Source organism: Podarcis erhardii (assembly GCF_964252035.2).
Source record: "Podarcis erhardii genome assembly, chromosome: 1".
Lineage (NCBI taxonomy): Eukaryota > Metazoa > Chordata > Lepidosauria > Squamata > Lacertidae > Podarcis > Podarcis erhardii.
In genome coordinates this window covers 72,214,481-72,358,659 of record NC_138497.1, presented here as the reverse complement: position 1 = coordinate 72,358,659, position 144,179 = coordinate 72,214,481, and the positions used below count along the sequence as shown (strand labels likewise).

At 41.8% G+C, this 144,179-nt stretch overlaps 3 long non-coding RNA genes across 13 annotated transcripts in view; 1 reads left to right on the top strand and 2 right to left on the bottom strand.

Moving 5' to 3' along the window:
* LOC309330847 overlaps positions 1 to 1,085 on the bottom strand; it is a 134,468-nt gene extending 133,383 nt beyond the window's left edge. For 3 of the 11 annotated variants that reach the window (XR_014151623.1, XR_014151624.1, XR_014151625.1), the window contains exon 1: positions 727 to 1,005. This is a non-coding gene — a long non-coding RNA (uncharacterized lncRNA). Of the gene's footprint in view, positions 1 to 726 lie in introns of all 11 variants that reach the window. The other 8 variants (XR_014151620.1, XR_014151621.1, XR_014151616.1 and 5 more) reach the window with 7 other exon arrangements.
* A 41,796-nt stretch (positions 1,086 to 42,881) lies between these two features.
* Positions 42,882 to 65,478, bottom strand: LOC309330995. Its single transcript, XR_014151680.1, has 3 exons — positions 65,365 to 65,478; positions 55,714 to 55,827; positions 42,882 to 43,149 (listed from the first exon to the last, which is right to left on the bottom strand). It is a non-coding gene; the product is annotated as an uncharacterized lncRNA (long non-coding RNA).
* A 579-nt stretch (positions 65,479 to 66,057) lies between these two features.
* LOC309330991 lies at positions 66,058 to 137,729 on the top strand. The gene is made up of 3 exons (XR_014151678.1): positions 66,058 to 66,176; positions 82,488 to 82,579; positions 136,911 to 137,729. It is a non-coding gene; the product is annotated as an uncharacterized lncRNA (long non-coding RNA).
* The last annotated feature ends 6,450 nt before the right edge of the window (positions 137,730 to 144,179 follow it).

The following is a 144,179-nucleotide window of genomic DNA, read 5'->3' as shown; positions in this document are numbered from 1 at the left end:
TGTTCTAATTTCCTTCAGTGCATCCTCTGGTTCTTTCTCTTCAGAGGAAGGAGACATTCTCTTCCCCCGCCCCTTTTACTCAGCTCACAAACCGTTGCAGGTGCTGATGTTGATCCAGCCAAAAGCCTATGTCATAGCTAGGAGGTGGGGCACTGAGGAGGCAATGGTCAGGGTATGGCCCTCAGATCCCCCTAAAAGTGCCCATGATCCAAGGGCCACCGATTGAGAAGCACTGCACGCAGTGCCGGATTTACGTATAAGCTAAACAAGCTATAGTTTAGGGCCCCACTATCTTGCCCCCCCCCCAATAAAGAAAAAACCCCTGGATGTACATTTCCAAAATATAAGATAAAAAAAACCACCTACATACAGCAACCGTGTTTTGTGTAGTGTAGGCTCCTATGGTGTAAGTAATGGGCCCCGCCTGCTAGCCTGCTCCCTAAAATATCACTGGTTAGATACCTATTAGGTCCATAACTTACCATATAGCATATATTCAACACAAAAAACAGCAACAATTTGTTGCTGGCAAAGGACAGCTGGACATATAAAGGGCCCCATTACCTTCAGTAGCTTAGGGCCTCATCAAACCTAAATCCGGCCCTGACTGCTCTGTTGCATACACAAATCCTTGCTAGAAATACTGAACACCCTCCTGTTAACACACACTCTTTCTGCACAATAAACTCTGCAGATTCAATTCCCAACCCCTTTGTAAAATCATACCTCAACAGGATAGCACCGTTGTTCCCTTGGGGGGCTCCAAAAGACTGCTTGCTCAAAAAAGTGGGGAAGGATCAGTGCAGAACAGGCCTTCCAGTAACAGGCATCTGATTGGCTCAGATGAAAATGCATGCACCTGATGGTCAGACAGGCAGATAATTCAGAAGGGCAGCCAAAATCCTAAATTACTTAATTGGCTCATAAGGAGGACTCCTATTGGCTAGTGGTACTGATCAGAGTCAGATAACCGAAGGACAAAAGAATCCCCCAGCCTTGCTTAACCCTTTCCTATCAATATGTGAGAGTTGTTACTTTCACCTAGGTGAGAGGGAAGGGAACAGCTATCTGTAGTGAGATTTTGTGATTAGCTGTGATGTGAAGACAGCAGAGTGGCCACCACAGGAGACGGGCAGAAACAACTCCAGGAAGTTAGACATCTTAGTAAGTGGAAATTTAAGGATATGAGTTTAGGGTGACAGGATAGAGGCTGAGCTATGGTTTGGGATGCTGGTTTTTATTGGGGTGGGGGCAGATTACGAATCTGCTGATCAGACAAAGTATCTGCATGAAGTCTGAGCTCAAAGGGCTGGAGCAGGCAAGCAAATTTGTAAGTAGTGCATGAGTGTTACTATATCTGAAAAAACTGCTAGTGAGAAAAATACGGTAAAATGATAAAGGCGAGAGCCATTGTTTGTAACCACCTGGTTCAGACCCCAAATTTGTTTAGATTGTAACGCCCTTCTGTTCTGTGTTATGAATAGAGTGCTTGGAAAATAATATGAACTGCACATGCAGGTGTAGGTGTTATTCAGCAGACGAGACTGCCATAGCCAGTTGCTACTTACTTGCATATGGGATTAAGTAAGAGGGTTAGGACAGCAGTCAGGAAGAGAAACTTAACGACACAGAGGGAAGTCACACGTTAAGGGAACAGCTACCAGGAAGTGATTCCATACAGAAAGTACAGAGGAAGAGTACGAGGGAGTTAGAAGTTATAGAAAGCTTGTTTAAATAAAGTATTTTGTTTTATAGTACTCCTACCTGATCCTTAGTGATAATTAACACCACTTGAAACATGCACAGGGTTATTTAATATGAACTCCAAGCTGTTGTGAACTACAAGACCAAAACATGTAACCTTCTCGATTTGGTAAATTTTCTCTCTTGTTTCTTGCAAATGTTTAATGTAGTTATCTCCTTTCCAGATCTAATATACTTTGTTACTGGGTGTGCATGCTTTGGCCTGAGTACACACATTTTATTTTAGCACCAACAGTCTGAGTATTTCTATTTTCTATGTAGTCCAGATGCACTCCAAATCTGCACCTAGTAAGAACTGGTTTCATTCTGCAGAATTTGTTTTAGTGCAAGCTAGAATCTCTTCTTCAGCAAGTCCATATATGTCCTAGATCAGGCATGGCCAAAGTTCATTTTGGGGGCCTAATCAGGCCCGCCGGTCGTTTTAATCCGGCCCCTGTGGCAGTTTATTACCTAGGGTAAAATCCTAAAGAAACCTCAACAATTCCAACCCTTAAAAAAGCTCATTAACTTCAATCCTTAAAAAAAGCTGGCCCTCTTTGAAAAAAATTTGGACACCACTGTCCTAGATGAATGTTTTGGACATATAGGAAATAGTTGATTTCTTTTCTATACTATTTCAGCCAGTCGAGGATATGCAGCTGTCCATTCCTGAACAAGGAGGGGGGCATTATTCCCAGCTGCTGTACTTAAGACAGTTGAGTTACCAAGGCCACCAAGTTAGGTTTCAGTTTGCCTTTTTATTTAGAGTGATTTTAATTCTATTCTGGGGTTGCTGTGGGTTTTGTATGTCTTGGCACTGCAATATGTTCTAGGGGAAATCCTACAAGCCTCGTTAAGAAGCCTAACCACATCATACCCTCTCTTTGGCACAATGTACACTACTAGTTTTCTTGGCTCTAGTATGTAAATCTCTTTTGATAGAAGGATTTCCATTTCCACATGTCAGCGAAATGAGCCCATGGACACCCAGATCTTTCGGTATGTTTCTTGTAGCTTATTCAGAACTTGAATGCTGGAAGCTAAACTTATCAGTTGTGCTCTCTCAATACAAATGGAATGACACTCAAAATAAATGTTAAGAAGTTCTCAGCACTGATGGGCTGATGTTTCCTCATAGTTCCTCATAGTATACTGCTCCTGATAATATCTCTACCTTTCTTCCAGGTACCATCAGCCACAGCCAGCTTGGCCAGTGGTCAGGGATGATGACAGCCTAACAACATCTAGAAGACAGCATGTTGGTTACCTCATTTCTATGACTTAGAAATATGGTGGGCACAATCTAGAAAACAGTTAGTAGGGAGTAAGTCCCTTTAAAAAAAAAGGTATTGACTATTCTCGATTAATGTTGCTGGGTTGTGCCCAGTGCCTCTGATATCCTAGAACTAAGTTGAACTGAAGGGTCTGAGTGTCACAAACATCTTCCCCCACCTTCTTTTGGGTGGTTGAAAAGAGGGGTCACTTTTTTAGAAAAAGGTTTACAGCTGAGGTATCTTGAATGTTTTAAAAAACTCGAGACAGTTATGTGCATCAGTGCACAGCAACAGATCTTTAAGTATTCTAATATGAACTAGCATACACATTAGTGTACAGCAGCAGGCTTAAAGAAAAGAGGCCATTAATGAGCATTAGCGCACAGGGCAGGATTTTAAAAGAGCCTTTTACGTTCTGCAATTGTTTTTAAAGCCAGGCATTAATCAGTACATCAGTGCACATCAAGGGTGTTTAAAAATTTTCTGCTAATGTGCAGCAGCATGTGCAACAGCACACAACAACAAGGCTGCAATAAAAATGTGGGCCATGTTCTCTTATAGATACTGCTACTACCAAACATAGACAACAGGACAACAACAAATGCAGTGGCTACAAACAGGAACAAGTTATGAAAAACCAGAGGATTTTCACAAACCTTTTCAAGTCCTGGAAATGACTGTTTTCACACTAAGCCATTGTCAAATCTGCCCCCTGTTAATTGACCCATCCACAGTTCTCACAACCTCAGCCTCTGGTTCAATTTTTATTTTTACTAACTTATGATGGGTACATAACAATGTTAATTGTGGGAAAACATTATTTTTGTTACCCTTTGAACTCAGTGCTTCTTTTTAACCTATTCTCAATTAATACATTTTCTCTCTCCTTGCAACCCATAGCACACACTCAATTCAATCTCCACTCTACCACACACCTGTCTGTTACGCTTCTCTCTGCTCCCTATTTGTTTTGTCTTCTGCCAAAAAGCAGATTATAGACTGCTTTTCTGTTTTAATTACGGCGCACTCTAAAACAGTTTGTACTGGATTGGAGCTAAAATTTCTCAGAAGACATTACTCTAAGAAATGTCCATAGGAAAAGAAAGGTTATGTTGCAGCATTTTCTCTTAATAGTCTATCCCCGCCCCCCAGTTATGGCTGCAATTCCCGCCCCCTGAAATGATGCTGAGTTGAGGGCATTGTGAAGGCTGTAAATTGGCAGCCAGTTGCTGTTCTTGCCATTTTCGGATACAGCAGCTAAGAGGGAATAAGAAAGATGCTTCGCTCCTGCAAATGGTGGTGGTTACTCCCCTCCCCTCTTGAGAAACTGGAGAAATTCTCCTCCCCAGGCTAGGAAAATTAGGTGAAATTCTCTCTTCCCTTCCACTATCCCCAATATCTCTTCCTACAAATAAGGTATAGGATTTTGAGCAGCCATTTGTGCACAGCTCCAGCATGTGTTCCAGGTGGTGTTAAGAACCAATCGGGAGCAATATAAAACAAATAACTTTATTCAACTCCAAACTCGCTCTGTCTCTCATGCACTCTCTCTCTGTACTCTCACTTCCTGGTAGATGTATGCTTAATCTGTGCCTTTCCCCCCTTTGGGTCACTAGCTTTCTCTCCTAGGAGGAGGAGGAACCAGCAACTGGAGCTGCACCGGCCCCAACCATGAGGATGTCTCATTTGTAGGTAGGTCTCAGGGTGCCCCCTCAGCTCAGCACCCTGTGCAGGGAAACCACCTGTAACTGCCCTAAATCTGGTGCTGAATTAGTTCCACATACATTGGTGCAATATATTCAGGAATGGTTCCATATCAATAAATAATAATGATAACTTACTGCACTTTGTGTTATCTTTGACATATAATGTAAGACCTCTCAGAATATAACTTATTCAATCCTTTCTATATATTTTATAGACAACAACAGTATTCCATTCATCATTTTGTCACTAACTTTCAGATATGCGTGTTGTCCATATTTTACAATTGGGTGTTTGAACCCCTGTAGATATAAAAAGAGGAGGGCCGGGGATGTCACATTCTGCCATCCTCTTTCTGCATACGCTTATTATTATTACAGCAGATAGTACAGAGCAGGCACCCCCAAATTCGACCCTCCATATGTTTTGGGACTACAACTCCCATCATCCTTAGCTAACAGGACTAGTGGTCAGGGATGATGGGCGTTCTAGTCCCAAAACATCTGGAGTTTGGGGATGCCTGGTATAGAGCTATTTAAATTAAGCTATTTTGGATGGAACCAACCATAGAACCCTGATAATTCCCCTCCTTTTCAGAATCTGAAACCATTTTAAGGGTTGTAGTCATAAAACTTCCTGGCGTACAGATCCTGCTGCTCATGAACGTATGGAAAAGATACTGAAAAAACAAGACATCTCTATTCTCTAGTGTTGTGAAGACTTACATGAATACGCAAAGACTTACATGAATACCAGAACAGGTTCAACTGCCAAGATAAAAATTCATTATTAAAAGACCCTGCATCCTTTTCACTAGGAACGCAGGTGCATAGGCGCCGACTCCATGGGGCCTGAGGGGGCCCGAGCCCCCTCAAAAATTCGTTTGGGGGGGCTCTGCCCCCCAATAATTTAAGAAAATTATATTACTGCTGCGAAGAGGTGGGAGGGAGAGGAGGCCCCTTGGGAGGAGCGGGCAGGTGCTGGGGCGGCAGCGCCGGGCGGGGGCCGAGGGGTGGGCGCCCCCCTGCGCGGGCATCGCCTCGCCGCCGCCGCGGGCTTGGCTGGGCCGCCGGCCGAGGGGAAGCGCCAAACAAGGCCAGGATCCAGGCCCGCCCCGCTCTCCTTATTTGGCGCCCGGTTCCGGCTCCCGGGTGGCCTCCTCCCACCCGCTCTCGCTACCAGTGGAAAGAGAGACGGAGGTGCAGCGGAACCCACAGCCTTTGCAGGCGCCGCCCGGCCACGGGAGGGGAGTGCGGAGGAGCCCCGCGGGCCTGGGCCCGGCCAGCCGAGCCCTCCCGAATTGCGCCCCGCAGCCAGGATCTTGTGGCGAGGACCCCGGTATGGGCCCCCCCAATATTTTTTATAAGTCGGCGCCCCTGCGCAGGTGGCACTGTGGTCTAAACCACAGAGCCTAGGGCTTGCCGATCAGAAGGTCGGTGGTTCGAATCCCTGTGATGGGGTGAGCTCCTGTTGCTCGGTCCCTGCTCCTGCCAACCTAGCAGTTCAAAAGCACGTCAAAGTGCAAGTAGATAAATAGGTACCACTCCGGCGGGAAGGTAAACGGCGTTTCCATGCGTTGCTCTGATTCACCAGAAGCTGCATAGTCATGCTGGCCACATGACCCGGAAGCTGTACACTGGCTCCCTCAGCCAGTAAAGCGAGATGAGCGCCACAACCCCAGAGTCATTCACGAATGGTCCTAATGGTCAGGGGTCCCTTTACCTTTTTATCCTTTTCACTATAACAGAATCATTTCGTGGAACTATTTGTGATCGACCTGTAAGACTCATTGCAGAATTACTGCCTTGCCTTTTGAAGTTAAATTGCTGTTCGTAGTTAAGGGCAGCTCTACTTGTAAAAATCCATGCTTCCTGGTCTAGACCCAGTAAGTTACTTAGTGCTATCAATTATTATCACATCCTATATGTATAATTTCTGTGTCTATCAGAATTAATCTCACTTTTCCTCTTAATAGGGAGAGATTTTTTTTCTTTTCCAAATCTCTCTGCGTGTTTTGAATTGTAGGATAAGCGAAGCACTGTGATATAGAAAATAAGTCACCTAACTTGAGACAGCATAGGTTAAAAATTAATACAGCAAACACTCAGCATTACAAGCACCAGATTGCCATAACATATCTCATTTGTGTAGTTCTGGTCTTGGTTCCAGTTATTTTTCAGAATTTTGCAAAATTAATATATAATTCACACCACCATTGATTCCGCAGTCCTAGGCGCATTTAACATAGGGGTAAGTTACCTCAAAATCGGAGGGATTTACTCTTGAGTAAACATGCACAGGGCTCAGCTATGTTTGACTGTCTTTTGGTTTCAAGCAGTTAAAGAAAAAGAAAAAAGAAACTTACTGCTTCAGGTAAAATATTACTTCCTAAATCAAAGCATAGCCAAGTGCACTGTTAAGACATTTAGAAAGTTCCTAAATGATTTCCATGTTCAGAAATATTTTATATAGTCTATTCAGTTACATTCTTGGAATAGTACATAATTGCTTTCCTGGGCTGATGTTGATGCAAATACTCCACCCCACACAACCCGCTTTTCTACCGGCGAGGTAATTCTGATATTAAGAACAGATACTGCTTTTGAATAGGACATTGTTTTGTGGCCAGATCAGTAGCAGCTACCTCCTGTTTCCTCCTTGCAGTTTCCATTCAAGATTTGAACAACATAACAGGACAAAAGGGAGACAGAATTTTGAGTGCTAGCAGACCTGTGTGGATTGTGTTTTGCTTTACTCTCAGCAATGTTCATTAATTCTTCTACTACCATCAGATGTGTGTGTGTATTTCACAGTAACTAGCAAAGAATTACCATTTGTTGATGTCAGCCTCTGTCCTTTATTTTAATGAGAATGCCAGCTCTAAATCCCCTCTGATCACTTTTATTTCTTACTGGGACTAAATAAGGATATTCCCAGTGGTGTATTAATCTCGGTTGGCACGGTTTTAATCAACTGATCTCAAAGAGGCTATGGACTCACAAGCAGCTTGCCACCCACTTGGGCTCTTTCTACACTAATGGGGTTGACTATGTTACATAGAATGTCTGCTGCTCACACTGTAATTTAAGCCAAGCTGTGTTTTAAAAAAACAAAAATCACGCTCTCTCTGCAGGCACAGAGAAAGTTGTCTTTTTGTTTTGTTTCATAGCATCGAGGCTGAAGAACAGAACCAGCAGTAGCACACCAAGGGCTTTAAAAACACATTTCGTACCAGTTGAAAAATTGCATAGCAATTAAGTCTATCCCCCCACCCCACTTCAATCCTTTCGGAGAGAAAGTCTTTATGTTTTGCCATAGGTTTTCAAATCTTCGTTGAAATTGCCAGGGTGAAGGAGGAAACAATTACAGGATGCTGGCTTTCAAAGTGTCTGGGATTGCCAAATAAGTTTATCTTTTTTTTCTCTCATCGTGGATAAAAACATGCTAAACCTTAAACCAAATTGTTAAACTGAAACGCATGGGAGTTGCCAACCTCTCCCTCTGCTTTTTTGTTTTACGCTGGGTTTGTTTGGATGGGTTTTCCATAGCCCTCTTTTTGCCAGTGACGACTTTTTGAAGATAGTATGTTTTGAATTTGCTGAAAGATCTACTGCTCTGTGCTCAGTTTTCGGGGCTTTTCGAAAGCATTCAGTAATGCCCATTTGGTTATAAGAAAAAATTATGAGCTGACAGGTTAAATATAATTATAGTGGGTATTCCGTACAAGAAGAAAGAGGTGCCTTTTAAAGCCATCTCGGCAATCTGTTCGCACTCGTTTCATTCATAGAAATAGGTTTTCTGAGGGGGTGGGTAGTGGTAGCAAGGGGGCATGTGTTCTAAAAAAAAAAAAAGTTTCTTAAGGCTTAGTGCAAATTTGAAAAAGTTGCAGAGATTTTATACGATGAAGGCAATGGCATTTGCATTAGGATTTGGTTGTTACAACTTTCACGGTGTATGTGTAACAGCCGGAAATCCAGAAAAGCTGGAAATCCGGAAAAGCCGGATTTTGAGAAGGGATCAAAGGAAGTCATACATAGCCATAGTGGCCTCTGTTCAAACTCTTCCAAGCCCAGATCTGGTTAAATTTACTTGTGGCTAGATCCCAGTGAAAGGAATGGAGCAAGTTAGCCATGACTGGCTTAGGTGACATTGCTTTCAATGGGACTCACTGCACTATCTTATAATGTGTTTACTTGGGGCTTCCTTGCAGGTAATGTACAGACAAATTTCTCATGTTGCAATGATATTGAGTAAAATGCAGTCCAATTCTATGAATGTTTACTCAGAAGTATGTCCCACGTTGCTCAATGGGATAAATGTGCATATAATTTCCACCAAGAGTCATAGGCTTGTAACAAGTGATGGTTTTGCACAATTTGTGGAAGGCATTTAAGATTTCTGAGGTGGTGGTTTAGAACTTTGGTTCAGATGCACATTAAGTGGTATAAGGGAGGGAATATGAATCTCTTCTGATTATTTTTAACTGTTCATAGTAATAAAGGAACCCCAGACCATTAAGTCCAATCGTGACCGACTCTGGGGCTGCGGTGCTCATCTCGCTTTATTGGCCGAGGGAGCTGGTGTACAGCTTCTGGGTCATGTGGTCAGCATGACTAAGCCGCTTCTGGCGAACCAGAGCAGTGCACGGAAACACTGTTTACCTTCCCGCCGGAGCGGTACCTATTTATCTACTTGCACTTTGGCATGCTTTCGAACTGCTAGGTGGGCAGGAGCAGGGACCAAGCAACGGGAGCTCACCCCGTCGCAGGGATTTGAACCGCCGACCTTCTGATTCGCAAGCCCTAGGCTCTGTGGTTTAACCCACAGCGCCACCCGCATCCCTTGTTCATAGTAATATGTACACACAAAACATATGGAATAGACAGTAATTGTTTTTTTTGGGGGGGGGGGGGGATCCAGTACTTCTGGCATTCCAGAAATGAAATGGAAGGGTTCCACAAGGAAGGCTTACTTTGGCACTGGCCACAGCACCAACCTCACCAGCCACTTACAAGGGGTTGAACTAGTTGACCCTTAGGAATCCCTTCCAATTTTTCGATTTCTCAAAGCCAGGTGGCCTCCCTCTCCCTGTCCTTGTATTACCTGGGGCACTTGCCGCACTGGCTCCATGAATGCCACAAGTGAGGTGACCAGGGCACACATAGCCAGCAGCAGAGCGCAGTGCTTGGCAGGGAAAGCATGTCACATGCTGTGGCAGCCAGGCTCTGGTGGGGCTTTGCTCATGTCATGGCTCCCCATGAGGTTGAGTGTCTCCGGGGGGGGGTGTGGAGGTGCTGGTACTGCGTATTGCTGAATACCACCAGAAAAAAAGCACTGGGGATAACCATTGTTGCACACATCAAGGGAATTCCCTTTTTCTTTTAAAATGCTATTTCACGCTTCTTGCCATTGATGAAAATAACTACTACACACAGTCCATTTGTAGGGAACAGACTAATGACCTTATTAATTCCTGGGTGGTAGATAATTTATATATTATGTGTGAAATATATTTTTCATTAAATTGGGCCTAAAGATGCTTATATGGATTTGACTGGAGATTAGTAAGCAGCACATGTTTGGAATGATATAAATGTTTTAACTATTGCTTTAAAAAAACCAACAAAAAAACCAATGAAGCAATGTGGAAGACTCTGAAAGTTATACCAGACATCTGATTTTGTGTTTAATTTTTCTTTTAAAAACAGCTGGAAAAAAATCAAAATGTCTCCTGACTTGTACCCCAGGCATATGCCATTATCAAAATTGATATCAGTTCTGCATATGAAAGCTATATGTTAGAGACTACATGAAAACTTTCAGATATCTCTTTTGCCATATGTTGAAGTAGTGCATACAAACTTGGAGCTTAACCAGTCATTACTCATGGGTATACAGTACCTATGTGATCTGCAAGTGGAATATCTGCACGCTGTGTCTTTTTAAAAAATGACTTCCTAGTCAATGGGTCTCGTGAATGGTTGACAAAGAGTTGCTATTTTAATGAAGTCATTAGTCTCTTAAGTAATAGAATTGCATGGAACAGTTCTGGTCTGTTTGCCAAGGTGACAGCTTTCAACCATATATATAGTTGCAAACTACAAAGCTCATCTTGCAGTACAACATGGAATGAAACTTGTATGCAAAAACATCCATTGCCTCGCTGATAATTTCATTTCCAAGAAGGTGGAAGAAGCAAAAGGGGATCATCGATCTTGGACCTGGTCCTCACCAATAGGGAGGAACTGATCGACTAAGTGGAAGTACTTGGAAACTTGGGAGAAAGTGATCATGTTCTCCTGGGTTTCAGGATAACAGAGGCAAGGAAAAACTGAGTGTAGTTGGACACACACTCTGAACTTTTAAGAAGGCCAATTTCAAAAAGCTGAAGTAGCTACTGGGTGTCATCCCATGGTCAGAAATACTCAAAAAAGATGGGAGTCCCAGAAGGATGGGAGTTTCTAAAAGGAGAAATATTGAAGGCCCAAATGCAGGCAATTCCAACAAGAAAGAAAAGTGGGAGGCATATAAGGAAACCGGTATGGCTGCATAAGGAGCTTACAGATGAGCTGAGAGTTAAGAAGGGCATGTATTAGAAATGGAAGAAAGGGGAAATCGCAAAGGAGGAGTATACACGAGTAGCCAACAGTTGCAGGGGGAAAGTCAGGCTGGCTAAAGCTCAGAATGAGCTCGGGCTTGCAAGAGAGGTGAGAAATAATAGAAAAGGCTTCTTTGGCTATGTCTGAAGTAAGAGGAAGAACAAGGAAGTGGTGGGTCCTCTGTGTGGAGAAGGCGGGGAAATACTATTGGGTGACAGAGAGAAGGCAGAACTACTCAACACCTACTTTGCCTCTGTCTTCACCCAAAAGGAAAGTGATGCCCAACCTGGTGATAACAGAATAATGGATGTAAGGAGGGAGCTGCAGCCCAAGATAGGAAAAGTGGTAGTAAGAGAACACCTAGCTACTTTAAATGAATTCAAATCTCCAGGACCTGATGAGCTGCAGCCAAGGGTATTAAAGGAGCTTCCTGGTGTAATTTGAGAAATCTTGGAGAACAGGTGAGGTCTCTACAGAATGGAGGCAGGCAAATGTCCCCATCTTCAAAAAGGGGACAATGGAAGACCCAAGTTATTATTGACTGGTGAGCTTGACATTGATACCAGGGAAGGTCCTAGAATAGATAATTCAACAGGCTGTCTGTGAGTATTTAGAAAAGGATGCTGTGATTACCTAAGACCCAGCATGGGTCTCAAAAAGAAGTCATGTCAGACTGATCTGATTTTTTTTTAATGGATTTACAAACTTGGTGGGTCAGGGAAATTCTGTGTCCTGGGCCTGTTGTTTGTTCAACATCTTTATAAATGACTTGGATGAAGGAATTAAGGGGATGCTCATCAAATTTGCAGATGACACATCAAACTGGGAGGGGTAGCTGAGGCTGCAGAAGACAGAATCAAAATTCAAAATTACCTTAATAGATTGGAGAAATAGGCGCAAGCTAACAAAATGAATTTCAATAGGGACACACGTAAGGTTCTGCACTTAGGTAGGAAGAACCAGATCCACAAATATAGGATGGAGGACACCTGACTTACTAGCAGTACATGTGAAAAGGATCTAGGGGTCTTGGTGGAACGCAAGCTTAACATGAGTCAACAGTGTGATGCAGCAGCATAAAAGGCGAATGCCATTCTAGGCTGCATCAGGAGAAGTATAGTGTTCAGATCAATTGGAGTAATAGTTCCACTCTATTCTGCCTTGGTCAGACCACACCTGGAATACCGTGTCCAGTTTTGGGTGCCACAATTTAAGAAGGATGTTGACAAGCTGGAACGTGTGCAGAGGAGGGCAACCAAGATGATCAAGGATCTTGAAACCAATCCTTATGAGGAACAGTTGAAGGCGCTGGGTATGTTTAGCCTGAAAAAGAGGAGACTGAGAGGAGATATGTTGGCCATCTTCAAATATCAAAAGGGCTGTCGCATGGAAGATAGAGCAAGCTTGGTTTCTCTTGCTCTGGAGGGTAGAACTTGAACCAATGGCTTCAAATTACAAGAAAATAGATTCTGACTGAACATACAGAAAAACTTTCTGTCAGTAAGAGCTGTTCAGCAGTGGAACAGACTCCCCCTAGAAGTAGTGGACTCTCCTTCCTTGGAGGTTTTTAAGCAGAGGTTGGATGGCCAGCTGTCATGGATGATTTATCTGAGATTCCTGCATTGCAGGGGGTTGGACTAGATGGCCTTTGGGTACCTTCCAATTCTGTGATTCTAAGTAAAGTGCAATATTAGATACAGGATGTATGGCAGCACAAATGCAACCCACCAGAATCCAGGAGGGGTTTAACCTGGAAATTAACAGACTGATACAATGCTAAGTTGATTTACACAGCTGCAAACCTCTTTAGGGTTTTGCACCCCTTAAAATGCTATGCAACTAGGTTGTTGTTTACAGAGATCCAGTTTTGGCTATTCAGACCATTGAAATCAATGGGTCATTAGTTAATAATGATGACTAATTTCCATTGATTTACGTATACACAGTGATGTGTTCATTCTTGTTTCAAGACCCATATTTGTACCCCTTTTAAGAAAAATTAATAATAATAGCTTCATTAGAAATACTGGCATGCAAAATTCTTTCAAAGAGAGAGAGATTCTCACTGTGTGTGTCTGTCAGTTACACATACACACCCCTTCCCATGTTTTCTCTGGTCCTGAAAAGTGTTCTGGGACTACATTTAAAACATACCTCTTTCCTTAGGTAGTGCCTGCCTACATGAATGCTTAACTATGACTCCCCCACCCCCACCCCACAACTTTAAACAATTTCTGAATAATGTTTCTATGCTAATCCTAATGATAAGACAAAGAAGCATACATTGAATTTAAATGAAAATTGAAAACAGATGTCAGGAAGTATTTTTTCATCTTGAATGTGCAGAATGATCGGCCAGGTACGGCAAGTGCTTTTTCTCATTTAGGAAATAATTAGATGGCCCATCATAGACAAAAATGACTTTCCCAATTTCCCTTTTCTCTAATTTTGGTACATTTTTCTTACATCTCAGTAGCAACTCACTTTTTCCCAACTGGAAGGTTCATCATCTGCACGTGGACTTAAAAGAACAAATGAACTACTAACTGCTAAGTGAATTTCTAGCTTTAGCATGTATTATGTGTCACATCAGCAGCCATTATTTTTAAAGGAGAGAATAAGGTTCCCATTGTTACCTTGATATCCTAGGCTGTGTAACCAAAATCAGACTAAGAAAATGTACACTGGCTAATTTTACTTTGCATTTTGAAAAAGAAACATAACCACTTTTTACTTTCTAAATATATATATTTAAAATCCAGATATGGTTACGTCAAGAAACGAGTTGACAACTGAAAAGTGATTAGAACTTACTCGTGCAGTCTAATCTACAAGTTTGGTAAACCGGTTACTCAGAATTAAGTGGAATAGTGCCCCATTTCTGAACATTACCCTATTGAGATGCCAGTTTATGTCAGCATAAGGCTCATAAGCAGTTGTGCAAGGAAAAGAGTTAATATACTTACATTGAAATGTGGATCTAGCCTCCATCTAATGACTGGATGTAATTTCTGTACAGATACCTGTCTCCTCCCCCCTCTAGTTTCAGAGTTATATTCAGAGTCCATATTCAGAGGCCATACTGTATAGTATTACCCTGAATACTAGGTAATGAGGGGCAAAGTCAGAATTCCATGGGCGGTCAGTTGTGGAGGCTGCAATGTTATACTGAACAACTACAGGGGTGGGGAGGGTTTTCTGCTCTGACAGTTTGCTTAAAACTACCCCTCAGGTGTTTGTTGTCTCACTTACCACTGCTGGGAAAAGCTCTGGGCAAAACTGAATGTGACTTAGTATTGCATGTCACTTGGCCCCTTCACCCAGAGAAGCTGATAACCATCAATTAGGCAGGAATTCTAATTTGGCCTATATGACCAATTTCCCCAAGCCATGCCCACCTGCCCCTTTTCTGATATCACATATGGCAGCTGATCCCTGCTTAAGGAGACATTTGCCGTCACCACTTATCAGCTGACAGGCAGTGACTTCAAACCTCCAAGTACAGTGGTACCTCAGGTTACATATGCTTCAGGTTACATACGCTTCAGGTTACAGACTGCGCTGACCCAGAAATACTACCTTGGGTTAAGAACTTTGCTTCAGGATGAGAACAGAAATCATGCTCCGGCGGCATGGCAGCAGCGGGAGGCCCCATTAGCTAAAGTGGTGCTTCAGGTTAAGAACAGTTTTAGGTTAAGAACGGACCTCCGGAATGAATTAAGTACTTAACCCAAGGTACCACTGTACCTTTGCAGATGCAGTTTAAATTTGGCCCATGCCTGCAAAGGAACAATTTTCTTTTTCAGTTCAGCTTGGGTTCAAGCTGGACTGGAAATGAAAATTAGGTCACTTAATGTTGAAATGGCTTGCGGAGGATGGGGAAGCTCAGGATTTGACTTGCTGTCTGGATCCTGTTCCCTACATGTGCATTTTGTGTTTTTTGCTTTAAAAAAAAAAACCCCAAAACAGTTTCCTGGAGTCATTATTCCCTTCCAAGCATATTGTTATCAACAGACAGTAATGCAACTAAGTGCAGCTGGTGAAAAAAGAAAGCATAGTGATTATTGTTTTCTTCCACTATGTAAAGGAAAATTTCAGGTTCACTTATGGAGGTGAAGGAGAAACACAGCCCAGCACTACAAAACTTAGGTAGCCATAAGCATATTCTGTTATACGTATATAGTGAAACCTGAAATATTTTGATTTTAAGGTTTGGGCTTTTTATTTACTCATTCTTAATTGCAAGGAGCCCTAATTAAGTAGTGACCTTGGCATGCATGTTTCTCAAATCCCTAGGCTGCTAGAGGCTGCAAGTGTAATGGAATAATAACTATACAATTAAGCCCTATTAGTACTGTAATTAATGCAATATCCTACATTAGGAGCACTACCAAAATCAAGAGCCTGTGAAATCAAGCACCATCAAACCCAAAGATGCCAAATGCATTGCCTTTATTTTTGATGAATCTAGTAAAATCTGTAAAGATTTAACAAAGTGCTTGGTACTATCAATACGCAGGCTAGTGTGGCTAAAATATGCATCTTTTAAAGGGACACATTGAATTTGGGTTGGGATGGGATGGAATGACAGTCCCTGGTAACTGCCTGCAACCCTATGCATACTTCTCTGGGAGTAAGTTATTGCATTTGATTCTCTCTCTCCCTCCCTCCCTCCCTCCCTCTCTCCCTCCCTCCCTCCCTCTCTCCATATAAGACAACTTCCCAATGCCCCCCATGTCTTTACCCCAAACATGAGGATGATTTGCATGCTGAGCACTAAGTGGTTGGCTAAATTGATATTTGGTGTAGACTGCAGTTACCTTGCGGCATGCTGGGAACGTGGGTGCTTTGCTGTAGGTATCCATGCACAATTCACATTTGGTTGGGGTGGTAAACTCAGCTGTGACTAGCACCTAAAATGGAGCCTTCTTTCATCCTGCTTATCAGTAGTAAACTGCAAAAAGAGGGAAAGTTAAGGGGAAAAATACCAACTGAGATGAACAAGACCTCCCACTTTCCCAGTCACCACCTACTTTAGAGCAGCCTTTGCCAACCTGGAGCTCTCCAGATGTTTTGGACTCCCACCAGCCCTGGTCATTATTACTCATCACATAAACGAATAATTTCCATCTGTTTATTTTTGCAACAATAACCCTGTGGATTCCAGTATCTGGTATTCAGAAGCATTGCTGCCTCCAATTGTGGAGGGAGAGGACTCTCCTCCATGAAGTTGTCTAACTTTCTTTTACAGAAAGTTATCTAGCATCTTGCATCTAGCCATCACTGCTACCTGTAGGAGCAAGTTCCATAGTTTAACTATGCACTGTGTGCAGAAGTAATTTCTTTTATCTGCTCTGAATCTTCCAACATTCAGCTTCATTCAAGGTCTACGAATTCTAGCATTATGAGAGGGAAAATAGCTTTTTGCTAGCCACTTTCTTCATGCCATGCATAATTTTACACACTTCTCTCATGTCACTCCTTATTTGCCTTTTCTCTAAACTAAGATGTCCCAAGCACTGCAACCTTATTCATAGGAGAGTTGCTCATTTTGTTTGCCCTTTTCTGAACCTCTTCCAACTCAACATTACTCTTTATGAGGTGAGGTTTGGTGAGCAGTTCAGAATATTCCAAATGTGGTCACACTGCAGTACAATGGCATTAAGCTATTGCCACTTTTATTTTCAATTCCTTTCCTAATGATCCTTAGCAATGAATTTGCTTTTTCCCACAACCACTGCACACTGGATTGACATCTTCATCGAGCTAGCCATAGGACCCCAAGATACCGTTCCTGGCCTGTCACCACCAGTTCAGACCCCATGAGAGTATACATGAATTAAGATTTTTAATCTCTAGGGTTTCTTTGAAGTTAGCCTTGTGATGAAGGAACAGCTAGGAAATCAGGAAGAGAAATTGGGTTAGAATAATCATGTCCCTTCAGCAAATGTTTGCATAGCAGTTGGACAGGAATTTACAATGTGATCAAAATAGAAGCTTTCACATCTGGGATTAATCCAGGTGGGGTTTGAAATACCTGGTGATTAATTCTAATTCAAAGGTGGGTCAGATTTGGAGATGTAGCCTGTTAATGTGGCCATACTACTGCTATCACCTGAAGCAGGTTTTCTCTATAAATTTCATGTTCTCTCTATAAACAAACAGCACAATGTGCTGTTCTTACATATTGTATTTGCCTGTGATCAACAGGTCTGGGAGCACTGCTTAGAGAGAGATGGTAAATATGATAAACTGCTTAGCACGTGCTAGCATTTTCTATCACATGGTTACATGAGCACTGGTATTACTACGCATGGGGAGTTTTGTTTCCTTTCTGCCATAAGAGTCCAAGCATAATGGCTCATTGCCATGTGAAGGATTTCCCCATTTATTTCCATTTGATTGGATGGCTATATTTATTAGCAAGCCAGAGCTGGGGACACTGAGAAAATATCATCCCAAACCTCAGAGTAGGCTTTTCAGAAATGGCTGCATTTATGGCATGGCAACAACAGCAACAATAGTGGGATTTGTGTGACTAAGGGGACTTATCAATATATTTGTCCTCCCATGAAAGTAATCCTCAAAGTATATTCACTACTTGACCTTTCCCAAGACAAAATGTTCAAGTACGTTATTGCAGATGGATTTCTCATTAGCACATTTTCTCCTTATCCACACACCAGAATGTTCAGTGGAAATGGCTGACCCACTTGAATCATAAAACATGATCTCTACTTCTGTTTTATGATATTTCCAGCAAATACATATTCACTGGATGCAGGTCCATGGTGGTGAAAAATTATTCTATGTGGATCAGTCTTGCTTTCATTTTTGCAGCTTATGGGTATAGCAATAAAGGCTTTCGGAAACATTCTCCGATGTTGTGAAGTGGGGTAGGGAGAGTGGTGAGGAAAAGCTTCATTCAGTTTGAGATGGCTGAAGAATAACAGACTGAAAATGCTCTTGTTTAATCAATGGCCATATAAAGATTTTAAACATTCTGGCTAAATATGTCTGCGTGAAATGGACTTAAATGGTTAATTGTTACAAGAGAGCCTTTTGCATTAATGCAAACAGGTCAACTTTTAAAAATGACACTGTCATTTAAATGCAGTGTGAAGGTTTCTGCGCAAATCACTTGAAGGTACATTTCTCTTTCTTTTTTTCTTTTTTTAAAAGCAGGCTAATGCAGTATTATGTTTTATGGTGCAATAAAATTATGTGCTAAAATTATGCTCATAAATGTAGGCAAATGTAAACCAAGCTATTAGTTATGTTTTCTCAGATAAAAGTGATTAGCATAGCTATCAAACTCTTCTCCCATTTGAATAACAGAATTATGTCTGAAATCTAACGCTTGTTTGCCAAGGCTAATTCTTTAAAAGAACAAATGTAAATCGGGCCATCAATTCTGAATTTGAAAAAATAAATGCAATGGCCTATCCCCCTTTCTGATAGTATTCCGGTTATTGCTGCTGAAGGAGAAGGGGGATGTGACCAAAATAGTGTCAATAAGAAACATACGTTGAACAATATTTCAGGCATTATTCCTTACACAGCTCATCGCATAAAATCCTTCCTTATCAGACACTTTCTAAAGCGCCTGGAGACGAAAGGTGTGATATGGCACCTTTTGCGAGGAAGAGCTTTTCATGTAACTCCCATTCATTTGGGTGGGGCCTAGGGTGGGAGGCTGCCCTGGTGGATTGGGCCCACGCTGGCTTACTGTGGCATGAGCTTCCATGGGCAGCAGGCTGTCTTGTCAGATCCCTCAATGCTTTTTTTTAAACATAGGGATCGTTGAGCTGCGGTCACATGCAAGGACACCCTATGAATAATTTATGAAGGAGACGGTCATCCTGCTGGCAAATTAATTTGCATTTGACAGCAATTGCTATGGCGGTGTCCTGTCAGGAAGGCCCAAGGTATATAATTTAAACCTGAACAGAACAAATTAATGCTGATTACTTTATAAACAATTCCAAAGCTGGACTCGTGTTGCCTGTCTTAGAAGATCAAAACAGATATTTCTGGGATATATATATCTCTTTCCCCCATCCAGTCTAATAGCAATCATAATAAGCAGAGTTCATAGTTACAGCTTCTTCTTTACTGACGTGATACGGTGAAGCACAATAACATCTGTAGGTAGCGTAAGCCCCACTCTCCCTGTTTACGTGTGGTTTTCTTAATTTAATAAGTTTTTCTCAAGAAATTTGCCAGACAGGACATAATTACAATCAGAGAGACAAACCACACCTGAACATGAACCCAGCAACTTGTTCAGAGGGTGGTAAATTCACACACACACCCCAACACACAAGTGAACTGGAACAGAACCTGAAGCTAAAATCTCTCAGGTACATTAAATCCAAACCAGAATTGGACAAGTAAATTGGTAACTAGTAATGTACAGGGTTTTTCTCTTAAAAGCAAACAAATGCTGCAAACAAATTCTCCAAATTCCCTCTGTTTTTGTGAGTGCTCCTCTCCTGGTCCCCAAGCCCCACGTAATGCTTTCTTCCTTCCTACTTCAGTGTGAACTGCAGAAATTCTTGGAGGAAAATGATGTAAAGACGGAAGAGAGTATGCCCTTCCTGGAAAACTCAAGATCTACCCACACTGGAAGAGTGGCAGATGCAACTGATGGACTATATGCAACTGGCCGAGATGACCGGCAGAATCCGTGACCTGGGAGAAGAGAAGATGGAGGAAGACTGGGAGAAATTCAAGAAGTATCTACAAAAACATTGTAATTTGGTTGAATGTTAAGAAGGATGCTAGATTATAAAAAATTGGCCACCACTAAATTAGATTTGAAATTTGATGATAAGTGAGACTAAAGAAAATATAAAATTTTCTGGAAGAAGTGCTAGATTATATTTGAATGTGTGGACATGAGATTGTAAACAAGTTGATAATTTGTTTGGAAAAAACTTTTAACGATGTAAATGGGAGCGGGAGACGCGAGGGAGTCCAAAGAAGTCATGAAATTATGTCTGTGATAGAAGTAAGATTGTTTATTATTTGTGCATTTATATTTAAAAACTTTAATAAATATTTATATATAAAAAAAAGAGAGTATGCCCTTCCTTTTCCTCACATTACCTATCACACTTCCTGGAAACTGAAGGAGAAGGAAGGTTGACTTCCTTCACTTCCTGTTGTGCTTTTGCAAAAGTTGGTGGCAGCAGTGAGATGCTGAGGGTATTTTCTGCAAAAAGCCTAGGGTACATAGTTAAGAAAACACACTTCATGTGGAGAACTTGGGGGAGAAAGGAAGGGCAGTCTATCTCACACTGCAGGACTTCTCCAGGAACAGCAACAATGAAGCCCAGCTTGTCCCTTCTGCATAACCCCTGCAGAAGGGCAGTACAGTGGTACCTCAGGTTAAGTACTTAATTCGTTCTGGCAGTCCGTACTTAACCTGAAACTGTTCTTAACCTGAAGCACCACTTTAGCTAATGGGGCCTCCTGCTGCTGCCACGCCGTCGGAGCACGATTTCTGTTCTCACCCTGAAGCAAAGTTCTTAAGGTGAAGCACTATTTCTGGGTTAGCGGAGTCTGTAACCTGAAGCGTATGTAACCTGAGGTACCACTGTAGAAACAGTGGAGGCTGGTACATTAGGGTGAAAGAGCTCCGCTCCATCAACCTCAGTCTGCCTGCCCTTCTTACCAGATTTCTCCTCATTCTTGGTCTTCTTTTTGTACAACTCCTCAGGGTGGAGGGTGGAGATAAAACTAGAATCAGTTGGCTTTGCATGTTATTTGCTCTGGCTCCACCTACAGTTGGTCTTCCTGCCTTCTGTCCTACCAGTCTCAATGGGCACCAATCACTACTAGGAAACATCACACTTTCCCATCAAGTTCTCTCTATTATCAAAGTCAATATAAAGTCTGTAAATTCCCATAGAGTCCAGCACAGTCACCTCTGACTTTTTAAAAATGCAATTTTAAAAAATGAATGAGGTAAGTTTTTTTTAATAAAAGAATTTTAAAGAGACAGAGCATTGCCACCATAACTGCACTAGGGCCCCCTGACAGAAGACAGCACCCCCCAGATGACACTTTGCTCAGGACCCTGCTCAGGACCCCCTCAAACTTGCAGCCAGTGTGTTGTTTTTTGTTTTATGGAACTTAAGAAGAGCCTGCTGGACCAGGCCAATGGACAGCATCCTGTTCTCACAGTGGCCAACTGGGTGCCTGTGGGAAACCTGTAAGCAGGATCTGACCACCAGAATGCTTTCCCATCTTGAGGTCTCCAATCACTGGTATTCAGAAGCATACTTCCTCAACCCTCAAGGCAGATGGTCAAGAGCATGGTAGCCATGGCTAGCAGCCATTGATAGACTTTTCGCCATGAATTTTTCATGGCCATTCAGGTTGGTGGGAGTGAGCTCTGTGTGAGAAGCTAAAAAATGTTGTGAACAAAAAGTGTATTATTGAGTTTTCATACGACAGGCCTCCGTCATGATTAACCTTCTAGCTCAAGCTGTACCACTTTCTCCCTCTGCTTCTGGCCCACACCCCTTGTTCCTTCCAGCTCAGCTCTTAAAGGAGCTTGGCTGTCACAGTTGGCTTTGCTGACCAGAACACAAGCAAAGTCAGGAGATGAGATTACAGTGTGTGAGGGAAGTTGGGCACCTTCCATTTAATTGATGGAGATTTGGAAGACCCAATTAGTATACAATTGCAAATAATGGCATAGCGGGATGAACGTTTCCCAATTCTCTGGCAATAATGTTGGTGGAAGTTCTTTCGTTTCTTCCTTTCCCCCCACCAATGACCCTAAGGTCTAATCCAGGGTGCTTGTCTTTTTGTATGCACAAGACCCTGGCATTTGTGTTTTCGATAGCAAGCTAATGAATGGCATGAGTAATGGTGTTTGCTTTTCCAACTATATACAGTACTTAGATGTGAAATGTCTCTTCTAAACTGCACTCTGCTGTCAGAGACATCTGAAAAACTTCTGAAGCCCTGAATTCCTCTGATGATTAACAATCATACAACAGTCTAAATGTCTGGAAAGAGAACCGACAGTGCTCTCCCCGCACTTTTCTCTCCCCGCACTTTTCTCTCTAATAAAATGGCAGCTAATAGATGGAAAGTCTGAGAACATGCGACTCTTGCCAATATGAGGTTGGGCTCCTGCTGATGGTTAACTTGCTAAACACCATCACAGCAAGTGCTAGGACTATTTCCTCCCTTTTACTACATAATAAAACAGCATCAATTTTTTCTTCCACGAAACACCTTTAAAATACTTAGAATGTTTGTGATCAGTAGGTTGCTTTAGAAGCACATGAGGGCTTTTCAAGCTTGGAGACCATACTGCCAAAACCTGGTTAAAAATAGATCTCTATGGTAATACTACCCTCCATATATGATTTTTAAGTACTTTGGAGAAAACTATACTAAGTGTAGGGTCAATACTTTTGGCACTTGCTAAACTAGACTGGTAATTGATTGACTCAACTTCAGCATGTTACCGTACTTTTGAGTAGCCTCACTTGCAGTTCAAAATGGATTCCACACGATGCCCTCCCTTGCAAAAGGCAGGCTGCTGTCCTAACATCTCTCTTTTTCTAAAAAAGTAAAAATCAGTTGGATTCCAACTGATTCCAAAAATCAGTTGGCCTAGTGTGGGGCTCCGAGGTGAGCTTGGCTGTCTGGCTGGTGTACCGGCCACCCAGCGCACCAGCAGCCACCCTGTCAGGCCTGCTGGAGGCGGTGGCCGGCTGGGCCTTGGAGTTCCCTAACCTATTGGTATTGGGGGACTTCAACATCCATGCTGATGCCACTCCCTCCTCGCAGGCTCTGGACCTGGTGTCTTCCATGGCGACACTAGGGCTCTCCCAGTTTGTTTCGGGCCCCACACATCAAGCAGGCCACACGCTGGATCTGATCTTTGGCATCGGTATAGATGTGATCATGTTTCCTTCGATGAAGGTGCCATGGTCTGATCACTATGCCCTGAAAGCCAGGATTGACGTTCCACCCCCACCCTGCTTGGGTGGCGAGCCAATTTGGGCTCGCCCGCAAAGGCTGATGGACCCTGATAGATTCCGTCAAGCCTTGCGGGACCTTTCTCCCCTGGCGACTCATTGACTGAGCTTGTTGAGGCCTGGAATACCCAGCTCCTGGCAGCCATCAATGAGATCGCACCTAAGCGCCCTCTGCGACCCCGCAGAAACCGGGCTCCCTGGTTTACCGAGGAGCTCCGGAAAATGAAGCGGGACCTCAGACGGCTAGAGCGAGTATGGCGGGGTGCCCGTGACGGAGCCTCAAGAACATCTTATAGGGTTTTTATGAAAACCTATGAGATGGCAGTGAAGGCCGCTAAGAAGTCTTACTTCTCGGCCTCCATTGCATCCGCTAGCTCTCGCCCGGCGCAATTATTTAGTATAATTCGGTCTTTAACGTCCCTCGAAGGACAGCCAAATTTAAATAACAATTTGACACACAGCTGTGAGGCATTTGCGAGCTTTTTTGCGGAGAAGGTCTTGTTGCTCCGCCATGACCTCCCTGCCAATTTGGATACAATAAAGGAACTGGAGGCCCCTCGACTGCCCTCGGGTTCAGTATTGGACCACTTTGACCGGATATCCCCAGCCGATGTGGACAGACTCCTCCGAGCTGGAAAGCCCACCACATGTCCTCTCGACCCGTGCCCGTCCTGGCTGATTAGAGCGTGTCCAGACGAGGTGCGGGCCCCCCTGGGGGATATCATCAATCTGTCCCTTGGCACCGGGACATTCCCAGGGGAACTGAAGGAGGCAGTGGTGCGCCCGCTCTTAAAGAAAACATCATTAGATCCCTTAGATCTATCCAATTACCGCCCGGTTTCGAATCTTCCTGGGTAAGGTGATTGAGAGAGCGGTTGCTGAACAGCTTGGTAGGTTTCTGGATGAAACATCGGCTCTGGATCCATTCCAGTCCGGCTTCCGCGCTGGTCATGGGACTGAGACGGCTCTGGTCGCCCTAACAGATGATCTCCGCAGGCAGCTGGATCGAGGCGGGTCGGGGCTGCTGATTCTTCTAGACCTGTCAGCAGCCTTCGACATGGTCGATCACGAACTCCTGGACCACCGCCTTGCCGACGTGGGGATCCAGGGCACAGTCCTTCAATGGCTGCGCTCGTTTCTCTCCGGTCGGGGACAGAGGGTGACGCTTGGGGGGGAATTGTCATCCCGCCACTCCTTGGTGTGCGGTGTGCCCCAGGGTGCAATACTCTCCCCAATGCTTTTTAACATCTTTATGCGCCCCCTCGCCCAGCTTGTCCGGAGTTTTGGGCTGGGCTGCCATCAGTATGCTGATGACACCCAACTCTATCTGTTGATGGACGGCCACCCGGACTCTGCCCCAGACACACTGATCAGATGCTTGGAGGCTGTGGCTGGATGGTTACGTGGGAGCCGGCTGATGTTAAATCCTTCGAAGACAGAGGTCCTCTGGCTGGGACGGGACGACAGGGGGCTGAGGGGGCAACTCCCATCTCTTGCGGGGGTGCAATTAGTGCCAGCACCGTCCGTTAAGAGTTTGGGTGTAATCTTTGATACCTCCCTCTCCATGGAGGCGCAGATTGCAGCTATAACAAAGGCGGCATTCTTTCATCTCCGCCAAGCTAAGCAGTTGGCTCCTTACCTCTCACGCCCTGACCTAGCCACTGTGATCCACGCGACGGTCACCTCCAGACTGGATTATTGTAACTCGCTCTACGTGGGGCTGCCCTTGAGACTGACCCAGAAACTCCAGCGGGTGCAAAATGCTGCAGCGAGACTCCTTACGGGGTCTTCGCTTAGAGATCACATTCATCCGGTGCTATACCAGCTGCACTGGCTCCCGGTGGAGTACAGGATCAGGTTTAAGGTGCTGGTTTTAACCTTCAAAGCCCTATACGGCCTAGGGCCCTCGTACCTACGGGACCGCCTCTCCTGGTATGCCCCACAGAGGAACTTACGATCTTCAAATAAAAACATCTTGAAGGTCCCAAGCCACAGAGAGGTTAGGCTGGCCTCAACTAGAGCCAGGGCTTTTTCGGCTGCGGCTCCAACCTGGTGGAACGCTCTCTCACAAGAGACAAGGGCCCTGCAGGACTTGACATCTTTCCGCAGGGCCTGCAAGACAGAGCTGTTCCACCTGGCCTTTGGTCAGGGCGCAGCCTGACTCCCTCCTCTGGCAATCTTTACAAAACTTTAGTTTATGGTTGCCATCAATTTTGATTTTAATTCATTTTAATCCATTTTTATAATGTTTTATAATGTTGTACTGTTTTAGTGTTGTTAGCCGCCCTGAGCCCGGCTTCGGCTGGGGAGGGCGGGATATAAATAAAATTTATTATTATTATTATTATTATTATTCCCAGTTAAAGGATTCTGAGCAACGAAGCCCCACAATAAACACTTGCATATATGGGAGTTACTTAATGGACTTGCCAGTTAAGGAGCCAGCTCAGTAATGGATTGTTGTAAAGATAACTGTTCCCTTGCCCAGTCCCAAATGAAGCCCTTGAGTTCTAAAATTGCTGCAGAAGAAACGCAGTTGCCTACTGGCACAGGTTTGTCAGACTAATGCTACAGTTAGATCCTTAGCAAATTGAAATCATCTGGATGCATTGGCAGAAGTAAAAAAGCTGACTTTATAACTTTTTTTCAACAGAGCAACCAGGCCACAACAGTGGGCTATGTGGGTGGCCTCGCCCAGCACCACATATGACACTGCTGGAAATGGAGGGCTCATGAAATCACCTAATGATGATCTTGACTGTGCTCATTCCAACTATGGCTTCATTGTGAAAAAAAGACAGGCAGCGGCCTGTAAGAGATGTGGGTGGAGAGACGACTGACAGACTGGTTTCTTCTTCTTCTTCTTCTTCTTCTTCTTCTTCTTCTTCTTCTTCTTCTTCTTCAACCATCTTTGCAAGCAGAGTTGACAATCCAGTGAGATCATTTTTATTTTTAAATGGGATGGCCAGTTCTGGCCATGAACTTGCATGCATTTCGAAACCTGTCCTTCAAGCAACCATATCAAAAGAAGGAAGGCTGCACCCCACATATCTGGGAGTAAGCCCCAGTGAATTCAGTAGGTCTTCATTCTGAGTAAGCATAGTTAGCATTGTGCTGCAAATGCTTAAGCTATATTTAGAAATATCTATTTCTACAATGAGTAAAAGCCTATCTTGACCAGGCACACCATTTTTTTACATTTTGTAAAAAAGCCTTTCACCTGAAATAAGGAACTGGAAAGAAGAAGATGCCAAGCTATGACCTTCTGAAATACTTAACCTAATAAATCCACTGCTACCCTTCAGTTCTAGCCACAGCACCATGTGCCAAGGATGCTACACAAAAAAGGCAATTTGCTCCTTTGCATGTTAGACCACAAGTCCCCCACAAAGAGCACTTGTATCTTTGAAGGTTATAAGAAAAGAGTTTTAAAAAAACCAATAAACAAAAAACACAGCCATTGCTTTTTAAAAATACAGGGATTTTAATTTAATTTAATTTTAAATTGATCCAAGAGCAAGCTTTTGAACAATGCTGTGAATTTTGCCACTACTCACAATCTGAAATGATGCCATCAATAGAAATATTTTGTGGGGAGCCATTGCACACAATTATGTGCTTCAGCTACATGGCAAACTTGCGTTGCAATGTAGTATATGCCATTTATTAGACATTAAAGCAAAGTCATGAGATGAGAGGTACTAGCTGGGCAAAGTCTTGATGACTCATCATGCATTCAGTGCCACAGATTGCTGTGCATGGGTGTTACACCACATAAAACATGAGGGCTGTACTGTGAAGTTCTGTACCCAGTTTCATAACCCTGATAGACATAAAAATCATGAAGGGATTAGAAAAGAAAAGGAAAGAAATTGCACTTCTCTTTAAATTTTGTGCACCTCCACAGGGAGGCCACATTGAGACTCCTGGATATAAGTGAAAAATATGTGTTGCATTTACACTGTATTGTCTGCTGTATTAAGAACAGCGGCAAAAAGGAAATCAATCCTAAATCAGTCATAATGGCTTCTTATAGCTATTAGCATTCATGCAGTTTGGAGCCAGCTTTTTCAATCAGCTGCATTGTTTTACCTTGGCTAACCGCAATCTTGCCATTTGCCTGCCCTGTATCTCATGGCAATATAGCGACACTCATCTCACACATTTTTTTTATTTGTACTGCCGCTAGCAACATGAAATCATGAAAAAAAGAAAAAGAAAAGAACACTGAGTGCCAGCAAAAAACACAGCAGTTTACACATGGCCCCAAGTGTACATTGGCTGAGAGGGAAAGCTGGCTAAAAATGAAGTTGTCAGCCCTAGTAGGAGAACAAAATCTAATTTGCCTCGGGAGAGGAATGATTCCTCCTTCTTCAGTAGCAGCCTAAATTCCTGATCAGAGTGCAGCCAAGAAATACCCCCAGAAATCTAAAGCGTTTGAGCCTTCCTAATTTTATTTTGATGTTTCAACGGGACTTCATTTCTTTTCTCTGAAAATAGCTTACACAAACAAGAAGTGCATATGTTCAGCTGAACAATGTTCCTTGGCTCCCTTGCCATATTTGTTTACCCTTTTTAGGCCTTTCTGTGATGCTTTAACTCTCACAAGGCCCACAAAAATGAAACTTCCCTCAAGGTTTCCTGCCATATTTTAGCGTGTTTTTAGTTTTAGGTACTGTCCTCCTTCCAGTGTTTTTACAGAGCCATTATTTCTAGCAAGTCAGCTGCAACACACAGTGGGGTCTACAACATCTTCCCTTGTAGGACATAACCTATAATACCTTCCATCAGCTGGGAATTTAGCAATAATTCCATACAGTCTGTCTACAAATTGCTCTTGTGGCTGTAGCAGGGAACCTGGCTACCTATGGCTGATCTGAGCACAAGCACACATGGGTAGACCCGAATTAATACAACCTGGCCTTTCTGAAGGCCCCTTAAGCAAGGAAATCTGTATTTCTCAGTTCCCCATATATCAAAGAATGCAAACATGCCCAGGAAGCTGATGACTCCCGTGGACTCTTTGAGGAAAGTGAAATCCCCCCATCCCCCCGCTTGACCCACACCTTGAATTCTTTAATCAGCAATAGCAAGTGCTTAATTTCTCAAATGAAAGGTGACAGGGCTCAGATTTGCCTGGCAGCCATGGATTTTGACCCGGAAGACATTTTGCCTCATACCAGATGTGGGGCGACTAAGTGGTTATCCAGTGAGGGAAAGCTCTATGCCATTTTGCGTCTACAAATAAGTTCCAAGGCTTTACTTTTTTGATCCCTGGCCAAAGCACTTCAGAGTCTGCCCATCTTGGCTCAAGGTCTGAAGCTGAATCTAGAGCTAAGTCCTTTCAAAATGATAGCACACAACAGGCCAAGGAGACCTTGAGAGAAATACCTCTATACAGTGAATAATCAACACCTGGGCAAAGCTTCCAGAGACAGCAAAAGAGGCATAACCATTGGCACTTTAACAAACATTACATAAGTTTGTGAAGGAAAAGGCTTTAGGCAATGCAACTGCAAGAAGTATTCATGTCTAGAACACAATATACATTTGAATGTGACTACGGCTGTGTTACTATATTAAGGAACCTGTGTGTGTGTGTGTGTGTGTGAGAGAGAGAGAGAGAGAGAGAGAGAGAGAGAGAGAATGTATGCAATTTGTTGATGGCAGACTGAGATATACATTTATTTGTAGGTAGTTTTTTTATAAAAAAAACCCCACACACTCTTAAAGACCAGAGTAGTTATTTTTGTCCTCTTTGTAAATGCATATTTTGGCATCTATACTATACTCTTTATAAAACGAAATACTTGACAATATGTACATTAATATATTCCTTGCTGGATGTTTTCCCTACTAAAGGCATTGCTGAATTTAAAGGAGGTTTTGCGTAATTCAGCACAATTTTCTCTTCTGAGTATGTGTGCATTCAGCACCCTGACCACAATAATTTCTTCATGTCCACATTTCTTTGCACTGATTGCTTCACTTTGTAAAAATATATTGTGTGCATTTTTTCAGCATATACATATTTGTGATGGTGCCCAAACTCTTCTGGTGTTGTATCCTTATGTGGGCAAGTAGGGCACTTGTTTAGTAATGGCATTCGGAACTTGCTTCAGGCAGCATGTAGATGTTGGAAGTCTCTATTGCAATCAAAATACCTATAGAAAAACATGCACAAAACCAAATACATTTTCCTCTGTCCTACTTGGAGTGGGAAAAGGCTTACCTTGGAGAATAGGAGAACCAAAACCAAGGATATCTGGATTTTGCTGATTCTAGTTAATTCCATCAGCTACACAAATGTGCCAGTAAGGAGGACATTTAGGCTATTCATATACTGTAAAACTAATTAGCAGAATGATGATCATTCAGAAACCTCACTATTCAGCCTATGAAACTGCCTCTTAGTATTATTTGGGACCACTGTACATCTTTATCCATATGTATTCAATAATCCAAAATCTTTATTCCCCTTCCTCCTACCTCCTACATCTTTATCCATATATATTCAATAATCCAAAATCTTTATTCCCCTTCCTCCTACCTCACATTTAGGAAAACATAGATTGTATTAAAGTAGTTGTCTTTTCATTATCCTCTTATGATAAAATCAATAGCACCCCTCATTCAACATGCGAAGGCACTGATCCCACAAAGTTGGGCCTGCCAGTCTCCTCAGTGCAATGCCACTTTCTGGCTCAGTTCTCCAGAAGCATCAATATGGTGGAAGGAGTGGTGGACCACAAACATACTGACACAATCACCTACTTTGGACTTGAGTTTTGGCACAGGGGAGTGCCTTGCTGGTTCAGCTGTATCAACTGGTTTCTGCTGCACTGGGGTTTATGTCGTTTGCTCCCCTGCAATAGCAGGGTACAGCACCAACATACTCTGATTTCTATATGTAACTGCAGTGGCCCAGTAGCTCATAGTACCTGCTTAAGGATTTAGATGAAAATATAATAGAAGGCACTCCTGCTGTTTTCACGTGTTGCTTTAAGCTTCAGTGTGGAATAAAAACCTGTCTGCTGAATTGCATGACCTCATGGGCTATATTTCATGGTTCTAATTGAAATGTGGTTAAAATAATTTTGTATTTAAGCAATCCCAAACCTTCAAAAAAAAGGGCAAAAATTAACATCGGCTTGAAATAGGGCTTATGTGTATATATATATATATATGTTTTTCTTTGGCTGTTTTCCTCAAATACATACACAAAACATTCATCATTAATTAATACTAACACTGTAACTTATATAAAACAATTAGAGCATTTAGAATTCTTAAAGGAGCTATTATTGCTGCCTTGGCCCTTTTAAAAAATATACTCCCCAAAGGACAAAAAGTGATCCATTAATATGTATGTATTATTTCTTTTCTTTTTTTTGTAAGTGTAAGAGTGCTGATGCCTGTGAATATGGAAGCATTTATGGGTTATAGACGATCTGTTAGTTGACTTGCAGTTCTAAGTGCAGTATTTTCTAAAGCCTAAGAAGCAATATTAATTGCCTCTCTGTATACAGTATGGCGAGTGCAATATATATATGTATGTACATTTTCCTTGTCTGGAGATTTCACATTTCTTGCAATCCTTCACCGGTAACATTTTCAGTTGTTAGGGAATTTAATATAATTGGCAAACTTGGGGCGGGGGAGGGACACCCTGCTTGGCTGTTTATTGCACAAATTAATAAAACAAGTTGCTTCCCATCCATTGAGCCTTTAAGGAGATTTCCCAACCCCCTACCCTTGCTTAAACAACAACACAGCAATTCTGGATGGGGTGATAAATTCCACGCAAAGCAGTAGAGCTCTTGGTTGCATTAAGTAAATGGAACAAAGGGTATAAACTACCCAGCACTGCTGTTTCCATACTGTCTATTCATTGCAATGGATCTTGTGAAGGTCTAAATCATACTCAGAGTAGACTCCCTGAAACCATTGGACACTATTAATTGGAAGTCCGTCCGTTTTAATAAGTCTACTCCCTGAGTATGACGGAATCGGATACAATCTGTCGCTTATGGAACATTGCTCGTAGGAACAACTGAGCTCACTCCACAATGCGTCTAAAGGAAATGTCTTGCTTTTTGTGTGTGTTTCAGCTTATACTGCTTATTCCAAAAGATCTTCCATCCATCCTTCTGATTTAATGAGGCTGATATAAAAAGACTTGGTGCGCAGGTCTGGAACCACAAGGAAATGACTGGCTCCTTTAGAAATGTATTAAGTGTAGTCAGTTTGCTTTCTATAAATGAAATAAAAGAAGTACTTAAAAAATTTCCATTCTTCTCCATGATCAGTCTATTGTCACATGCATTTGGCATTCATTATATGTTAGCCCCAGGCGCCTCGAGTCTTGTACTCAGGCCAGCAGTAATTTGGTTTATAGAGATCATATGGCAAGGAAACAGACCTTGAAAGACAGAACTCTAAGAAGCATATTTGATGAATTTCCTATGATTTGAGCCTGAGTTTATTCTTTCCTGTTGTGGAGCAGACACTCCGCAGCACACGCGCTGAGGCCCGATGCGCCTGAGTGAGGGCCAATTAAATGACAATGTGTGCACTGTTTTTTCGCACATCTCGGGTTGCATATCCTATCAGGGAAAAGCAGGACGGTGGGGTTGGGGAGAAAAGAAGCCTTGTAAAGGATCCAAATACAGGCAGGAAACCACACAGAGTGAAGGTTGCCTTTGTCATTAACAATTAATGTAACCACGAAAGCTGGAAAAATACACTGCTTGTATGAATGGCAAGCAGTACAGCTGCAGCAGTTTGTCTCCTCTCTTCCTTTGCCTGTGCAGCACTACAGCTCTGGCAGAGGTGGTTCTCTGGCCCCTGCTAATAAGTATTCCAGAACCCCTGATCATTTTAACACAGATTTAAGAGTGATGAGTCAAAGCCCAGTCCTGTTATAAACTTTGTTTCTAGTTTTCGGAAAACATAAAGCCTTTTATTACATGTGGCGTTTTGTGAGTCACTTGTAAGTTTCTAGCTCTCATGAGCCACAATCCAAAGAATTGTAGAAGTAATAATACTGCATGCCCTGTGAGGCTTTTGACTTCTGAAAATGCTAGTTTTCCTCCCACACTTCCTGGCGAATCCTTTCTGAAACATGCGGCATTTGAATCTAGCTAAGTTCTCCTCAGAGAAACCTGCTTAAATCAGTAAGCTCAAGTTGTTGTTGCTGCTGTTATTATTCAAGTATGACTAAACTGCACTTTCATAATGAATAAAACAAGGCAATGTACAACATAAAAGTTAATAATTTTCATTAATTTCCGTGTGCCTACTCAGAGTATGACTCAACACCCAATATGGCCTGTTGGTGTTTTGTAAGCATTTTGAGTCAGATACAGAATATGGAAGGCTGGCAGCGGGAGGCTGCCATTCAGAGGAAAATTTGGATGTTCTCCTAGGTATGGACAATCCCTTAAGAATCTCTAGGCCAAAGACATAGTAAAGCAGACAAAATTAAACCCTGCAACTCAGCTAACCCATAAATTTATAAAAAACAACCTAGCAATAGATAATTCCAGCCCTAAAATCCAACATAGACAGACACAATAGAAAACCTCAGCAAACAATTCAACCAAAATCAATCTGGCCACAGAAGCTAAAACCTGGCCAAATTGCCAGCGTTCAGCACAGATTAGAATTAAGTAATACCAATAATATTAAAGGATATTTAAAAATGCTAAATGACCTGGGAGAACAAAAAATATTTGCTGCAGCTGAGAATACATTAAAGGAGGTGCTAGGCAAGCCTGTCTAGGGAGAGCATTTTACAGACAAGGAGGGCACATGTTTCAAATAAATACCTGGACAATAAAAGGTAAAGGTAAAGGGACCCCTGACCATTAGGTCCAGTCGTGACCGATTCTGGGGTTGCAGCGCTCATCTCGCTTTATTGGCCAAGGGAGCCGGCGTACAGCTTCCGGGTCATGTGGCCAGCATGACTAAGCCGCTTCTGGCGAACCAGAGCAGCGCATGGAAACGCTGTTTACCTTCCCACCGGAGTGGTACCTATTTATCTACTTGCACTTTTGACGTGCTTTCGAACTGCTAAGTTGGCAGGAGCTGGGACTGAGCAAAGGGAGCTCTCCCCGCCGTGGGGATTCAAACCACCGGCCTTCTGATCGGCAAGTCCTAGGCTCTGTGGTTTAACCCACAGCGCCACCCGCGTCCCACCTGGACAATAAATCCCTCTATAAAAAGCAGGATGCCAACACTCAGATCTGTCTGTAAAACACCCTCATTACCAGGTGTGTGGCAGCAGGTTGTGTCTACTCAGAGGTGACGAGAGCACTCTGTGCATGATCAGAAGCACTCACCATTATTCTTTCTTCAAATATTTCAATGTCTTGGCATAAAAAAGTTCCATAATTAAACCTTGGCTCAAATCCAATCTTAATGATAACCCAGATTACATCTGTGACATCCTTTGAAAATGTTTTCAAAACAATGTTTACAAGGTATATATCCATCTACAGTGGTACCTCAGGTTACATATGCTTCATGGTTACAGACGCTTCAGGTAACAGACTCCGCTAATCCAGAAATATTACCTCGGGTTAAGAACTTTGCTTCAGGATGGGAACAGAAATTGTGCTCTGGCGGTGCGGCGGCAGCGGGAGGCCCCATTAGCTAAAGTGGTGCTTCAAGTTAAGAACAGTTTCAGGTTAAGAATGGACCTCCAGAAAGAATTAAGTACTTAACCTTGGGTACCACTGTATATGCTCATTGTGCTGTCCCACTCTTGCCTTATTCATTCTTAAAACAAGCCGGTGATGGCTGAGAGATGGTGACTTGCCAAAAGCCCTCCAATGAGTCTTTTAGCTTAGCTGCATTTGAGGTTAGTTTCCCCTATCCGAATCCAATTTTCTATTTGCTGGACCACAGTGGATCTCTTAAACCAACTGAAGAATCAAAGGCATTGTGTGAAATTCTGTATGCTTGGACATCTGAGGGCCGATTGTATTTATACTGGGCTGGCTCCAGAGTTGCCATTCTGCACACCGCAGGTCTTATTCTATTCATAAATGGGACTTGGAGCCAGCAGTGGCATGCTGTTTTTGCCAATTCCACCTTCAGCTGCTAGCATCACCTCCCATGGTATTCCGGACAGACCCCCAACCTTCTGCAGCAGCTTTTTTTGGGATACATTGAGAAGGAAGAATCTGTGAAAATCACCCTTCATTGGTATAGCATGTGGACAGAACTCTGCTGTGTGCAAATTGGGCCAAGTAGTCATTATCTACTGATAATGCCGAGACCATATAACACCAGTCCGTTTCCGAGCACAATTCGAAGTGTTGGTGCTGACCTTTAAAGCCCTAAATAGCCTCGGTCCAGTATACCTGAAGAAACATCTCCATACCCATCATTCAGCCAGGACACTGAGGTCCAACGCTGAGGGCCTTCTGGCGGTTCCCTCCCTGCAAGAAGTGAGGTTACAGGGAACCAGGTAGAGGGCCTTCTTGGCAGTGGCGCCCGCCCCGTGGAACGCCCTCCCATCAGATGTCAAGGAAATAATATGACTTTTAGAAGACATCTTAAGGCAGCCCTGTTTAGGGAAGTTTTTAATGTTTGATGTTTTATCACGTTTTTAATATTCTGTTGGGAGCTGCCCAGAGTGGCTGGGGAAACCCAGCCAGATGGGCGGGGTATAAATATATTATTATTATTATTATTATTATTATTATTATTATTATTATTATTAGTTTCCAAGACTGCTTACACTTTCTTGAACCAGACAGTCATTCTAAATAAACGACATCTTGAAATAGAGATCTGTCCTTTGTAATGTATGGTTATCCAACAGCTTTTTAAAGGGCTGGACCTAAGAGGGGAGGGGGCACCATTTGGGCTCCACTTTCAGCAGCACAATAAGTAGTAGACGACTAAGTTTACTCAGAGTAGACCCATTGAAATTAATGAACCTACATTAAAGGACCTTATTTAATGTGTCAGTTCTGCTTAGGGCTTACACTGGATGCCAGCAGCCATCAGGGTCAGCACTGATTTAACTTTGACAAGACTGTAGCATCCCACCCACTTCTGCATACATCCCAATCACCCAGGGGGGAAAACACACAATTGTAACATTGTTCTCCGCTGCCTGTGTGTGAGAACCAATGACCCCTAGCACCTCTATTTCGGAAACAGAACTCCTGAGCCAGTAATGACTCAGTAAATGCTATCTGATTAATCAGTGTACATTTTACAAGACATCAAAAATGTTGCACGTTATTAAAATGTAAGAAAATGGAGCAAAACTACAGTTTAACTATGTTGACAAAATATAATGCATAATTAAATAGTGATTGACAGTTATCACAGATGGAAGATACTATTATTTACAGACTTTCGATAAATTTGTTAGTCTACAAATTGAAAAAGGTGTCAGGGGTTTTTTTCTGCTGAAGAAAAGCAGATTTCTGCACAGTCAGATACAATATTTCCTCTAAAATGTGTTAGATGTTCCTTGGTTGTTTCATTCAGTTGTTATAAGTGAAGAACATATGTAATACAAATACATACAATTCCAAAAAGAGATTGTTTGGATCTCTGTTAATTTTTGACAGTTGTAGGGCAGATATATGATTAGACTGAAGGCAAAGAAGCCACAAAATTGAGAAAAAGTATTTTAATACAATTCCATGATTCTATAAGTTTCTCACATTATATTTAAATATTGTACAAGGGAAGATAAACATGTATCAGGGGCATCTTCCCAGCGTCAAGTAGGCTTGCTCTAGGTATGTTCCAGATCAAATTGCAAGAAAACTGCAACAGTGTACTTTAAAAACGACGGTATTTACTCTGGTTACTGTTCATGCTTCAAAAAACTAGAGATACAGTTTCGAACTGCAAACTGTTACTCACATAGCTACACCCTTAAGTGCAGCCCCCCCCCAAATAGTTAATGCTCAAACCCATATCTGGATTGGAACTTAAAAATTTTAACTCGTTGCCACCTTCAGCTGCAATTCAACTTGAATTACTTAAAAAGGCAAATGGGATTGTTTAAGAGCATTGCAAAATGCAGACACACTCACCTCTTGCCCCAAGCCAGGCCAACAGCAGGGAGCAAATGACTTAAAAAAAATAAAATCCTCTAGCAGGACACACTCATCAGGGTTCCCATCTGGATTCCCTGGTCCTGCCTCACTGCTGGCAATTTCTATTTATTATTATTATTATTGCTCAAAAAATGCACCCTGCACTTAAGGATACAGCTCTGTGACCAGCATCATAGTCACAGAAGATAAAGGATAACATATTGCATGAAACTACCCTCCCACTCCCTGTTGCCCTTCCTAAAATCTACCATGACCTAACTCTTATCTCAATAATAATAATAATAATAATAATAATAATAATAATAATAATAATATTTTATTTGTACCCCGCCCATCTGGCTGGGTTTCCCCAGCCACTCTGGGCGGCTTCCATAGAAACCAAAAAACACTAAAATATCACACATTAAAAACTTCCCTGAACAGGGCCGCCTTAAGATGTCTTCTGAATGTCAGGTAGTTGTTTATTGCTTTGACATCTGATGGGAGGGCATTCCACAGGGCGGGCGCCACTACCGAAAAGGCCCTCTGCCTGGTTCCCTGTAGCTTTGCTTCTCGCAATGAGGGAACTGCCAGAAGGCCCTCAGTGCTGGACCTCAGCGTCCGGGCAGAACGATGGAGGTGGAGACGCTCCTTCAGGTATACTGGGCCGAGGCCGTTTAGGGCTTTAAAGGTCAACACCAGCACTTTGAATTGTGCTCGGAAACGTACTGGGAGCCAATGTAGGTCTTTCAAGACCGGTGTTATGTGGTCTCGGCGGCCGCCCCCAGTCACCAGTCTAGCTGCCGCATTCTGGATTAGTTGTAGTTTCCGAGTCACCTTCAAAGGTAGCCCCACGTAGAGCGCATTGCAGTAGTCCAAGCAGGAGATAACTAGAGCATGCACTACTCTGGCGAGACAGTCCGTGGGCAGGTAGGGTCTCAGCCTGCGTACCAGATGGAGTTGGTAGACAGCTGCCCTGGATACAGAATTGACCTGTGCCTCCATGGACAACTGTGAGTCCAAAATGACTCCCAGACTGCGCACCTGGTCCTTCAGGGGCACAGTTACCCTATTCAGGACCAGGGAGTCCTCCACACCAGCCCGCTCCCTGTCCCCCCAAAACAGTACTTCTGTTTTGTCAGGATTCAACTTCAATCCATTAGCCACCATCCCCATAATGGGGTATATATCTCGGGAACAAATGGCTAAAGTCTCACAGCTCTTTGAGCCATACTATTGAGAAAGTTGTGTTACTCGACATGGGAGAAGGGGCCTGTGATGGAAAAGTTTATTTTGCTGGACAGGTTGGGTCAACAAGTGTTTTCTTTTTCTTTTTTCCTCCCAGCAAACAGTTAATGAATGGCAGCCTCTGAATAGCCAAGGTTCCAGAAGGGGGAGTTGAAAAGGAGAGGATTTGGAGGGACAGTGGAGGAGTAGGCTGGACTGAGGTTGAGAGAATAGGTTGGGAGATAGGGAATGGGAGGAGAGAGAGTTGGTTCTGGGTAGAAACATCCACTCTGAGGAATATATCACAAGGTAGAGAAAGGAGTGTCTGAGATTAGTGTGAAGGGCAGTGTGTGGTGTCCTGTGAGAGTAATAGGCCAGGAATTAACTGGGAGGCTGAGCCTGAGCCAGGAGAAGTAGAAGCAGTGAGAATACAGTCTACTTAGGACTCATTCCAGTCAGGAGAGGAGATATTCTTCTACAAAACTCACACTGAAACTCACCTACAGGTGGTACCTAACACCAAGGAAACTAGCGCTAATACACCCAGGAACCTCACCAAAATGCTGGAGAGGGTGCACCTCCTCAGGCACATACCTCCACATGTGGTGGGAGTGTCCCAAAATTCAACTATTCTGGACAACAGCCATACAAGAAATATGTAAAATAACTAAGCAAGTAATAGACATCACCCCAGAATTGGCCCTACTAAACATCTTCCAAGACAACAATGCCCATTTACACCACAAAGAACTTATAACCCACCTGCTCTCAGCAACCAGAAACATCATAACCAGACACTGGAGAGACCTGTCAGGAGTAAGCATGGACCAATGGTACCAAATAGTATGGGAAACAGCCCTACTAGAAAAATTAACTAATAAACTGAAACTGACATGGGGCCAAACAGAAGAAGACGCCTTCACCCCGGTATGGCTCCCCTTTATCACATACACAGCCCAACAGGACAACGACAATAATCCACCAACAGCATACAAATCAATATGGCTAACCTGATCCAAAACACCCACCCACCTCACTCACACACGAAAACAAAGATCACCACAGCCAATCACAAGCAAACAATCACACCCTAAGCCAACCCCAACCTCTCTCACCACCAAAGGAACACAAGTGAACAACACAAGCAACGCTGACACCAAACTCTACATACATTAAACATAATAGAAACACCGCCACCCGACCCCACCCCCATCCATCCTCCCTCTCCCCACCCCCCTTTCTTTTTTCTTTCTGTTTTCTTCTCCCCCTAATGCCTCAACAAATGAAACAGATTTGTAAAAACGTTACATGGAAGAAGAAGAAGAAGAAGAAAAAAAAAACCGAGGCACTACACTTCTGTAAAACCAGAAAATCCTTAATAAAAAATATTAAAAAAAAAAAGAAAAAAAAAGAGAAGACTCCCAAACCAGTGATCCCTTGGGACTGTTACTTGGAGTATCTCAGGAGTAGGGTTGTCTAAGGGCTGTGCAACTGACAGGAAGTACCACCTTGTTTAAGAACCAAAATATTAAGCGGCAACAGCTGTGGAACAACTGAGAAAGAACTGAAGTGAAATAACATTATAATCTGAAGTACCCTATGTTTTATCCACTTGTATCATAAACTTCCTTTGTTAAATAAAATCTTTATTGTTTATTTGATCAAATCCTGCCTGAGACTCCAAATTATTAAATTTGCCCCCCCACAAGTCCCCCACAAGATAATCTGGGGTAGTTTGTGGGAATTCATGGAAGTGGTGTTCTGTGAGGTGGGTGCATTATATTTAAGTGAGGGCGGGCCCAAGGGTGCTGGGGGGAAAGTGCCGCCGCGCTGTCACAGGGCCTGCCATGAAGCCTTGTCTCTTAACCTTTGCACAAACAGTGTCTATTTGGAAGTAGCCATGAAGGCTTCCACGTGGCCTGGAGCAAGCCATGATCCACATGTTGGGCCATGTAGAGACCTTCGTGTGTCCAGCTTAACATGTCAAAGTTGCCTCAGTGGAAACAGTTGTGCTCTTTGTGTGAAAGCTAGCAGACAGGGCTGCTCAGCCTGTCCCCATACCCACGCTGCAGTATTAATGCCAGAAGGACATTGGTGTTGACTGAGGGGAGCAAGCTCAGGCAACACAAAGGAAAGCACATTTCCCCTCACTTCTAGTCACCTCAGCAGCAAAAGGGAGCCAAGTCTTCCCTTTCCCTCTAAACAACCACAGGGGTGGGGTATACCCAGTGGCGCCACACTGCAACAATAATGTGTGACTCAGGCTTAGTAGTCATGTGGCGAAAGGAGTTCATTTACAATTGTGGCAAAAGTCTTTCTTTCATACAAAGCTCTTCAAGTCACGTGTGTATGGGTTGGAGACATGCTATGAAGACAATCAGAATTATCCCAATGTTATGCAAAACAGAAAAAAATCAAGTCCTTGGGGTATGGCGTGTCTGCTTGTAGCCTAAATATGCTGCTTAGAATGTCCTTTTCAGTTGGCTTCTATGCTACAAATTAAAAGTGCCTCCTGGAGAGTAAAAAAAAATCAAATCATAAAAATGTGATTACTAATGAATGAGTCAGATGGCCTGGTGGCGAATCTGCATAGCCATGTGATGAAAAAAATGTGATTGTAAAGGTAACTTGGCATCATGCAAGAGAAAGAGCTTGCTTTTTTCCTGTTTCTCCAACTGACTCATTTCTCTTTTTTAAATTTTATTTCTGCTTCACACTTTTCCCGGGGCCTGTGGGCTCCTGTCCAGGCCAAGATATTCTGTGATTGACTTTGATTTTCTAAGGTAAGTGATCTGTCGCTCTTAGACCAGTGAAAGGAGCAAGGAAGGAAGCAGCTCACTGCAGCCCAGCTTTGACTCCTGCTTGCCTGACATTGTACACGCTAATGCAATGTGAAGTAGCACGTCTAAATAGCCTGTCAAACTTTTTTGATGTCAGGGAACCCACAGATGGGATTCATTTCCACACTGTTCAAAAAACGTAAACGATACAAGGACATTAAAGAGCATTAAACTACTTGATGACATTCTGGTCACATTAATGAAAAGTGGCATTTATAAATTACTAGAGAGAGGAACAAAATAAGGAGCGATTAAAGGAGGGAACACAAGTGTGTGATAATATGCATAAGACATACACACACATGCATAAGACATACATACACATACATACACACACAGAGAGAGAGAGAGAGAGAGAGAGAGAGAGAGAGAGAGAGAGAGAATTCAAATCAGTGAAATAATAAAGATGACTCCAGCAGTCCTGGGACATTGTCTGTAGAAATTAATACCTTAGGAATTGCACATTAAAACACACACGGAATAAGAAAATGTGGAAAAGGACGTACTTGGTTTGTTGGTGTCCAACCCCCTGATTTAAGGCCTGATCTGACTCCCAGTGAAGTCAAAGGAGGGGGCTGTAGCTCATGGTAGAATTCATGCTTTGTATGCACAGCATCCCAAGATTCAATCCCCTGCATTGCTAGTTAAAATGATCTCAGGGTAGCAGAACTAGAAGAGATCAAGACCTGACAGGGGTTCCAATCTGAATAAAATATTGGGGAGCCCCAGGTAAGCCCTGCATAATCGATCACAAGACAAGCGCACACACACCATTTGAATGGCAATGCTCATGAAGTGTGTGTGTGGGGGGGAGGGCTCATATATTTTAAGAGTTGATTCCTATGCCTGAGACTATGGAAAACCATTGCCAATCAGAACAGACAGTCCTGGACTACACAAACCAGTGATCAGACCAATGATAACTCAGCATCAGTTGGACAAATCCCCAACTACCAAAAGCAAGAGTTTCCTGACCTGAAGGCAAAGAGCTGCCTTCCCACCCACCCCCTCTCATCCTCTATCCAAAGCATTGCTTTAAAAAAAAAAAAAAGCTATGTATGCCTAGTATAATTGGGTTTACCCATTTAGTGCTGACACATTACTGGATCTTTTCTGTGATGGTTCCGTGGTTATGGAATACTCTTCCATGTGAGGTGCATCAGTCTCCATCGCTATTAACTTTCAGGACAACTTGGAAAGCATTCCTGTTCACCCAGGCGTTTGGTGGTAGAAGAATACTGTTCCTGGCAATCCCATGATCATTAGAGGGAAGTACCGGTATGTTTTTTAATTCTAATTGCTTTTAGAATGTTTTTAATTGTAACTGCTTTTAGATGTTTTTCATTATAATCGTTTTCAGAATGTTTTATCTGTTTCTGCTTTGCTTTTGTTTTTTTAAATTGTGTGTCTGTTTACCTCCTGGGCTCCTAGGGAATAGAAAGAGCAATAAAAATTAGATAAACAATATAAAGCCTTCAGGAGTGTGCAGTGGGTCTTAGGAGGTAGCTACAGAGGCAGCTTCCTATAAATGGGGCATACCTCCCATCCTTTCAGTTCAGAGCAGTGTTATACAGCTAGAAGAAATACAGGGTATCTCTTAGGAAACAGCATGTACCACAGGACAGCAATGTCCCCACTGTTGGAAGCCAGCCATGCAAATTGCATAGCTCACACCAGCCTGTTGTCTACAATGCAGAATGAAGTTAGGTGGTATGCTGGAAACCTGCACATCTGAACTGTAGAGGTTTGAAGTGCTGAATATAGTGCATAGTTAAACTGGATACTTAATGCTTCAAACGAGAGCAGCCAGGACGTGCTGGTATGAAATCAAGTACATGGTTTCACTCCTGTTTTTCAAAACCAGTTGCCCAGGGCAACTCTGTGGTTAGTGGGAAGGTGGACACATAACAAACATAAAGATGGCTGGAGTTAACCCACTCACTGAAAGAGATACTTTGAAAAATCTTGTGTCTGAAGGTGTCTTAAGGGGAATTTATGTTGACATTGAAAGATAGCTTTAAAATCTTTTAAAACATAGGAGCCTTTTTGAATTATATATGCTAATAAAGCTGTCAACATTTTGGCTACTTGGCTCAGCTAGATTTTAAGAATCCCCGGGAACCAATTAGGAGTTAATATTGGGCTGAAACTTCTCTCTTCCAGTTCCTGCAGGGCTGCTACAAAATGAATCACAACAGTGGAATCTCCCATTCCTATTTGGACTTGTCATGGTTTTTTAAATTTTTATTTTTTTTACCTGGATAGGTTATAATCCTTTCCTGTAAAATAGTGCATAAACTGACTTGATTTACTCAGGTTTTTTCACCAAGTTCCATGGTTGGTTTTAAATTTCCTTTCTAAATACTGAGTGCGGTTGTAAAAGCTTCTATCGTATAAATCAATTCCTGTAAACAGAAACATTTGGGACAGTGGAGAAGTGAAAAACATCCAAAAATACATTGTGGAATTAAATTGCATTTATAATTGAAGCTAGGTTGTATAACTGTATCATTATTGTCACTTTCGTGACTAAGAGTGGGGTCCATCTTCTTTTGTTGTCAATGGCAAAGTGTTTCAATATCCATACTGATGACTGGCAAAAATTACCTCTCCTGTGGCATCAGCTGGATCAAAAACACTTCTGTGAGTGCGGGGGCATCAAATGAATTCTCTCCCTTCACCTGCAAAAAATATTCAAGTATCTTAGTAAAATTAATGGCATATTCACCGCTCCTTAGCCACGACAAAACCAGTATCTATTGGAACAAGTCCAATGTAGTCTGATGCCAATGAGAAGTACTGTATTTGCTCAAATCTAATGCTCACATTTTTTGGCCAAATTACATTGTCAAAATTAAGATCCACATTAGATTTTCTGAAACATTAGACTCGAGTAAATATGGTAATTCCAAATAGGTAACTGTATTAGCGTCTTGCAGCAAGTACAGCAATAAATAGTCCTGCGAATATGCCAATTTCGGTTTTGCTCGGTTTTGCATTTTTCCAGTTTTAAGTTCAATTCACATTTCCACATCAGTTTGTGATTATTACTGTTAATTTGAAAAAAGTATCATAAAAACTAATAATAATTTTAGCAGTCATTTCTCTAATTATACACATACAGTGGTACCTCTGGTTAAGAACTTAATTCATTCCGGAGGTCTGTACTTAACCTGAAACTGTTCTTAACCTGAAGCACCACTTTAGCTGATGGGGCCTCCTGCTGCTGCTGCGCCACTGCTGTGCAATTTCTGTTCTCATCCTGAAGCAAAGTTCTTAACCCGAGGTACTATTTCTGGGTTAGCGGAGTCTGTAACCTGAAGCGTCTGTAACTCGAGGTACCACTGTATATGTATGCGATTTTGCCTAATATACATGATTGTAAGGCAATTTTACCTAATGCATTTTGTATGTTATTATGACTGATGCATGCACTTTACCCTAATGTACACATTTTTCTACATATTACTTAGCTGATGAAATGCATTACAAAATTCAGATTTTGAAGGATGGTTGTGTTTCAATTTGCACATTGTTTTGGGAAGTTTGAATTAGGTAGGCTCACCTTTAAATGTGAACTTAATCAAAATGCTACTACATCCCTACTTGTTGCTTCTTAAAATACTTTATTATCATTATCATTATCATTATCATTATCATTATCATTATTTCACCAGATGCACAGGAAAGTAGTGATGACTGGAGAAAGCAAGGGAGGTTACTGGTCAACCAACTCAGTGAAGGAAGAATAGAGCTGCAATGTAGGTAGGAAAATGAAATGACAAATAAGGTCCAGATAGGTCACATGACTTGGCTCTAAGCTATTGCCTTTTTTTCAGATACAGGAGTTGTTACTGCATCTGCCTAGTGCATGAGTTGACAACCTATGGGTAAATTTTACCAATAAATGCATTAATTTCTACACCCACTGGATGAATTTCATGAGAATGAATCAGACAATATGCAGGCAATTCAGCCACTGATTCTTCCTATATGCAGTTAAGCGAACATCAACTGAATAGTTAGGAAGTTATTACCAAGTACTAATATTTGAGGTAGATGACGCTTACAGCCCCTTCCAACACTACAATTCTGTGATGATTATATGATTTTATGATGTTGAGGAAAAATTACTCAATCATCTGATCATTTGTTTTTAGATCCACTCTTGTAGAATGTGATTTGCTTGCAGCAATAGGTTTGGATTAACTTACCTTCAGGAATTCCACTCACAGAAGGTGTCCTGGCCCAATTTTGTGTGATCCCACTTTCCCCTAATTCTCCTAAACCACAGCCCACCCTATTCAGGAGGGTCCTTCATTCCTATGTGTCTCATTTCAGTCTAGTAGGCTCTGTTGTTCCTGAAAAGCTGAAGTTTTCAGCTCTCACAGTCATTTACCAATAATTTTGTTTAAAAATAATGGCAGTTGCCTAATCTATTCCACAAGACACAATTTCTAGCTCACAAAACAGCAGTGTTAATGCCATTTTTTTTAATGTACCCAAACTATGTTTGCATCTCAATTAACTGCTCAGAAAATGTTGGAATACATTTGGCATGGTGTTTTTTCCCCTTAAAAGATCATAATGTGAGCACTATTACAGTACCCGTTTATTTAAAGACAAACCCTGTACTGTAGGCCTTTGGTACTTGAAAGGTAAATTACATTCATGCAAAGCCAAACTGATGAACTACTGAAAGCCATAGCTGCTGAAAGAAATACCTGTGTTCTAAAGTTATAAGAACTATTGCCCATGAACACCACAGTACATTTACTCAAAGATTTAATTTCCAAATAACTTTCCTTCACTCAAGTAATGGCAACATTGGGCAGGTTTTCTATCCGTGATGTGAGGAAAAAAATGCATAATTTTGTTGGTGTTGGAAAATACTGACATTCTGCAAAGCTGCACATTAAGCGTTGTGAAGGAATTAGGCATTCTGACTTTTCTACTTATTTCTCTTACAAATCATTCGAGTGCACTTTTGATTACAGGAACTGTGGAGTGTTTGGGTCACACAACTTAACACTGAGTTTGATGGGACATGCAATGTCTCTTAAAATCAGCTCCTACAGACTCACCTGAAGAAGCATGAATTACAATATTAATGTCATAGGTCCCAATCTAGCAGTTTCTTCGTGTGGAAGGGGCTATGTCATGAGGTTCAGCTCCCTTGCACATCCAAGCTACAAACATGTTCCAGAGACCCACTATCCATGCATATTATAGGCTTGCAACTGTGCCCAGCTGAGCTGACCTGTACATGCAGATGTTGATCAGCTTGTATGGAATGTAAAGTGGCTGATACTTTCTCCAACACCTGGCATACTGCAGATGGAAGGTACACATTCTCATTCAGAAAGATTATCTGTTTTTAATAATGACACATATATAGGCTGGGTTACGATCATAAGGTGACAAGTGAGGACCTGCAACAAAATGTTGCAGTAGGTAGTGCTGTCGTTCAGGATTCCAATCTCTCCTTTCCATTCCCTTCCTTCCTGTTTGCTACTCCTCCCTAGCCAGTCAGCATTCTACATCTGACCTCATTTTTCTTAATATTATTTTGGTTCACCTACAATCTTTGGGGTTTTCTCAAGACTGCTAATACTTTTATGATTAGGGAGGTGTGGGGAATAGTGAAATTTTGTTCCCAAAGTACTCACAATATGATTGACCGCCTGCACAAAGGAATGGAGCACAGGCTTAAGAGTCCTGGGGAAAGGCCTAACCTCTCATCCGTCACTCTTAATCTTCCACTCACATGACCTAATTCCACTCACAGACTAGATTGGCCTTTGGTCTGATCCAGCACAGCAATCCTTATATTTGTATGACTCCATCTATTCTGTATCATCGTAACTCACAATGACAATTCTCAGGGACTTCCGGAGGCGGCGCAAAACGGCAATGGCGGTCCTCTTTACCCTGTGAAGAGGGGCTCCGCGAAAAAGGGTCGTCCGCTGCGGCAAAGCGGAGACCCGTTAAGAAAAACCACAGGCAGAGCGAGCCTGTGACCGTGGGACTCAGCGGGCGCCCAAAGCCCCCCCAGAAACGTAGAAGGAACCCCGTAAGGGGCTCCGGAACGGGAAAGGGGGAGCGGCGCTGTGAGTTCATCGCTCTTTTCGTGGATGCAAAGCCGCGCTGCTGCTGCCGATGAGCGCTGACCTTTCTTCTTGAAAACATCGAATTTGACAGCTACATACCCGTGAGTAAGGGGTACTAAATTTTGGACTAATTTTATAGATTTGGACTGAAAACGGGAGGCGAGTAACAGGAAGTCCGTCTTCCGATCCTGCTAACTAGATCAAAGCAAGGGCTGAAGTGCGCTGTAGCGCCCAAAAAGGATCGTAAAAATAGAACAAAGGTGCATTGACAGACTTTGTTTCTAGAAGTTAAAAGGGAAACTTTTGTGAAGCTTGTGGACTTAATTCTTGGAACTTTCTTCCTATTTCTGAGATATACGGAGTTAAAAGGGATAACCTAGTCGTCGGGCTGCCAGAGTGCAACAGAGAACTGTCAAACTGCTGATACTGTTGCTGAAGTTCAAACTGTTACATAGACTGAGATACTAACGTTTAAACATTGTTTCTGGGACCATTCTTGACACCTTGTGGCTTTTAATCAAGAAATAGAAAGCTTTGGGAACCTTCCTTTTGTATTCAGGAATTACAAAGACTTAATACGGGATTATAGGAACTTCAATGGCGGAAAAGAGTTCTTTCCTTTCTTGAAATTTTGAAATACTCCCCCTAGAGGATTGTGGAGACATAGAGGCCTGGGAACTGTACTTTATTGAGACTTCTTGTGGTTTAATTGTTTATATTTTGAACTTGCCTCTCTCATGGAATAAAAGACAATTTGACCTTGAACTGAGGCAGGTGTGGAATGAGTGGCCCAGGGAAAACAAGAGCAGCCAAAGCTAAAGAAAAAGAAAAAGAAAAGAAGCCTGTGCAACTTGTTCAAACAACTTTAACTCATCAACGCAGATCATCTGTCCCAACTGTGCTAACAGCACAGGAGGTGGAAATTGAGCAGCCTGCTACAGAAGATATGGCAACTGGAGGATCTGAATCAGTCCTGAAACAAATTCTGGAGCAACTGGCAATTTTAAATCAAAAGGTGGACAATCAATCAACAAAAATTGACCAAGCCACATCCTCTATTGGTAAATTAACTGAGCAGGTTTCCCAGCATACTCAGGCAATTGACAATTTGCAAGGAGCTACGGCTGAAAATTATAAATTAGCTGTGGAAGCCAATCAAAAAGCAGAGCAGGCAAACCGAAAAGTTGATGAGATTAAAGGGGAAGTTAGGCCTTTGAAAAGACAAGTAGGGGAACAACAAGCCTACCTGTCACTGGTTGAATTGAAAAGTAAGGAAAATAACCTCAGGTTAAGGGCCATCCCAGAATTGGAGGCAGGCAACTTAGAGGGATTTCTGACACTTCTATTTTCTAAATTCTGGGGAATTGAGGAAGATAAAGACTTTAAAATCGTGACGGCCTTTAGACTGGGAAGATCGGTAAAGAAAGATAAGGCTAGAGACTGTTTGGTTATTTTGAGATCAAGAGAGGAAAGAGATAAGATATTAGGCCTACATTTCAAAAAATCCTTGGAGATAGAAGGTAAAAAGGCTGAAATCTACAGAGATATTCCCAAACATCTATTGGATCTTAGGACCACCTACACAGACCTGACCAAATTGTTAAGACATAACGCAATTCCTTATAGGTGGGAGTTTCCACAAGGACTATCATTTACTTATAAAGAAAGGAAAGTAAGAATTAAATCACCTGAGGATCAGCAGAAGTTCCTACACGACCACGAGGAGGATCTTCAAAAAGGAGCTGTAGCTTCTTGGCCACCACTACCACCGGGACCACCACCAAAACCTACACCGTCTGGATCTGGACCAGCACCACTACCTCCGGGACCGGAGGAAATCCTAGACACCCCATTGTAAGACCCACCAACTAAACCAGGATGTCTCTGCAGCTTCTTAGCTGGAATATAAATGGCGGAAACTCTCCGGAAAAAAGAAGAAAAGTATTTCATATTTTGAAAAAAGAACAATTGGACATTATTTGCCTGCAAGAAACACATGTGACAAGGCTCCATAGAAAAGTGTTAATCAATAAAAGATTAGGCCAAGAATTTATTTCTTCGGATAAAGTTAAGAAAAGAGGAGTGGTGATTTATGCAAAGGAGAGCCTGTCACCGAAATTTCTATTTAAAGATGAACACGGCAGAATTTTGGCGATTGAAATTCAGACGCAAGGAGAAAAATTTTTGATATTAGGAATATATGCTCCAAATGAAGGAAAATCGGAATTCTTCAGGAAGCTGCATGAGATTATGCTGGACTACTTAGACTACAACAACATTATTATGTTGGGCGATATGAATGGGGTCGTATCTGTAAACATGGATAAGTCGCAAAGTGCCAACATAACGAAAGATGGCAGACTACCTAAAACTTTTTTTGAAATGACTGACAATATGGATTTAATTGACATATGGAGGGTTAAGAACCCCTTAGGAAAAGAAGGAACTTTCTTTTCTGAAGCTCATCTGACATGGACACGAATCGACCAAATATGGACAACTAGAGGACTGGTACCTAAGACTAGAAAAGTGGAAATCTGCCCAAAAACTTGCTCCGACCATAATGCTTTGAAAGTGGAATTGAGACTTAACATAACCGGATCCTTTAGATGGAAAATGAATGACACCTTATTAAGGGATCAGGAGATTGTTAAGAAGGCCCAAAAAACTTTAAAGGACTATTTTGAAATAAATCTAAACACCACTGTGGAAAAAAGAACAATCTGGGACGCAAGTAAAGCAGTTATGAGAGGGTTTCTAATACAACAAAATACGATTAAGAAAAAGTTCTGGAATGAAAAGAAGGAGAAGATATTGGAAAAAATAAGAGAAGGAGAGAAAAAATTAAGATCTAGGCCCACGTCGAAGGAAGTGCTGAGAGAGGTGAAATTTTTCCAGGCACAATACTCGAAATTGATAAATCAAGAGGTGGAATGGAAAATTAAACAAATGAAACAAAGATCCTTTGAATCAGCAAACAAGTGTGGGAAACTGCTAGCATGGCAGTTGAAAAAGAGACAAAAACTTAACACAGTTACAAATCTAGAGATTGAAGGGAGAATGGTTCAGAAACCCGAGGAAATTAGAAAGTGTTTCCAGGGATATTTTAAAGAACTTTATTCACAAGGGCCACAGAAAGACTTTGAGATGGATCAATTCCTTAAAACTAATGGATTACAAAAAATAACTCAGGAAATGAGAACTACCCTGAATAGTAATATCACCCAGCAAGAAATTGAAAGTGCCATTCAGAACCTTCAACTAGGCAAATCTCCAGGCCCTGATGGACTTACCTCCAAATATTATAAGGTTTTGAAGGACTATTTGATACAACCTCTGTTGGAGGTCTGCAATCAGATTATGGAGGGGAGGAAGGCACCGGAGACGTGGAAAGAAGCTTTCATCACATTGATACCTAAACAAGAAACTGAAAAGACCCAGCTTAAGAACTACCGCCCTATCTCACTCCTAAACGTGGATTACAAAATTCTTGCGGATATTTTAGCAAGTAGGTTTAAAAAACTACTTAATGAAGTGATCCATAAGGACCAGGCTGGCTTTCTCCCCGGTAGGCATTTGTTTGATAATACAAGAAACATTATTGACATTTTGGAACTTCTACAAACAAATCTTAATACTAGAGTGGTTTTAATCTTTATTGATGCGGAGAAAGCCTTTGACAACATTTCTTGGATGTTTATGAAGAAAAATTTGGAAGGGATGGGAGTCGGGCGGGGGTTTGAAAATGGAATAGAAGCAATTTACTCAGAGCAAAAAGCTAAATTGATTGTTAACAATGTGGTGACAGAGGAGTTCAAAATAGAAAAAGGGACACGACAGGGGTGCCCCCTATCCCCCCTATTGTTTATTTCAGTCCTAGAGGTGCTATTGAACATGATTAGAAAGGACCGGTCTGTACAAGGAATTGAGGTCGGAGTGAAACAATATAAACTGAAAGCTTTTGCAGATGACTTGGTATTAACATTACAGGAGCCAGTCTCTAGCACTAAAAGAGTGTTAGAATTAATTTCTGATTTTGGTCGGGTGGCGGGATTTAAGCTGAACAAGCAAAAAACTAAGGTTCTAGCAAAAAATTTGACAACTACAGAAACAGATGAGTTCCTGAAAGAAACAGAATTAAATGTGGTTAAAAAAGTAAAATATCTAGGGGTGTACTTGACCTCCAAAAATTTGAATTTGTTTAAAGATAATTATGAGAAATGTTGGTCAGAAATCAAAAGAGACTTGGAAATATGGTCAAGATTGAAACTTTCCTTGTTGGGCCGGATAGCAGCTATAAAGATGAATGTATTGCCGAAAATGTTATTTCTGTTTCAGGCCCTACAGATCGTGGACAAAGTGGAATGTTTTGGAAAGTGGCAGAAGGATATTTCCAAGTTTGTTTGGCAGGGCAAAAAGCCCCGAATAAAGTTTAAAATACTAACTGATGCGAAAGAAAGAGGGGGATTTGCCCTGCCAGACTTGAGGTTATATTATGAATCTGCAGCCTTCTGCTGGTTGAAAGATTGGATTTTATTGGAAAACACTGATGTCCTAGATCTGGAAGGGTTTGACAATGCTTTTGGGTGGCATGCATATTTGTGGTATGACAAGGTTAAAGTTCACAAATTGTTTAAAAACCATATTGTCAGAAGAGCAATTTTGATGGTCTGGACAAAATATAAGGACTTATTGGAGAGTAAGACTCCGAGGTGGCTCTCACCGGTGGAGGCCAAGGCACGTAAGAGACTTAACATGGAAGCCTACTGGCCTAAATATTGGGAAATAATTGAAAAAATTGGAGACAATTGGAGGCTGCTGAGCTTGGAAAAATTGAAAAACAAGGTGCGAGATTGGTTGCATTATGCTCAAATCCAGGAGGTTTTTAAAGTGGATAAAAAGGTTGGATTCCAGGTGGAAAAATCGAAACTAGAGACAGAACTGTTAGAGCCAAAAAATAAATTACTTTTGAGAATGTATAATTTGCTGCTTAAATGGAATACACAGGACGAGACAGTCAAATCCGCCATGATAAAATGGGCACAGGACTTGGGGCACAACATTATGTTTGAAGACTGGGAAAGGTTATGGAACACCGGAATGAAATTTACGGCATGCAGTGCCTTGAAGGAAAATATTATGAAAATGATATACCGGTGGTACATGACCCCAGTCAAACTTGCTAAGATATATCACCTGTCTGATAACAAATGTTGGAAATGTAAAGAGGCGGAAGGGACAGTCTTTCACCTCTGGTGGACTTGCCCGAAAGTGAAGGCCTTTTGGGAGATGATTCATAATGAACTAAAAAAGGTACTTAGATATACCTTACCTAAGAAACCGGAGGCCTTTTTCTGGGCATTGTGGACCAGAGAGTACTTAAGAAAGATAGAACTTTTTTTATGTATGCTACCACAGCAGCAAGGATCCTGATTGCTAAGCATTGGAAGACACAAGATTTACCCACGCTGGAGGAATGGCAGACGCAGTTGATGGACTATATGGAACTGGCTGAAATGACTGGCAGAATCCGAGACTTGGGAGAAGAAACAATCGAGGAGGACTGGGAAAAAATTTAAAGACTATTTGAAAAAACATTACAAGTTGTATGAATGTTAAAAAATGCTCTTTTTAGAAATTCTTGCTTCAGCATTGGTAAATTAATGAAATGGAAATTAAGGTACAAGAAGTTAATGGTGGAATAATGAAATAACTTTATTATGTTTAAGTTAAAACATATAAGATTTGGGTTACAATAGTTTTGAAATTAGGCAACATGATAAAATGAAAGATACAATAAGTTTGGAAATAAGTTAACAAATTGCTGATATTTTGTATTACAGAGAATGCAGGGTTTGGAGGATGTGGGGAAGTCCAATAGATGTGTTGGAAAAAAGGATTATGGAAATTTGCAATTTCTCTACTGTATTTTTCTATCTATGTCTTTATTCCTTTTTTCTGTACTTCATAAACTTAATAAAAATATTATTAAAAAAAAAACAAACAATGACAATTCTCAGTGGCCGAGGGATTATTTTCCAGGTAGATTTCACGGTGTAGACAGGAGAGGTTATTTTCCCAACCTAATCTAGAGAATTGATAAGAAATATAGTAAAGGAAAGATCTATTGAAAATTCAGTAGGAAATCCTATTTAAAAGGTACTTGATTCACTTCTCAGATCACGATAGATTGATTCACCCTCATATAATAATACCCAGTGACAAGGATTAGGTGGATATTTGAAGAAGGGGAGACTTTCCAGTCCACTAACTGGTAATGTCTTCAAATATTGTTGTTATCAAAATGTAAGAATGGGAGAGTCCACAACAACCAGGCTGCTCAACATTGCCCCAGACTAAATGCAGCTTATACCGGTAAGTACTGCCAGGACGACAAGTAACACAGATATATTGTTGCTTCTGTTTGTGTTTGGATCCCCATAAACCATAAAATGGTTTTGGAAAGGTTTTGATTTTGACACCCACAAAAACAAATGTCTACTGAGCCCTGAAGGAGCATACACTGTTGGTAAGTGAGCACAGTCATGTGCCAAACCCACAAAAACATGGAGGGTGGGTTGGTTTTTTTTAAAGATTACTTTTAAACTTTAATGGCAAATTGTTGCTTTCTTCACATAAAAAATAAGAGCTGTGCTGAGTCCCATTAGAGAACTGCTTTAGAATTTGATTCTCTGAGCAACTTAAATAGTTTAAATTTTAATTTGTAGTTTCTTTTTAAAAAATCTAAACATATTTCTTCTAAATAATGAAATTCTTTACCTTCTTTAGTTTCTCTGTTTTTGTATTCAATTTTTAAATATTTTTTAACTTTTATCTATTCTTGCTTACTTTTGCCTAATCTCTCTCTAACTGCTTTGCCTTCTTACTGCATGGAACAGGGGAATGGGCCACACAGTTTATAGGACTCTCTCCAACTCTGATTCTATGGTCCCAAGCCATGCCTATTAATATAACTAATCCTCCCTGTAGCAACCCCAGTTTGTTTGTTGCAACCCCATCCTTTCCTCTATGGAGCCCCAGGTAGCAAACATGGATGTATCCCATTTCTCTCTCACAATGACTCTTAGACTGAAATTGATGCAAAGTACCCTGTGATTTTTTTAACCCATTTCCCAGTCCAAGTCTGATATACACTGACTTTTGCTAATGAGCAGGGGTCTCCAATATGGCATCCACATGTTGTTGGACTACAATTCTCATAACCCCCAAACAATAGGCAGTAGCCAGGAACAATGGAAGCTGTAGTCCAGCAACAACTGGAGGGAACCACATTGGCTCAAGTATTACATTTTGGCTGATGAAATATATTAAAAAAATTAAAAATTGCCCAGTATCAGCTTAGAGACCAACTAAGTTTGTTCTTGGTATAAGCTTTCGTGTGCATGCACACTTCTTCAGATACCACTTCTTCAGATACTGCGTCAGACCAACACGACTACCTACCTGAATCTAGACGTTTGGCTGATGTTAGATATATTTGACCACTAAATGCATTATGAACATACTCTGATAGTTATCATGAACACTATGCCACTTTATATTTCTTAAATTGCTATAGCTTGACTAAAGGTAAAGGGACCCTTGACCATTAGGTCCAGTCGTGACCGACTCTGGGGTTGCGGCACTCATCTCACTTTATTGGCCGAGGGAGCCAGTGTACAGCTTCCGGGTCATGTGGCCAGCATGACTAAGCCACTTCTGGTGAACCAGAGCAGCACACGGAAACGACATTTACGTTCCTGCCGGAGCAGTACCTATTTATCTACTTGCACTTTGACGTGCTTTCGAACTGCTAGGTTGGCAGGAGCAGGGACCGAGCAACGGGAGCTCACCCCATTGCGGGGATTCGAACCGCCAACCTCCTAATCAGCAAGTCCTAGGCTCTGTGGTTTAACCCACAGTGCCACCCGCATCCATGATAGCTTGACTATCCTTAGGCAATATATGGGACATGCTTTCCATCTCCTGGTTATGTCAGTTGAAATTTTGCCTGGAAAAGAATGGTAGGATCACTAAAGGAAAACTAGGTCTTATGGTTTTTGAATGTGATTATCACATTGGTGACATGCTGCGATTTTCACATCCATCATCACATTGTGCTACTGAATACAACTCACACTCTGTGACATCTTATCACTTCACATGCATAATGGGGCATAGTGAAATTAACAAAGTGTATTATTTTGAGATTACTTTCTCTAAATCTTCTTGTCTCTGATGTAAAGAAGAAAGCTGCCATTTTAATACTGTACCAGGAAACATGGGACATGTATTTTTAAGGCAAAATTAGCACAGGACTTGTCAACATGCCATTATGTACTAATGCACAGAATACCATCATAGTGAATAACATTAGCCTATGAAGATGGCGGTACTTTAGATACAGATTCTTCCATTAGTTTGGGAGATTTAATCCAGCGTCTGGAAAGCACCACACTGGCTAAATGATATCAATAGATAAAACTCTACCTTATTCTTTCAATACAAGATAAGGTGGTGAACTGTTTCCCCAGAAATCCTATCACAATCACACCCTTATGTGAAAACAGCAAATAGTTTTGTGGCACCTTAAAGACGTTAGTGTCCATTTCATCAGAAAGTCCTTTAGATATTTTCAAAAGGCACGTATGCTTTATGCAGGTAGGAGTGGGTGGGATCCTGCCCACTCTCTACACATCTGACCTGCTTGTGCTGATCCAGAATTAGAACAGAGTCTATGGAATATATCATGTAAATGCTTAGGCTCTCTTCACATGACTGAAGACCCTGCATTTGTCAGGGTGGAGCCCTGCTTTCTAGGAGAGACTCCATCTCCATTTCAAACAATAAGCTGGAAGCCTTCCCACCTGCTGATTTTCTCCAGAAGTGGGCAATCGCCTTTGATACAATTGGATCATCTCAGTTGGTTTAATCGTCAAGTGAAGCACTGCAGAAAAGTTTCCTACAATAACATTTGAACTTGGAGCACCAGCCACCAGGATCTGACATGAACTACACCAGGTATTTCCAAATCTCAGGGAATGTTTTGGCAGCAGTAATAATAATAGCAATAGTAACCACAACAAGAAGCAGTACTTAGGCAATGATTTAGAGTATACAGACTGCTTCACATACTGTCAAGTCCTGGCAAGGATGAGCCCACAGTAGTCTGAATGAAGTGGGCGAGGCAGTAGTCCAGAACAGGAAGTCAGGGCAGGGACTGACAGCCAGGGATAGTTATTGAAAAGTCTGAAAATTAGAAAGCAAGGGTAATCAGAACATTAATCCTTCAGAACCCTGGACAGGTCCCAGGGAAGGAATGACCTTTCCCAACAAGTGCTGGGTGCTAACTAAACCCTAATGTCCCTCAGACTAAGTACCTCTCCTAGGCACTGGCTCCTTGCTAGAGAATGGAATTGTTAAAGAGGCACGCCTTTGCCTGGAACGGGTACTCACTCACCTCTCCAGCATCTCTTCCTAGGCACACTCCTGGCAGCAGTGGCAGTTGGTGACCTTTGGGACTGGTAGGGAGGAAGACAGACATAGGTACTGGTAATTAATTCTAGTTTTGTCTTCCTTCTCTTGCTCATCTCTACAAGGGCAAACCTGAGGTTAAGCACTCATCCACACTGCTGCTTATTCCATGCTTTTTAAGCACAGGTATGAGAGGTTTTTCATTTGCCCCACTGCTTTCCCTGGGAAAACTGCTGAATCGGAGCAAATGTCAATCTGCAGAAAGACTCAACTGTATGGACCAGACTTAAGAAGGAGGAAGCCAACAACATGGGACATCCTCAGAGCTCGTTCTAAGTAAGGAAGCAGAGAGGTGACTGATGACAGACATGAAGTGGGAGGCAGTTTCCCATTCACTCTAATGGTGCAAATGGGAGCATTTTTCTAAGTCAAATTGCCACACCAGTGGATTTTATTTTTCAAGTTCACAGCAGGGGATGGTAGGGTTAAACTCCTGCTCCCCAGGACAGACGTTAAAATATACTCCACACAGAAAGTTACAAGATATAAACCACTCTGGCAAATTAACAGATATGGAACAGTTAAATACGAACGAAAGTCATTACATCAGTGGCTGTTAAGATAAAGGATTAACATCGGAACTGTATTATTTGGATTAAATAAGAATGGAAGCAGGAAAAGGAATAACAACACCACTCCCAAAATTAGAACATGGGAAGTCACCCAAAAATGTTTAATTTGGAATGGAATAATTGGCTTTTTATATTGTATTATGATTTGGTATTGTATCAATGTGGCTCATATTGGTTTATTATTAATGAAAAATTAATAAAAAATATTATTAGAAGAGACCATGGAAAAACAAAACAAAACTCCCACTCCCCATGCATTGTGGTCCTGATGAAAATTGCCCCCATATCTGGAATGAAATTTTAAATCCTCTGGTTGCTAACCATGTGATTAATATCAATGTCTAGGCTAGCTCTAAGGTTGCTTGGTGAGTTTGTGGCTGAGGTGAGATTTGAATGAGAGACTTCCTGATCTGTTGTTCACAAAAAAACCCCCCAGGATGTATTATAGCAATTTCCCCCCCTCAGAAAATGATGGTTCCACAGTTGGAACAGCAGCCCCACCAAAACTTGTAACGAAAGATAAATTCTGATTAAATTATTGTGCCAAGATGCAGTATCCACTTGTATTTTGTGTGACAAATATCTTTAAAGAAGGGACTAGATTCCTGCCTGCTTCTGTCCACCTTATGCACCTTTACACATATTTTTCATGGGGGAGAAGAAACGGAACCAGACCATAGCAGATCCAGCCAACATCCTATGAACCCTTCATCACTATGATCACTGGATTTGCACCAAATGTACATCTGGCCTAAAGTGTGTGGGGGTTTCTTTTTCTTTCTTTCTTTGTTACATTCTAGATGTGCTTTGCATGAAGTGTTTTCAGACTGTCATTAACTTTGCTGCTCATTTCCTAAGTCTAAACCACAGTGCTGAAATAAAGCACAGCAGCTCATGTAAATATGGAGTGTTCGAAGAGGGAGGGGAGATGGGGGGGGCATCAAAATCTGAATAAAGTAAATGCCAGAACAAAGGAAGACAGTAAGGCTGCAGAACTGCTTGGCTCATCCTGTAAGTAGCATGACTTATATGTTGATTCAGAATAATAGCCTCGTGGCTACCTGGAAGTCCAGCAGCCTAAGTAGTAGGTTACTGTTATAAAATAATACAACTGCCAAGAAATTAGATAGCCACATCTCCCTCAGACAAAAAGGTTTGAATAAAAAGGGAAAGGGTATGCTTCATTTTGGTTAACAATTAGCATGGAGTATATTTTTTCAGCCGTGTTCGGTAGACAAAGCCCTGTTGTCATAATATCTTTACTCCATTACACTTAAGAGATTGTCAGGTTTTCCATTATAAACCTCAGTGTTTTGAGCTTAGCAGCTTGGCTGAAAAACCAGACTTCTGCCTTAAACTTGCCAGGAAAAAGTTTGATCTTTGTGCAGACTATGTATATATCTTTATTTTCGACCCAAATTACATTGTTACATGCTCCCCACTTGGGCAAGTGGTGAGGATTTTCTAGGGCAGCGTTGCCAACCACTGGCTTCTTTTGTGAAGGGACTTACAAAACTTAGATATATTTTTTTAAAAAAATCCAATACAAGAATTGTGGTAGGCAGTATGCTTCTCCATACCAGTTTCTGGAAGCCACAGGAGAGCAGAGTGCTCTTGTCTTGCACTCAGGTTCTGCTTGCAGACTTCTCATTGGGATATCTGCTTGGCGACTGTGAGGCAGGGCTCTTCTTATGTTCTTAATAACAGAATATGGCAGCAATCGGTACCCATTTACCAGGGAGTAGGCTTCATGGAGCTATGTGGAGCTGACTTCTGAACAGACATATATAGAGACGCATTAAGTTCAAGACAATTTAATGGCTTCAGCAAGTACCAGAAGGGGGGGGGGAGGGCAGCGGCTTCTAATACTCTCTCTCTCTCTATATATAGTAGATGGTCCAGCATATGTAATGGAAAAAGAAAAGTACAAAGTTGTCCTATGTAGAGAGATTATAAATAAAGTTAAGCCTTGCTTTTTCCCCACTGTGAAATTAACTTCATGAGCAATATTTTTCCTGGTGTTAAACCAATAGTTTCAATTAATGAAGACACCTCCGGGCTTGAGCACATTCTTGAAATCACAGTATAAAAAATTTAATATATGTATATAATATATGCATGATTTTCACAGAAATTTGAAAAATAAACCTATGGAATAGAAGTGAATATATTATATGTGATTATTAAAAAAAAGAAAAATTGTGGCTAGCCAGTTCAAAAAGGCAAGCACGCTTGCACTTGCTTGGAAAAGGGAATTCTTGAAAATTGATTCAAGGCTTTCATTTGTAGCTGCTTCTCTCTTCTGTTCAACTATGACCAGAATCAGACTTGCCAATGAAACATTTGTTTAAAGTTCTTCCCTTCAGTAGCCAATAAAACAGATAAAATAGATACATTCCAAGTTTGCTGTTTGCTAACATCTAACTTTCTGTTGTTTTGTGCTAGGTGCAATTCTATTGCATTTCATCAAGGGCTTTTGTGTCTCCCTAGTCTCAACTGATAACAGTTTATCAGATTCTGGAATCTCTCCTTAGATTTGCATCTAGGATGCATGGTAGATTTCTACTGTGATTTGACAACAGTAATTCCTAAAGATTATATATCCTTGCTATGGATATTCAGAATCAGTTCCAGAACCCCTCTGTATTCTGTTCCAAGTGGACATCTCTAAATAATACTGGAGAAATAGGTATTTGCAACTGGATTTTGCTTTCTTAAGATTCTGTTTGGTGAATGATAAGATAAACTAGGTAACACTTCGGAAGTTCACGCTTGTGCCAAAAATATCTTGGATTTTATTTTCAGATAATGTGACAGGTGTTTTAGGCATAAAGTAGAACTCAATTACATACACCTTCTTCTCTCCTGCCTGTGTGTGCACTCACACAGTTAATGTTTTCTCATGCTGTTGCATATAATTCAGTATTGGTATTTGTAGTCTAAAGATTCTTTAATGGAAATTATTATTTTAAGAGAGATGTCATAACAAGTAACTAGTGCACGTGTTTCAAGACCTGAAGATGTGAGGTTATAATCAACCATATTTCTTTATACAGTGAGTAAAAAAAAGTAATATTTTAGCATATAATATAGTAGATATTAGCTGAACTGTTGCTAGGAAATACTAGACAGATACGCTCAAAAAAACTTGGGCTGAGATTGTTTAATGCCTGGAAACCAGTGAAAGACTTTTCATTTGAATCTGAACCTTAACAATTCTTAGACTACACAACAGGAATATTTTACAGTGGCAAAGGGCATTTCAGCTGGGTTGGCCTTAGCCTTTCACTACTTGAGAAATCATCAAAAATAAGCAAGAAGTTATGGTATGTAGGTCTTCAGTATAGACTTTAAAAGTGTTGGGCACAATGGGTAGAAGTCTGGAAACAGTGGAAACAAAGCAGTACATAAAATAATCAGACCAAGGTAACAGTAGAAAAGGAAAATGGAGCACAATGAGCAAAGATGAATGGGATGTTAACTAAAAAGTAGCATAGGCAAGAAGAAGAATGTATTTCTTTGTACCAAAATCTATGCAAGTTATTTTGAAGCAGCAATGATGAGTATGCATGGCTAAGATCCCATCTGCACCGTGCATTTAAAGCAATAGCATACCATTTTAAACAGTCCTGTCTCCCCCCAAAGAATCTTGGGAACTGTAGTTTGTTAAGGATGTTGAGCATTATTAAGAGACTCCTATTCTCCATATGGGACGCAGGTGGCGATGTGGTCTAAACCACTAAGCCTAGGGCTTGCTGATCAGAAGGTCGGTGGTTCGAATCCCTGCAACGGGGTGAGCTCCCATTGCTCGGTCCCAGCTCCTGCCAACCTAGCAGTTCGAAAGCACTTCAAAGTGCAAGTAGATAAATAGGTACCGCTCCGTCGGGAAGGTAAACGGTGTTTCCGTGCACTGCTCTGGTTCGCCAGAAGTGGCTTAGTCATGCTGGCCACATGACCCGGAAGCTGTATGCCGGCTCCCTTGGCCAGTAAAGCGAGATGAGCACCGCAACCCCAGAATCGGCCACGACTGGAACTAATGGTCAGGGGACCCTTTACCTTTACTTTATTCTCCATACAGAGCTACAGATCCCCAAGGCCTCCTGGAAAGGGGGACTGGTTGTTAAACCGCCCTGGAAATTCCACCTCTCTGAGGCATCTGGCTTGGCCACCATGCTGGAGTAGATGGACCTTGGAATCATAGAATGGTAGAATTGGAAGGGTCATCTAGTCCAACTCCCTGCAATGCAGGAATCTCAACTGAAGCATGCATGACAGATGGTTATCCAACTTCTGCTTAAAAACCTCCAGTGAATGAGAGGGGGACCGTTCCATTGTAAAACAGAACAACTCTTACTGTCAGAAAAGTTTTGCTGATGTTTAGTAGGGATCTCCTTTCTTTGGTTTGATCCCAAGGGTTCTGCTTGTATTCTTATGTGAGTTGGACTCGGGGGGCTACGGATTCCACATCTCTGTTCTACGTGCAGAGAGGTATGCACATTACTGATGTGTGATAGAACTCACATAGCATGAGGGCAGGGCCTGTCAGTTACTTCTTTGTGGGTTTAGAGCTCCTTTAAATGTCTAAAAAAAAGAGGTTTGGGGCACTGTACAGAGCCAAAGAAGGTTTGGAAAGATTTCATAAGTCTGTTACTTGCTGAACATTTTGTGTGCACAGAAACAGAGGATAAATGGAACATTTGTTTTGCTGAGGATCATATATGGTGCTGGTAGCAGACCTGTTTTGTTTGTTTTTGACCCCACAACTTCCAAGTCCCAACTCCATACCTCAGCTTACTAGACTTTCTCCCTGTCATTAAGCAAAGGAATTATGTGGCAGGGCTTCCGGAGCTTCACATGTCTCAAATTAGAATCATTCCAACAGGAAGATGCTTATTAGGTTCATAATGAGATTCTTGCATCACTATTTATGTTTCTCTCAGTACATGTTCTGTACTAATATAGCCTGCATATGTAGCTAACAATGGTGATAGTTGTGGCTGGGACTCAAGGGGGGGGGGCATGGAAATAACGCTGCAGATTCCAGTGGTAGGAATGATATCTATAGCCCTTTAATCTAATTTTTGCCTCACATTTCCAAATCTGTTCATAATTAGAGCCTACAATATGACTCTGATTTATATTCACCACGGTATCTTATGCCTTCATTTGCTCCATAGTTTCATTTTTACTGGTAATAAACAAAAGAGCCTGGTGTTAGATCAGCTAAAGCTTAGCAACTGCTACTATGTATTATAGAAGAAGAAAACTTTCCCCACAGTTTATATTATGTAAAGCTAGATTGTTTGAATAGAGAGTTACATTATAAAGAACGAAACCTGGGGTTGGTAGAGGATCCCCCCCCCCCCCCGTCTGCGGAACACTTTGCAGTAAATTCAGAACATAAGGGCACTTTTCTGGAATAAAAAAAAAATGTACGCTTTGTTGGCTACCAGAGTACATTTGCTGCTTCCCAATTTCAGAATGAGATGATGGATATTTAGTAGATATTGGACAGCCTGAAGTAAAACCTCATAATTTAAAACATTCCACTTTAGTGCATTCCAAGAAAAACATGGAACAGTGAACAAAAGGAGCCGTATTGTAATAAGAAAACAACTAGGTACATTTCCCTAATTTTTTTTTTTAAAAAACTGGGAATCTAAATGTGATCTACTAGCCAAAAATGCCATTGTATGTTTTAGTTTTTTTTTTAAGAACAACCAAACCTAAGTTTGTTTAAATATAAAGTTTCCATTTGCAGACCAGGGCTTAAATGCAATTGTGTATCAATTTTCACTCGTAAGTACATCCTATTGAGCTCAATGGAGCTTACTCCCAGGTAAATGTGGTTATAGGATGGCAGCCTTTATCTCAGCTGCCTGGTGACACCCTGTTCCAGAGGAACTAATATTTATGCATACTTTCCACACATGAATTGATTCTACCTTTCTGCAAATGGTTGTAGTGATGGAAAGAACTCAACCTCAGCATCCTTGACTGTACAAGCAATGCTCTTGTACTATCACATAAATGCCACAGAACATTTCTGATTATCTGTAGGGCAGGAGAAATGTCTCCCAGACTCTGGCTCCTTGCAGCTAAGCTGAACAGATGAAGAACAGTGACAGTTTGGACAGTATTGAACACATATTGGAATGGGGTCTCTAAATGCAGACATAGCAGCAGATTGGAGTGGTTGTGTTTATAAAAATCATGGAGGCTTTCAAAATGACATATAGTTGCCCCATGGTCAATAACAACTGCCTACAACTGCCACATACTGTGTGATGAATCGAATCTCTGTACTTAGTTTTACTTCATTTGTTTTTCATTGTCTTAAGATGTGGTTTACTTTTTGTAGACTGCTTTGGATATTTGGAGCAAATATTTGGAACAAATAAATGAAATAAACAGCAACTTAAAACAGTTAAAATAACGTGTATTTTATTTTTAAGAGCTAATGTTAAAGCTGTTGCCAATTGCTTAGGGAAAAGGGTTACTTTTAAAAACCAACAGCACAAATTTGAAGAATAATACACCAGTCCACAGAGATTTGCACTAAAATTCAAACTTGTGTCAAAATTCCACATGCAGAAAGGGGTTAAGAGCATCTTCCTATGTTTTGGGAGAGGCTCCTAGTGGACTTCAGTTCTCAACTTGCAGGAAACAGAGCAGGATAGAAACTAAATTTCCATTCCTCTTCCCATGTTTTGTGGAGCCATAAAAGAGAGCAGGAGCTTGGATCTGTAGGTCTATGCCACTATTCTCCAATTTTGATGTTTGCCTTGAAGAAAGTAAATTTGATGCAGCCAAGCAATTATGAAGCATAGTTATGTGATCAAATCCTCCTTGCGGGTTTCCTGCAGGCATCTGGTTGGCCACTGTGAGAACAGGATGCTGGACTAGATAGGTCTGATCCAACAGCCTGCTTCTTATGAAAATACACTCTTATTCTGAAAATACACTCACTGAATCAGTTTAGTACAGTCTGGTGCCCTTTTGCCCCTAATGGCGCTGCTTCTCAGCACTATCCTCCTCCACCTCTTGCTTATCTACACTGCTGTTTAATCCAATTAGCTGTGGTATCCCCACAGGACTTTGCTTATGGTTGTCTGTGACATTATTAACATCAGATTTGGTTTCATTACATTATTTACAAAATCACAGGGACTGCCACAGTCAGTAGGATTAGATGGGTATGAGGCCAAAAAGGCAGGGAAAAATGGCACCACCTAAGCAATATTAAGAGATGTTCACAGAGGCTTTGATGCTGACAGCGGCTTCTTATTGGCCTTCCATTTCTGCATTGGCATTGGGACAAACCACATGATAGTGGGGAGCCACTGCTGTTGGACAAACAGACTGCAGAGGGCATTTGGCAAATAATTTTTAAGTGGCATTTTGTGCTGTGGCACAGTTTGTATTTGCCAAATGGATAGTTTTATTTAATATGTGTACTATTGAAATTTGATCAGAAAGGCACTGTGCAATTCTCTCTCTCTCTCTCTCTCTCTCTCACACACACACACAAACACACACACACGCCAATCTTGGTGGACTTTGGGGGCTAGTTGCAGGGCAGCTTCACATCAGACTAGCAAATAGAACCAAAACATGGTGTGTCAAATGTGTCTCCCTGAGGAAATTCAGTGTGACAACTCCAGTATGTGCCCTGACCTTCATTGCCTGAAGGACATTTGCTTTGTTCCTGTTTTTCAACCTTGGCATTCTGTTTCCAGGCTACTCAGGAGCTAAGTCCTTCCCTTTGTATTTTACTATTCTGAATTATTTGGAGTCATCTGCAGACTTGACCACTATTTACCACAGTATGCAGCACAAAGTTAAGGCTTCCAGGTGGATCACTGAATGTCATTGCTTTGTTTTGTTTCCCCCAGCTCTTGTGTGTTTATGGTCCTAACCTGAACTATGTTTGCTTTAACTGCTTCATTTGTGTTCATAGACACAGTATGTAATTAAAAGCTAAGAAACTCTGTCCCATGTAAGACTGTCCCCTCCTAGTGGCGTTGTGCTGCTTTGCCCTAGCTTTTCTCTTGTTGTGAGACTTTTCTTCTCACAATGCCCTGGTATAGCAGTCCCCCTGTTTTGTATAGGTTTCATTGGTGACACAAGGTGAAACCAAGGTGAAACCAATGACACCAATGTCATTGGTGACATAGGAGAAACCAAGCAATGCTTTTGTATTCCCATTTGATTGCAGGGTGTTTAAGGCAGAATTAAACTCAGCCTCTAGAGTCAATCATCCATTATTTTGAGGTTGGTGGCTCTGCCCAATTTGGGGCATTTTCCTAGCACTTCCCTGTGCCCCCATCCCACACTGTTGCGGATCCCCCTTGCCATTCCAAAAAAATATCTTCAAGGGTTCATGGGGCTGGAGGGGGAGTTGGGGGTGGGAAGGTTGTAAGTTTGTTGTAGCACTGGGGCCTAATTTGAATAGTAGAGTGCTTGGTATCTGGTGGGCAGAGCTTGTGTGCTTTCCTCCCGAATCAGTCTCTCCCTTCAGTATGTTCAGTTAAGAATGTCTGTTAAGAGGGACTGACTTCCTCTTCTTTTTTCTTGCCTCAGACTTGCCTCATGTTGCATTTAGCTTCTCTCATCATGTTATTTTGTTACAATTTTCTTTATTATTAAAGCTTAGTTTACATTTACGTGAGCCACTTACTTTTCTCAAAGAAAAAGAAACTCTGCTGAGGAAAGGTGTGGAATATCCTAAACCTGGGTGAGTTAGGGGATATTCCCAGTTTGCCAGGAGAATTGATTTTGTTAATCGTCCTCCCATCTCCACAACAAAAGGTTCCTTGCATGAGCTTCCTTCTGCTGGCAGTACTTTGGATCTAAGTCATAACCCATTGAAAAATTGCTAGATGTTTTATTCTTTTTCTTTTAAAAAATCCACATTTGACTGCAGCAGGTTGCATGTGTTTAAACACTGCAGAAGCAGGCAGGGATGGTTCAAGATGTTTTGCTGCCTGAGGCAAAAGGCAAGATGGCAGCCCCATTCCACATACAGAAGCCAACAGAAGTGGCAGTTGGTTCTCTTCAACACTGGGGATTGGCAGCAACCATCATCACACCTATGGAAAGTGGGCTACCTTGGGGGCATGGGTACACCACATAGCATACACAGCCACCACTTTCTGCCTAATGTAGGGCCAGCCCAATCTTCCACCTGAGGTGGCCATCTCTATCTAATGGTAGGGCTGGCTCTAGAAGCTCGAGAGATATCTGGTTTTTACAACAAAGAGAGTCATATGGATGAGGCTTGCCTTCATGTATGTAGCCTCTGTTCTTAGCTGAGCTCCAATGAAATACTTTTTCTATTAAAACTGGACCAACTTTATGTGGTTTTGATAGATCCATGTTTAAACACACAACCATTGCTGTCACATCTAGTTTGATGCCAAGCGCTTTAAATAGCTCTTTCCTCCATTTTTTATTTCATATTCATGTTTGATTGGACCTGCTGCAGAGAAAGTGAGTTGCTTATTTAGTTGCACTGAACAGTGTTCTTGTTTTAATTGCTTAGTTCTGCAACAACAGAATTGAAAGAAGCTGAATGAGAACATTGCCTTTATTCTTGAAGTTTATATTTAACTGGTGAATCTGTGGGTTGCATAGATACAAGCACAGACTAATTGTTCTGTACACCAGTCTTTTATCCTCTCTCCCCAGCCCACCCCGTGCCATTTTAAGTGCTTATATTATCATATCTAAAATGACATCTTGGTCCTATTAGGGTGTGAACATCCCAAACTGATTCATCCCAAAATTCAGAACTGATTTATATATAATTATTTTCTACCCTTCATAAAGACTGGGCTCTGTCTCTCTCTCTTTGTGTGTGTGTGTGTGTGTGTGTGTGTGTGTGTGTATCTGTGTATGAGAGAGAGAATATATTTTATGTAAACTGCTTATGGATTTTAGTGTTTAAGCTCCCAGGAAATTTGGGAACAAAGAATAAATGAGCAGAAATAATATGGAGAAGTCACAAGTGTCCCTGTCCCATAATTAAAACTGTTGTTCACATAGGAATTAAAGGTGATCTTGAATGTATAGAGTGGTATTCAGCTAAGTTTTACTCAGAGTAGACTCACTGAAATTAATGGACATAGCTGATCCATGTTGTCAGGGGTTCAGGAGCAGAGACACAGGAGAAGGAGCAAATGGAGAGTGAGGAGGAGGAATACGAGGGGGGTGTAGGCAGTGACAGTGGTCAGAGAGAGTCCACGAGTCTCTCCAGCGAATCGGAAGATTCACAGAGAGGAGCGCCGATGGCCAGGGCAAGGGGGGTGCCAAGGGGGAAACCCCAGAAGGAAGGGGCCAGCGGGGACTCCCTGAGCAGCAGTTGGAAATCAGGACCAGCGTCCCCACCAGAGCGTAGTGGGGGGGAGGAGTCCCAGGCATCAGGACCAGTCTTCCCACCACCAGAGGGAGGAGATGAGTCAGGATTGGCCACGCCTCCATCGGAGAGCGGGGAAACGGTCAAGAGGAAAGTCACCGGCTGGGCGCGCGCGCCAAGTTCAAATGTACAGGCGAGCGGCACAGCAGGTAGCCCGGATAGGGAGCCAGGTCCCAAAGCCCGCCGGAAGGAAGGGCAAGAATCAGGGGGGTCAGCGTCAGAAGAGTCCAGGAGGGAGGAAACCCCAGGGGGCAGAAGGACCCAGAGGAGGAAGGAACAGCGCAGGAGGTGGAGCCGGGCTAGGATCTTAAACTGGTGCGGAAGGGGGAGTGACTCAGAGGGGACTTCGCCTGTCTAGAGTCTAGACGTAGGGTTGCACGCTCTGGCTTTAAAATGGAAATTATACTTCAATAAAGACTTTTGTACATAATATCAGCCTGGCGTTGGTCCTCTGTGAGCTGGGACCTAGAGGGAGCCCTGACACATGTTCATTTATTTCAATGGGTCTGCCCTAAGTAAAACTTGGTTGAATACCACTCATAGATAGTGTCACTGAGGATGAACTACTGAGCATACAAACAAGTAGAATGGAACTTGTTAAACATTATCTTTCAAAACAAGACATTCATAAGATCTTCTTTCAGATGAAGTCATGAAAACCCAAGGAGATGGTCATTGATTCAAGAGACTAGCAAGTCCCCTTACAAAGCATTCAAACCGTTCTGTTGAAATCAGTAGTTTCCAGTTTGAGCACATACTTAAATTTCTAAATAATCACCATTTGAGTTCAGTTTCACTTCATTCCTCTGAAGCTGATGACAGTTTCATATGTTTAAACTGGCAATTAAAGGATTCTGAATTATTAATGAGAGGCTTAACAGTGGGATCTACTTTATATGTGATACCATACATTGGTCACATACAAACAAATTCAAACCCGCACAACTGCATTATCAGATTGTTAAAAAGATTGATGTGTGTGTAACTGACCCAGCTGAAAACCTGACTGAGCCACCTCCTTTTTATACATTGCTGGCTGTACTAATTTCTTTTCCTTAAATCCTAAAACAGGTTAAGGTTGATGGGTCCAAAAAAGGATATTTAAATATATAGCCAGATAATGTTAGAAGTCCCACTGAAATCAGTGGGTCTTAAATGCTTAACTTGTGATTAGGCCCTATTGATTTCAATGAAAACTAAACATGCTGCTTCGCTTCTACTTTATGTATCTGTCAAAATAATAAAGCTGGAGTTTGCATTTTGTAATCTGGGCTCCATGACCAACTTTGAATGCCTATGAAATAGTGCAAATGTTTTCCTCCTAGACATCACTGAAGACAAAACACTGCACTGTCTGCAAGGAATAACTCAAGCAGAGAAAACTGACATCTCTAACTTAGAAAGCACTTTTACAGCATGCCTTACAAAAGGCCCTTGGGCCCTGGTTAAACAACAGCTGCTCAGACCCTATATATTCAGCTCAGCACAACCACAACCCATTTCATTAGCTGACCATTACTCAACCATTAAACCATAACATATAGCTTTCCTCTTAAACTTGAAATGTTTTGTATGTGAGGTGGGCAAGATACTCTCAGGTTAAGATGTAAAGATTTAGGAGAGAAATGAGGTACTGCCTACGCACTCGTGTTCACAAAATGCCATTTCTTTTCATGGCACCACCTCATGGCATACAAGGTCACTGGCAGTCTGGCAATAGCAGCGGTTCTGTTGTTCCTCCTTGCTCTCACCACAATCCCAGGGTGAAAATTGATTCCAAAGGGAGAGCAAAAGGAAGAACAGCACCAGGCACTGCTTGGCCTGTCCACTTGGGTTCAATTCCCACTATGAGAAAAATTTGGACAGGCAAGTATGAAGAGGAAAACACCAGGAGCTCACATTAGCCACTGCATCAGACGCAGAGGAAGAGGGAAGACAGGCCAACTTTCAGGGGTGCTGTTTGTCTTTCATACTAACACTACCCATCCCCAAACCAACAGCTGCAAGCCTGATGTCAGAGGTCAATGGTGTTTCAACTGCTGGTGTGTGAACAATGTCAGATGCCCAGTGACGCCAACTGCTGATGTTGTGTTGCCTGATGTTGCGTTGCTTTGGGTAGCCCAGCGAGTTCATTGTCAGCTTCCTGCTATCACTCTCCATTCAGACAATGCTCAGCTTGGGAAGCAGAAGCAGAAATCTGTCCTGGCCGGGTCATGTTCCACACACTGAAATAGCTCCATGTGTTAAGATCTGAAATGGCACAAATCCCTTTTCTTCAAACAAAAGTACATGTCTGTTCAGTGAGGATGACATTAGTGTTATGAAGTACACAAAACAAACTAAATACAAGTGCTCTTAAGATGTACTTTATTTTTATTTTAAAAAATTAAGCTCAAATATACTCAAGGGTGTGCCTTGCTGAATCTTGGCCCCTTCCCTCTGCTGAAACTGTAGAAACGTACAAAAAATCCCAAGATTGGTATGACCCTTACAGGTCTGTTCAGTTACTGAGCAGAAGAAATGTCATAACATTCTCCAGTTCACAATTAAACAAATTCCTTTATTTCTCATTCCAACACCCCTTGTATTTTGAATTTGCCTCTATGCCTTTGTGGTCCTAATTCTTCTGCTCAGTGTCTTGGTTTAACCAAATCTCTGCCATTCCAAGTCTATCTCACTTTTCCTTCAACACATGTGTTTCTAATTTAACAATCTTGTTATATATTGTCATGAAACAACCCAGCTTCCCCCTCCTGGGTGCTTTGTGGGAATCCTAAGTAGCAGCCGTAGACAGGAACTCTCTTTTCTTTGGGGGGTTTTGTTTTAAAGAACAGTCAAGGCAAACAGATTTAAGTAAACAAATAATCCTAGAGAACCCACAAGAGGTCCCAAGGCCGAGGCTACTGTTTTATGTCTCTCAAGAGAGTTGGGCCTGTTGCCAGCATAAATCTATTCCATATTAAGAAACTTAAACCCCCTCAAATGTATTAGGCATAATACCAATATTCAGCCATTTGGTACTGGAATTTAACTTAATTCTGTTACAGTCGTCCTTATATACTTTCCCAATGAGGAATCAAAATCAAAACCAGAGACTTTTGCTTGACAAACAGTAATGGCTGACTGTTGTTTGCCTGACTACAATATAGTCCTTAATTAAGGCTGACAGAAGAGCAACTCAGAGAATCATTTGGGGTATTCACACATTGCATTCAATGAGCGAACAATCTCTGTACTTGTGTACACAAACAGCTGAACTATATGCTTGTGCAGTTGCTCATGTCTGTGTAACTGTATGCACAATAGTTGAGCTTCACAAATCAACGTGTATAATCATTCACACAACAGCTTGTTCATGGGTAGAAACAGCTTGTACCTGTGTTCAGTGAAACTTCTGAATAAGCCTATAGTGACTTTAATTCAGACACAGTCAAAGTACTGAGTGGGAGCCAGATACTTTTCTGCTACCTGTGATAGTGAAAAAGTCAAACAAGGGGCCCTTTTCTTTTCCAGCACATGTGAAACTTGAGATTTTAAGTCACTTCAGAAAGGCATCCTGGAGACAGGCGAATTTTAGGGAGTTCAACTGATTCAGTCTCTCAAGGCAAATCTAAAACAATGTAGTATAAACACCGACAACTGGGAAACACTGGCCTGTGAGCGCTTCAATTGGAAAATAGCCTTTACCAAAGGTGTCATGGGCTTTGAAGACGCTCAAACTCAGGACAAAAGGGAGAAACATGCTAAGAAGAAGGCATGCTTGGCAAACCCTCACCGTGATCAACTCCCACCTGGAAACCTATGTCCCCACCGTGAAAGGACATGTGGATTCAGAATTGGCCTCTACAGTCACTTACAGACTCACTGCTAAAACCATGGGTATGGAAGACAATGTTACGTATCTGAAGAAGTGTGCATGCACACGAAAGCTCATACCAAGAACTGACTTAGTTGGTCTTTAAGGTGCTACTGGAAGGAATTTGTTTTGTTTTGAATGTTACGAGTGATCACCAAAGAAGAAGACTAGGCATGTAGCCTTGGGTGTGCCACAGGGGGCGCTGCAACAATGGTGCAGGTGAGAATTTTGGCATCATGCAGGGTGCAACTGAAATTTAAGACCCCAAGTTCCACCACTGCTGGAGATATGGAATACCACTAAACAACCAGGGATAAACATCACATTTCCCTCCTCACTTCCTCCACCCAAAACACTGCTTTAAAATAAGCTAAATATTGTTTAATTCCCTAAAAGATCAAGTAAATGCAAAGACAAAGAAGACATTTGAGAGAGGAGGTAAGACAGAAGAAGCAGAGACAAGGATCCTAAAGGATTACATTACTGTAATCTGTCTTTCTATGGTACAATGTATATCTCTTAGAATTACTGGGAAATATTCTTGGAGTAGGAATATTGGAGGGCTTAGTTCTGAAAACACTGAAGAAAACAATAGCCTGTTATGTTGTCAATGCTTTTCAAGAATTTTCAGAAAATTCTCCTTATAATTGTTAAGAAATTGGATAACCTCTCCACACTCTTTATATGCGTGAGAGTACTGTTGTTTTAAGAAAATCCATCTTCAAAGTTGTACAGAACTTTGGTTTTTTGGAATCAAAAGCTGCAATGTTTTTTAGAACATTGGAACTTAAAAGTTGTAATGTCAAGCTGCAATGAAATTTGCATAAAGCATATCTAGAAGTCTAAAATATATTCAGCCAAGGGTCAGATATTTCCCAAAACCCTTGGAGGTCGTTTACTGCCATAGTAATAGAAGTTCAGGTAAAACGTATGCAACAGATCAAGAAAGGTACCAACAAGTCCAACAGATTCTGGTATGGTTAATTAGCACAATCCAAGACCAGAACCTTTCATTTTTAAAAAAGTAAGTTCTGCAGAAATGGAGAACAAAATGGAGCACAAAACCAGATCAAAACAAATATAAGTTGACATGCAAAAGCATAATTTTGGGAACACATTTCTAAAAACATTAAGGTTAATAGCAAGGCTTGTGTAAATACATTAGAAGCAAGAAACCACCAAGGGGGAGATTGGGGCATCAGACGACATAGTGAAAGACGTGCTAAAGGAAGACAGGGAGATTGGCAGAAGCTATGAATATGCTTTCTGCTTATCTTTGCTCTCTCGTTCTAATGCAACATTGTGCAGATCTATCCAGATATATTTAAAGAACGCAGAACAAAGGAGGTAAACATCAGCACAGATATCTTCCCTGCAGCAAAGCTCTGCAATCTGTTGTGTGCAGATGGATTTTTCACTATTGCCACTGATGAGTGACTTGTGGAGATTCCAGAGTAGCATGAAAAAAAACTAGAATATGTTTGGGGCATGCTGTGGTGCAGAAATGTCCAATATATTAGATGTGATAAATTATTATTATTATTATTATTATTATTATTATTATTACTATTATTATTATTTACTACTGCAATTACCACCTAATAATTTGGCTCCTAAGCACCTTGCTTCACTTATATATATATAAATATATTGCTCTCTTTATTCCATTAATTAGTAGCTCTCTTGGCAATTTAATATGGCAGCATTGCTGTTGCCATTTCAGTACACACAGAAATGGAATTACTCTTCTGCTAATGCTAAGCTCATATTTAATATCTTCACTGGGTCAAAATCATGTGTTTAGCACCTTGTCATTTCAGACCCTTGATATGCGTCATTATAGGCAACTGCCAGTCATTTCACCTGCTAATGGTCTGATATAAAAGTAGAGATCAAAATTAATGACAGCATAAGAAAGCTCTAGGTTAATTTCTCTGAGCGACAATACTTGATATTTCCTCACATTCAGTATGCTATTAAAAGTTTATTTTTTTATAGAAATCAATTCAATATAAATGAGAGAAAAGGACATTCAGGTCAATATTATTTAAGAATTCATTGGTATGCATTGATTTTTATGACTGCGACTGCTAATTGAACAGAAAACGCTGAACAAAAAACATATTTTGAAGCCCATAAGGTGTTTGCATGAAAAATGTCATTTCTTGCAATGTCTGAAAGTTTCTTCCAGGCAGAAACTATAGAAGCTCCAGTATAGCTGAACATCTGTCTTGTCATGTAGGCAGATATTAAGATTAAATTAACTAGAAATGAATAGAATGATACATGACAGGGTGCAGATGTCCCAGCCACAGTGTGATAATTTCATTGCAAAACTATGTAATGAATTCCATACATTACAGAAATACAAATGTACCACTTTAGGTAATTGTGATGAAAAGGTATAATATGCAGTGCATAAACAGACTGCAGACCCAAGGGCGTTTCTCCCCCCTGTACACTATTTCTCTTCAGTCATTTCAAAATGATTTTATTTAGTTTAATGTAAGCCTATTATTGAATCCTTTCTGGGTATTTTCTCCCCTTCTTTCAACATTTCAGAATCTGGATTTCATAGTGGCATTAGAAAACTTCTTGCATGCCTGCTTTTTCCAATAGATTGGTTTGCTCCCTTTCCCCTCTGTCTATATTGTACCTTAATGTGGCACAATGAAATTCACCGGGACTGGAAATACTTAAAAAGCTTTTGGGATTTGGGTAGTTTACAAATTGGTGTCTGTTGCCTATGCGCAACTTAGATTAGCAGCAATTGTTCACATACTGTCGCAGATTATTAGCTAATTTTCCTTTATTACTTGCAAATGGACGATTTGTGGACCGTCTAAGTTTAGGCGTGTTTTTTTAAACACAGGTTTGGAAGCATGCAACCGTTTGGTAATCCATAGTGGGCCTCGTTGTGCTTTGGCGTGTGAGAGGAAGTGAGCTAACTGGGCTCCAGGGTTGGCACTGCAGGACCTTGGATTGGTTGCCTGGTGGCAGCCAATCAGGCCTCACACCAGGGAGCGGACCAGAAAAACTCCTCTCCTCTGGTCTGCTCAGTGGGTATAATAACAGATGAACACATCAGGGCTCTCAAAGACTCCCTCCAGTTGGCCGAGAAACCCTCTGCAGTGAGTGTTCCTTCTCAAGTGGTGCTGGGGGAGGTGGTGCCCGGCCTGTAATGCTGCTGAACCATCAAGAGTAAGTGGACATGGCAGGTAGACGCCACAGATGGCAACTAAGCTTGGCTTACATTCAAAAGGTGCACTGCTGCCCACTACTGCTAAAATGGCTACCCAGGGCCCTACTAAGGAGGGCAGTCAGTGGCAACTCAGCTAGGTCATGCTGCTGAGAGGCCCTTTTGCGCCCCTGGGAACCAAACTGCCCAACAGCTGGTGCCATCCAGCATTTGACAGGAGAGAAAAACTCCATGTAGTGCACTGATACTGAACGAGCAAGAACATCACAAAGTCTGGATAGCTCTGCTGCCTCTCGTTTTATGTTGAATAAAATGTTCATTTCAAAAGTTGCATGATCTAATAAACAAGTCTAATAAACAAACAAATCTCACTATTCTGCTATCGGGATCTCATTCTCTAAATGCAATAATTTTGAAAACTGGGCATGCATACTTATTTTGTGATTCATTGGTTCCAAACAACAAGCAGAAGGTGGAAAGCAAACGTCCCAGGCAATGAGCAATAGCAATTTGAGTATGCAAGGAATTCAAAGTCACACTCTGTGTGCCCAGCATTGAAATCAACAGCACCTTGTTAAAGCATCGACCCTACTAAGCTAAGCTGATAGTTGTAGGGAGTAAGCAGAGATAGGTCATTTGTGAGACTAATAATCTGCCCTTATAAAAAGAAAGAAAGAAAGAAAGAAAGAAAGAAAGAAAGAAAGAAAGAAAGAAAGACAGACATAGAGTGGCAATTTCTTCACATGGTGATTTTTATATGACTTATTTTTTAAATGGATACAAATTTAAGATTGTTTCTTATGCCAGCTCCACAAAACTCAGTATGCTAGACAATAACATTATTTATTTTGATCTGGTGTATCTTTTCCAAGGTGTGCAATTATGTCTTCTGTGTTTTGGGCCAGAATGGTTTAACAGTCAGTCCCTCTTTCCATGGAACTCTGGGAATTGTAGTTCTGTGAGGGGAGTAGGGTTCTCCTAACAATTATTAGCACCCATAACAAACTACATTTCCCAGGATTCTTTGGTGGAAGCCATTACTGTTTAAAGGGGTGTGATACTGCTTTAAATGTATAGTGCCGATCAGACCCCAGTGTTGATCCAGGACATTGATAGGGCCTGGGGTTGGAAAGGTTCAGAGATGGTGACCATCACAAAATGGTGGATAATAATGAAGAAACAATTGTGATATAGTCTTCTTTTTCTAGTGGCTAAGAAAAAGAAAGACTTCAGAAATTTTCTCAGAAAAAGATATCTGCTGGGAAATGTTGGCTCATTTAGCACAGCGCTGGGTGCTCAGGGTATTACATCTTTTAAGTCAGTTTTTTTATTGCATACAAACTTCCTTGTTCATAGAGAAACACAAACATGCACTTTAAGTGGCATATGTTTTAAAATGTGGAGAGAGAACATTTCATTTCCTCCTGGTGAAAGGAGACTTTGGGTAATCAGGGTCCCCCCCCCCAACAGATGCCCAGTTTAACTCACTTAAATGAACTTATTTTCTGACTGGATCAGTTCTTGGAAAAGTTAATTGAGCATGGCTAGAATGAAAATGTTATCTTTATGAAGAGGTAAGTAGTATGAAGCTTCTTGGGTTTCAGGGAAGGTGCCTCATTGTTTACTTCTATTCTCCTAACAGAAGGGGTGCACAAATTCAGCCCAGTGGAAATAATTCTAGCTAATCGCACTCCATTACTTTCAGTGAAATTGAGTCTGCTCATTCTACCTAGGTGAGCTGACATAGCACGGAAACAGAAAAATAATCACAGTCATGCTGTCCAAAATAAGCAATTGGCATCAGGCAGGCTGAAAACTGTACATTTTTGTTCCAATTTACACACTGTGCACACCATTACTTTATAAACTCTCAGTGGCTCTGCATCATCCCAGGGAATCAATGCTGTTGGAAACATTGTTCATTAGTACCAGGCAAGTGCTCTGCCATCTTGTGCATATCACAGCTGCTTACTGATGTTCAGTCCTCGGTTTGGGGGTTGTGCTGCTTTCTTTGACTCTCTTTCTGTGGAATTCTTTGGGGGCTTCTGTGTGAATGTGAGCCAGGTACGAAACAGTGGTTCGGTAGGACATATGATGTACCCTACAAATTAAGAAATGGGGCACTTCTAAGAGCTCACTTAGCCCAGGAATTTGTTTTCCAGACCAGAACTATGCTAACTATCCTTTCATACAGAACTTTTCCTAGCTCCCTCCCCCAAGTTTCTTTGTTTCAACAATGTAATTTAAGGGAGGGGGAAGAGTCCATTTTGGTGTTGCTGCTGTTAAACAAGTGGAAGTCAGAATAAGGTCACCAGATTATTTTCAATGAATCCGGGGACAATTATCAACTTCAATGGATTTTGTATGGGGACTGATTTGTAAATCCAGGGACTGTCCCTGGGAAACGGGGATGTCTGGTAACCTTAAGTCATAATCCCTTGACATGAAGGATGTGGGAGGAATTTTCTTTTCTTTTCTTTGCATTTAAAGGGGTACCTCCCTAATTCTCACTTTCTGAAACAATATGCAAGCTGAAGCATACCCCTCCTTTGAAATTCATTATTCCCAGCCAAATAATGACTACAAAAATGCATATGCTGGAGCAGACTGTGGATAAAAATGCATATATTAATGAAAATAAGACACAAAATGCATTGTAGAAGGAAAAATGTATCTATCAGGCAAAATTGCATACAAATGTGCACATTCAGAGAAAAGGGGCATAGTTCAGTTTCAAGGTATCTGTTTGCATTCAGATGGTCCACAATTCAATCCCTGGCACCTCCAGGTAGGGCTGGGGGAAGAAGACCCTGGCCTGAAATGCTGGGGAGCCAATGGATGTAATTCTGAGCTAAATGAACCAATGGGCTGGCTTGGTATAAGGCAGCTGTTTCAGGTGGGCAGAGTATAAATAATAAAATTATTATTATTCAGTTATTTTCAAGAAATGGCCCAAATGACTTGCATATTGTCAATTTCCAATATGTTAGGTTGCATTACCGTGAAATCATTTGCTTCTGAAACTGTTCTATGATTTAATAACTTAGGGCACTTTCGGAGAGGAGCTTAATATCACAAATAGGTCATTCAGATATTGCAAGCAGGTTGTTGACAAGTTTTTTTTTTTTAAAAAAATAATAATTCCACTTTCCATGGAAATGGTAAATCTAGATTGAATAGGGAGAAAATATGGGCTGCCTATAATGATGGGGGGACACTGTGAAAAGTTGCATGCATAACAGCACAAGTCACACAATAATGTCTATTCTTAAGGTGTTTTATTTTTAAAGAAGTTTTAAAAGTTATCCATTGCAGAAGTAGAACAAAGAAAACCCACAAAATCCTGACTATTTGCATGTGGATAAAGACCAGAAAAAGATTCTTAACTTGCATTTTTAAGACTAAAAATTTTACTGAAAGAGCATGAGCTTTCATAGGTGATTATGTAATTCAACAGATACTGCCCTGGAAGTGAAAGCTGAATATTGGGGTGTGGGGTGGGGTCCTTTTCAGTCTTTAAAGGGACAGTTACCCAAGCTGCAAAGTCTACTTTGCAAACATTGAGTTACAATATCAGCAGTGCTCCTTCCAGCTATTATAATGCAAGAGGAAACCATAGTCCCTGGGTTAGGCTTTGATTGACACAGCCAATTTTTAAAATTAATTCCTATTCTGCCATCTCACGCTCCATATATCTACAGGCATTGATTTTCCCGTGGATAGCTACTCTGGGTTTCTGATGGAGTGTCCAGGGAGGTTAAAATGTTTATTCAAAGGATTCTATTTTGTCTTTGTGTTTTTGTTTTTTTTAATGTACGATTTGTATCCATCCATTATTTCTCTCAAACATAGCCCTGTCTGCACAATGCAGATTGCCAATGGCTATTGAAAGGCATGAGTTAATATACACAACATGAGTAGGTTGAAGCTTCAGAGATGTGGGTGGTGTCACCATACCCTCTAACTAAGTTGGTAGTGTTAATTCATGGAGAAAGTTGGCCCTTAGGTTGATCGCATGGTCTTGTGGCACATAAGAAGAGTCCTGGTGGATCGGGATCATCTAGTCCAGCATCCTGTCCATACAGTGGCTAACCTGATGTGTATAAAAAAATTCCTTCCAGTAGCACCTTAGAGACCAACTAAGTTTGTTATTGGTATGAGCTTTTGTGCACATGCACACTTCTTCAGATGTTTCGACTACGGCAGACCAACCAGGCTACCTACCTGCAACTGATGTGTATAGGAAGCTTGCAAGCCACATACTTCCTTCAACATTGAAAGCTGCATGTTCAATGTGATTCTGCTATGGTGTACTTCTTGTGGAAGTGGTCGCACTGAAATTTTCTTTATTTTCCCTCCTATAGGATATGTATTTTGATGGATGTGGGTCATTTCTTGAAAATAACTTATTCTATTCTATTCTATTCTATTCTATTCTATTCTATTCTATTCTATTCTATTCTATTCTATTCTAATTACCCTGCCCATCTGAATCAGTTACCTTATACCAAGCCATTAGTTCATTTAGCTCAGTATTATCTTCAGTGCAAGATTTACGTATAAGCTAAACAAGCTATAGCTTAGGGCCCCACTCTCTTGGGGGCCCCAAAAAATGCAAAGGAAAAAAACCCTGGATGTACATTTCCAAGATATAAGATAAAAAACAAATAAAATAAAACCTACATACAGCAACAGTGTTTTGTGTTCTGTAGGCTTCTATGATGTAAGTAATGGGCCTGGCCTGCTAGCCTGCTCCCTAAAATATCACTGGTTTGCTCATTTCAGTATATAGTGTACCTATATTCTGCATGTGCAAACGGCTTTAGATACCTATTAGGCCCATAAATTACCATATAGCATACATTCAACACAAAAAACAGCGACAATTTGTTGTTGACAAAGGACAGCTGGACATATAAGGGGTCCCATGACCTTCAGTAGCCTAGGGCCTCATCAAATCTAAAATTGGCCCTGATTATCTTCATTGGTTGGCAGTGGCTCCCCAGAATTTTAGGCCAGAGTGTCCCTCCCCCCGCCCTACCAGGAGGTGCCACAATCTCAGGCTGCATCAGAACGCCCCCACCAGTTCTACTCGTTTCATTTCTCTACATGTTCTAGGAGACCAGGGTGGAGGGGAGCTGGCTGCAGCAAGAGGGGGAGGCTCCCTGGTTTCAGCTTCTGCTTCTGCCTCAGAGTCTGAACTGTGCTCTGCCGTAGCCTCTTCCTGTTCACCAAACCCTGTCACCGCTTCTGCTTCTGACACCTCCTCCTCCACCTGGCCTGCTCCTTCTCCCTCTGACCATTTTCCTGGCTCTGAGCCTTCTTCCCCTGGGGGTTCCCTAGGGGGTTCCCCAGCTGGTGCCTCTCACCACTCCTCTGCATCCAGCCAGTCCATAACATCCATTTTATGTGCAGACTGTAACTTCCAAAAGACTTTGCTAATGCTGAAGGTCTGGCAGTTCAACCCACAGGCATGTTTTCCACAAATCAGGTGACTGAGTGTGATTTCCAGTTTCAAAGATTAGATTAAATAGATTTTCCCTGTGACAGGATTGATAACAGGTCAGTTTCAAAACACATGGCCTAGAGTTGCTCATGAGCTGCTACATCTCCAACATTTGTTGTTCTGTAAATTGCCCACATCAAAAGGTTTTTTGGGGAGAGAATTTTATGCTACGTCACCTAGGTGAGCAGATGATGAGTCTTGATTAAGGGCAGTTCTGCAATATTTTGTATAATAGTTTACCCTGAATATAATTAATGCTCAAGGAATGTAAGTCAGGTTTGGGACCATCTGAGACACATTAACATGGCCAAATTTCAGAAATTTAACAAATTATATTGAAAACTGGTCATTTTTTAGTAATGCATGCTCCCTAATACAAATATGCCAAGAAAGAGAATGAAGCTTTTGGCCCACTATTTGAGATAAAGTTAAAATCCCAGACTAAAAAAGAATGTTTGTAATTGGAGAGCTAATACATTATTAACAAGAGCTTGAGCTCTCCAGACTTCAAGTAGCTTGCATCACACAGGAAAGCTGGAGAGGAATTAAGGAAGCACACACAGACCTCCTATATTCTATAATAATGCTTTCACTGGAGGAGAAAGCAGGGCTCTTATGTGATCATTCCATTTGTGGGTACTGCAGCTATGCTTGGAATAGATTGTTCCATGTTCTTAATTAATTTACACAATTTGTTATTGGATCCAGGTGACTGATAATTTCTGTGCCACCATGTAAAATTATGCGGATGTTCATTTATTGTCCCGATCAAACACTGAGTTTTCATAATGTTATTGTTTCTTCATCAAGCCTTTAATAAACAGGGATGAGAAACTTTCTTTCTTTTTTAATGTTGGTAGTATAGAAATATCTGTAAATAAATAAATAGTTTGTATGACCATAGTAATATGAACGCATAGCTGGTGAACATATGCAACAGCAGTTTCTGTATTTTTGGACTGCCAATTTAGAACAAAATTGGGACAACTCTTTAAAAATCTTTAAGATGGCCTAAAAGGACTAATGAAAACATAATTAATATTGTACATTATTGTACTTCTTAATTTACTATTTGATCCAGAAACGTAGCACACACTTTCACCACTCCCCCCCCACCAAGGTATCTCCATATGGGCTAGAAACTTGATTGAACACTAATATTTACATCTGATCTCCATGAAATTGACTTGAATGCTGCTTTATGTATGTGTAGCAAAAATCAGCTACATACATGTTATCAACTGGATTATGTTTTCTAATTATCCATAGTCTGTAGCTCCCAAGTTAAAGTATGCTATGTAATAGAGGTGGGGCGTGAACTAACTTGTATATACACCCTATGCTGTGTGTAATAGTGTTGACTCTCATAATTCATTCAGTATGGCAAATTTTCTTCTCAATTACTGAATTATGTAGCAAATTTGAAATTGTGCTATGCATCTTCTTTGGCATAATGTCAGCTGCTGTGTATGGGTGTTTAAACTTTACTTTTGCCTCTTTGATTTATTTATGCAAGCAAGATTTGTCATGAATTTTAATCCAAGCAAAACGCTGTGACACCCACAATAGCCTGTAAATCTGCTTTGCTGTAGCAGCAGCAGCCCTATGAAAAGAAGTAATGTGGAATAGTTGTAAGCTCTGCCAAGCCAGTTTCTCATCTCAGGCATTGTTGCATAAAATGCATTTTATGTATTGGAAGGAAACATACATCTGGAGTCTTTAGTTATTTTTTAATACAGAACAGTAGGACCTTTGGGAATATTGTGATTTCTAAGTTTTCTGATAGGCATGCTCCCACAGCAGAAGTGCTTTCTTCACAGAGATATACACTGCTACAAGTCTTTATTCATTTATTTATCATGCTGCAATTCCCTAAAAAGAAAAGACTTATTCTATGCAAAAAATAAAAAAACAACCCCTCACATTGCTCCAATGGATAATCACAGATTCTGTTTAAATAATTGATACATAAAATTACTTTTGCCGACTAGCTCAGTTATAGTCATGTGACAGGGTATATCGTGTTTTAACCAGAGCAATTATTATTCCACAAAAAAAAAAAAGTACAGAAAGGAGCAGTGAAAGGAGTTGAGTTCAGTGTGTAGGTTTGCGGAAGGAAGCCAACACATTTGTCAAAACAGTTGCACCAACTGAAAACAGCTAAAACAGATTATAGTCACAGGAATAGGATGGGCCCTTAGGTGTCAAAGCCAAGGTAAAGAAATGTGGCTGCAGCATCCACCCAAAACAGTATAGTGAAGGTGCCACACACACTTCTGTGAGGAGGAAATGCCACAATTTAGGCCAGGCTTCCTCAAACTCGGCCCTCCAGATGTTTTGAGACTACAGTTCCCATCATCCCTGACCACTGGTCCTGCTAGCTAGGGATCATGGGAGTTGTAGGCCAGAAACATCTGGAGAGCTGAGGTTGAGGAAGCCTGATTTAGGAATTGCTACATAGTATGCCCTCTCCCAGGCCACCACTACCTGAACTTCTGAGGGGGGTGGAACTACAAAGACTGCTCCCTCCAGTACTCGTAACAGCCCGAAGGGTCTGTACAGAGGGCAATGATCTCTCAGGTGTTTGGAGCATAAGTTGTAATATAAAGGAAAGTAAGGATTTGTCTATTTCTAGTCTTTGTCAGTTTAACATGTGTTCATACCCAAGTCCATCCCATGCCACTTCTGCATTAATCCATCCATTTTTTTTAAATCTACATGGAAGTTCATATCTAAACATTTAAATATGCACCCCCCCACAAATCGCACTTATCTAAATATATTTTATCCTAAAATGTGCATTTCCCCCCTGTGTATATTTACAGCAGAGAACTGCATCACAAAATCTGAAGAAATGCGAAATCTGAAGGGTGACTGTGCTCCAGTTGTCACAAGTCCTCCAGGTGGCGCGGATCAGGTCAGTTCTTATTGGAATTTGCAAGGACAGAATTCCTCAAGCATGCCGGGTAATGTAATTCAGGTTACAAACAGATGGATTAGTTCACCTTTTGATTTCAAATCGTTAAGAGGTCCCTGTAAAGAAACTATTATGGAACTTAATGGAAGAGGCATAACGTAGACCTTAGGGGCATGTGCTTTATGGTACATTTTGATAGGAAACGAAGTGCAGCAAATATAATCCATACTGAATGCCAGAAGATGTAAATTTGATTGTGAAGACTTCTGTAACAGTTTTTAGGACCACAGCTCAATGTTTCAGGATGCGTACGCACATGGTTCAAAGCCCTACCATTGCCAGATCTTTGTTTTTGTTTATATACACAATGGGGTTATCTAGTTATCTTCTAATTGGAAATGCCTCTGTCTGAGATCTTTGAGAGCTGCTGAGTAGGCATAACTGACCTGGATGGAGAAATAGTCCAATGTAGTAAAAGGCAACTACATATGTCCTTTCAGGTTAATAGTCCAGTTTTCTGGGAGATAGGAGTGCCCCCTAGCTTGGGGGCACTAGCTTGTGGGAAAGGCTGCCCTAGGCCATTATAATTGTGAACCCTCTTAGTAAGAAAGCAATGCCCCCACCCTAGGACTGTAACAGGGTAGAAGAAAGAACATGATTATTTATATTATTCACGCTGGCAACAGATTACTATATATTTTTTAAGGGAAGAGGAGAAAGTAGGCTATTTTAATAATAGAGAACACAATATAATATAAACTGATATTTGAACCTATTATTGCACAAGAGAAAGCACCTGCTTAGGTTATAAGTGCTGCAATGTGTGCAGCAGCAGCAGCAGCAGCAGCTTTTGGCCTGCACCATGTCTTCATCTCCTCCTTTCCCCAGTGAGAGTTATGCAAAACCATGTAACTCGCTGGCATGTAAGTCACAGGCTGCCCTCAGGCTAACTTCTGCACTTCGCTTTTTGTACCATGTTCAAGTTTCGTTCTGCGGGATATGCATATCTTGCAAACAAGATCTCTAATGGGGGCTGCTATGCGTTTGGCTGACGGTGCAGTTTTGCTTCTCGAGCACCAAACACACATGGTTCTGCTTTTGGAAAGGCAGAGCAGATGAACTGCTTGGGAGGGAAGTTCCCAATCAACTTCTTGATTCACACAACCATATGTTTAGTGGTGGGTATTACCATGAAAGGACTTCTGTTGTCATATAGCCCCTTTGGGGGGGGGCACGTGAGTCTTGTGTATGCTCAAATACATGTCAAGATCAAAGGCCTCAGCTCCTGACTCAACCATCATTTTGAAAGTTTTCCCATACAGTTATAAATAACATGTTTAAAAATATCTAAGCTGTGATTATATATTACTATATGACTAAATGAACTGTCCACTACCATTGTGTTTTTTCTTTGGCTTGGTTCAGAGCTGCAAGGTTTCACGTGTGAAGGTAATTGTTTTCCTGTCTGCTGTACTCCTGCATTGCAGGGGTTTGGACTCGGTGGCCCTTGGGGTTCCTTCTGACTCTACAGATCTATAATTATATGATTCTTTTGTCAAGAGCTGCTGGAATTTCTGTATGGCTGGTGGAGATGAATCAGCGTACAGTGGGGAGGTTCAAAAAGGTGCCTAGAGAATAACTTGCACCTAAATATTAGCAAGACAAAGGAAATGGTGTTGGACTTTCGGAGGAAGAGAGGGGAACTAGCCCCGTTGCATATCGGGGGGTGGGTTGTGTGGAGAGAGTCTCTTCCTTTAAATTCCTGGGAGTTTACCTTAGTGAACACCTCACATGGAAAAACAATATAATTTAGGTGGTTAGGAAGGCCCAACAGAGACTCCATTTCCTCAGGGTCTTGTGAAAGAACAATGTTAAACAACAACTGATGACCTCCTTCTACCAGTCCACAATAGAAAGTGTCCTCTTGTATTGTATCACAATGTGGTACATTGGCTTGACAGCCACAGACAGAAAGTCTCTACAGAGGGTAGTGAACACAGCACATGATATCACGGGCTGTCCCCTGAGCCCGCTAGATGACATCACAAGGGATCGTTGCCTTAGGAGAGCGAGAAAAATTCTCAGGGACGATTCACACCCCAGCCAGCACCTCTTTAATCTTCTACCCTTGGGCAGGAGATATAGAAGTATAATCAGTCGTACCAACAAGCTAAAAAACAGTTTCTATCCTTAGGCTGTTAGGCTGCTGAACGGAAAATAATATAGTGCAACTGACTTTTGGGGTTGGTGTGTTGTGCGACAAGCACACAGAGTGCAATGAGATTGAGTGTTTGTGGGTGGGGGAGGGAGGCTCAGTTAATTTCATTGTACACAGGTTGTACATTGACAATAAAGGTATAATTATAATTATAATTATAATTATTATGGCTGCCTTTTGTGGTGAACTGCTGAAGGTAGCATTCTCTCAATGAAGATCCTTCTGGATTGACTCCACCTACATGGCTTGCCATCAGATCATCTGGGCAGCAAGGAGTATTCACAGCTTTCTTTTCCTTCTGAACCATTTCCACCAAAAGTCTTCCTGAGTTCTGGTGTGTCGCTGTGTTCTTGGTTGGTCTCTGCTCCTGCCTTGGTCTTTGGTTATGATCACTGACCTGTATCATGTTCCCTGGCTCCTGGCTCATCTCTGATTGCTGCCCAGAACACAAGCCCTGGCAGTTGTTTGGCAATTTGCTGTGCTTTTCTATTCGTTCATCATGGTCTAGTAACTGCAGGAGGAGAGGAAGCAGACTTGTTGGGAACAACACCTGGCACCTCCTCCTAAAAAGCAGCTGTTGCTGCCTGCACTATTTGAGAGAGAGATAGAACTGTGATGAAGGGGTGAACACATGGTCCCAATAATTCTTAGCAAGCTGGATTCAGACAGATGGGGGGGGGGAGCCTATTCAGACGCACCTCCCCAGCAGAGACTTGAGAAGCCATGCTCACCTGTCATAGAATCATAGAATCATAGAGTTGGAAGAGACCACAAGGGCCATCGAGTCCAACCCCCTGCCAAGCAGGAAACACCATCAGAGCACTCCTGACATATGGTTGTCAAGCCTCTGCTTAAAGACCTCCAAAGAAGGAGAGTCCACCACACTCCTTGGCAGCAAATTCCACTGTCGAACAGCTCTTACTGTCAGGAAGTTCTTCCTAATGTTTAGGTGGAATCTTTTTTCTTGTAGTTTGGAACCATTGCTCCGTGTCCGCTTCTCTGGGACAGCAGAAAACAACCTTTCTCCCTCCTCTATGTGACATCCTTTTATATATTTGAACATGGCTATCATATCACCCCTTAACCTCCTCTTCTCCAGGCTAAACATGCCCAGCTCCCTTAGCCGTTCTTCATAAGGCATCGTTTCCAGGCCTTTGACCATTTTGGTTGCCCTCCTCTGGACACGTTCCAGTTTGTCCGTGTCCTTCTTGAACTGTGGTGCCCAGAACTGGACACAGTACTCCAGGTGAGGTCTGACCAGAGCAGAATACAGTGGCACTATTACTTCCCTTGATCTAGATGCAATACTCCTATTGATGCAGCCCAGAATTGCATTGGCTTTTTTAGCTGCCGCGTCACACTGTTGGCTCATGTCAAGTTTGTGGTCAACCAAGACTCCTAGATCCTTTTCACATGTACTGCTCTCAAGCCAGGTGTCACCCATCTTGTATTTGTGCCTCTCATTTTTTTTGCCCAAGTGCAATACTTTACATTTCTCCCTATTAAAATTCATCTTGTTTGTTTTGGCCCAGTTCTCTAATCTGTCAAGGTCGTTTTGAAGTGTGATCCTGTCCTCTGGGGTGTTAGCCACTCCTCCCAGTTTGGTGTCATCTGCAAATTTGATCAGGATGCTCTTGAGTCCATCATCCAAGTCGTTGATAAAGATGTTGAATAAGACCGGGCCCAAGACAGAACCCTGTGGCACCCCACCAGTCACTCTTCTCCAGGATGAAGAGGAACCATTGATGAGCACCCTTTGGGTTCGGTCAGTCAGCCAGTTACAAATCCACTGAGTGGTAGCATAGTCAAGACCGCATTTTTACCAGCTTCTTTACAAGAATATCATGGGGCACCTTGTCAAATGCCTTGCTGAAATCAAGGTAGGCTACATCCACTGCGTTCCCTTCATCTACCAGGCTTGTAATTCTGTCAAAAAACGAGATCAGGTTAGTCTGACATGACTTATTTTTCAGAAATCCATGCTGACTATTGGTGATCACAGCATTCCTTTCTAGGTGCTCACAGACTGTTTGCTTAATGATCTGCTCCAGAATCTTCCCTGGTATTGATGTCAGACTGACTGGGCGGTAATTATTTGGGTCCTCTCTTTTCCCCTTTTTGAAAATAGGGACAACATTTGCCCTCCTCCAGTCTGCCGGGACTTCGCCTGTTCTCCAGGAATTCTCAAAGATGACTGCCAGTGGTTCTGAGATCACATCTGCCAGTTCTTTTAATACTCTTGGATGCAGTTCATCTGGCCCTGGAGACTTGAATACATCTAAACTAGCCAAGTATTCTTGTACTATCTCCTTAGTTATTCTGGGCTGTGTTTCCTCTGCTGAATCATTTGCTCCAAATTCTTCAGGTCGGGCATTGTTTTCTTTATTGGAGAAGACTGAGGCAAAGAAGGCATTGAGGAGTTCAGCCCTTTCTGTGTCCCCTGTTTGCATTACACCATCTTCTCCTCTGAGTGACCCCACTGTTTCTTTGTTCTTCCTTTTGCTACGAACATACCCATAAAAGCCTTTTTTGTTGCTTTTAACCTCTTTAGCAAGCCTGAGTTCATTCTGTGCTTTAGCTTTTCTGACTTTGTGTCTACACGTGCTGGCTATTCACATCCTTTTTTAATCTTAACTCAGTTAAAAGTTCTTTAGATAGCCACCCTGGCTTCTTTAGGCACCTTCCATGTTTCCGTCTCATTGGTATTGCCGGAAGTTGTGCTTTTACTATCTCCCTCTTAACAAACTCCCAGCCATCATGAACTCCCTTTCCTTTTAATATTACTGTCCATGTGATCTCACCCAGCACTTCCCTAAGTTTTATAAAGTCGGCTTTCCTAAAGTCAAGAAATTGAGTCCTAGTATGCTTGGCTGCTCCTTTCCGCTGTATAGTAAACTTCAGAAGAGCATGATCACTCGCGCCTAATGATCCTTCCACTTCTACCCCACTAACCAGGTCATCAACATTGGTTAGGACCAGATCTAAAATGGCTGTTCCTCTTGTTGCTTCTCCCACTTTCTGGACAATGAAGTTGTCTGCAAGGCCAGTGAGGAATCTGTTTGACCTTATGCTCTTGGCTGAGTTTGACATCCAGCAAATATCCGGGTAATTGAAGTCCCCCATTACTACTATCTCCCTTCCTTTTGCATGCTTGGCCATCTGTTCCAGGAAGGCATCATCTATGTCCTCCGTTTGGCTTGGGGATCTATAGTAAACTCCCACAATGAGGTCCCTGTTATTCTTTTCTCCCTTAATTTTGACCCAAATGCTCTCACTTTGGCTTTGAGGTTCTAAATCTTGGATCTCTTCACAGGTATACACATCCCTGACATATAACGCCACTCCTCCTCCTTTCTTGTCTGGTCTGTTTCTCTGAAATAGATTGTATCCCTCCATTATTACATTCCAGTCATGGGACTTATCCCACCAGGTTTCAGTGATGCCTATTATGTCATATTTAGTTTGCTGTACCAAGAGCTCAAGCTCATCTTGTTTATTACCCATGCTTTGCGCACTAGTGTGCAGACATTGAAGTCCATTAATCATTCCCCCCGTGTCTCTTATTTAAGGATTTTTTCCTCCCACCACTAGGTCTGCGTGCTGTTTGCTCCATTTGGTCTATGACATTTGGATGATCATCTTCATCAATTGATAGACTCCTACCTTCAGGAGCACTGTCTTCCTCCCCCACATTAGTCAGTTTAAAGCCCTCCTGATGAGGTTTCTGAGATTTTTGGCAAAAACATTCCTCCCAAACGTTGTGAGGTGCAGCCCATCTCTTGCCAGAAGTCCATCTTCAAGAAACTGCAGTCCATGGTCTAAGAATCCAAACCGTTCCTGTTTACACCATTTGCGAAGCCAGCTGTTCACTTCCACTATTTTTCTCTCTCTCCCTGGGCCACGTCGTTCAACTGGGAGGACAGATGAGATGACAATTTGTGCATTTAATTGCTTCAATTTCCTGCCCAGAGCCTCATAGTCTCTTTTGATCTTCTGGAGGCTATTGCTTGCAGTGTCATTGGTTCCCACATGAACCAAGAGGAAGGGGTATTTGTCAGTGGGTTTTATGATTCCTTGCAGTCGTTCAGTTACATCTTGGATCTTAGCCCCGGGGAGACAGCACACTTCCCGAGACATCTTGTCAGGCCCACAGATCACTGCTTCTGTTCCCCTCAGTAGGGAATCCCCTATCACCACTACACGCCTCCTCTTAGGTTTGGTCGGGGTTCTTCCGTGATCTGTCCGTTCCAAGGTCGCCTGCACATTCCCTGAGGACTGACTTTGCTGCTCGTCTTCATATACCTGATCGACTGTAACGAGGGAGAGATCCTCAAATGGAGTCTGCTCTTCGTCTTCCATTCTAGGGGAGAGGACCTCAAAGCGATTGTGTATTTCTAAACAATCAGAGCGAACCCTGGGCCTCCTACTTCTTTGAGTCACGTTTCTCCATATATCTGGCTCCTGTGTTGGTGAACTAGCCTCCTTCTCAGGGGAGTCCCCTGTCTCCTCCTTGGTGGAGACGGTGTGCTCTGTTGCTTCCAAGAAGAGCTCCAGCTCTCTAATTCTTTGGAGCGTAGCCACACGTTCCTCCAGTTGCTGGACTTTCATGCCACATGAAGACAGGCTGCAGCTGGTGCAAAATGTGGCTGCTAGATTGGTAAATCAGGTCCTCTCTTAAAGAGTGCACGTATTGCAGTGAGACCTGGACAACTGACACCCTGTGTTGTGGGTGGGTAAAATTGGTCAGCCACAAGACCCGATTGGTAGGCCCCTCGTAGCTGGGTGCAATCTGGCCAATGGGACGCAGTCTAAACAGTTCAAGGGACCTATTTATGCCCATGCACATGACCCAGAGCTTCCTCTTTCAGCGCATGCATTCGGAACACCCGCCCACCTCGCCCTACTTTTAGGGCTTGCGCTTGACCTTGCTATGCCGTCGTGTGTCGTGTGTCGTTGTGACAGGGGCACGCAGAAATTTTCCCCACTTGGCTGATTGGCTGTTGCCATTTGGGTTTTGCCTGCCACGTAGCAAATCGTCACAACTTGTAAGGTTGCGGATAGGCTCTATTTAAGATGATATGTATGGGAGAATGCTCTCTCCATCCCTATGTGAAGGGTATTCCGTTAAAGAATCCAGGGACTCGATGGTTTGGTCAACCCCTGAGACGGGGTTGTGGCCATGCCTGAGTCCAGGGGGACATTTGGATGGCAGAGTTAGGCCATTCCCGGCTTTCCACTTATCCAGGTGTTCACCCTTGGCTGACCTATGCTGGAACCCTGGGTCAGCACTACCTGCATGGCAGGGAGCTTGTCAAACCAGACCCTATGCAACCAGTCACTTTCTGTATACATAAAGCCTAAATTTAACCAAAAACCAAACCAAAATTTGAGTCATGTGTGAATTTATTTAGGGGGGAGATTTCTGGGTCTGAAGAAGCAATGGGGCAGTCTGGTGGGACCCAGTGTCTCCAAAGCCATAATGGCTGCCAGTGAGATACCAGGCGCAGTTCAAGGTGTTAGTATTACCATATGGACTGGGATCCAAGTAGTGAAAGAATATCTTGACCAATAGCAAGCATCTTGGCCCCTACAATTGGCAGGGGAGGCCCTGTAGGTGATGTCGCTGATGAGTTCTGCCCAGTTGCTTTCATTGGGTCACCCTGAGTTCTAGTATTTCTCCATACCATCAGTAATATAATGCAGCTCTATCCTGCCCCTCACCTCTTTACCCTCATTTTTTTCTAAACTAAAAAGCCCCAAATATAACCTTTCCAAATAGGGGAGGTTCTCCACCCCTTTGGTTTTTTGGTTGTTCTTTTCTGATGCTTTTCCAGCTCCTTTTTGGGGACAGACCATTATTGTCACCTGTTGCCCTGTTCCAATTAATTATTTATATTTTCTTCCTGTTGGTGGATCATTTTATTAGCTTTCAGGGGCCTTCATTTTGGTGTTTTAGGGAAATCTGTATTTCTTTCATACTCCTTTTCTTCTTCCCTCTCTCCCCAATGTTGTCTTCATTTTACACTCATTTATGTTTGCTTTCTATACTTGGTATTTGTACAGTACTTACTTTTCATGACCTCTTTGTTTCTGCAGCTGCTGGTGGGTTTATTTTAGGAGGTGAGGGAATGGGCTGTTGGCTTTTACTCTGGCTTATCAACCCAAAAGGCACAAAGGGAGAGTAAAGCAAATCTCTAAAAAGGCAGGAATCCATTCACAGAACCCTGTCCAATTTTTTGCTGTAAATAATTTATTTTTATTATTCTTTAATGAGAGAGAGAGAGAGAGAGCGCCATGCCAGTTTCATTATTCAGAAGTGGTAGTGCCTGAAATGTTAAGGTTGTGTCAGAAATATAATGGAAGATGAAATACATGACCAGTCTTAATAACTTTTTTGTGGGGTACATTTCTGGAGCTTTGCAATGTCCTGAGTGGTTTCAATTTTAAAGTGTATGTAGGGGAGTTTTTGGAAGATAAATAAACAGCAAACAAGAAAGATGTGCTGACATATTTTTTAAATGATTATTTTTAGAATAGTCACAGCTACCCCCAACCAACTTCTGGGATCAATTACAAGTTATATTAGCATTATCTGGGGCTTTTACAGCAGGGAAATGTCTCTGAACATATGCAGAACATATTTCCCACCTTTCTGAGTAACTGAGCAGTCCCCTCTTCAACACATTATAGGGTTCCAGTCTATAAAAGCAAAGGCCAATGTCTAGAGCTGGGCTAAAGTATTCATCCTACACTTTTCCAGCAATTTCATGGACAGAGGGAAAAGGTCAAGTGAAGACTAGGATAGTTTCTGTAGGGGCAGGAGAGGTTACTATTGTAAGATGAGATGACAGAGTTTTGAGCTTATTTCTCTTTCTTTTACTACCTGACAAATTGCTGAAAATACCCCTCTTTAAGGGGGACTAATGGCTCTGTGTAAATTGACAAAGAGAGATTTGAGTTAGAAACATAGAAATGTAGAGTTGGAAGTCGTCACCTTACATCCTTGCATTGCAGCTTTGAGATGAATAATCCAGTTTTTTAAATTTTTAACTAGGACTATTTATTTTTTAACTAAACATCTAAATGGCTGTTTAAGTGGTAAATAATACAGCTTTTTTTTTTTAAAAAAAAGGAACAGATGAGGTCAATAGCATTAGTAGAGTGCCTTTATTTCACTGATGCAGGAATATCAACTGAGCATGCTTAGCCCCCCTCCCCTCTCTTTAGAAGTTAACACAACTTAAGGTACTAGAAAGTAGGAACTTGGGAAGTGTAGGGATGCCAAGAAAGAGGGAACTTAGCTCAGGGGTAAAGTACCTGCTTTGAATGTTGAAGATCCCAACTTCAACCTTCACCATCTCTCCTTCAGAAAGAATCTGGTAGCAAGTGATGGGAAACTTTGCCCGAGACTCTAGAGAGTCTCAGTCAGTCAAAGTAGACAAGACTGGGCTAGACAGATGGAAGATTATGGCCTGGAATAAGGCAGCTTCCCATAGGCTGTCCCAGAGACCTCTGAATCCCCAGGGCAACCTATCATTTCCAACAGAGAGGAGCACCTGCTCTTGCACTGCGTTTAGTCATGTCAACCTTGGAATGCCCAGCTTTCAGTCCAACAGGCGTTGCTCTCTATGTGTAATGAGATGGCACGTAACCCCCAGAGACATACTGTAGAGGCCTCACAGGAAAGATCTCATCTTATCAGTGGACCAGCACCTACAAAAAAATAAAATAAAATAAAATAAAAAAATCTCCTGTAGCCTTTTTGAGCATTGGGTAGGGTGGTTGGGGCTGTGGACTGTCTCCAGCCCAGCTGTGTTGAGAGAATAGCAGCTTAGACAGGGAGAATCTGGGCTCTATAGTTTCAAGAATTTGGCTGCTCTTCTGCTAATTCATAGAATATTATTATTTCTTAAATTTGTGTGCCACGCTTCATCCAAAGATCACGGGGTGGTTCATAGAACAGCTTTTGGGATGGGGCATAAAAAAAATGGAAAATATAAACATAGTTAAGCAGTGAACATCTTGACCAAATTGATCTATACACCTATACACAGCACCAGCACTCCCCATCAACAAAAGAGGATTTGCAGTCATGTGTTTAATCATCATCATCTATGATGCTGCCTTCTACTGAGTCAGGTCCTTGGTTCATCTAGCTCAGCAATGTCAATACTGACTGGTAGTGGCTCTACAGGAGACATTCCCAGGCCTGCCTGGAGATGCCCTGGACTGAAGCTAGGACCTCTTGCATGCAAAGTAGATGCCCTAAGACTGAGCTACAGCTCTTGCCTAAACCAAGCTTGCTTGGGTATTTTTTAAATTTAAAGTCTTTACATCCCACTCTGCAAACTTCCTGGGACAGGGAGCTAATTTCCATAAAGCACCAAGCACAATGACGACAGCAAACAAATGCATATCCTTCTTCCTCTCCCCCCCCCAATTTTTTCAATTGATTTTCCAAAAGAATTTAAGACAAACAAACATACATACATCCTAATTGTAATTAAACCAATCTTAGTAACATTGTTAAGTGACTTCCTCAAATCCTCCTGGTTGAATTTCATTGTATATCATTTTAACAGTTTTCCAAAATCAATTTCTCAAAGAATTAACTTGATCACTTAACATCTTTCATTCTTTCCAATTTAGCTTTAAACATCTTAAATCCTATCCTTACATATTTAAATCCTAAGCCTATCTAATATTTGCTAGCTTTTCCAATTAACTTATCTTAACATATTTAGCTAAGTAGTCTTTAAATTTCATCCATTCTTCCTGGTACTCCTCCTCCTTCTGGTCGTGGACTCTTCCAGTCAGGTTGGAAAAGTCCATCATCTTCATCTGCCAATCTTCCACCGTTGGTACTTCTTGTGTCTTCCAGTTCTTCGCTAACAAAATTCTTGCTGCAGTTGTGGCATACAAAAACAATTTAACATCTTTCTTGGGCAATTCCAAACCTATTATTCTAAGAAGAAAGGCCTCTGGTTTCTTAATAAATGTATATTTCAACATTTTTTTCCAATTCATTGTAAATCTTCTCTCAGAAGTCTTTCACCTTGGGGCAGGTCCACCACATATGATAAAAGGTACCTTCTTTTTCTTTGCATTTCCAACATAAATTATCACTGTTATGATAAATCTTTGCTAACTTTACAGGGGTCAAGTACCATCTATACATCATTTTCATTATATTTTCCTTTAACATTGTACATGCAGTGAACTTAACCCCTTTCCTCCACAACCTTTCCCAATCTTCAAACATTATGTTATGTCCCACATCTTTTGCCCAATCTATCATCACAGATTTAACTTGTTCATCCTTTGTATGCCTCTTCTTAACTGATTGTATGGACATGTATTTTGTATCATTTCCTTGCCACAAAATTTGTTCATTTATGGGATTCCTTACCCGCCCTTCACCAAAAAGTGGGCTATTATAATGCAGGTTACAACAATATAATATTGTAAACAGTTAAGGCAATTTACATCAAAGTATTAAATCAGTTAAGATTTATAATATGTCTTATATAAAGTAATCCTAAGACACAGCATCATTCCTTTCAGTGAATCTGGAGTATTCTGCTATTTAAAGAAGCCAACAAATAGTTTCCAATGAATCATTGTGTATTCATGGCATCTGATGCTTCATTAGCACATCTGAATTGTTCTAACTCTCTCTTGATATCCTGGATATAAATGTTTAGGATTGTGTAGGGACTAGGGGAAATAATTAGCCAAGGCACAAATTACAATTAGGGTACCTTACGACAATTGACATTCAAAGTACTGAGGCAGCTATTTGCCATTTGTGATTTGGGGAATCTCAGCTTTGTGTCCATTATAGTTAAACAAAGCCTAATTTTATAGCTGTGTATCTTATAAAATTGGATCAAAATGGATCTGGGTTAATTCTACTCGGCAGAATTTGGTGTTCTCTCACTTAGGATAAATGGTTAGCATTGGAGATATGGATAGCAATATGCCATAAAATCCAGGTTGTGGATAGCCCAAAAAGTGTTCACAAAAAATAAAACCTGGATGAAAGCTCTCAATGAAATTGTTTATAATTACTTGTCCCATCCATATACACAAATATTGTATAGGCTCACATCCTTCCTTGCACTTACATAAGTTTAGCTCTGTTGGTTTAGCTAATCAGATGCCTCTTGAGAAGCCCACAAGCAGGAGACACCATGACAATATCCTTCTCTCACTATTATTTCCAGCAACTGGCATTCAGATCCATGCTGTGTCTAATTCTGAAGGGAATAGATAGACATAATGGCTAGCAGCCTGCATGAATTTGTCTTTTTGTCCCTTCAAAGCTATTTAAATAAAGTCACTAGTCCTGAAAGTGCTGCATTTTTATTTATTTATTTGAAAGTATTTAAATATTGTCTGATATTTAAAAAAAATCTCTAAGCAGTGTCAGTGAGTTACTGGGTCTAATTCAAGGTGTTAGACTGGAAAGTAGCCAATGTAACACCAATTTTTAAAAAGAGGTCCAGGGGAAATCCTGGAAATCACTGGCTAATTAGCTGAAACTCTGTCCTGGGAAAACTAGTGGAAAGTATTGTTTAAGAGAAAATAACCAAGCATATAGAAGAACAAGTCTTGCTGAAGCAGAGCCAGCATGGCTTCTGGAAGGGCAGGTCCTATCTCACCAACCTAGTAGAGTTCTTTGAGAGTGTGAACAACTATGTAGACAGAAGTGACCTGGTGGACATAGTGTACTTTGACTTTCCAAAAGCTTTTGACTCAAGGCCTTTTTGCACCATTTATAGTTGCATAGTTGCAACTTTTAAAATATGTTTTGGACAGGTTATCACATGACATCATTCAGCTAGTATGATAATGTTCTCAAAAACCTACTTTTCCCTACACCACTTTGAAAAAGACTTTTGGGAAAGATTCCGGCTGGATCCTCAGTAATTTCTATTTTGTGGAATACATACTGGCACCATCCTGCTTTCTGTGTTGGGGTTGTTGGGGGTGGTTTTGGAGACATCTGTTTTGTGCCACTTCCCTCTGACTGGTGCAAACTGTCAATTTGTGAGCTTAGTTCAGAGGACAGGTTGGGCAGATGGAAGTGTCAAAGTACTGCCCATGACAGCAATCATTAGCTGCATATAAAATTTCATGGCAAGAACAAGGTTGCTGATGTTGCCTATTGCTCAGGGAGTCACAAAGTTCCTCGTCTAATCTCCTATACTTCCAACAAGATCAGTATTCTGGAATAAAAAGGTAAAGGTAAAGGTACCCCTGCCCGTACGGGACAGTCGTGTCCGACTCTAGGGTTGTGCGCCCATCTCACTTAAGAGGCCGGGGGCCAGTGCTGTCCGCAGACACTTCCGGCTCACGTGGCCAGCGTGACAAGCTGCATCTGGCGAGCCAGCACAACACACAGAAACGCCGTTTACCTTCCCGCTAGTAAGCGGTCCCTATTTATCTACTTGCACCCGAGGGTGCTTTCGAACTGCTAGGTTGGCAGGCGCTGGGACCGAGGAACGGGAGCGCACCCTGCCGCGGGGATTCGAACCGCCGACCTGACGATCGGCAAGTCCTAGGCGCTGAGGTTTTACCCACAGTGCCACCCGCGTCCCTGATTCTGGAATACTAGGCATTAAAAAGTTTTAAGCCAAAAAGGGGGCATTCCCTTGCACATGTTTATAACTCTGACATTTACTTGCTGGAGAAACATGAAGATACATTAGGAGTGTGACTACAATCGTGGAGCTTTTCCCAGTTCAGGGAAAACCTACCCTCATTCAAAATAGCGACATGTGAGTAAAGAAAATAAAGAAGAGGAAAAGTTGGTGTCCATCACCACATTTCACATGGCAGTGGGTTCCACAGATGGACAATGTACTGTGTAAAGCTCTCACTTTTGACTGTCCTGAATCTCCCACCATTGTCCTGCCCTCCACTGGTCCCCTCACTACACATAGAAATGAATGGCTGAAACCAGGAAATCTCCTCTAAATCAATATTATTGAAAAGAAGGTTAAAAATAACTGCAGTCTTGAACTCAGAGGCCAGTGTGTATACGGGCGCAACCACACAGGCTGAGCAAATGTATGATTGACAGAAGGTTCATCTGAGTTTGGTGGAGCTTACTCCCAAGTAAGTTTGCATAGGACTGTAGCTCTTTTCTTTTCTCATTCACACAGCGAGATAATTGACTCAGACAAGGATAGTGTGTAGCATAAATGAAAACTGTATGTATACCCAGCCGTCTCGACTGACGTAAGCATAGCTCTTGCCCGGTGAATGGCTAGCATTTTTGTCATAATGAGGTGCCAGCCACTGCACAAGTCACAACTCACAAAACTAAGCTGACTTATTTATTTTATTAAGTTACAATGAGTAGATGATATGAGCCAAGGAAACAGTCCTGGCTAACACATACCAAATAAATTCAAATTAGAAACAGGCTCCTGAAAGCTAACAGTATTTTCTTTGCTTCAGAAAGTTCAACACATGAAAATGATAGGAAAACTCAAGGCTTGCAGTTCAATAAGAAAGCACAAGCTTGGATAACAAGATGTCCTTAACTGTGCTACAGTGGTAAAACAATGGTCATAAATGTGATGAATTGATCAGAGTTAGATAATAAGGATCTCGCCTTCCTCCATATGATAAACCCTCAGATTTAGAGAAAATGTCAGGAAAGCTTTGTTGGAGTTGGTGTCTTTTGTTCTGAAATTATGAACTTTTGGTCATATTATACTTACACAGTTTTCATTGTAGCTATCTTATTTTTAATTGTGTATATCAGTACAAAGAAGATGCAGTGAGATTTCAAAAGGCCTCATGATTTGATACCAGTAACCAAACTGGGACCTATTTCACACACAGTAGTTTTCCTACATGGAAGTAGGAAAACAAGTATAATCAGATGTCAGTATCAGTTTATCAGTGAGAGTCTGTGAGACTTCAGTCCCAGCTATAGAGTCTTCTACAAATGGAAATCAGCAATCAATATCAAATGTCAGAACAGCATTCAGATGAAGTGCTTAGCTGCATAAATGATTTACAGTGGTGCCCCGCAAGACGAATGCCTCGCAAGACGAAAAACTCGCTAGACGAAAGGGTTTTCCGTTTTTCGAGGCGCTTCGCAAGACGAATTTCCCTATGGGCTTGCTTCACAAGACGAAAACGTCTTGCAAGTCTTGCGAGTTTTTTCCCTTCCCCCCCTTTTTCTAAGCCGCTAAGCCGCTAATAGTGCTAATCCGCTAAGCCGCTAATAGGGGTGCTTCACAAGACGAAAAAACCGCAAGACGAAGAGACTCGTGGAACGAAATAATTTCGTCTTGCGAGGCACCACTGTATGTCTGTTTCCCAGTGTATGTACAACATTGATTGTCCTTGGTTTTTTTAAAAAGTAACAATATGTTTTAGCGAAGGCAAGCAAGATGGTTTGAGCATATACAGTAACGCCAATCCTAGCCTGACAGCTCTGGCTGCCAACTAGTTTCAAGGCCCAATTAAACAATCTATTGCCTTTTAAACAGAGTGTGTTTGTGTTTGTTACTTACTATGTTATGTGTTTTGTGTTTTTATATTAGAAATTACCCTGCAACCCTCAGATGAAGGGAGGTATACAAATTCAATAAATAAAATACATTCTTAACTTATGGGGGGGGGGGACAACCACACTTTTCCAGCTAAGATATCATAACAACAGAATTCAAATAACAAAAAATGCTCCAGGACTAATGAAATAACTAGATTTAACATGCCCACAACCCAAGCAGACATCTAACGCATTGCTTTAACTGTGTGATTATTTAATGCATTATTATTTCTCAGATGGCCCCTACAGTCATGCTGTTTATACAAATGTTCGCTGGCAACTTTGCACTCAGTATATATAATTTTACTGTTTGAACTTAAAAGTCACAAGGCTGAAATAAAAAGGCATGGGTGGCGCCTTGCCATACTGCCCCTGGAGAACAAGAGGCCGACAGCTCATGATTCGGTGCCAACAGGTTGCTGGGAACTCGACTAAACGGAGCAGCAATAAGTCTACACTGTGGAGCTTTGCTGAAAGATGTGATCACACCTCCTAATGTGACTCCATGGCTCTGTTACTTACAGCTAAATTACATTATTATGACTTCATTGTTGAATCCCAATTCTCCTAATTATAGCCTAGAGATCTATTATTTGATTTTGTAACACCAAGTGCTTCTTTTCTAAATCATGTAATCTCTTGTAGCTTATTAATGTCAGGTTTGTGCACACACAGGGACTTGGTTGTTTGCCAGGCAGAATCAAATTTTCAAATTTTCACTGTGTTATGTTGTGAGGATTTGCTTGTTACAATCTAATTATATTGGCACTGAAAGCAAAATTATATTATAAAGCACTTTAACTCTTTCACGGGAACAGATTTGCATATGTTAAGTGTCCTCATTGCCATTGGTTTATTAGCCTTTTCATCAGAAAATATCTCTTGGAATTGCCGAAGATAAGAATTTCTGCGGTGTTACCTCTTTATCTTCACTGGAATGTGGCTTTCAGTTCATTAAAATATTCTCTCAAAATATGGGGTGTGAAACTACCATATAGAACAATTAGGAGTCCTGTGGCACCATTAATATTAGTTTTTTTATTGTGGCATAAGCTTTCATGGGCAGAAGCCCACTTTCTCAGAAAAAAAGCAGTGTTGTTTGCATTAGTTACCTTGTTCATTCATACTTGTAGGATTCCTAGGCATGGATTTCATGTGAACGGCAGTAGCTGCAGTCCTTAAATCATATAGTCAGGAACACAGTGCCGTTCATATAAAAGAAACTAATATAGATAGTTGCTTACATCAGACAAAAGTTGGCAATCATTTATTCATGTTAGCTGACACAGTACATATTTCTCTATCCCTGCAGTGAACTTGTTCTAGAGCAAAGAAGCCTATGCAGACTTTGTAGTCCGGAGGATGCTTCTTGAGCTATGGTACCTGACTGATACATTAAGGTACATTAACATGAAAGACTGATACATTAAGGTACATTAACATGAAAGACACAACCTGCTCTTGCAGGTAAAAGAATCAAAAGATGCACTGTGCAGTGCAGTTCTCTGTGAGTCATGGTGTTGGAGGCAAATAATACACCAACCCTGCAGAAGCTGAGTAGGTCTTGGTTTGGTGTGGGAGACTGCTAGGGAACCCTACAGAATATACACTGGCTGGATGTAGATGTAATGAGTAATGCAATCTTGTGTCCTCCATGGCAATCATCCCATATTAATTTACATTTAAAATCCTTCATCAGTTCAGACCCCGGAGTGGTTTACAACAACATTCTGCCCACCTGCAATTCTCAGGAGACAGACAGACAGACAGACAGAGAGAGAGAGAGAGAGAGAGAGAGAGAGAGAGAGAGATATCTAAGGTCTCCTCCCATTGATCTTCATGGCTCACTGCAGATTTGAACCTGCCAACGTGTAACCAACCACTATGCCACAATGGCTTCCAAACCATATACTGCACAACTGTATGGGTTTCACTCACAGAGAAGTGTCCATTTTTCATAGGAATGAGCCAAGGTCTGGGGAGATTGCATTATTCAGCCAAGAGCTTGTGGCAGGCCCAAGCCCTTAGGTTTAACTGAAAAGCTGACCTTGTTACCTAATTATAATATATTTCACTTTCCTATTATTAGTCTGCAGTGTCTGAAAACGATGCTGTTTCAGCTGGATTTAATGTTATGCGTGTTCCAGTTATATATACTTTTTTCTGGGAAAATATTTAATACAAAATCAATTACTAATAAAAGGGAATTTGAACCCAAAGGAGACTCCCCCCAGAAAACCAATTTTCAGTGGCAATGTGACCCATTAATGAGCTCTGCTCTGTGCTGCCATTGTGTTGAGTGCCTCCTAATGAAATACAGCAGGTTAATGGTTGTGGTACAGTGGACTTAAATATGAACCACAGCAGGTGTGTATCTTAATGAGGTGTTAATAGTGCGGCAGGTGCATGTAAATAAGGAACACTGAGGGTAGTAATGGGTGAGTCAAGAGGGCCAAGTACCGAAAACATTGAAAGCTGGAACACACATAATGGCTCGTTTACGCTCTGATTGTTTGCAATGCAATGTTTGCTCCCCAGCAAGTGAATCTGGAAAACTATTTTAAATGATCACATTGTCCTCACAGAGTTCTATTTAGAAGATATTTCAAGGCATTTGTGGCAATGTCTAGTACATTGAGGCTGGGCAGAAAACTCCAGCTTTTACTCATTCCTTCCTACTGCCACTTTTTTTGTTTTGTTTCTTGGGATGGGCAAAAATGCCCATTTCAGTTACTCCGTGTTTTTCATTTTTAAAAATCTTCACTTCTCCACATTTCTAAATCTGCTTCCTTGAGGGAAAAAATTCTCATGAAAATTCATCAGCATTTTAGTGTGAATTTCTCCTAATTTACACATTTTTGCATGTAGTTTTTCCTAAAATACACATTTTTGTATCTTCCCCTGATATAATGTATTTTTGCATGTTACTTTCATTAATATATGCATTTTTATGCACACTTTAACCTAATAACTGTTGTGCACATTACCTGATTGGAGATTAGTGTTATAAAATTTGGAGAAGTGCAAATTTCGAAAGATATCTGTGTTTTGGGCAATGTACCGGTTCAGAAAGTATGTAACTGGTAAGTTAGCCTTTGGATGCAACCTGAATTGAATTTCTGCTCCATCCCTGATCACCACTTCAAAAGCTTTCCAGTGATGTTATTCCTAACAAATTAAATGTCCTCTTCTTAGCTCTGTTTCTACTTTACTTGTCTGCTGCTTGTAGCACCAACCTCACTGCTCACAATATCTTTCTACCACCTTGGCAGAAAGGAAAGCATTCCTTCCTTCTTCTGTCTTATCTTTCCAATATTTTCTCTTACAAAAATCATGCCACTAGCCCAGAAAAACTCATTCTGCTTGTCCCATTGGGATCAATGGGATACGATATCCTCAGGTAAGATAGGAAAAATTGCTCAGTGGCAGAGCAGCTACTTTCAGTGTGAAAGGTCCCTGGTTCAGTTCCTGGAACCTCAAGGCAAGGCAGAGAACGGCAGAGAGCGGCCGCAGCCTAAAACCCTGGCGAGTCACTGTCTATCATTGTATATAATACTGGGCTAGACGGTCAGCTTTCTGAGTTTCTATGTTCTTCTTGGTCATATTTCCTGCTGGGAAGATCTCCAACATCTCAGGTTAAATATGATGAAAAGCAGAGCTCCTAATCTCTTCCCCAGCACCACAACCCAGCTCTCTTTCCTTACCGCTAGAAGGGCACCGTTTTAGTGTATTTTAAGAAGTTTACATTTTGTATTTTGTTGCATAGGAGTCAACTCCTAGGGGCTGTGGGGGCTTTGGCAATAATAATAATAATAATAATAATAATAATAATAATAATAATAATAATAATTTATACCCCGGCCATCTGGCTGGGTTTCCCCAGCCACTCTGGGCGGCTTCCAATAAAACACTAAAATACAATAACCTATTAAACATTAAAAGCTTCCCTAAACAGGGCTGCCTTCGGATGTCTTCTAAAAGTTTGGTAGTTATTTTTCTCTTTGACATCTGGTGGGAGGGCGTTCCACAGGGCGGGTGCTACTACCAAGAAAGCCCTCTGCCTGGTTCCCTGTAACTTGGTTTCTCACAGCAAGGGAACCGCCAGAAGGCCCTTTGTGCTGGTCCTCAGTGTCCGGGCAGAACGATGGAGGTGGAGATGCTCCTTCAGGTATACTGGACAGAGGCTGTTTAGGGCTTTAAAGGTCAGCACCAACACTTGGAATTGTGCTCGGAAATGTACTGGAAGCCAGTGTAGGTCTTTCAAGACCGGTGTTATATGGTCTCGGCAGCCGCTCCCAGCCACCAGTCTAGCTGCCACATTCTGGATTAGTTGTAGTTTCCGGGTCACCTTCAAAGGTAGCCCCACATAGAGTGCATTGCAGTAGTCCAAGCGAGAGATAACTAGAGCATGTACCACTCTGGCGAGACAGCCTGCGGGTGCCCCCAAGATGACGGGGATTCCCATTCAAATGGTGTGTGCGCACTGTGTCATGTGATCAATTATGCAGGGGAAGGGCTTTCCTGGGCCCCCACAATATTTTATTCAAGTTGGCACCCCTGCTCTGTTGTAAAAGAGGATGGAGTACAATAGAACAGGATTGTAGAAGTATAACAGCTCATTGAGAATGTCAAAAACAAAATATGGAAGCTGCCACCGCCACTGCTAAAGGAAACAATAAAGAAGGGTGGACCTAGCTCCTTCAATAATGATCAGTGGGCGTAGCCCCTATTTGAAGGCCTGAATTTGCTCCTTCTTTACTCTCTCACAACAGTCACCAAAATAATAATGTTATAAGTTTTCATCTCAGCCCTAAGTCTGCCCCTGGCTGGCAGTGGTATGGCTTGGTAGAGCCATGCAGCCACCACTGCAACCACAGACCCATTGCTTGCACAGGCCAGGGAGGAAGGTGGAAAGCAATAAGGATGAGGATGCCCCTTCACTGTGCCAGATCCCAGGCTGACATAGTAAAGAGGCCTGGACTGCCCTTGTTGCTATCAGAACCACCCCTCACAATGCCCCATTGTGGGTGAGGGAGGTTTCCTCTGGCTATACCATTGGCAGGGATACTGCTGGCAGTAGCTTCCTACCTGCTGCTTGCGTGGGCACTTTGGGGTGCTCCTTGCTGGTGGGTCTTTCCCACCAATAAGAAAGCTCTCCACCAGTGAGGGATGATGGAGGGACACATGAACTCCACCTAAATCCCTTCTGTTGAAGAGCATCTGTGGCTTGGATCACTCTGGAAAACAGTTTCTATTCGAAAGCCTGGTCTGAATCCAGATTAATAGATCTAGATCAGGAGAGGGCAGACTTCAGACTTGTTAAATCTCCTTTGTTTTTGTGTTTTGTGTCTGTGTGCAAGGTTTATTTTTCACTAAAACTTCAGCCAGAGCCAGATGCAAAAGAGAAATAAGGAACATTCAGAGCCTAGGAATTTGTTTTCACTACCAGAGCAGGACACAAACCTTTCATACAGAAAGAAACTCTTGGTGGGTTTTCTTCATTTTAGCAACTGAAATTTGGTGGGGAAAGCAGTTTTGTTTGTTGCTATTGTTAAACAATTGGGTGTCAAAAACATTTACTGATTTACTGCAGATCAGCCCAAGGTCTACCAGTAGTTTCCGGTCTGTCTACCTTCTGCTCACCCCTCAACTAGAATGTTGTTGTTGCTGCTTTAAAGAGTAATTACAGACATTTCACTTCATAAGACTTCAGTATTTATAACTTTTCCACCTATTGAACTGCTCCATTTATATGGAACAAGAGAAATGATAGATCCAAGCCTTGGGTGAAAAGTAGAAAAGAAACCTTGCATTGAGAAGCCAGGGTCGGGGAGAAAACATATGTTAGTCTTGTGAGGTGTTCATTTCTGTTCAATTTGTGAGTGAAGCTGACAGGCACTTTAGACAACTTACCATGACACCGGGTGCCATAAACGTGACGCAGAGATCCATAAATGTGACAGAGTGTTTCTAAAAGAACTACCGACATTTAAAGCATCATTCTCATTCTCTAAAGATGGAATATTTACTGTAAGTGCAGATTGTTGAGATCTGGTGGCTAATCTGCTACCTGCACTGCTGTAATGTGTTTGTGAATACTCATAACAAGTATGCAAATTATCAGCCTCCATGACTTGACTGTGCTGCAAACCAGAGCTGACAGCACAATAGAATACAATAAAAGGAAGTGTCAGCATTGCACTCTGAATGCTGGAACATAGAGAAACAAACACCATGAGTGCAAACCAAAATAAATATATGTAATTGACAAGTGTACAGTATCACATATAGCTCCTTGCAGTACCCTGTTTATTATAGGAGCCAGCCAAGTATAGAGGCATGCCCCCAGCACCCAAACAGTTTAAAAAGAAGATGGGAATTGGCAGGTGTGCATCCCCCCCCCAATATATTTTAGCAAAACAGAATCGGCAAGCTAAGTTAAATTCTTGCAGAAACAAACAAACAAACAAAATAATGATTGTTATGAGATAATTGGGGCAAAAAGTTGGATTTCTCAAGGCAGATATCACCCTTACAGGATTGGGACTGCCGTCCAATATAATACTTCAAATGATGGACAGAATAAGAGAAGAGGAAGGAAGAGGGATATTGATCTTCCTTTCCCCTCTTCCTTCAGCTTACAGGATTTTTCCTCTGTAGCCCATTATGCCTCAACAATCATGAAAAAGACCCCCTTTTGCTTATTCTGCTGATAAAGCCCTAGAGGCAGAGAGGCAAAAGCAGCAGACCTGTTGCAAGGAGGCCTCTGTGACTGGACCCCTATCTTCACTATGCCCCCTTGGATGGCATCTGGGATGTGGGCACGGGATTGCTGCCTAAATCATTTCACAGTTTTGAAATATGATTGAGGTTCATTTTGGGGGAAAGCAGAGAAACAGTATAGGAGATTGTGCAGGCCATGAGTGTATGGTGGTTTCATTCTGATTCTAAAATGTTAGGATGTTCACATAAGCATTTGACTATTCATACGTATTTCTTCATAAACTCTATGTGCAACATAGAGTTCATTTTTTCACCTCATTGTTAAGTGCAATATGTGAATGCTGGTAAGTGCTGATTAGTTTAAGATTAGAAATGAATGCTTGGCAGGGGGTTGGACTCGATGGCCCTTGTGGTCTCTTCCAACTCTATGATTCTATGATTCTAAGGCCACACAAAGCTAGAATTCATGGAGACTGTATGCTGCAGCTTCATGAACTGGAATCAGGAACTGGTGTAAACTAGAGGATGCTACATTTTGTTCACTTCTAAGTCACAGCTTGTTTTTATTTTTCCTTATTTATCTTTTCTTGCCACACAGCTTAAGCTAGTGTGCTTAGTTGGAAAAACATGTTTAATTGCACTTTACAGATATTCTCATTTGAAAAGAAGAAAAATGTTTTTCAAATAAAGTTCTAAAATGTTTAGGGAAACATCTGGACATTTTTTTACAAAAAGAATATGAGAGACATGTAGAACCTCAGATTCTTTAGAAGGCTGCGTGTTACAAATGTATTTGTTTGTTTTTTTATAATATTTTATTTGGATTTTTCAAACATAAATGCAAAAACAAACAAACAGAAAAAACAGTATAACATATATCATAACATCTTTTCATAACATCTTTGGACTCCCTCGCGCCTCCCGCTCCCATTTACATCATTGCCAATTCTTGCCAGCAATTTATCATCTTGTTTACACTCTTATGTCAAATTCATTTAAATATAATCTATAAGTTCTCCAAAAGGTTTATAGTTTTTTCTCAAATTTACTTATCATCTTAATTCTCACTAATTTAGTGGTGCACAATTATTTATGATCTAGCATCCTTTCTTAGCATTCAACCAAATTACAGTATTTTTTTAAATAAATCTTGAATTTCTTCCAATCTTCTTCAACCCTCTCCTCTCCCAGGTCTCGGATTCTGCCAGTCATCTCGGCTAGTTCCATATAGTCCATCAGTTGCATCTGCCACTCTTCCAGTGTGGGTAGTTCTTGAGTCTTCCAATTCTTAGCGATGAGTACCCTTGCTGCCATTGTTGCATACATGAAAAATGTTCGGTCCTTCTTTAACACCTTCTGGCCGACAATGCCCAGAAGGAAGGCCTCTGGTTTCTTAGGGAAGGTATACTTAAATACCTTTTCCAGCTCATTATATATCATTTCCCAGAAAGCCTTCACTCTAGGGCAGGTCCACCACAGGTGAAAGAATGTTCCTTCATTTTCTTTACATTTCCAACATTTATTATCAGACAAATGGTATATCTTAGCAAGTTTAACTGGGGTCATGTACCATCTATATATCATTTTCATTACATTTTCCTTCAAAGCATTACATGCAGTGAAGTTCAACCCAGTGGTCCACAACCTTTCCCAGTCCTCGAACATAATATTATACCCAATGTCCTGTGCCCACTTTATCATAGCTGATTTAACCATTTCGTCTTGTGTATTCCATTTTAACAGCAGGTTATACATTCTTGAAAGTACCTTAGTCTTTGGTTCTAACAATTCTGTTTCTAGCTTCGATTTCTCCACCTGGAACCCTAGCTTTTTATCATTTTTAAAAACTTCATTAATGGGAGCATAATGTAACCAGTCTCGCACTTTATCCTTGATTTTCTCCAAACTCTGCAATTTCCAGTTGTCTCCATCTTTTTCTAGTATTTCCCAATATTTTGGCCATTTGGCCTCCATATTGGGTCTTTTTCGGGCCTTAGCTTCCAGGGGTGAAAGCCACCTTGGAGTTTTATTCTCCAATAAGTCTTTGTATTTTGTCCAGACATTAAATACTGCTTTCCTGACAATATGGTTCTTAAAGGCCTTATTGATCTTAACCTTATCATACCATAAGTATGCATGCCAACCAAAAGCATTGTTGAAACCTTCCAGATCCAGTACGTCAGTGTCCTCGAGAAGTAGCCAATCTTTTAGCCAGCAGAAAGCTGCGGCTTCATAGTACAGCTTTAAGTCTGGCAGGGCAAAGCCCCCTCTTTCTTTCGCATCAGTTAATATTTTAAACTTGATTCTGGGCTTTTTGCCCTGCCAGACAAATTTAGAGATATCTCTCTGCCACTTCCGGAAGCACTCCGTCTTGTCCACAATCTGTAATGTTTGAAACAAAAACAACATTTTTGGCAATACATTCATCTTAATAGCAGCAATTCGGCCTAACAAAGAAAGCTTCAATTTTGTCCAACTGTCCAAGTCTCTCTTAATTTCAGACCAACATTTTTCATAGTTATCCTTAAATAGACTCAGATTTTTTGCTGTTATATTTACCCCTAGGTACTTTACTTTTTTAACCACAGTTAGTTCTGTTTCTCTCTGAAACCGTTCTGACTCTGTATCTGTCAAATTTTTTCCCAACACCTTAGTTTTCTGTTTATTTAATTTAAATCCCGCCACCCGACCAAAGTCTTGTATCAGTTGCAATACTCTTTTTGTACTAGATTCTGGCTTCTGCAAAGTCAAAACTAGGTCATCTGCAAAGGCTTTAAGTTTATATTGTTTCGCTCCGACCTGAATCCCTTCCACCAACCAGTCCCCTCTGATCATATTCAAGAGCACCTCCAGAACCGAAATAAATAACAGAGGGGAAATCGGGCAGCCGATTTTGATACCATGGAAGAAACAGCTCACACAATAATCTGTTCTCACTCTTTTAATGTAAAGCAGTCTCTGTTGCTAAACACAAATTTGATACAGTGGAATTCACTTCCGTTACATTCTAAATCTGAAATCAATATGCAAAATAGATTTTTCATTTGGTGTTTCGAATTTATTTTTATTCCTTTATTTTAAAAAAGAAAAGAGAAACTGTTTACAATTGGGCTCAATTTAATTTAATCTGAAGACTCTTTCTCACATGATAACGTGTAGCAGGAACAAATAGTTGTGCAAGTGATGCATAAGTCAACTTTTCAAGGCCTATAACCTCAACTCAAAATGGAGACACGCCAGGAGCAGGATATGTATACCATGTTTCACACAATAAAGGATTATTTCTCAGAAACCCCTATAACTAGAGGAACAACACAGTGTTGTGGTTTGAGTGTCCCAATTCAGCCATGAAACTCATTGGATGACCTTGAGCCAATAACTGTCTTTCAACTGAACCTATCTCAAACAGTGGTTTTGAGAAAAAAAATGGCGGCAGCAGCGTGGGGAGAAAACAATGTATGCCACTTTGAGTGCTGTGGATGAAAGGAAGTTTATAAATGTCATAGCGAATCTATAAACAAAGGTATAGTTGTCATGAGATGAACATACAAAGGAACCACAACAAACACTCTTTAAAAAATGGCTTCTTGTCATTTAACTTTGGATAGTTTTGAGAACATACTTTTGACTATTGCTGTGAATTTCTTTGTCCTCCGCCTGAAACACACACAGGGGAAGCTGAAATGTTGCTCTTAGGACTTCCAGTTTGCTCTGTGAGAAAAAAGATGCATGAGAGAAAAGGATAAGAGTCCTATGCAATAAGAGTCCCGTGAAAGAGAATATGAGTTCACTTCTTTTACAAGACAATAAGCAACAAATGGAGTATGTATCACTTCCACGCCTGCTATATGTTTGACTATAGTACATTTCTCAGTAAAACTCTAAAACAGGAAAACAATGCAGCCCACCATGTAGAAAAACAAATACACACACACACACACACACACACACACACACAATATTGGCTGTTACAGTATGCAGATCTAATGGGTTGGAGCCAGACTTAGTCATGCTTAGAACTTATGTTCCCTTGATCTAAATGTTCCTACTCTAAGCATGACAGGAAGTCTGGATCCTATCTCCCATAAAGGAAGCATGCAGTTAGGGAACCCAAGAGCAATCTGCAGCTTTGATTGGGTAGGAAACCCACTAAATACCATGAGTTACTAAATATCAGGAGAAGGAAAACTCAGATCCTAAACATTCGCTGCCTTATGACTATACTCATTCGTGAGAAAGGCTTCAGGAGTAAATCCCAAGGAATAATCTGTACCCACTGCTTGTGGGACATCTTGGGGAGAATAAAAGGCTAAGGAGTAAACCCTACATGTATCTAGAATGGAGTCCCTAAGACAGTTGAATGGCATATTGTGTGCTGCCTCCTGAAAACTCCTGCAGCCAAGCTGGTGCCAAATATATTGCTCTGCTTTCCTTTAGATCACATTAGGGAAGCTGAGAGTGGAGTCTTGTCATCTGGGTAGCCCAGGACCTCCATACACACTGCCCAGGCTTGTACCCCAGAGTGGAGGTACACTCTATTGTCTTGTGAGACAGAAAGATGCCAACAACTGGATATTACAGAAAGTCCTTCTTCCACATAGGATTCAAATTTCTGTTCGTATACAACAATGTTTTTAATAGAGAACACACACATTTGCAGATAAAGATGGCACCTTGTAGTCCTATGAATAACATCTACCCTGCTGAACAGCTACTGCATTGGGACATTGTTCACAGAAAGTGAAATTCATGCAATTCCCACGTTAATCTGTGCACCTTGAAGTTACATTGTGGCTAATGTTGCTATAAGTATTGCAGTCTCTTCTGGACTGGGCTACCGATGACTTTATGGTCACTCTTTTCTTCTTCTATTAGGACACAGTCTATGCTTGTCTGTGTTCTCCCATTCCGGACTGCATAGTTCTGGCTCTAAATTGGAAAACAAATAGCTACTGGCAGCTTGGATTACAGCTATAATTTTAGGAAATGGTGGACTATATCGAGAGAGGGCAGAAAGTAATGTAATACAAGAGTCAGTGGAATGACTTGCTTAAATACATATTAAAGAATAATACGGTAGATAAATTGTTTAGTTTTTAAAAGCATTCACAGTCTGCAACGCTATCCAGGAGAGCCAGAACACTCTTCTCCTCTAATCATTTCTGAAGACTCCAAAACAGCACACACATTTTAGCATACTTGAATTATCATTTGCTGCAATGCTGTTCCGTTTCAGCTGCATATATGAACAATCTAAACTATCTGATTTAACGTAGCTTCTAACAACCTGCTTTTGTGATATGCCACTTCATACCTGCACGCACACCTCGTAAATACACAGAAATTTGTGCCCAGAACAATGCCATAATTCTAAAGTGGTTTTGAGAATATGACAAGGTGAGTTACATATCCACTTATTTTGAGGGTGCCAGATTTGTGTGCACATTAAGACACTGGGGAAGAAAACTTCCCCAATTTTATTTTTTCCTTGTGAGGGTGACTGAATGGCCTTAAACAGTGGTGTTGTCCTTCGTGAAACACCTGCCAGGTTGATTTGTTTGCTGAGGAATCCCTGCCTTCTGCCATGAGCCTCGTGAGGCATGTTCCATGCAGCCCAAATGCATGAGTCATTGCCCCAGTCTCTTGTAGCATAGCCCAACATTGCTCCAGAGTTAACCAAAGAACATGGGAAGTTTGGAAGCGTAGAAGTTTATAAAGCCTTTAAATAAAGAAGCAGAGTCTGTACATTGTTAACTGAGCCATGTCCAGTTGTCCACTGTGCTCACAGTACACACTATGATGGCACATCCCTCGATATTGCTGAGTTCCCAGTATCCTTACACAGCCAAGGTAACCTGAAAACCATGCCTCTTAGTTATGGCAGTAGGTCATTAGAGGTTCCTGGGAAGAAGAAGATGGGGGTGAGGAGGGAGAAGATAGAGGGCAGGAGCAGAAGATGCTGAACTACAACTCCCAGCAGTAGTGGTGAACATGATCAATAACTAGGGTTGATGGGAGTTGCAACATCTGGAAGGCCACTGGTTTCCCATACTTGATCTAGAAGGATTCTGAAAAGGGGGAATTTTAGCAGTGTACTGGGGTTCAAAGATGATGCAAAGGATGGAATTTGGTACCTCCCCCTCTTACATTCTTCCATATGAAAAGAACATGAAAACGCTAAACTCTTATGATCAGCCACTGATGTCCTGTTCTGTATCCTCCTCCATTATCCGAAATCAGCCAGGCATAAGAAGTAGGGCCTTTTCTGTGATGCCACTGAGATTCTGGAACATGCTGCCCAAGGACATTGGCCTGGCCCCACCACTGTTTGCCTTCTGACAGACTAAAATTAACCTTCTCCAGCAAGCATTTTTGGGTACTGCCCAGCGAACTGGGCTGTGATGGTGCTCTGTTGATTCTTTTTAAATTGTATTATACTTCTAGGGAGCTGTGTGTGTGCAATATTCCTTGCTTTGTTTTAATTGTAAGCCATCTTGAGTATATTTTTCTTCTACAGAAAGGCAGGTTGAATGTAAAAGAAATAAATACTTTTAATCTACAATTTTTAGAACTACTCTGAAATATCAAACTAAGGGGACATTGTATAAATCCAGATTTCCCTTCATATAATTTACACAGCTGTCCAATTAAATGATCATCCCAATTATGAAAGGCTGTTAAAAATACATTTTTGCTCAAGGAGTTAGACACTTTAATTTCATCAGGGACTTTAAAATATTATACAGAAAAGCCAAACATTTCATAACTGTATTGAAAGTAAGATTAACACTCCTCTTACAAAAACTACCTTCTAAAAGTGAGATTGTGGTGATCTGGATTTATTTTCTCTTGACATGTTCCATACATATAGTTCTTACAGAGTTTGCAGTTCAAACGGTTTATTTGTCTAGCTACCTCTAATGCAAATTCAACTGGATACCCAAGCCAGGCCAGACACCTTTCTTCAATTGTTTTCTTTGTGTTCTTTCTTAAAAATAAGTACATGCCAGTGAGTCAAGTCTATCTGGAGGCTCTGTCTTCAAATCACAGGTGGGAAGAATGGGTTGTACTAACTCAGAGTTTCTGAATCCTTTTGAGCTCAAATCCAATCTCAGCTCATGCTACTTTGTCTCTAGCACCATAGATGTTCAATATCCATGCACACTATTGCCTCATGCTATATGCAAGGATCTGTGGATTGGAGGCCTGTAGCAACCATGGGATTAAAAGAGGATTTGAACAAAGCCTCTTGGATGCTTCCAAAATTTATGTACAGTCATACATTATGAATATAATCAAAGCTGGACAGGAATTGGGGGAAATGATGCCCAGTTTGGAATACAGGTGCACAATACAAGTGTGCCAAATTCATATTCTGAACCTGTAATTGTGAATTTTGGCCACATCGCACACAGTTTTTCATTTTCCTAGGCTCTGTGCAGGATTTTGACTAGTTAACTCACTCTTCATTTCTCCCCCTAGGTGGCAATATTCTATTGCTGGCAGTTTCCCTCTAAAAAGTTAGATTGCTTGTGAGTATTCCATGTCATTATAGGGTTAGACAGGTGGGACCTCAGAGCCAGGCAACACTTAATAACACACACACACCCCTTATGTGCAAAGATGGATTTGCCCATTAGTGTATACTACTGCTGCTGTGACTATCCCTGAACTGGTTCCTACAACACCCCAAGAGCCAAATTTTGTAACCAAAGTGAAACAGTCTCATAAACAATGTTGCATCAGAACCGTGAACTCAATGCAAAATGAAAGACCCTCTTCCATGAAAGGAAAAAATGGAAAGCTTTTAAATTTTCCAGTTCACAAACAGAAGGCAATCATGTGTGGGTAGCTCCCAAGCATTTCATTGTTCACTTGAATACATGGTCACAACTAGAACCCCCGTCACAACTAGGGACCCTAGGAAAGCAGGCTCCCTGATTGTGTGGAGAAACCTGTTCCTGTTCCAGCAGACGCAAGCCCAGTGCAGACCTTCCCCACATCACACAAGGAAGGTTGGGAACTGAGGGGGCAGGAAACATACTAATAATACTAATACTAATAATTTATTTATACCCTACCCATCTGGCTGGGTTTCCCCAGCCACTCTGGGCGGCTCCCAACAGAATATTAATAAAGCGATAAAACAGCAAACATTAAAAACTTCCCTAAACAGGGCTGCCTTCAGATATCTTCTAAAAGTCATATTGTTGTTTATTTCCTTGACATCTGATGGGAGGGTGTTCCACAGGGCGGGCGCCACTACCAAGAAGGTCCCCTGCCTGGTTCCATGTAACCTCACTTCATGCAGTGAGGGAACTGCCAGAAGACCCTCAGAGGTGGACCTCAGTGTCTGGGCTGAACGATGGGGGTGGAGACGCTCTTTCAGGTGTACTGGACCGAAGCCGTTTAGCACTTCGAATTGTGCTTGAGGACATACTGGGAGCCAATGTAGGTCTTTCAGGACTGGTGTTATATGGTCTCGGCAGCTTTCATGAATACCCCTTCTCCCATCCACACTTTGAGAGAGGTGTACCAGAAGATTCCATGAGTAGCCCACTCCTGTGAGCAAGTTGTGAGGCTTTTTTTTTAAAGTGAATTGCCAACGCATTCTCAGAATGAATTCTGTGACTTATTCTGATCAAGTCATCACTTGAAAAGAAGTTGCCTAATGTCCCATTACACTATTAGTCCATCAAGCATTTTGTTACCCCGACTAGCATTGGATATGCAAGCTCTCAGTTCTTCATGTCACAAGTCGCCTGATTCGTCTTCCCCCACCTCATCTTCTTAACTGGCAGTGCCAGGGACTGAATTTGGGACTTTCTGCATACAAACCATGTGCTCTGACACTGAGCCATGGTCCATCCCTTTCATAGTATTTCAATCATTCCGTACTTAGTTACCAGAAAATATAAACACCTACACTCTTGCATCAGGCTCATCAAGTATAGGGGGATTGTAGATAATGTGTGGGTATTTGTGGTCACTTGCATGATTTCTGATTCAAATCAGATATGTGTAGTTCTATTTGCAAGTTTACATAGAGTTTTTAAAAAAATCCTGGAGTGCTACAAGTGTAAATTCATGGAGATTGAATTGTCCAGTGGGACTAGAATGGCCTCACTAACCCAAACACAGCCATGCCCTTACAATGTTTTCTGTTTGTCACTTCTTCATAACATTGCAAGGGCTCCCATTTGGATTCTCACAGTGTTCCAGCCATTCCCACAACCCACTGCTAATGTATGACAGGAAACATTCTGTAACATATATAAATAGGAAATGACACAGCATCAATTCCAACTGCTGCTAGTTGGCATTAAGGAATTGTAAGGCACACAAAAATGGAGGCGGAGAAGCGGGTCTATGTAAATCATCTGTTTAAATTAATGACAAACAAAATTGAGTTCCCTTTGTGGTTGATTTCCATCTGAGCTGCACCCTACAATAAAATAGTTATCAAAGAAAGCTACCAATTAGTTGTTAATTCAAAACATCTTCAGAAATAAGGCTTCAAATCTCAACTGATATCTTTCCAACAACCTCCTAATTGCAGCAAGTTGGTGGTAAAAAACATTGCTTTAAATAAAAAGATGTATTTCATTTGCTGGAGTATATACTATCCCTTGCATAATTATTCCCAGAATTTCCTCATTATACCGTGAGCTTTCTCAGAAGATTTCTTGTGTATATGTCTACACTGAGATACAAAAGAAAGGACAGATTATTGTTCCCTAAACCTTATACTCTACACAGGTCTCAGGAGCTTTGGACTGGTGGTGGTGGTTATGGGGACCACTTTGGACAAAACACAGTTTTTAACAGAACCGATCAAAATGCAAAGGCATGCAAAGAAAAAGAAAACCTCATTAAGGATAGAAAGATATAATTCCTTGTATCTTTTAAAAAATGAAATGTGATCCAAGATTAGGTGAGAAACAATAGTGAAAAGCATGGGTGGGATTCAACTAATGAGTCCCATCCGTGGAAATTTGTGCAAGGACCTTCTTCCCCCTGAATCCTGACATTGTCTTGGGGGTGTCCAGCAGAAACTCCAGAACAGGGCAGATGAAGGGCAGGACTGTTCTGTCTGGCAAGCTGAAATGTTTGCACTGATGCAACAATTTCATTATCATCAACATCATCATCATCATCTTTGTAAATTTGTACACCTGCCCATCTGACTGGGTTGCCTCAGCCACTCTGGGCGGCTTCCAACATATATAAAAACATAATAAAACTTTACACATTAAAAGGCTTCCCTATATCACTGCCTTCAGATGTCTCCTAAAGGTTGTACAGTTATATAGTTACTCATCTCCTTGACATCTGATGGGAGGGCGTTCCACAACACTGAATTCCTCCCCATGGGTACCAGTGGGTCTTGGCTCTCAAGGATTTGACTAAGGCTGAAAGTATTTCACTCATTCTGTTCCTTCTTGTTCAGTTGGTTAACTCTGCCCTAAGTTCCACTCTTCCTGCTTAGCTAATAACACAGGAAGCCACATAATACCGAGTTGGAGTGTTGGTTCATCTAGCTCACCACTGTCTACACTGACTGACACAAACCCTCCACAACATTCATTCCTCTGAGTTCTTTTGCAGGTGTGCACAGATAAAACTATAAAAAGGAACCTTATTGTGGTTGTCTGTTTAATTTTTTGACTTCTCTGGTCGGATTGAATGCTGTTCCTTGGTAGTCGTTTCATTGTTATAATACCCAGAAAAAACATTTTTTTTCCTCCCACTCTTTTTTTATAAATGCAAGACATTGTCAGTATATATGCACACTCCATAAATAAACCCTAACTCTGTTATTGTTCTCCATTGTGTCACTGATAATGTGTTCTATCTGTACACATTTAAAAAGGCTCACCACTTCCCTTTTTAAGAAGTTGGAGGTTCTGTCTCCATCTTCCTGAGTGTAATTAAGATGGTGACCACAAAAAAGCGTTATTCTTTGGTCTGTGCTTTGTCTCCTCCTGCAATAAAATGAGAAAGATGAACATATTTTAGATCCCTGACAGCAGTAAAACTGTTTTCACTTAGGAGAGGCATCATGAAATAATTTGGCCCCCTTGTCAAAAAGAGCAATGGCTTGTTGTCAGTGTTAATCCTCTTGGTTAGACACAGTGCAAATGGGTCCCACCTATGCCAAAGGTGAATATTAGCAGTAAATATCCTTTCAAGAGATCTGCCACTGGATCATTCAGTAGTGAAAACAGCTGTCCTCACTCATGCAGAACCTTTGGGTGAATAAAAGCCTTTAAAGATTAAAGTGCACCCTTCCTCAAAGAAAAAAAAATATGCTTGACATAGAAGGTCCAACATTTTATTCAGTGACAGCATTTATTTTGAGAGCATTCTATTGCATTTGTTCTACCTAGTGACTGGATGGTAAATCGCTGTTGTGTTGAATTCCCCACCTTTCTCTCAGATGAAGTCACCAACATCTTCAAAAAGAATCTGAATTCCAGATGGGAGAAGTTCGGCTGTGTCCAGCTTATGGATCAATTAGAGTTGTCATCACTTGCAGGTGTAGAAGGGAAGCAGAGGTGGTATGTGTTGGGTAGAGGGTGGCAAACAGGGAACAAACTGCAGGTTGGGTTATTGGCCATTTTGGCCAGTGTCAGCTGGGTAGAAAAAGCTTGGACAGGACTTGTTGTGGATGTGGTTGTAGATGCTTCCATTTTGGAAGAAAACTGACACACAATCTTTAGTTGGATATTGACAGAAGCAGATGTTCTTTGTTGATCTAATTCAACTTTCAGTGGCTTTTGGATACCATTGGTTATGATGTTTTGGTGATTTATAAGACCTGGCAGAGGAATGTAATAATCCAAGGTTGCAAATATGAAGGTACCTTTCTCAGCATTTGGATCCAGCTTTCCGCCTTAGTTTCATTGCTGTAATTTTTATTTCAAAATGTGAAAGAAACCAAAGATAAAATGGAAACATTTCTGTAAACTCTGGCAGATTCCCTTGGTTTGGCCATTCACCATAAGATCATGCCTGTTTTGCACAAGCAATTTTAATTAGACTAATATTTGAGTTCTTATGTTTAGTATAAACTAAATGCTTATTTGCAACATCTGTTTCTCTGTACAGCTACTGGAATATCGTATTGTGTGAGTCATGTTTAGGTTAGTACGTACATGCCTGGAGTTAAAGTTATCCTTACACAGAGCTGAAGTTATGCTTATAAGATCATCCTGCAGGATGTGCCGCCTTTCTACTTTCATACAGGAAGCAAGGTTCAATACATATAGTCACTCAACTTTCCTGTTTAGAAGGTTTCAGTAGAACTTAGAATAAACTGTGGATTCACTTGGCTCTGATTCCCCATTCACTAATTAACTTTGTCTTTGTCTGGTCTGTAACTCTCTCTCTCTCATTCTCTCCTTTGGTGCTACAGTACTGTCATGTTATATTTGGGTACAGATAGCTTTCCTATTATTAAAGCTTCTTGAGGGTGTTTATAGTTTATAAAGATAGTTTGTCACGCTTGCATGCATGTTAAATTGGTGGGATCACTAATGAGTATTTTCTGATTATATTGGACTTTTTTTTGGTAGTGTGTTATCACTGATTCTTAGGAAACATACACATATATTTTGATGGTTTTACTTCCATGGTGTGGATCTCCCACTGAGAATGGTATATCTGTATTGAAAGCAGCATATATTAGGGGTGTGCATTGGCTCTGTGTGTATACTCCAAATTACAAGCCAAACTGGGGTGGTCTGAGGTATTCCCAAATCAGGTTGCTTGCTAATAAGGCTTGTCAAGGCAGAACAGGGAGTTTCCAACCTTCACAGTAGCTCTGTTGTCTCAGGTTTTCAAAAAAGTTAAATATGCAACCTTCCCCACTTCTTTTCTGAGAAACAAACCAAGCCAGCTAGGAAAACTCTCAGAGCTCAAGAGGAGATCAGGTGTGGAAGAGAGACAAGGCGGTATTTTGATGTACAAGGCCAACTTTTAATAATAGTGGAATGTTTTCCAGCGGTAAGCCAATCACGGTGATTTGGAGGAGGGATTCCAAAGAAAATAACCCAAGGTTGTTCCTCACATGGGTCCTCATTCTCCGGTGTGTTTGAGTTGTGAGAACAGAGTGTAAGTGGTGGAGTTACACCAGGGTTGAGAAACCTTAGACACACATGTCAAATCTTGGCCTGCCAGGAAGCCCCAATTGGCCTATCAGGCTATTTTCCCAAACCATAGTCACCTACTGTCAAGTCAAGTCAAGTCAAGTTTTATTGCGGCAAAAGCCAGTGACACAGAACACCACAAGATCATACAAAACACCACAAGATCATACAAAAGGAAATCAACTGTCAGTTGATGGGAAGAAAGATGAGGTTAAATCCTGCATTGGCTGTGCAATTCTACCAAGGCAGTAGGATTTAGCCCTCCTCGTCAGATGAGGAGTGTGGGGAGGGAGAGAGGGAAAAGCCTGCTCAGTTCAGCAGGATTCAATGCTAAGCCCTTCCTGGAATCTCTGCTAAAATGGAGTCTTCCTCCACTGTAGGTGTATAGGACTTCCATGCTATTGAGAACTGATACACGTGGCTGCATTGGAGTCCCTTTCAGCCAAACACAACAGATCCTGAAGGGCATGGGCAGAGGGGCACACTGACCTTAAGACATGATGCTGCAGCCCTAGCCTGTCCTTTCCTGGATTGAGGTCTTAGGGGAGGCTGGGTCAAAGCATGGGCACTTGCTCCTGTGGCAGAGGTGTCCCATTTCAAAGAACACAAACTTTGGTGCTTCCGAGTGGTTTGGCAACAACTACATCAATAAGGTTCTGGGCACCTCTCAGAATTAAATCAAAGGCTTGTTGTAATTGCTCTAAAAACAAATCATTCATCATATCTAGAACTGTGGTTGTCCCTTTGTCATTATCCAGATATATATCTACTCAGTTGATGTGAGGATAATTGAAGACACACATGATTATGACATTTTCTCTTTTGGCTGCCTCCCAGATGTCCTTCCTGGAACATTTGGAGCCAATTGTTAGTTTGCTGGCATTTTGTTTTCCAAGTTTTTCCAGGGATACGTTTTTATGGCTACTAGTGTAGTTGTTTCTGAGAGCAGCTTATAACCTCCAAAATACAAATCCTGTCATCACCTTAGTAAAAGCAAAGTGAATGGTGCCTGCACAAAAACAACACATAAATTCCACAGAAGCGAAATGAATGGGTTAGCTGTTAGCCTATGAAAGATGCTCACTCAAGTTCAAAATGCTGGTAAATACTCTAACTTAGTAAAGCTTTATTCTAGGTGTGCCCCAAAGCCGTTAAACTATGGAGTGACATAAGCCTGGGAATGGATGACTAGGCATGGAGAACATACAAACGATGTGTGCATTGGGGAGTCTGCTGCACATATTGAAGCCCCCATTCCCCATGATTTAGCACCTTGCACAAATGAGGGAGATTCAGTGAGGCATTCCTGCACAACAATCCTGCCCTCCAATGCATGGACAGAAAGGGGTGGGGCCACAGGGTGGTTCCCCACCCCTTGTATGTTAGCAGATATCAGTAGATAAATTCTTGTGGGCCGATACAACTGAAGTGGTTGGGCAAATACCTCGCTCCGCTCACTTGATTTTAATTGTGTGTGGGGACTGAGTGCCCAATTATAGAGCTATTATTTCAAATATCTTATACTGGCCTCCATCAGAGAGGCTGATCCTTCTGAGTGAATAAGGTGAACAAGTGCTCAATCATTTTCCATTAAAAATCAGCGTTTGAGTGCAACCAGTAGATTTTAAAGGATGCAGATGGCACTTTATTAATATGTACTGGCTTAATTGAACTAGAAGTATACGATTTAACTTTCTACAGAAAGTCTATCTTTAATGGTTAGTGTTAAAATATGAAGTGTCCTGCATTTCTCAGATTCTAATAGGTAGTGCTCCCTCATTAAACAAAGTCAATATTTTACCATCAGCATGAGTGAATGTGTACATCAAATATGTTTCAGTTAAGACATAGGGCATGGTATGTGGAAAACTCCCCCTGTGAAGTATTGCCCTTACTCATTATAATCATTATGATTATAACTCATCATATCACCCAGCCTGGCTGGGATTACTTCAAGAGGAAGCCTCTGGTTATTTTTTAAAAGGGTACCAAAGCTGCAGATGAGAAAATGAAACAGCTGTGAACAGGTAAGAGGTAGCACATTGAAAAGGTAAACAAAGGGGATGTATTGTGGAACTTTTTGCAGCTCCCTTTGTTTAGAGGTTTTTTTTGTTGGCAAAAGTCTGGTGTCACCCTAATGTCAAAGACCAATGTAATAACATGCAAAATGTTGATATAATACCTACTCTTGATTTCTTTATAATAAGGGCTAACAAAGCTAAACTGCATCAAGGCATGTGTTTGTCACAAAGGCATGAAGTTCATATGGAAAAATCACAATGCCCGATCAATTCTTGCTGACCCATAATAATTACTAAAATATAAGAATGTGATTGGGGTTAGCATATGAAATGAGAGGTCTCATGTATAATCATACTGGCAGCATTTATGGGCCAATAAAGAAATCACATTAGACTTGTATTTTCCTAACTGGAAAGGTGCCAAAGTAATGAAAAATACAGTAATTTTTGTTGATGTCAAGCAGGGATGCAGACAAAATTGTAGACAACATGGTTTGGGATTTTATTGGGTCATTGGAGCATCAGAACGATTAGGAAAGGGTACAAAATGCCATGTAGATTACAACAAATAATGCCACATCATATTAATTGTGCCTGCTATAACTGCTGCCTAATTTCCTACGCTGAAAACAAAAAGGTATTTTCATTTGTCAATGCATGCGGACTTCTTAAAACTTAAATTTAATTGTTTGCAACAGGATGTTATACTGAATTTCTGCAATCATTTTCTGAGTGTAATTAAGCTCAGCGTAAAGAAACTACTCACTATTTACCGCAAATGGGGAATGGCAACTTCCTGCTTTCTAGAAATTGTGTTATATGTTCAGGATGATCAAGATGAGTCAACAAATGAGCAGTGGCATTTATGGACTACTCTTGATGGCAGCCCTGCATAGAGCATATTACACTAGTCTGAGCTGGACATGAATGATGGTGGTCAGGTGCCTATCTTCCAACACAGGTGGTGAATCAGTCCCATCTGAAAACTCCAGGCCAGGAAGCCTCCATCAGAAAATTGAGCAGCATCCTGAAAGCTGCTCCTTAGGTAAGAATGGAATGTTGTCACAGGTATTTCTCCAACCAGCTAATCCACTGAGTCAGTTCTATTAGCCCACATAATTTATTTACTGATAATCAACTAACATTGGGGGGGGTGAGACCCCACCCCGTGGCTCCAACCCTCTTCATCCATGGATTGGGAAGCATACAAAGAGAGGAATCTCCTCTATGAGTTTAGGCTCCCCCGGTTATTTAGAACACTGCATGATTAGGGTTCTACATGACCAAAGGCAGTCTATGTAGTGCAGCTTCCCCTCTTCATACATTTCCTGTCAATTCATGGATGGTGAGGTGTGGGATAGTGTAAACTGTGCAAGTGAATAATGCCCCCAGACGTATAATGGTGGTATAGCAACATGATTCCTGGTTCAAATGGATTACCAACGCAACTGCCTCACAAAAGAGAAGTATTCACTGAAGGTTATGGTGACAAAAATATATCCCACCCCCACCCCAAAGAGGAAACAATGGGCAGTATCCAGTGAAGTACCTACCTGCCACTACAATGACTTCTGGCTCTGCAATGGAACTTCCCCTCCCTCTCCTCTCCCTGTATCCTCCCACACCTCTAAAATCTCTTCTAGGTTCCCCCCTAACCCCCTAGAGGTGGCATGGGGAGAGGAAGAGGAGGAGAAAGTTCCATTGCACAAGTGGAAATCCTTGCATCACAGACAAAGGTGGATCTATTGGAACACAACTGGTTTGGTTGCACCAGCATCTTCAGGTAGTGACCATTTTAGGCACATCTGATTGATGCACAATCAAGCATACACTTGTCGCTGCCAACCTGGAAGTGGCCCAAAAAGGGCGGCATGGGGTGTGTTGGGTTTATGTGTGCTCTGCCGACGCACGTGGAGAACAGAACCCCTGTGCAAAATGGTCTCCACCTGTATGCAAGCACATCTCTGTGTCTTTAAAACAAGTAAAGCAAAGAGGTCAATGGAATAGCATTCTGTTGCTTTGGGTAGGCTAACCCTATATATCTCAAACCTACTTATCAGGTTATGTGAAACAGATGAAGGCTGAAATCCTATATCAATTTACCACTTTTTGAAATCAGACTGACTTCTGAGGTGCTATGTATAGGATTGTGCTGTTGGGTTGCATTCCTATACCCAGTTACCTGGGAGGAATCCCCATTGAATCCAATGGAACTTACTTCTGAGTAGCAGTGCATATTATTGCACTGTTAGGAAAGTACAAATGCTGTGTGAGGGTCCGTCATTACACGTTTTTCTGCAGATGCCTTAGTTTTGAGCCTGAATATCTGTTAATGACTTGTTCTGTTAAACACTGAAACACACTTTAAGGTTTCTAAGCAGGTCTCTGTGTCACTAATGTTCTCACTTGAGTTATGAAGCAAAATCTCCTCAGACTCCCCTCCCTCCCCACTCATCCCATGAATGGACTTTTTTGTGTTGTTGCTGCTGCTGTTGTTGTGCGTTAACCTCCCCTTCCTCCTCTTCCTACTTCCCAAACAAATTGTGAAAGGCGTATTCATCTGAGAAAGGGAACTCTTTGTATCGAGTATGTCCTGGTCTTTAATAAAGCACCAGACCGGCCGGGGTGGGGGGGGCTTCATTCAGATGGGATGCTGTATTACAAATCTGCTTTTGTTTTAGCTTTCTGTCCTTCTAAAGGCTTTTACTGGGAAAAGAGTAGCACATTAAGCCCAAGGCTTAGCTTATCCTCGTTCTCTGCTGCTTTACTTAATAGGTGAGTTTGGAGAAGTGTTTAATAATACAAAACCACTCATTTCCACTCCTAATGATTGCCCAGTGGTGAGTCTCTAGCAGAAGAATTGCTTAGTGAGTCTGATTCTTAAGGGTTTGGTGTTTTTTTAAGGAAAAAAAAGTTCATCACACGGCCCTAAGGTTATTTATTAAATAATTGTGCAATTAATCCAGTAACCATTATGTGAACAACTGTTTAATCAAAGCAAAGGAAACAAGGATTTCCCCTCCTGTTCAATACTGTATTGTTTTGAGATCGCTCATCACATCAAAGTAAACTTTCCAGTAGAAAACACATTTTCAAGTTACACAAATGCACCAAGTATTAGTAACAGCAGTTTAGAAGTTCTCTGCTGAACATGTATTTCCTTTACATCACTATTTTCCTGTCAACAGTCTCCCTTAAGTCTCTGCACTGCCTCCATTTTTACAACTTTCCACATCCTATCCCCCAAGCAAGTTTAAGCATCCTATCCTTAACATGGCGGCCATTGTGTGGACACTGGATTTACACTGTTTCTGTACAGCAGGTCAGATATCTCATACGTAAAGAAAAGCTTTAGTTATACTGTGGAAAATATGCAATCCAAATGGTAAACCATAGCTGCTTGTTGGTTTTTTTGAGGGGAGGGGGGTGGCTTTCAACTCTTCCTTTCTTGTCCTTTCTCCCTCTCTTGCTTCTGTCTTGCTCACTAGATTCAGAACAGCATCTTTCTCACTCTTCATTGGACCTCCTTCAAGTCTCTCCTCAAGACCCACCTTGGGCCCCTATATCACCCTATTCTCATCTCCCCTGTCACATCCCCACTCCCAATTCTTTAATCATCACATCCCACATCCAGCAGCATTTATCGTAAATGCCGTATTCTGTGGCTAGCATCTGTGTCTTTCCTGTGTAATGTCTAGTATTTGAAAACCAGGGACAGGTATTTAAACCCAGATGTTTAGAAAGTTGGTGTGAGTTTTAATCTGTTTTATTTTAACTTTTCAAATTATTGTTGCTGATTTTTCTTACTGATAATTTTATTGTTTTGTGTGTTGTTGTTTTTTTTGCAAAATATAAATTTTATGGTACAAAATAAGAATGAAACCTTGAAGTGCTTCCTGATGTGTTTCATCCATGAAAGGGGCTCCATGCATACTTGTGGCAGTATTGTATTCAGAGTTCCAGATCTTGTTCATGCCTATGCACATCTAGCCTTTGGGTTGGAAGCCAGAGCAACGTCGCAACAAGAACCAACTTTTCCTTCTTGGTGCTATGTCTCCTGTCAAACGGTAACATTAAGATACCATTTTCAATTTTATTTTGGAGCAAGGGATACCTCATAATGGAGGGGGTTGGAAGGGTGGCTTCATGAGTTTGTTCCCTGAGCTCATTTGATATTGAGTCCACCCCCTGTCCTTGAAGTTATGTGCTCAGTCTGGTACAAGACCCTCTTCCTCAACTAATCCTTGTGATGCAGGAATGCTGTTGGGAAGCCTCACGGCAGACATCATAAGACATGGGTGACTTTCTTGGGATACTGCCAGGGAGATAAAGCCCATCATGGCTCATGGCCCCCACGTCGCCTCCGGACGATCCATCGATCTCCCGTAGATACAGTATCAGCAATTAGCGACACGAGCTCCAGAAAATAGCTTGCCACATTCCAGAGCTGATGCACGCTCTGTCAGCAGAATTCATACAGCGAAAGATGCACGCAGGAGAGCATTATTTAGAAGTTTATTCAGCGTTGGTCAGAACAAAGGAAAAAACATGACTGCCTGCTTGCGTGTTCAGGCACAGAGAGAGAGAAACGAAAGCATAGACACAAGAGAAACATCCTGTGAACAGGAAATACACAGACTCTGTGACTCACAAAGCCTGCTCCCTTTTAAGGTGGAACGGAAATATCCTAACAGACTTCTGATACGCAGTTTCCAACTTTCCTGGTTTACGGCTTGAGCCGCGTGTCTAATGTCAATGAATGATTCGGAGTATGCTTGGAACCCTTCACTGGTGCCAGAAAACTGAAAACTTAAGGACTAGGACTCAGCACCTATCAGTCCCCCTTTCCTTCACCCCACAGGATAAGTTTTGGAAGGAGGGAAACTAGCGATTACAGTGACTAACAGTGGCTTGAGCTCTGTCTGAAGTTTTGGAATGACCTCAGGCTTTCACACTGACAATTCTTAGGCAAAATACCCGAAAAAAACTGAGAGGAAAGCCAAAAGAGTTTGTGTGTTTATATAAAATGAATGCCATATGCATATGTCCATGGAGGCGCAGGTTAATTCTGTGTCCTGGGCAGCTGTCTACCAGCTCCACCTGCAGCTGTCTACCAGCTCCACCTGCTAAGACCCTACCTGCCCACGGACTGTCTTGCCAGAGTGGTGCATGCTCTAGTTATCTCCCGCTTGGACTACTGCAACGCGCTCTACGTGGGGCTACCTTTGAAGGTGACCTGGAAACTGCAATTAATCCAGAATGCGGCAGCTAGACTGGTGTCTGGGAGAGGCTGCTGGGACCACATAACACCGGTTCTGAGAGATCTGCATTGGCTCCCAGTACGTTTCCGAGCACAATTCAACGTGTTGGTGCTGACATTTAAAGCCCTAAATGGCCTCGGTCCTGTATACCCGAAGGAATGTCTCCACCCCCACTGTTCAGCCCGGACACTGAGATCCAGCGCCGAGGGCCTTCTGGCGGTTCCCTCACTGCGAGAAGTGAAGTTACAGGGAACCAGACAGAGGGCCTTCTCGGTAGTGGCACCCACTCTGTGGAACACCCTCCCTTCAGATGTGAAGGAAATAAGCAGCTATCCTATCTTTAAAAGACATCTGAAGGCAGCCCTGTTCAGGGAAGTTTTTAATATTTAACGCTGTACTGTTTTTAACACTTGATTGGGAGCCACCCAGAGTGGCTGGGGAAACGCAGCCAGATGGGCAGGGTATAAATAAATAATTTATTTATTTATTTATTTATTTATTTATTTATTTATTTATTTCAATAAGGAGAATAAAGTTTCTGAGGGGGCTTCTGCCGTTCCCTGAGCTCCACAAGATTTTGCTTACAGGAAAATTCAATGTAAATTGGGAGATATATTTGCTGGCCACTGAGCCCCATTTCTGTTGTGGAGACACAGTTCTTTGGAAGTGCTTGGGAAATGAGTGTACATATTCAGGGCAGTACTGACTATTCCAGCTGTTCCACTTTATTTTTTACTCCATAGATTCCTTGCTACTCCACATGCATGAAACAACCTGAACTAAAGTATTCACTGCTGGTCAGGATTAGCCACTAAAGTGGAAAAATGGATAGGAAAGACTGGACTGAACCTGAATCACATATCTAAAATATATGAAACATCGATGAAAGAGACCTTAAAAAAACCTTAGCCATTTGAATTATTAAAAAATCTAGGAAAAGCACTGAACAGATACTTTGAATATGTAATTGAACTTAATGCCCCAAATAAGAAAGAAAAGCACTGGGGCTGTTAACATCAAAGCTCACATTAAAAAATGTAGGCTTTACAACTGATAAGCTCCTTCTCGAAAAAGAAAGGATCAGAAAAATCTCCATATTTCAGTGTCACTTGAGTAAAACTGACTTGATAAAAGCAAATATGTGAAGAAAGAAAAGGCAAGGCAGGAGAAGGGGGTGTCAGGTTCCAGCTCCCAGCAATATCATACCATGTAAAGTCTTTAAGTAGTGAACTTCGTTAAAAAGTAAGTATTTCTCAGGCAGCTAACAAATGAGATCCCCCCCCTGCCCACCCTCCATAGGCTCTGGTTGGGATGCTGGCACCCTCTATATCAAAGCAAAATAAGTAAAAGTTAGCCTGGTAGAAATACTCTTTAGATAAGTTTTGGCTCCAAAGCACAAGCGGTTAATGTCCTTTTCTCTGGTGGATGATTTTATATTATTTCACAAAAGGCATACTCTTAATGATTCACAAAGGGAGCCAGCTTGATATCCAAGTGATACGATGATGAATAAAATATATTTCTTTTCAAAAGTAGCAAAATTAGCTACAAAAAAAAAACAAAAAAAAAAACTGAGCTGGTGGTTGTCCTAATCATTCCTTCAGTCAAAAGTGAGCAACATGGCCCATGGGTTCAACAGAGTTGTGATGTGGCTTGTTGTGTCCCCCGACTTCTTGTTATAATTCTGAGATACTTTTAAAAAAATAAAAACCACACGCATTAAAAGTGTTTCTATCACTCATGGTTGTGGAGATAAGCTCAAAAATGTGAAGGTAATATAAAGAATGCTGCAGTTGTAAATGGAACTATGAATATGGGGTTGGTTCGGAATAACGTTTATTTCCGGGTTGACAATTCATATGCAGATGTACTCATAGTAAAGCAGCCTTGTCTCATATGAACTGTGGTGCCCTCACTATTTTTTCAATTCTGTCAACTGTTCATTTCCATCAAAGGACATGAATGTTTTTGCTTATGCATGTATTACACGCATTCACACTGCATCATAGGTTGTCGTAGTCTTAACACTGTGCAAATGTTCATTGTTCTTGCACATGTGCATATTTCTCTCTGTTTTGCCTGGTCTGCCTCCATTCTGGATAAGAGTTAGCACCCTCTCTTCAACCATCTTCACAAGTGCAGTGACTGTGGGTTGGAGTCTGCTTTTATACAAGTCAAATGGGTGCTGTACCGGTTGGGAATCTGTAGCTGTATGGGATTGCACCCTCTGCTACATGGAAACCAAACTGTTCAGGGCAACACTTTGGATAGTGTTTGGAAACAAACTTACTCCCTAGTACAGATCTCCAATACACTAGGGGGTATAAGATAGCTATCATGACTAGTAGTCATTGGAAACCTTATCCTCCATAAATTTCCATGGAGATCTTTAAGAACTAGTGGGATCAAACCGCTGCAGTGCTTTGCTGTCAATATCCAATATCCCAGCTGCTGCATTCTGAACCAGCTGGTGTCCCCATACATTTTTGAGAACTACACAAGGAGGTGCTTTCTACACTGTTCTGCATGTTGTAAAATCTATGCATCTGCAATGCCAAGTGCCCACCCACATGGTCACCACCATGCTCGTGAATCAGGCCTCATGAACAAGTAGTTGTTTCCTTGTTTTGTAAAGGCCTGACTGAAAACCTTTAAGATAAAGGAAAGAAGAATACAACATGTGGCTTTGCATTGTAGGTAGAATTTTTTTGTTTTGTTTTCTACAATGAGAAACATAGACGATAACTCAAACACCGAGAGATCTATTTACGCTTCCGAACAAACAGTTTATAAAGTCTATTATATACAGATGTCTAAATATTTTGAAAATGTTTGTTTATTGGACGTGAAATGAAGCTACCTGTTTTTATTTGAAAAATTTCCCCTTGGAGTTTGCATGTAAAACTAAAATCACTTGTTAGCTGACACAGTGCAGCAAATGAGGCTTATTTACAGAGTATATGAAGTGCCTGGGCTTATGTTTGTATCCTGGAAAGCAATACATTTGAATTTTCATTAGACGATTCCCTTTTTGCAAGAAGGGGGAAAATGTGATTCATTGTATAAAAAGAGTAGTAAGTGGCTTACTCTCGGTCTTTGTCAAGAGACAACTGGCAAATTGCGGGCTGCATAATATTTCTGGGACTCGACTTGTATCTGGAAATTGACTGCTTTGCAAGCAGTTTAATCAACAGGGCAAATAATCTGTACAAAACAATCCTCAAAACAGTCCGGAATTTGGCACAGCTAATTGGAATTGTGTGTGTGCTTTTGCTAGACCACAGTCCCAAGATATTTTCCTGCATCTGCTGAAGTGAAGTCTCGTCCATAAAAGTTTATGCCATAATAATTTTATCAGGGTGAAATCCAGTGGTGTCTGCATGTGAATGGAACAGACTTCTGCTCCTATAACTGGGCTTCCTTTCATCCTCCCTGCAGCCCCTGTGCAGCCCAAAATGTGCTTGAGAGAGAGAGAGAAGACCAGTCCATTAGGACAAATGGGCACTACCTCACCAACCTCAGTCTACCCTCAGCCACCCCCATCTCCCCAGCTTCATACACAGCCAGTCTAGGGGGGTCAGCTTGATGCTGGCTGTCAGCTTCCTCCTTCCTATTCTGAGTGTTATCCTTGCAGAACACATCAGGGATGAGGATGGGGACAAAACCATAATTAATTGGTTCTGCCTGCCATTGGCTGTGGTTTCACCTGTTATTTGCTCTGATCAGACCTACTGTTGGCTTCCTGCCTTAAGCTCTTACAGTCCCAATGGATACCAGCCACCATAGAGATATGGTGGATCCTCAAGACAAGGCTGGTTTGCTTTGTGTCATTAATTATCTCAATAATTTGCTTTTTGCAGGCCCTGCCAATTAAGGACAATATTTGCCCTTAATACATTAATTTAAGGAATCAACAGATTATATTGGCTTCCCCTTAGCTGTAGAGAAAATGAAGGTGCCAGCCACCAATTTGACATGGTGACTGAAACTGGTTGCCTCCCTTAGAGTAAGTTGCTGACCTCCAGAAAGAGACTGGAAAGTTGTTCTAAGGCCAAAGGTGTGACTCTCAGGCAGCTTCAGGAACTAGTGAGGCACTTTACTTCTGCCTGTGAGGTGGTGGCTGCTTGGCATGCCTTTCTTCACAGGCTTTGAGACACAAGATAATGTGTTACTGCTGATCATCTTCACAGGGTGCAGCTCACATGAGAGCCAACATGCTTATGTGAAGGTGCACTTTACAGTTCAATTGCATTTCTATCTGGAGGAGTACCTTATTGCTCAAGGCTGAACTGCTCACAAATGCTACTGCTGGAATTGGTTTGAGGGGCATTTCCCAAGAGGCATTGGTGGGCAGAACACTAACTCGAAAGTTGGGTTTCTCAAGAGTCAACTCAAAACCTGACTTTTCCCAAACTGCTCCCTATCATGGTAGCTTTTGGAAAGAGAAGTTTCGCAATGCGTCCATTCAGTTTTGGGATCTTAACCTGTGCATGGTGCACATTACTAGTTATTTGTCTTCACAGTCAGGATATCTGGCAATTAAAGACTTGGATTCTTAATTTCATGATTGTTTGGTCTGAGATGCTGGAATACCATTTTTTATGTAGAGCCCACCATCCTAACCATATTGAAATGGCTAGGAGGTGAGTCAACAGGGATGTGTACAATTGTCTGTTGGGCTTATATTTTCCAGTGTGGGAATTGGATATGATGCACTGACCTTCTTGTGCACTTCTCTACTGAAGGCTCTGACCTTTATCTGAGAGATCTGTTGCAAAGCTCTTCTTTCAACACAGTGAGTGACCCTCATCCCATTCATGACTTGTATCTTCATTATGATGGGTAATTGTGCATTTCAGAATCATGAGCAATTTCTAATGTACTTTATCTGTCTCTACTACTGCAATACACAAAACGAATCTCGTGGCTATTAGCTCCACTCCTTCTTCACACATTACAAACAAAACATGAAAAGCAGAAAAGTGAATGAAATGCTTTGATTTTTATCAGAAAGCAATGTATAAGAAAGCAATGCAATAGTTTAAATGGTTGCATGTCCTACCCTTTGGCATGGGAAGAAACAGAGACGGTTGTTTCAGTTTCATCCATCTAGCTTTATTTTAAAATGAAAAGAGAGTTAACCTTCTTTTATAGGGGATCTGGCCTGCTTTATTTGCGTTCCAACATCAAAAGGGGTCTGTTTCTAGGAAAATATGGTAGCTGAACAAATTGTTAATTTTCCATTATGCTTAAGGTTAAGCTGCATCTTTCTTTTGACATTTCTATTAGAAGCCCTAATTAAAGGCAAATTCCTATGTATCCTACTGAGACTTCAACAGGGCTCAGGAATAAGGAGCTCATTGTGATGTTTGAAAATAGCTTGTTTGTCCGAAAGCCATAAAACTGGTTACTAATTGCATTTGGCAAAGTACAGTCAAGAATATGTGGGTGAATGACTGCATATGCTACCTTGATGCCATTACAAAAACTGACCTGGAAGAAAAATGCTGATCAAACTAAGGCTTGGTGCCCATATTATTATTAAACAAAAGGTGATGCTCAAAGATGAAGTGGACGTGAGGCTTCACACCTGTGGACACTTTCTTAGAAGTAGATTCTCTTGAACTCTGTGGGGCATACTTCCAAGCAAACAAGCATCAGACTGGGTTGTTCCATTTAAGAAGGAATATGAGTTATGATTCCTGTCTCCAAACTCACCAAATGCCTAGAACTCCATCAATAAATCCAATGTATAAAGAACTTAAACAATAAGTGGCTGTGTGAGAGTTAAAATGGCAAAGAGGTACAGTATTGTGTTCTGCAGCAGTCCACACAGAGTAATATGTTTATTTAGGGCAGGCCTCCTCCCTCTCCACCATGTTGTGTCCTCATTTTCAGGCCAGAAAAGGGTGGTGTCCAGAAACTACTGCTAGTGCAAAATGCAGCAGCTAGGGTCCTGAGTGGAGTGTGCATTAGCTTTGTTGTTGTTTAGTCATTTAGCCATGTCCAACTCTTCGTGACCCCATGGACCAGAGCACGCCAGGCACTCCTGTCTTCCACTGCCTCCCGCAGTTTGGTCAAACGCAGTTTGGTAGCTTCAAGAACATTGTCCAACCATCTCATCCTCTGTCATCCCCTTCTTGTGCCCTCAATCTTTCCCAGCATCAGGGTCTTTTCCAGGGAGTCTTCTCTTTTCATGCATTAGCTACACTGTTCTTAATGGAGCAGCTTGGGTGGGCTGCCAATATGCTACTAGGCCTGGCTGAAGCTTTTAGTTTTGACCTACAGAGCTTTAACTTGAGACCAGGTTGCATGACCTACAGAGCTTTAACTTGAGACCAGGTTGCATGAAGAAGCACCTTTCATCCTATTGCCCTGCCTGGTTACTCACATTGTTGATTGATGTTCTGTTGGTCTAAAGGGTGGGTTGGTTTTTTTTTGGGGGGGTGGCAATTGCCCACCACTGGGATAAACTCTGGTAGCACCAGTAAATTTCACCTCATACCTTGACAAAGCTCTGCATCTAACTCTGCTGAAAGTTTCTTTTGAGAAGTTTCAGCTCTTCCCTGGTTAAGCTGCTCTAATCTTGTCAGTAGTGCAGTACAATTTTTGCCTTATGTGTTTTGGTTATTCTATACATTATGTAAATAAATAAATAGACAACTGACCACTGCAGCAGAGTTATTTCTGGAAGGAAGGGAGATCATTAGCATCATACCTTTTTTGTATCTTTTATAAAATTTTGATGGGGTGCTTTAGTCATGATTGCACATCAGGGCAGAGGAAGCAGAACAGAATAAGCTAGACTTCCCCAAACTGATGTCCTCCAGACTTTCCCATCATACCTGACCACTGGCCATGCTGGCTGGAGCTGATAGGAGTTGAGGTCCAAAATATCAGAAGGGCACTTGGTGGGGGAAAGCTATGACAAACTATTAACTTCTCTTCCTTGGACTTCTCTGATTTGCCCCGTCTCTCCTAGTTGGGGAATAACCTCCCAATGGGAGTTTTCACATCTTTCTGTGGGGGCATGTTTGGAAGACTGTCTTAGGCTGTTGCAGCAGCAAAAACAACTAAAGGGTCCAGCAGCACAATTTATGTTAACAAATCAATTATTCATCTTGTTTCCCTTCTTTTCTGGTCATGTGAAAAAGATTCAAGTGTGGTATGAGCACAAAGCTATCAAAGCCATGAACAAACCATCCATCAACACTCCCAGGGAAAGGTGATGCTGGCAAATTATCTGGGTGATTACTGTTTACCAAATAAGTAAGAAAATGCAAAATAATGTACTGTATTTTATAATCCCAGACCCTTCAAGTGTCCCTTTTTTCCAGGGACAGTCCTGGATTTACAGAAGTTGTCCCAGTTTCTGATTTATGCCAGAATATCCCACTTTTTCTTAGGACGTCCCTATTTTCATTGGAGGAAGGCTGGAGGGTATGGAGGTATGTGAAGTTTGTTAATGTTTACTGTTTTATTATGTTTTATGTATGTTGAAAGCCGCCCAGAGTGGCTGGGGCAATCCAGTCGGATAGGCGGAGTGTAAAGAGTAAATTATCATCATCATCATCATCATCATCATCATCATCATCATCAAATAGGACGTCCCTATTTTCACTGGAGAAATGTTGGAGGGTATATAAACTTTTGAAATTGTCTGGTTGTGTTCATTTTTTATTTTATTTTTTATTTTTAACAAGAGAAGATAGGCATGTTTAACACCGAAGAAGTTTGGGAATTTGTCTGGCTTCCTGTTACTAAGAAGGGATCTGGCAATCAGTATCAAACAGCTGCTCAAGCTACTCTGATGCAGAATAAGTATCCAGAGTAGGTTTTTTATTTGGGTCGATGGCAGAAAGAGGAAAGATTGGTTTCAGAAGGAATAACAAACATTTCCTCAGACTTCCAGATCTTGCATAATTGAGGAAAAGAGAACCAAAAGGGACTATTTATCTGTGTTTGACATTGTTTGAACATTTGTGTTATATTTATTACGGGGGTGAAATAACCCCCCCATTTCTTCTTTCATTGGGCTTCCTTTTTCACTCTGCCCTCAATTCTGGCTTAACCAGGAGATTTTTCCTCTGTTAGATTTCATTTCCTTAGCTTTCATTTCTTTTGCAGACTCTTCCCAGCTCTGCATTACCACTGTGCACGTGTGCATTGATGAAACATTTTAAGAAAGTAGTCTTGACGTGATGGTATTACAAAGGGTGAGGAATTTGGGGAGGAAGGTGTCCACATTCCAGAGCAAACTCACTTGATTTGCAGCTTCTGGATTAATATTTAGATTGGAATGTGGCTTGTTCCAAAATTTATACTCCTGCCAAGTTCTATGAGGTGGCCTGAGGGCTGCATTTAATATTTCTCCCTTTCTCCTTTATATTTATTTATTTGCTTGTTTGTTTTTTTATGAGATTTAGCTGCTTGGTGCAACTAGAAAGCAAAGCAGCTACCTCAAGGGTTGAGAAGAAGCCAGAAATGCCCTGGAGAAGGATGACATGGAATGACATGCAAGGAAATTGTATGCAAGTAACAGTGGGGGCAGCCATCTTTTTTCTATACAATGCCTGAGTTCTTGTAAAACATCTTTTAAAGAAGGCAGATCACCTAAGAACCTTGTGTTCTGTCTGGCTCATGCTGGCAGGGCAGAAAAGAAAACAGAGCATCATTCGTTTGCTCCTTCATCTTTTCCTGACCCAGTCCATCGAAGGACATTTCATTCAACAACATCCATCCATGAGAATGATGTGGCAGAAATTCTATATGCCACTTCTAGCAGAGGGAGATTTAGGAGCGCGTGATCAGTTCAGTTGCACTGGGCACGGAGCCTTGGGGGTGTTGTGGGGGCACCACAACTATGATGTAAAATGGAAGGACATATAGGGTTGCCACATTTCAAAAAGTGAGAATCCAGACAGAAAAGTTGCTGAGCTTTTTGCTTTTTTCAGCCAAAGTTGTTGAGCTTTTTTTTTCTTTTCTTGCCATATGTCTGGATTTTCCAAGACATTTCAGCGATTTCTGCCCAGACACTGCTTCTGATGGCTGATTGTCAGCTATATCTGGGAAATTCTGGATGTATGGTAACTGTAGAGGTGGGTGGGTATGGCATCATACAGGGTGCACTGAAATTTGAGACCCCAAGATCCGTCACAGCCTCCAGGGTTACTAGGTTGGAGGCCTGAGAAAGCTATGGATTCTTTGGATTCTCCCAGTCAATCTTGTCACATCACAGTGTTAGGAGTTAAAAGGCCAGGTGAAACTGGCTGACGTCTCCCTCTCAACCAGACTCATTTTTTGTACCTGTACTACTATATCCTTTTTCTGTTCTAGCAATTGGGCACTTACATTTAAAATACTTCTAAAAGCCTCATACTTAATGGTACGCATCCTGAACCAGAGTATATAATACAGTGGTACCTCTGGTTAAGAACTTAATTCATTCCGAAGGTCCGTTCTTAACCTGAAACTGTTCTTAACCTGAGGTACCACTTTAGCTAATGGGGCCTCCCTCTGCTGCCACGCCGCCGCCACGCGATTTCTGTTCTCATCCTAAAGCAAAGTTCTTAACCTGAGGTACTATTTCTGGAGTCTGTAACCTGAAGTGTTTGTAACCCGAGGTACCACTGTACAGAGGTTTAATACTTAAAATAGTACCAGAGAAGCCCCTATGATCATTATATATGATTTCCTATGCCTACATAAGCTTGTTGCTAATTTAGCTTATTGCTGAAGCATGTTGGCACAAAATTAAGCCTAACATCAGCACACACCTCTTCCAACGATGTTGATGTTCTGATGTCACTAAGGCAAGGGCTGCAGAGGTTTCTTCAGCTGTGTGGAAAGGCCTTGTGAATCGGATCTCTGAGGTCAAACCACCCTTGGAGGGGGAGATCTGAAACATCCTTTGCCCCCTGGGATGCCCTCCCAGGGACCACAGGATTGAAGGCTGGTCTCGTTTTTCTCATTCCACACTGTAGTAGTGTATGGCAGAAAACAGCCGTTCTTTGAATGGATGGCATCTAGAAGATCATCCTTGGATTCAATCCAGGCTATTATAAATAAAGACATTTAGGAAAATGCATTTACAACTGATTTCTAGAAAGCAGAAAATGAATAACTAAAACAGGCCACTTGATGCTTAAGGTTATTAGTAGTGCTCATATGTCTCTCAGCCTTTTCTCTGCCATCTGCAGGCAAAGAAGAGCGTCTGGGTTTCACTTCTATGTTGTAGAGAAGGCTGGTGAGAGCTCAATTAAGCAGGGTTGACTTCTAACCCTAGCCACTCTTGGCAGCCTGAGACTGTGACATCCTGTGGATCCAGCCTCACAGGGTCCCATGTGACCTTGTTGTCACCAGCCAATACTCTCATAACTTAGTTAGTATTGTTTCCTTAAGTCTCACAACCCTTGACTCTGCAACTATAAGTGCAAGAGGAGGCATGCATGATTATAAACAGACAGAGAAAGACAAACCCACTGGATGCTTTGTCATGAGCCTGTCATGAGCCTGGCCAATTTAATTCTTAACAGTGCTTTCCCTTCATTATGTCAGAAAAAACGAAACTGTCCAGACTCTGGGAAAGAAGAATGGAATGCAAAGGAGTGATGTAGTAGAAGGGATGGCAAAGCACATGAGGCATATGATTCTAAAGCAGAGCTGAAATAATATGACCAATAACGCTACCAGATCCAGTGTGCATGTTTCCTTTTTGCAGATAATGGAAGGACTCCAATGGAGGAGGGGCACCACTCTCTATGTAATTGGTTCCATTGCCAAGCTGCTCTTACCATTAAGACATTTCTGCTTATGTTCACCCAAAATCAGCACTCAAGCCTATTAGATCTAGATCAAAAACACACCATACACTTGTACCACTTTAACAGTCATGGCTTCCCCTGAAGCATATTGAGAATTGTAGTTTGTTAAGGGTGCTGGGAACTGTAAGCTCCGTGAGGGGTCTCCAAATATCTCTCAGCGCCTGGGATTGGGAAGATGAGGGCAAAGCAGCCCTCATTCATGAGCTAAGAACCTATTACTCCCCGCTACGTAATAGGCTAGCAATGAAATTCCACGTTCTGGAAAATAAGCATCTCACTCTTATAGATCTGCATAACAACAATACTCCTCAACGTGAGATTATTGAGCAACAGCAGGAAGTGCTTAGGCCCTGCATTTGTTGCTTCAAAGTTTGAGGCAGGGTCAGGTAGCAGCAACTCTCTAATGCACAATAAAGAGTGTATGATTAAGCAGATAACTGAATCAGTACAGGGAGCAGTTTCCCTTTCTTTCATCCTTGCAGACAGTATTTGTCCCTTTGATCCCTGAACAGATCAAACAAAACCCACTAATCAATTATTTCCCTTTTTGTCTTTCAGATGCTGCCACAGACCTTCAAACACCAACGGCAGATCTCTTCAAGAATTCTTTATTTGTTTGCTTTCCTTACAACGGCATGCCACAAATGGGTATTTTAAAACCCAGTTTATGATTTCTATTCTTCACAATATTACTTTGTAAAGGTGGGCTTTTTTATTTTAAAGTCAGCATTTGCTCTTCTAAAGTCTACCCTGCTAAAGAAAAATATATCTGATTATATATATATTATCTATCTAATATATCTATATCAATATCATATTAGTAGTATCTTCTTCCTCTGGTTGCTTGCTCTCTTTCATTAGACATGGGAAAATTCATGCCATCTCAGTTTGGAAAGGGGCTCAGGAAAGTAATATTTTGGCAAATATATTTCAAGAAATGAAACATTTCCTTAAAAAATAAAGAAATTGGAAAATATATTATGATTATTTCATTAAATTGTTTAGTCAACCTTCTCACAAAGATTCAAGGTGACTTACAGAAACATACAAATTATGCATCTTTTTAAAAACAATAAAATGACAGTTTTTCCATGCAATATTAAAACCACCCAGCCCCATAAAAATTCTCAAAATCAACACAACAAACAGATCAATAAAAAAATCCTAAGGAATAAAAACCTCAAAACCATCAAAATGCATGTGAATAAAGTTTTAACCTGGCACTGGTTTTGGTGCCAGATGGCTCTCATGGGAACAATATTCCATACCTGTGATGCCACAACTGAAAGGCGTTTTCTTGTTCTCCAAACCAATTTCAATACGTGAATCCTGTCACACCTCCATAACATCCTCAGGACCACCATGGGTATTCCATGCCTCCCTTTCCCCCTCAGAAGCGCCCATACTCTTAGGCTTCTCCTAAACAAAAAGCTTTGCCTTCATTGCTGGACTCTGCCATTAACAAATATCATTATTTTGCTTCAGAGATCTTAATATTTGGGGAACAACTTGCTCACCCAGAAATATATTTTGCCCCTTTCCCCCTGGTATTGCCAAAGCTTTTGCATCTCTTTTTTATTTTTTTATTTATAATTTTCATATATATATATATATATATATATATATATATATATATATAGTGATGGGATTATGAGCTACTTGTGCGTAAAAGTTCAGTCCCTCAGATCTTGGGCATGTTTCTCAAGACTCTGTGTACAGCGGAGCCCCTTAAGCATGACTCCCTTAATCGCTGGCAGAATCCGACAGTGGGCGTTTACGGAAACGACTCCAGCATAGAAGCTCCTTAGCGGAAATGCGTCGTCTGGACTCTCGGCGCAACAGTTTCCGGCGAGGAGTGGGTGTACCTATAGGAGGTCCTGAAACTTCTCCACTGTTTTCGCTGGAAGATTCCTTGAGCCAGTCTGGCGCCTCACTCTCTCTCTGATCTCCCACACCCCCCTACTGGTGCCTTCCCCCGCTGCTGAGTCTCTCCTAGCTTCTGAGAGCCTCTCCACCACCTGCCTTTCCGATGGCAGTTCCCTGACATCCACCTCCCCCCCAGGGCCCCCTTCACCCCCTCCCGCCCCCTCCTTTACTGGCGGTGAGGATGGAAAACCCCGGAAAGAACACTCTTCGTCGTCAGAGGATTCAAACACTTCTCTCCACTGACTCCCGTCTCTTCTCCCTGAGTCCCCCTCCTCGTCGGAGTCTATTCCCTCCTCCAGCCCTGATTCCGGGAACCCTTCGAACTCTTCTTCTTCATCGGTGGTGCCGAAGTGTTCCCTCCCGAACCGTGCTACGGGCTGAGGTTTCCTTGGGAACCTTTGATGAAACGTTTCTATCAAAACCTCGTCATTGACCTCCTCCACCGGTACCCACGTGTTTTCTGATTCTGGTTCCCCTTCCCATACAACCAAATACTCCACCTGATTTCCTTTCCACCTGGAATCAATGATTTCTGCCACCTGCATGTTGCGTTCCCTTTCTTCTATGACTGGTGTTCGAGTGACCTCCCGTTCACGTTCCCCCCACTCCCGCCCTTCTCGGTATGGCGACAGTAAGGACCTATGAAATACTGGGTGCAGTTTCATGTGGTTGGGCAACCTGAGTTTGAATGCTACCGGGTTGACCTGTTGTATGACCTCAAAAGGTCCTAGCCGTTTGGGTCTCAATTTCTTACACCCTCCCTTGAACGGCAGTCCTTGGGTGGACAGCCACACCCGGTCCCCCACCCTTATGGTTTCACCTTCCCTTCTGCTTCTGTCTGCTTGCTTCTTGTATTCTTCCTTGGCCCTCTCTAAGTTAAGTTGGAGTTGTCTGTGGATCGCTTCCATCTCTTCCACAAAGTGTTCCGCTGCTGGGACACTCCATCTTTCCCCTCCTTCTCCTGGGAATGCTCTAGGATGACACCCATAATTAGCCAGGAAGGGACTCATCCCTGACGACACATTCTCCGCGTTGTTGTAGGCAAATTCTGCCAGGGCCAACTTATCTACCCAATCATTTTCTCTGTCATTTACATAACACCTCAGGTATTGTTGTAAAATACCGTTTGCCCTTTCCGCCTGCCCATTTGTTTCTGGGTGTCGGGCAGTCGAAAAATTGACTTCTACGTGCAGTAAGCTCATGAGCTTCCTCCAGAACCTGGAAGTAAATTGTTTCCCCTGGTCTGAGACCACCCTCAAGGGGGTGCCATGCAACCTAAAAATATGCTTTACAAACAACTGGGCGGTTTCTTCCGCTGTGACCGCGTGTGAACAGGCTATAAAATGGCACATCGTAGTTAACAGGTCTACCACCACCATGACAGCTGTCTTCCCTTTGGATTTTAGCAGATCCGTCATAAAATCTATGGATACTGCCTCCCATGGCCTTTCTGGTGTGGGTAAGGGTTCCAATAGCCCCGCTGGTGCCCGCCTCTCCCCTTTTGCTCGTTGGCATCGGTCGCACCCCCTTACATATTCCTGTACGTCTTCCCTCACCTTGGGCCACCAAAACTCCCTGGTAACCAACCACATGGTTTTGTGTTGCCCGAAGTGCCCCGCTGTGGGGCTGTCGTGCAATTGTTTGAGTACCCAGCCCCTCAATTCCCCTTCCGGTATGTACAGTGCCCCCTTGTAATACAACGTTCCGTTCCTTTCCTCAAAACCCCCTGTGTTCTCTCCACCTCCCCGGAGTCCTCTGAGTTTATCTTGGGCGTAATCATCGTTCTCGGTTCCTTCTACCAGTTCTCTTTGCCCCACCAATGCCGCCCCACACACCCAGTGGTCCTCGGGAATGATATGTCTCTCCTCTGGCGTTCCCTCCCCCTCCAAATACTCTGGTTTTCGAGAGAGAGCGTCCGCTCTGACATTCTCCTTCCCCGGCACGTAGCAAATTTCAAAATGGAATTTGGAGAACTCCTGGGCCCATCTCACTTGTCTCTGGTTCAGTACTCGGGCAGTTCTCCAGTATTCTAGATTTTTGTGGTCGGTGCGCACTTGGACCTTGTGCTGCGCTCCGATCAGCAAATGTCGCCATCTCCGGAACGCTTCATGAATGGCGAGTAGTTCTCGGTTGTACACGGTGTAGTTCCTCTCAGATTTGTTCAACTTCCGTGAGAAGAAGGCACACGGTCTCCATTCCGACGTATCTTTTCCCGGCTGTAGAAGCACCGCCCCCACCGCTCGGTCTGACGCGTCAGTCTCCACTCTCATTGGTTGCCGTAGATCCACGTGCAAAAGTTGTTCTTCTGACGCAAACGCCTTCTTTAAACTTTCGAACGCTCACTGCGCCTCTTCCGTCCAGACAAATTTCTTCTTGCTGCTGAGACAATCAGTGATGGGTGCCGTTAAGTGGGCAAAGTTCTTGATGAACTTCCGATAGAAGTTCCCGAAGCCCAGGAATCTTTGCACGTCCTTCTTAGTTTTCGGTGTCTTCCATTCCAGTACCGCTTGAACCTTGCTGGGATCCATGGCCAATCCCTTGTCTGACAACCGGTACCCCAAGAATTCCACCTCTCTGGTATGAAACTGACACTTCTCCAGTTTCACCCACAGCTGGTTTGCTTGCAGTCTACTCAGTACCTCTCTTACGTCCCGCACATGCTGCTCCTCATTCTCTGAGTACACCAAGACGTCATCTAAGAACGCTACACAGTTCTTGTAAAGCAATGGTCCCAGGACGTGATTCATGAACGATTGAAAACAGGCTGAGCCCGCCTGTAGTCCAAAGGGCATAACGAGGTACTCAAAGGCCCCCAAAGGGGTGAACATAGTGGTTTTCCACTCGTCTCCCTTTCTCATACGTATTAGGTTATACGCACCCCTTAGGTCCAGCTTGGTAAAAATTTTTCCTTTCCTCACCCGGGTCAAAATGTCATCGATTCTGGGCATGGGGAAAGTCACGGGTTCTGACACTGCATTTAGGGCCCTGAAGTCCACGACCAATCTGGGTTTATCCGTGTGTTTTTTGTCCACAAAGAACACTGGGCTGCCCCCCACCGCTCGTGACTCTCTGATGAAACCTCGCTTAAGGTTCTTGTCAATGAACTCCCTTAACTCCTGCATCTCCCTGTCTGACATTGCATACAGCTTGCCCACTGGCAGTTGTGCTCCTGGGAGTAAGTTAATTTGACAGTCAAAGGGTCTGTGCAGGGGCAGTTTATCTGCTTCTCTTTCGCTGAAGACGTTAACCAAGTCGGCATATTGTCGTGGTACCTCCCCTTTATCTGTTACTTCCATCCCTGCTAGCGTGGCCTGGGCTTCTGCCTGTGCTTGCCCTCCCTTGCAGTGTGCCAGGCAATACGCTGACCCAAATGAGACTACTCTCTGGTGCCATCCCACTAGAGGGTCATGCAGCGCTAGCCAGCTCATTCCCAATATGATGGGCGCTCCTCCCAGGGTAGCCACATTAAACGCTATGACCTCCGTGTGCCTTGCCACCCTCATTATCATGGGAACAGTCTGGAGGTTAACTTCTCCCCCCAACAGCTCCCTCCCATCAATTGTTGTCACCTGCAGAGGGTTACTTAAAGGAACAGTCTGTATCTGGTGTTCCGCTGCAAACTCCTTACTCATAAAATTGCAGGAGCTGTCTGAGTCCAATAGCGCCTTTATCTTTAGCGGATGTCCGTTTGGTAGCTCTAGCACCACCTCCACGACAAGCGCTGGTCTTGGGGGTTCAGGCTTGGGCACATTCACTGCTCTTTGGCCTGGTTGCTGTGCCCCGATGCTGGCAACCAGGCGTTGGCTTTTACTTGCTCCTTAACCCCCTCCTCTTCCCCCCCAACAGTTCCCGCCATTCCTTGCCATCCCTTCCTCTGAGGGCAGACTCTGGCAAAGTGACCTGGCTGTTGGCAGAGGAAACACTTCTTGGTGCTCTTTCCCTCTTTCTTCCGCCCTTCGTTGGCGTTTGAAACTCCGCGCGCACGCGCCGTTCCAATCTCCATCGGTTCTACTGGCGGTAACTGCTGCCCTGGTATCTCTGGAATGCGGAACTCACTCCAACGTTCCCCTTTCCCTTCCCGCTTTTCCAAGGCTCTTGCCTCTTGGCGCGCTCCGATGGCAAGCGCTGATTTAGTCAATTGGTCCATAGACTCCGCCCTGGGTGCGCGGGAAAGTTCATCCTTCACCGCCGAGGATAACCCTTCTTCGAAAAGCATTTGAATTGGGTCTGCAGACAGGTCCCACCCCAGTTTATGGATCAACATGGTAAACTCAGTCCAGTACTCTCGGACAGAGCGATTCCCCTGTTTACACGCCATCAGTTGTCTGCGCACCACCCCCTGCTTGATCTCACTGGAAAACATCAGGTCCATGGCGCGAAAAAATTTCCTCGTGTCCTTTAAAACGTCACTGTTCCCTGCCATCAGGGGCCTCACCCAGTCCTTGGCCCCACCTTCCAGGTGCCCAATGACAAACGCCACCCTCGATTCCTCATCTGGGAAGTCATCAAACTGCAGATTGAGGGCGTATTGCATCTCAGTCCTAAAGGCTTGATAATTTCTGGGATCACCCCCAAACTTTTGCACCAACCCTGGCACCTTCCTGGCAAGTGGGGTGGTTTTGCCCTTGTCTGCATCCTGAGCCCGCCTCTCTTCGAGCCTCGCCGTTTGCAGTGCTAGCTGGAGTTCCAACACCCTGTACCTTTCTTCCAGGCTTGGACCCGCTCCAGCTCCTCCTGCATCTCCGGCTCCGGTTGGGTTGCTCATGATGCCTTTTGCACAAGCGCTTACAGAGACTGTCGGATTGCTGTGATGGGATTATGAGCTACTTGTGCATAAAAGTTCAGTCCCTCAGATCTTGGGCATGTTTCTCAAGACTCTGTGTACAGTGGAGCCCCTTAAGCATGACTCCCTTAATCGCTGGCAGAATCCGACAGTGGGCGTTTACGGAAACGACTCCAGCATAGAAGCTCCTTAACGGAAACGCGTCGTCTGGACTCTCGGCGCGACAGTTTCCGGCGAGGAGTGGGTGTACCTATAGGAGGTCCTGAAACTTCTCCACTGTTTTCGCTGGAAGATTCCTTGAGCCAGTCTGGCGCCTCACTCTCTCTCTGATCTCCCACACTCCCCCTACTGGTGCCTTCCCCCGCTGCTGAGTCTCTCCTAGCTTCTGAGAGCCTCTCCACCACCTGCCTTTCCGATGGCAGTTCCCTGACATATATATATATATATATATATAACAACAATTATTCAATCATAATTTTAACATTTCAAACTCCGATCCCCCCCCCTTTTCTGTGGTCCTTACCTTTCCTTTCATCTTCCTGCATACTTCAAATTATCTCAACATATTATTTTATATATTTATTCCTGTATATATCCCAGATATATTTTGAAACTGCAGATTTTTACATTAATCCTGTCAGTGTCTTAATCTGTTTGCAGTTTGTTTGTAAATACCCAATAAACCATTTATACTCCTTTCTAAAAAAAAAGTTATCTTGATTTCTTATTCTCCCGGTAAGTATCCCCATTTCTGTGTAGTCCATTAACTTCTGTATCCATTCTTCCCTCTTTGGGATCTATTATTCCTTCCATTTTTTTGGCAAATAACATTCTTGCAGCTGTGGTTGCACACATAAATAAATTTCTATAGTGTTTAGGTAGCTCTGATCCCATAATTCCCCAAAGAAAAGCTTCTGGTTTTTAAATAAATGTTATCTTAAACATCTTTTTCAGTTCCTTATGTATCATTTCCCAGTAAGATTTAACCTTATTACAAGACTACCACATATGAAAAAGGTACCTTCTTTCTCTTTATATTTCCAGCACATATTCAAATTGGATTTATACATTTTTGCCACTCTACTAGGTGTTAGGTACCATCTATATAACATTTTCAT